The 121896-nt window shown below is 42.3% G+C and overlaps 1 protein-coding gene, 1 long non-coding RNA gene and 2 pseudogenes across 2 annotated transcripts; 3 read left to right on the forward strand and 1 right to left on the reverse strand.

Moving 5' to 3' along the window:
* Positions 1 to 36738: 36738 nt before the first annotated feature.
* Positions 36739 to 37959, reverse strand: LOC136687372 (uncharacterized). The gene is made up of 4 exons (XR_010800448.1): positions 37719 to 37959; positions 37568 to 37627; positions 37133 to 37243; positions 36739 to 37026 (listed from the first exon to the last, which is right to left on the reverse strand). It is a non-coding gene; the product is annotated as an uncharacterized lncRNA (long non-coding RNA).
* Positions 37960 to 45683: 7724 nt separating this feature from the next.
* On the forward strand, positions 45684 to 90877 carry LOC136678179 (NACHT, LRR and PYD domains-containing protein 3-like; annotated as a pseudogene).
* A 7872-nt stretch (positions 90878 to 98749) lies between these two features.
* On the forward strand, positions 98750 to 121523 carry LOC136678186 (NLR family CARD domain-containing protein 3-like). The gene is made up of 11 exons (XM_066656125.1): positions 98750 to 98796; positions 99982 to 100095; positions 100678 to 100791; positions 108178 to 108677; positions 108762 to 110310; positions 110569 to 110742; positions 112050 to 112220; positions 114831 to 115001; positions 116765 to 116938; positions 119204 to 119250; positions 120979 to 121523. The coding sequence occupies exons 1-11, from the start codon at positions 98750 to 98752 to the stop codon at positions 121521 to 121523; spliced, it is 3606 nt and encodes a 1201-aa protein (XP_066512222.1).
* On the forward strand, positions 119926 to 120652 carry LOC136687365 (uncharacterized; annotated as a pseudogene).
* Positions 121524 to 121896: the final 373 nt, after the last annotated feature.

Here is a 121896-nt window from a genome sequence, read left to right on the forward strand (position 1 = left end):
TAAACTCTGGGCCCTCACATTCAGACTGTGCAACAGTTTCTTTCCCCAAGCTGTCAGCACATGGCTCTTTGTTTTGTTCCTGTATTCCTTGTCTTCGCCTTTGCTCCTCCCTCTTGTGTCTCCTTTGTATTGCTGCCCGCTCGTTATCTGTCCCAGGTGTTTCTTGTTTGTGGTTGTATGTATGTTTGTGGTCCTTGCTTAAGAGTATTGCTATGTTCTGGTTTGGTGTTTATAGTCTTTGTGTTTAGCCTCTCTGTATTGTTCATCCTCTGTGTTTAGTGTTTAGCCATCTCGTTTAGCCCTTGTGCTTAGTATCTAGCCTCTGTGTTTAGCTTTTACCCCCCCCCCTCCCCTGTTGTTACTGTCCCCTCCCTTGATTTATTGTTTATTTATATTGTGTAGTAAATTGTCTTGCATGCAGCAGGTTAGTGTTGCAGTCACCCAGCTCCAGGGACCTGGAGGTTGTGGGTTTGATTCCCGCTCCAGGTGACTGTCTGTGAGGAGTGTGGTGTGTTCTCCCCGTGTCCGCGTGGGTTTCCTCCGGGTGCTCCGGTTTCCTCCCATATATAATTATTTTTTTGTGAGAATAACTGCTTAATTAAACTATGGCCAGAGATTAATTATTATTCACATTGTAAGGTCTTGTGTGTTAAATTCAGTGCCAATGTGCATCTCTCTCTCTCTCTCTCTCTCTCTCTCTCTCTCTCTCTCTCTCTCTCTCTCTCTCTCTCTCATATATTAATATTCTCAGTGTTTTTGTCAGAGTCTACCGGCCCCTGTATTATTCTGTTTGATGTATTTTAACCTGAGACTGATTTGCTTTTACCTCTGCCTCCTGATTTTATTTTAAAAAATTTTATGAACTTTCTGTATTTTCATCCAGTCCGTTCTCCTTTGTGGCAGTGTCCTATCAATGTATTAAAGGATAAAATCTCTTCACAGGAAACAGAGGAGTGTGTCCGGTGTCCAGGTTTATCAATGAAGAGTAAAAGGTTATGATGGAGTTCCATGACCCCTGGACTGAAGAAGACCCCCCAGACTCAAAGTGTGTTACCTTCTGTTAGAAATATTAGACATGTCATTTGTGTCTGTTTTATTGATTCTGTGATGTTGAAACACAAGTTCCAGTGTTGAGATTCAACATTTAATTATCACAGTTTGGGGAATGAGTTAAAATGTTAAGACACAAAGGAAGCAGTGAAGAGATGCCACCACCAGAGGCCACTCTTTCCACACAGACAATCAGCTCCTGTCTGATGAGAAATAAATAAATAAATATATATATATGAATTATCATAAAAGCATATAAATTAACATTATATAAAGGTATGTAACTCAGGCAAATGAACACTTGTTCAAACCGAGCTGCAATAAAATGAAAATATAATAATTCACAGGCACTTTATAGCATTATAATGTAGTAATCAAATTAAATACAACTCCAAAGCACAGCCCTAAATCAAGCGTTCACACACAAACCTTTTATAAAATGCTCTTCTGGAGGAAAACCTGTTCCAGTTGATATCTTTACACAATTTGAAATAGCGGCTTAGTCTCTGTGCAGGATACAGTACTGCTCTACACACAAACGTTTATTTACATACTCATAATTAGTGTAACAATAAGTGACGTCATGAGCCTGGGAGGTGGTAAAACTCAAACCAAACAAACAATGGCCAGAGGTGAATCAATACAATATAAAGACGACCGAATAATACATTAAAATGATTAGATTAAAAAAATAGCACACACTGCAATAAGCAGTTACAAGTAGAACATTATTTTTTAAAGGTGCACTTTCCAGTATTTTGCCACCAGATGTCGCACTGAGAGCACAGTGTCTCAGATCCAAACCAAAGAGTTATACAGGAGCGCCCTTCCCTTCAGCCTCAACACCCCCCAAACTCCCACCTCAGCTTCTCGGAGCACAGAGGAAAACCTGAAAAAGTCACACTGACTCACTCCAACTGAGCTTATAATATTTATAACAAATTTATATTAACATTATGTCTAAAGTTATCATGTCAGTCACTCGTGAAACCAGACATGGAATCACCAGTAAAATCAGGATCTCCCACTCTGCTGTACTTAGTGTCTCATTGGAATTTACCCTTTTCACATTAAATGGTGGTGTAGGTCATGTGTGTGTGTCATGTGCTGCCATCCATGGGTTTCAGTTGATGTCACAGTGTAGAGTATTGGGGACTTACTCATTACTCAAATACACACCTCAAATAAAACTGTGATATTTCAATTGTTTTATTGTTTCTGTCAACACTTTTAGTCCTCATTTAGACGTTAAAATAAAAAAATATAAGTATGGAACCCTGACCCATTTATCCACGTCACGTTTGTAAACAGAACTCGTTTGTTTGTTTGTTTGTTTGTTCGTGTCAGTCAGTAGAGGAGCTTGGGCTATGTCCAAAACTAGCACTATACTCCCTTCAAAGTGTACATCACAGATGATAAAATGTGTAATACTCCACCCAGACAGTAATTAGTCATTAATTCGACAGGGAAATGTGAACCTTATAGCTCACTAAAAATGAATTTACTACAATAACAAAAGGCACTATGCGGGTGCAGAGCCCATTATTTTATGACCAACACTGAGCCCTACGAAGGTCGTAGAGAGAGTTGGGATTCTGCTTTGTCTTCACTGCGGCATGGAAACCTCTCTCACTGGTCACTCACACTTTCAGACAAGGAGAACTACTTTATTAAACTTTAGGCCAAACCATCATGATAAAAACATGATCATTTACACTCTGAGAGCGCAGTGACATGCTTTGATCAAAAGACAAAAGAATATGTGGCTTGTGTCTGTAGTCTCTTACACTAAGCTGTGTGTCTCTGAAGAGCAACAACTCAATGATTCATCCTCCTAATTTCAGTAACGAAAGAGTCAGTTCTGCCCCGAGGTGAGACATGACTTAACATTCTCGTGAGTTTCAGCACGACACGACTCAACCAGCAGTGTTTGATATTTTTCTTGATATTTTGTGTGTTTGTGTGTGTTTTCTGCAGTTGAATCTGTTTTTTCGATCCTGCACATGGGAGAACAGGGTTCTTCTGTAATGTAATTAAGTATTTTCTGGAGTGTGCGGCTGCCAGGGTCACTGTTCTTTACATGAATGAACAGTGTGTGTGTGTCTTACACTACTGAGTGTATGAGCTCTCTGTAGAGCAGGGGGTGAAATCTATCAGAATTGGGCGAGACTTATAGCTTATAGAGCACTGCAGCGCTACTGTCTGATGTCAGTAGACATATTTACAGCAGATGAAGCTATTGTTAAATTCAGTAATAATCAGATTGTGGCTTTAAACTCTTACTTGTGTCTCCACTTCACTTTTCCAGATGGCAGACATTCAGAGCAGAACGTCCAGAATACAGCTGTGTGTCTCTGAAGAGCAACAACTCAATGTTTAATCCTCCTGTTTTCAGCGATGGGAGAATCAGTTCTGACCCGAGGTGAGAGGCAAAAGTATATATTAATATTAACCCTGATTCTAACAGAGCTGCAATAAAACGCACATCCAAAAGTCAAATAAACAAAACAGAAAAGTGATCAAAAAAGCCAAATACACTTTAAATGGCATCATACTGCAGTTATCAAATAGAAAAAACAACAGCCCTGAGAATTAAGCTTTACATTCACAAACAAACTTTAGGCGTACACCACTCCAGGTGTGTGTACACTGCCCTAGTGCACAAGTGCACTAGTGCGTGTGTGTTCACTTCCACAGATGGGTTTAAAGAGCACTGTAGTAATTTCACCTCAAAATGACAGTTTCAAAATGATTGTGATGCCCCTCCGACCTGTAATAGAGAGAATAGTGCCTCTCTCACTGCTCTCCAGGGCTGCTTCTCTAAAAAAACTAGTCTCTGCAACTTCAGAATCACAGGGCGGAGAACTCTCCTGAGAACTGTGTAACACTTTTCAGCACATTTCTCATGGGTGTTTAGCTCACTACAAGAAGAATCTAGCTCAGTTTTCCTGGTGCGGACATTATGGCAGAGGGAGCAAGGAGGAGAAAGAGAGTGTGACAGAGCACCATACAAGAGTTATTATTGGACTTACTCAGTGGAGTGTCTGCACTGCTGTGTCTGTGTCTGTACCAGTGCAACACACACTAACACACCACCAACACGTCACTGTGTGTCACTACAGCGCTGGGAATGACCCACCACCCAGATCATACCTGCTCTGTGGGGGTCCTGAACATTGAAGGACAGGGTGGTAGGAGGCTAACAGTTAATGCAGAGCAATAGATAAAAGTACAGTCTGTAACTGTAGAACTACAAAGTTCTCCTGTGGACAGTGGAGCTGAGAGAATGAACAGTGACTTTAGAAACAAGGAGGTGGTCTTGATGTTATTGTTAGTGTGTGTATAGTGAGTTTATGTAATAAATTAAAATCTTAAGATTTAATAAGTAGCACACACTGCAGATATCAGTGTAATATGATTTTCTTCTTAATTTGATTAATTAACTTCTTAATTGGGTTTATTTTCACCTGACTGGATGTAAACCAGTGATGTGTAAAAATCTGAATTCTATTTTCTTTCTATGTTTTTAACTGTCTGCTCTGTTGCAGATGGCAGACGTTCAGAGCAGAATCTCCAGCCCCCAGCTGTGTGTCTCTGAAGAGCAACAACTCAATGTTTGATATTTTTCTTGATTCTTCTTGTGTTTGTGTGTTTTTTCTGAAATTGATTGTATTTTGAGTTATCGATCCTGCACATGGGAGAACGGGGTTCTTCTGTAATGTAATGCTTTTCTGGAGTGTGCTGCTGACAGGGTCACTATTCTTTACATGTGTGTGTTTTACATTACTGAGCTGATGAGTTCTCTGTAGAGCAGGGGGTGAAATCTAAGAAAATTAAGCCAGGATTTGTTTTTAATCACATTTAGAAATGTGAGTTCTGTTCACTGTTATGATTCCTGAGCAGGAAAAACTGAGAGCAGTGTCAACATACGTGTTCTGTCCACTCTCCCTTGATAAATGATGTCATGAGAATTAGTATTGTCTAGTGTTTAACCTTGAAAATATTAGTTTATTCACGCTACTGTGTGATGTCAGTAGACACATTTACAGTAGATGAAGCTATGGTTAAATATCACTCATTGTAATCAGATTGTGGTTTAAACCTGTTCTTGTGTCTCCACATCACTTCTTCAGAGAGCAGACGTTCAAAGCAGAACGTAAGAGGTGTGGTTTAATAGCAGTAAAAACACAACATATCAGAGAAATAAATCTTACAGCCCACTGTGCAAACCTAGGACTTGCAGTACAACTTGTAATACATTAGTTCAAACAAATCTGTCAGTACAAAGGAGAAACAGGATATAAATGCTCTACAATACACAATTTTATTGTGAATTGTTATAAAAAAGGAAATCAAAAGGGTAGCATTTTATTGACGCTTACCTTGCAGAGTTGTGGCTGTAATGTGACTAGATGAGTGACCGTGGACCCAGCAATTGCAAGTCACAGAGTTTATACAAACTGTGTGTGCACAACTCAATGATTGTGTCAGAAATGACTACATCTGGTCCCCATCTACAGCATGGTCCCCATGACGTAATCATTACATTTTAAGTTGAGGCTGTGTTAAGGGAATGTTTAGACTTAAGGTAGTAGTAGTTAAGTTTAGAATAAATCCCCACAAATGAATGGAAGTCAATGTAAAGTCACTTGAAAACATGGAGACATTTTTTTGTGTGTGTGTGTGTGTTTCTGTAGAGCTGCAATGACTTATTGACTAAACTGATCAAAATCGATGATAGAAATATTTTTTAATGAATTTCATTATCCATTAGTGTTTATTCTAAAGTAACATTTGTCAATTTCTCTTTTTAATCAGAGTGTGGCATTAACTGTTGCTTGTGTCTCCACATTGTTTCAAGACTGAAGACATTTAGAGCAGAACCTCCAGGGCCCAGCCACATGTCTCTGAAGAGCAACAACTCGATGTTTAATCCTTCTACTTTCAGTAATAAAAGAGCTAGTTCTGACCTCAAGTGAGTCACTGACATGATTCAAAATGAAATGATTCTCAGTGGGATGTTCCTCTAAAAGCTTCTTTTTGCTGTATCAGCTTGACAGCATTCTGCATTTTGTGCTGAGTGGCAGTAATGAGGGTTTTGGCTTAATTAGGGTAACCAGATTTCTGATGCTGGAATACGGGACACAGTTCCCCCGAGGTGGGGTTGGGGGAGCTATGTAGCTGGGTGTTTGCTGTAGAGCAGAAGTTCTCTGTTTTTACTACATCATGCGGTTTAAAACTAGAAATAACAGCTCCTGGTTCTTCCTCTGTCCCACTCTGTAAATTCCAGACTTGGATAACTGCCATTGTACTTTGTCGTAGTGGATTTTCTGCACTAGCTAACACTAGCAGTGACATCTGTGTTTACATTAGCATCAGCTCTCACAGGGGCAGGCAAAGAATTACCTTCCTCACACTCAATAAGTGTCTGATTTATAATAAAATATTTATTTGTATAGAACCTTTCCTACATAAATGAGGCAGACACTTGCTTCTTTTAGTTTTGTTGCTGAAACAAAACTGTTCCTATCTTTATTTTTTCATAAAGTGTGTGCAAGGTCTTCTTTACTAGTTTACTATGCTATGTTTTAGTTTTTCTTTTTCAGTATCTTTCACACTTACTATATGTTTTCTACTGTATTTTCTCCTCTAGCTCTGGGACAGATGTGCTGCTCCAGGATGGTTCCAGGTGTGGAGTGTGTGAGCAGATTCAGACAGATCCAGTCTCTATCACCTGTGGACACTGTTTTTGTAGACAGTGCATCAGGAGCCTTAGGGACCAGTCTGTCCACTCAGGAGACTTGACCTGTCCCTGCTGCAGAAGGGGGTTTAAAACAGGCTCTGTTCAGTTTCCACACACGGAGGAGTCCATGGAGCTGGATGAATACAAACCAGTGGATGACGTCCTGCTCAGTGTCTCAGAGAGAAACAAAATCAGCCTGAAGAACAAGTACGAGAGCTTATTTGAGGGATTCAAAACACAAGAGAATAAAATCCTCCTGAACAGGGTTTACACTCAGCTCTACATCATCGAGGGAGAGAGGGAAGGAGTAAATGAGGAACATGAAGTTTTACAGATTGAAAAAACTAGGAGACATCAAAATGACATAAAATCAATTAGCTGCAATGACATTTTTGTATTTGATGTAAATGAAAAAGACAAAAAAGCCAAAAATCTCAGAAGCGTTCTGACTAAAGGCATTGCTGGCATTGGAAAAACTGTCTCTGTGCAAAAGTTCATTCTGGACTGGGCTGAAGGAAAAGCCAATCAGGATATAGAGTTCATGTTTGTGCTTCCATTCCGAGAGCTGAACCTGATTAAAGACAAACAGTACAGTCTTCATGGACTTCTGTGTGACCTCCATCCTGAGCTCCGAGGTCTGGACACAAAGGAATATGACGTGTGTAAAACTGTGTTCATATTTGACGGCCTCGATGAAAGCAGAATTCCACTGAAGTTCTCAGAGTGTGAGAAAGTGTCAGACGTGACCAAGGTGTCTTCAGTGGACGTGTTGACGACAAACCTCATCAAAGGAGACCTGCTTCCCTCTGCTCACATCTGGATAACCTCCAGACCAGCAGCAGCCAATCAGATCCCCTCTCAGTACATCAGCCGTGTGACAGAAATTCAGGGATTCAATGATCCACAGAAGGAGGAGTACTTCAGGAAGAGGATTAGTGACCAACACCAAGCCGACAGTGTCATCTCCCACATTAAGACCACGAGGAGTCTCCACATCATGTGCCACATTCCAGTCTTCTGCTGGATCTCAGCAACTGTGCTTCAGCGAATCATGAAACAAGGGACCACAGAAATCCCTAAAACTCTGACTGCAATGTACTCACACTTCCTGTGCACTCAGACAGTCATGAGGAAGGAGAAGTATGAGGAGGAAGATGAGAGAGGAACTCTACAGGAACTCCTGAGATCCAAGAGGAACATGTCTCTGAAACTGTCTGAACTGGCTTTCAAACAGCTGATGAAGGGCAATGTGATGTTCTATGAAGACGACCTGAGAGAGTGTGGGATTGATGTCACTGAGGCCTCAGTGTACTCTGGGATTTGCACTGAGATCTTTAGGGAGGAGTCTGTGCTTTACCAGAGGAATGTTTACTGCTTTGTGCATCTGAGCTTTCAGGAGTTCCTGGCTGCTTTCTATGTGTTTCACTGCTGTGTGAACAACAACATGGAGGAACTGCAGCTTCTAAAGCCGAAAAACATGAAATGGTCTGACAGTGTTTCACTGGACGAGCTGCTAAAGGGAGCTGTGCGTACAGCTTTAAAGAGTAAGACTGGACACCTGGATCTGTTTCTCCGTTTTCTGTTGGGCATCTCACTGGAGTCCAATCAACAACTCCTGCAGGACCTGCTGACACACACAATGAGGAGCTCTGAGAGCATCAAGAAAACAGTTCAGTACATCAAACGCATAATAACATCAGAGGATCTTCCTTCTGACAGATCTATCAACCTGTTCCTCTGTCTCACTGAAATGAATCACTCCTCTTTATCCAGTAAAATCCAGGAGTATCTCAAATCAGAGAAACACTCAGATAAGAAACTGTCTGCTGGAGAGTGTTTAGCGTTAGCCTACATGCTCGTGAACTCAGACGAGGTGCTGGATGAACTGGACTTGAGGAAATACAGCAACACTACGAAGGGTTATTGGAGACTGATCCCAGCTGTGAGCAACTGCAGAAAGGCTGTGTGAGTGTTGTGTCTCAGTGAATTTATTTTAATTTTTCAGTGCTGATGCTGAATTAGACACATTTCCAAAGTGGCTTTGGGGGAGTGTCTAAGAAGTTGTTGAACAGACTTAGGACATTAGCATTAGGGATGTTCAGTGTAGGTGTTACATGATAAATCTAAAATCTGTGCACTGTATTTACTTCTCCTTACAGATTGTCTGACTTTAATCTGTCCATGAATTCCTATGAAAGTCTCTGCTCTGTTCTGAAATCACCAAACTCACCCCTGAAAGAGCTGGACCTCAGTCACACTGACCTGCAGGATTCAGGAGTGAAGCTGATCTCTGAGACACTAAAGAGTTCACACTGTAAACTGGAGACACTCAGGTGAGATTTCTGAGATTTTTTTCCTGAATGGCAGCATGGTGGCGCAGCAGGTAGAGTGGCAGTCACACAGGTTCATGGACCTCTCAGTTATGGGTTTAATTCGCACTCCGGGTGACTGTCTGTGAGGAGTGTGGTGTGTTCTCCTTGTGTCCATATGGGTTTCCTCCGGGTGCTCCGGTTTCCTCCCACAGTCCAAAAACACATGTTGGTGGGTGGATTGGCAACTCAAAAGTGTCCATAGGTGTGTGTGTGTGTGTGTGTGTGTGTGTCTGTGTTGCCCTGTGAAGGACTGGCGCCCGCTCCAGGGTGTGTTCCTGCTTTGCGCCCAATGATTCCAGGTAGGCTCAGGACCCACCGTGACCCTAAACTGGATAAGGGTTACAGACAATGAATGAATATTCCTCAATGTCTGCAGAAGTCAAAAAACACAATAGTTCACCTGTGAAAGTTAAATAGTGTGCAGACCAACTTAAGCTAATTGATAAACCCACTAACAGAGTTGTTATAGCAATTGTCTAAGTACGACCAGGAAGGAAGACCGATTCTCAGGCCCGAGGAGAAATCAGAGGAATAAAGACCCAGAGTCAAGTATTCACTTTAATCTCTAGTTTATCTGAATATTTGATGCAGTATATATAGGACCCCAGTCACGTACACCCCACTGTCATGTGCCCCTTCGGCACGTACACCAAGCATCATCTTTACCGTTCAGACATTATTACATCATATCTCATTTCACAAACACAGACATTCTCTTAATCGGCATCTTATGCTGTGCATGTATCTGTTGTCTTGTTTTCTCTTGTCAGCATAATGTTTGCAGACGGTTGGGTCAAGTTTTCCACTCAGGATGTTCTTCAACATATTTAGTAGACTTTTCTAATCTATCTAGAGATGTTACTTCTCTAATTTAGCTACAGAAGTGCATTGTTAAGCACTTTCCCTCTCCACTCCAGGGTCATGTCCTGACTACATCATGTAATAAACACTTTAAGGTCATGAGCTTAAGCACAATATGTTCTATACCTCAGTCAGGATGTATGTGTCTATAACAATCATTATAGAGTATATTGGTGGATTATTATCATTATTAGCTCATTACAATGTTGTATTGCAGTTTCCCATCACAGTAATGTTATTAAATGCTGTTAAAACAGAGGAACTACTACGAATGTACGACAAGACACAACTAAATACATTCATTTTAAGAAAGGACTAGAGACTAGACCCTGGGCTAAAGTGAGACTAAGACCAGTCACTCACTCCCCTGCTCTTATGTGTGTATTCTCCTGCTCCAGCCGACTGTAGTTTACTCTCGCTCTGTTTCTGTTTGTGAAAGAACTAAGAGGAGAGTGTTTAGTTTGGAGTGTAATTTCATGTGGAAATAGAATGTAAATAGCACTAAAATATTCAGAATAACATTCAGAACAAATGTTCAGATTGAGCTCATAATGTACACACCCCTGAATAATTAATATTGGAGAAATACTGATGTATGAAAATCTCATAATTCCTGATTCACATGAGTCTGAATTTCACATTCTCTATTTTAACTTCACTTTCTCCTGTATTTACTTTACCTTGCAGACTCACAGACTGTAAATTCACCCTGAATTCCTATGAAAGTCTCTGCTCTGCTCTGACATCATCAAACTCACCCCTGAAAGAGCCGGACCTCAGTCAGACTGACCTGCAGGATTCAGGAGTGAAGCTGGTCTCTGAGGGATGGAGGAGTTCACACTGTACACTGGAGATAATCAGGTGATATTTCTGTGTGTTCCTGAATAGAAAAGGTTTGTAGAAACAGTAAGATTTGCTCTAGTTTTACACAGAACATTTAATAAAGGTGGGTCTGTGATTTGGACAGAAGTGATCTAAATGTTTCTGATATTCAACATTCAAAGCTCACATAGTTTTCCATTGAATGGTGCAGAGGATGGCTCTGAGATTGTTTACGTTATAAGGTTTTAAACCAGTCGCCTCAGTGTGTTTATTAGGAACATTTGGTGGTTCATCTTTGAGGTAAAGTCTTAGTTTTAATATTTCAGGTGTTATAAATGGACAGCTGTGGTGTAGTGGTCAGAGAAGAGGGTTTGGGGCTGGAAGGTCTCTGATTTAATCCCCACGACCCACAGGAATAATTGGGGGTGGGGGGAGTGAAGGAAAAGCACTGTCCTCCTTCAGTCCACGGCTTGAGCAAGGCACCAACCCCCAACTGCTCCTCGGGCTCAGAGGATGACTGTCCCTAGTGCACTAGTGTGTGTGTTTTTCTGACTGTGTGTTGGCATGTGTTTAAGAAGTGAACGAGAGAGAGTGTGACATTCCTGCCTTACCCCGAGTGATTATTTTATTAAGACTCTTGTCCCACCGTGACCCTGATCAGGATGAAGCTGTAACTGACATTTAACAAATGAATTAATTCCTTCATTCACTGGTTATTTTGGTGACATTTAGAGCAGACTGTAGTTATTTTCCACTGAGACTAGTCCTCAACACTGTCTTCATCTGACTGTAACTCTCTCTTCCCCCGTTTCTGCCTCCTGAAGTGAGAGGGAGTTTAAAGAGAGTTTAATTTTGGGGTGAAAGTTCATGTGGAGAAGAGAATACAAACAGTGCTGAAAATATTCAGAACAATATTCAGAAAAAATGTTCAGACTGAGTCTGTTATTAATGCCCCTCTGAATAATGTAAATAATGGAAAGTATTATTTTACTCATTAATCTCATTAAACTGATTCTGAGTCTGAAATCCACATTCTGTTTGAACTGTGCTGTGTTTACTTTGCTTTGCAGACTGAATGTGTATAAACTCACCATGAATTCCTGTGAAGTTCACTTCTCTGCTCTGAAATCACCAAACTCCTCCCTGAAAGAGCTGGACCTCAGTCACACTGAGCTGCAGAAATCAGAAGTGAAGCTGATCTCTGACGGACTGAAGAGTTCAAACATTAAAGTGGAGATACTCAGGTAAGACACACTTTTTATCTTTTAATTTCTGACAGAAATGTGTGAAAGTGTTTGAAATATCAGATTGTGGAGGTCTGACGGCGTGGCTCTGCTGCTTCAGCTTCATGATTCACTTTATATTTTACACACAGCACATGTTCACTATGTTCTTATATTATTTTTATCAAATGGGGCATTTTACTGAATGTTCTCATCAACACAATTTACTGAGGTCTTCCACATGGATCTGGGAGTTAATTTAGTGCCTGAAAATAGTAAATAAATGAAGTGATGTGTAAATGGAGAGAGAGAGAGAGAGAGAGAGAGAGAGATGGTCATGACACATGAATATTCTTCAGCTCGGAAGGTGTGAGAGAGAGAGAAATGTGTGTAAAACGTCTTTTGATTACAGTATTATAAACGTGAATTACACTCAGCAAAAGGTAGGGGGAGCTCAGGAGACAACAAAAACCCATTCTTAGATAGTATTATAGTAGAGAGGATTCAGACCCACGTGACCCTGAACAGGACGAAGCACTTACAGAAATTGAATGAATGTTCAGATTGAGCTCATTGTTTGTGTCTCTTAATAACGTTTATAACACACAGACCCCAAGTTTATAACAGCAGTGTTTTCCACACGTCATAATTCTTGATTCCTGTGAGGGTGAGTTTCACATTCTCTGTTTTAACTCTACACTGTGTTTTCTTCTCCTTACAGATTGTCTCTCTTTAATCAGTCCAAGGATTTCTATGAAAGTCTCTGCTCTGCTCTGAAATCACCAAACTCACCCCTGAAAGAGCTGGACCTCAGTCACACTGACCTGCAGGATTCAGGAGTGAAGCTGATCTCTGAGGCACTAAAGAGTTCACACTGTAAACTGGAGACACTCAGGTTAGAGTTGTGTTATTGTGAGTTGAATGTCCATGTGGATAATGTGTGTGTTCTTCTGCTCCAGGTGGCTGTAGTTACCCTCACAAAGTTTAGTTTGGAGTGAAATTCCATGTGGAAATAGAATGTAAATAGCACTAAAATATTCAGAATAACATTCAGAACAAATGTTCAGATTGAGCTCATAATGTACACACCCCTGAATAATTAATATTGGAGAAATACTGATGTATGAAAATCTTATAATTCCTGATTCACATGAGTCTGAATTTCACATTCTCTATTTTAACTTCACTTTCTCCTGTATTTACTTTACCTTGCAGACTCACAGACTGTAGATTCACCCTGAATTCCTATGAAAGTCTCTGCTCTGCTCTGAACTCACCAAACTCACCCCTGAAAGAGCTGGACCTCAGTCAGACTGACCTGCAGGATTCAGGAGTGAAGCTGATCTCTGAGGCACTAAAGAGTTCACACTGTACACTGGAGACACTCAGGTCAGTTCAGTCTTGATCATTAAATTTATACATCTTGATCATTTTATTTAGAGGGTACAATGTTGCGCCCCACACTCTTTTGTAAGATGTATCTAGAGGTATCAAGGGATGGGTGTAACATGGAATGTGTGGTGTAATGTGGAAGTGAAGGAACAACAGAATGCTCTTTTCAGCTTTTATCTAAAGCGAAGTACAAGGTACAATAAAGCAGCAGTAGTGGTGTGATAATGGTTTAAGAACACAACAATGCAAATGTAGTTGTAGCAGTGATATGAGAAGTAGAAGACAATGAAAAATCTGAAATGCTAAAACCAACCGACTGCTACTGGGTGGACTGTGGATGGTGCCAAAGAAAAGAAATTAACAAAAGATCCCTAACAAATAAAACTAACCTGCCCCAAAAATACAGCTGTGGCACTCACCCCTTACCTAGTGTGTGTATATACAGGGTTTGTCCTACCATGGAATGTATAGGTGCCTGTACTTGCCTGTTCACACCAGTAGTGGTGGTAGAGAGATTTAACAAGGGAAGAGCAATCCACAGATTTAAAATGGCTAAAGTGAAGCTAGGCTAAAGTAAAGTTAGCAGCACCACAACTAAACCTCAAACTCTAGACACTCTAGCTAGTGACAGCAACAACAACCTCAAGTTGAGCTAGCAGCAAAGATCATCAAAAAAAAAAAAAAAATCTGCGTTTTTTTTTTTTTTTGCTTTATGATGTGAGTTGAGATTTGAGTTACAAGTGAGCGAGCTTACACCACCAGCCATTAGACAGTCCAGTGAGAGTTCAGTTCACTTGGTTATCTTTCTGCATGAACGTCCAGATCTGTTTTAGCACCCCCCCCCCTTTTTTTCTTGATAGAATCTCCACACTTAGTGTTGACAGTCATCCCGTAAACCACGGAATCGTCCTGTATTCAGACACTAAAAGATGCATTTGGTTATCTTTCTGCATGGACGTCCAGATCTGTTTTAGCACCCTCCCCCCTTTATTTATTTATTTTTGATAGAATCTGCACACTTAGTGTTGACAATCGTCCCGTAAACCACGGAATTGTCCTGTATTCAGACACTAAAAGATGCATTCCGTTTTACACCGATACAGGACGTTGTTTATTTATTTATTTGAGGTCACACTTTTATGTTTGAGACAGAAACACAGCTCTCCCTCAGCCGGAGAGAGGGGCAGATTCTGCACGGCTCCTAAACAGAGAACACGAGTTTCATTGGTCATCACTTATTATCCAAATATTTCATTGGTCATCATCGCTATCCAATCAGCAGCCAGAGTTATCTGTCCATCATTCAGTGCTGCAGCCAATGGAGTCACAGTCCCTCTGACAGCGGTTTGCTTTGTGGAGGCGCTGAGAGCAGCAGGTCAGTATGGAGAGAGATTAGTCTCAGAATACTTTACAAATGCGTAAATGTTAATCCACAAATTAAACACAAGTCACAGATATGTTTCACTGTTCACAAATGAACACATCACACTCTGTGTCTCACGGTCTGCAGTTTGTACAAATACAGTTTGTTTTGGATTTTGAGACTTTACTCTCACATTTCACCCGCTCCAAATACAAATGCAGCCTGATCCACAAATGTGGCCAGCAGGCGAACAAGCCGCCGCTAGGTGGCACTGCTGTTTTAGGACGTGGGGGACAACTTAAATGGAGACTCATTTGCGCAATATTTAATGTGGAAGTTCAAACATGCCGCCCACGCCGCTGAATTCAATCCCGTAAAATCATCCCGTATTTGGACACTAAAAGCGATGTTGCGTATTGGACTGATACGGGACACGATGTGTTTTGTATTTTTCCGAGCGGTGTCTTGTTCGGCTGCTGGCCTCATTTGTGGATCAGGCTGCATTTGTATTTGGAGCGGGTGAAATGCGAGAGGAAAGTCTCAAAATCCAAAAACTCCCGAGAGGAAATGAACAAAAGCACGTCACGAAAAACACGTGAGTGACTCGATTCACAAACGCAGATTCAACACTTTACAAATACATTTTAAATTCGAGACAGTGATTTTACAAATATATTCAATGTAAATTTAAACAAATGTATTTTTTTTCACATAAAACGATGATATATCTATGAAAACCAAACACGTGTTTATGAATGTAACTGTATTTGTACAAACTGCAGACCGTGAGACACAGAGTGTGATGTGTTCATTTGTGAACAGTGAAACATACCTGTGACTTGTGTTTAATTTGTGGATTAACATTTACGCATTTGTAAAGTATTTTGAGACTAATCTCTCTCCATACTGACCTGCTGCTCTCAGCGCCTCCACAAAACAAACCACTGTCAGAGGGACTGTGACTCCATTGGCTGCAGCACTGAATGATGGACAGATAACTCTGGCTGCTGATTGGATAACGATGACGACCAATGAAATATTTGGATAATAAGTGACGACCAGTGAAACTCATGTTCTCTGTTTAGGAGCCGTGCAGAATTTGCCCCTCTCTCCGGCTGAGAGAGAGCTGTGTGTTTCTGTCTCAAACATAAAAGTGTGACCTCAAATAAATAAATAAACCAATGTCCTGTATCTGTGTAAAACGGAATGCATCTTTTAGTGTCTGAATACAGGACGATTCCGTGGTTTACGGGATGACTGTCAACACTAAGTGTGGAGATTCTATCAAGAAAAAAAGGGGGGGGGGTGCTAAAACAGATCTGGACGTTCATGCAGAAAGATAACCAAGTGAACTGAACTCTCACTGGACTGTCTAATGGGGGGTGGTGTAAGGTTGCTCACTTGTAACTCAAGTCTCGACTCACATCATAAAGCAAAGAAAAAACGACAGAGCAACAGCTCGTGTCTCAGAACATTCATAAGTTGATTCACTCGTAAGTCAAGGTTTCACTGTGTAAATATTTATAACAAATTATATAATAATATATATAAAGTATATATAAGGAATTATACAATATACGTAAATAAATTAAATAAACAATGAGAAATAGGGGCGGCACGGTGGCGCAGCAGGTAGTGTCGCAGTCACACAGTGTGGGTTTCCTCTGGGTGCTCCGGTTTCCTCCCACGGTCCAAAAACACACGTTGGTAGGTGGATTGGTGACTCCAAAGTGTCCGTAGGTGTGAGTGTGTGAGTGAATGTGTGTCTGTGTTGCCCTGTGAAGGACTGGCGCCCCCTCCAGGGTGTATTTCCACCTTGAACCCAATAATTCCAGGTAGGCTCTGGACCCACCGCGACCCTGAACTGGATAAGTGCTTACAGAGAATGAATGAATGAATGAATGAACTTCAATGAGAGACAGAGAGAGAGACTGGTCTCATTAAGACATGTTTCTTCTGTGTTCACTTTTGCTAAAATAACGTTCATTCATTCATTCCTTGAAATATAAAGTGCATTACAAATAAAATGTATTATTATTATTATCATTCATTCATTCGTTCATTCTCTGTAAGCGCTGATCCAGTTCAGGGTCGTGGTGGGTCCTGTTAGAAATTCGGCATTGAAGAGTCAGGAGACTGGAGTTCGCCGTTGATTGGAGTTTATTTACACACACACAGGATCATGTATGAGTGCAGCTGGGTGATAGTGTTCTATCTCAGGATGATCTGAAGTTTGGAAACTGGAGGTTTGGAGGTTTCCGCATGTGCATGCAGAAAAGCACGGGCACAGTTTCATCATCAGTTTGTCACCAGTTCAGTCTATAACCAGTTCATTCTGTACCCAATCCAGTCTGTTCTTAGTCCAGTCTGTGACTGTTGCCAGTCCAGTCTATTCACAATCCAAACTAACACAAAATATTTTAGAAGGGCCTTATATACATTGGAGTAGTGGGGGAAGGGAATTGGAGGAAGAAGAGGAGTTTGAGGACGGGTAAAAAGGATGATGAAGATGATCAAAGAAAGAAAGATTAGATAGAGGAAGGAAGAGGTGTGAAAGGAGGGGTATGATGTAAGTGGGGGAATGATTGGTGGGAATGGGGGATGGGACTATGAGAGGGATAACAAAAGGTCACACAAAGATACGAAAAGACCATATAGTTTCTTTCAGTCCGGAACCTACATGAAATCACTGGGCACAAGGCAGGAACACACCCTGGAGGGGGCACTGTAAATGTTGATGTCTGCACCTACACATCATCAGCTGATTTTTCTCAGGGGAGTGTTTTACTGAAATCAAACACCACACACAACTCAGAACTGACACATTCAGAACTCACACAGGTTCAGTAAAGATTAGTGAGTCGTTCAGGTTCTGTACCACATTCACACACCGTCACAAACTGTAGCTGATTCTGACCTCACTTTTCTGAATGACGTTAGAGAAATGAGGCAGTTTGTGAGAAAAGAAAACACAGTGAGGTTTCTCCTTCTGTCACTGAGCGTGATGTTCCTAGCCAGGTCAATATATGAAGGAGAACCTGTTCATGAAATGTTTCTGTAACTATTCAGTGAGTAATGTCCTCTCTCTTTACAGACTAACTGAGTGTAAACTTGGGGAAAAGTCTTGTGAAGATCTGGGCTCAGTTTTACTGGTGAACTCCTCCCTGAAAGAACTGGACCTCAGTAACAATGACCTGCAGGATTCAGGAGTGGAGAAGCTCTCTGCTGCACTGAAGAGTTCACTCTGTAAACTGGAGACACTCAGGTCAGAGTTCTGGGATTTTATTCTTCATTTTCTACTCCTCACCAACATGACTTTATACATTTAAAATATATATTTTTTTAAGCTCTAATATGAAATATTAAGGAAAAGACTGGATTACTAGATTATAATTTTACATAATGTAATATATAATGTCATCATCATCATCATCATTTTCTTCTCCGCTTCTCCATTTCAGGGTCGCGGTGAATATATAATGTATGATGTGCAATTATTTGTCATTGTATAACGAACAATGAAATGTGTCCTCCGCATTTAACCCATCTGTGGCAGTGAACACACCCACACACACACACACACACACTAGTGCACTAGGGGCTGTGAACACACATCCAGAGCGTTTGGGGTTCAGTGCCTTGCTCAAGGACACTTCAGCCGTGGATGTTCCTGCTGGACCTGGGGATTGAACCAGCAACCTTCCGGTACCAAGCCCGGTCTCTAACCATTAGCCAAGGCTTCACTCTATTGGGATTAAAACACAACACAAGTACTTTTTAATGTGTGTCTGTGTCTGTAAAAGGAAACATATGGCGTCACATCACTGTCAAAAATAGAGGATGCTGCACACCAGGTGGAACATTTAAATCTGTACCTTTTACTAAAATTGTTTTAGTTAATAGCTAATGTAAAACCCATGAGCACAGAAAGAGAGAAAGAGAGAGAGAGAGAGAGAGAGAGAGAGAGAGAGGAATTGCGCTCACACAGAGATCATCATCTCACTCTCAAACTGTCTGTATTTTAATTCTCAAATGGTTTTTACCCTCTTCATTTTAAATGTTTTGAAATGGGAGGTTTGTGACAGTTTGGGGGCGGAGTCAGGGCCGTTCTTCTCAGTGAATGTTGAAGGCTGATGTCTCCTGGTTCTGTGACTGCCTCACAGGAGTCGACTCCTGAATGAATCTATTCTTTGAGCATCTGGAAGTACGGATCGACTCTTGGCAAATGATTCAGGGAATCAACCTCACTGTCGACTCAATCTAAGATTTCTAACGTCTTCCTGCAGTGAACATCATTTCCACATGTTTATCACATATTACTATGATCTGAACTCACTGTAGACAGTGGAATATGACCTTGTCTCGACTCTGTTTATCCATGGTGCTGTCCCGGGGAAAACAGCAGCTCTGCTTCTCCCAGTAGGAGGAACATATACAGTGTATGAGGCAGTCACAGAACCAGGAGACATCAGCCAATAGCATTCACTGAGAGAAACTGCTCCGACTCCGCCCCCAAAATGTCACAAACCTCCCATTTCAAAACCTTTGTAAAAGAATAATATTAGGATCATAACTTAAACAGGGAGGTCATAGAATAGAAACATTTACTGGATTAATGTCTGTATATTTACTTCTAGTAATAACCCCTCTGTGGGACACTGTTGTGATAATGTTGTGTTGTGATTTTATTTCATTTCTATTGAGTGAGGTTTTGAACAGACTCTAAAATGTCTTAGATTTATGAAAACAAACATCCAGGTCTCTTTATTAATTATGTTAAGGTTTTTAAACTTTTTTTTTTTATAACTTTTATCTTTAGATTTTAATCTCTTTGATATTGAAGTGTTTATGTAAATTAAACAGAATTTGGTGTTTGTTGGTTTTATTCTAAACAGCAGCTGGTTTTGCTCTGAGTAAATACCACATCTCTCTCTCTCTCTCTCTCTCTCTCTCTCTCTCTCTCTCTCTCTCTCTCTGTAGATTGTCTTTTTGTTTAGTTACTGAGGAAGGCTGTGCTTTTCTAGCTTCAGCTTTGAGCTCAAACCTCTCACACCTGAAAGAACTGGATCTGAGCTACAATCACCCAGGAGACACAGGAGTGAAGCTGCTCTCTGTTAAACTGGAGGATCCACACTGCAGACTGGACACACTCAGGTACGGACAGCTTTCTGTATTTGTGTGTGTTCAGTTACTGATGTCATCTGCTGTTGCTGTATTTCTATAAAGCTCTACAGCTCATTGTTCCTTCTTCATTTAGCCTCTGCTCTGCTCTAGTAGTATTTAATGGTTAGAGTATCACTCTTCACCGCTCTGTCTCCACTGTTCAGTGTGTAACTGTTGTCAGGCTGAAGGCTTGTGAGACACTGAAGTAAAACTAAGCCCCATATAACAGTCTCTTTATGTGGATTGTAGACTGTTTCTAGAACAGTCTTCAGAAATGTACATTCAGTGTTTAGGGAAGTACAGGAGTACTCTGGTACAACAGTTCTACGACCTCAATGCTGAAACACTTCAGACTGATCCTACACTACTGCTGCATCCTGAAACTGAGTCGACTAGTCCATCATTATCTCTGTATTCCTATCATTTCGGGGCGTCTAAATGGGTCGGGATCAATGGTCAACAGATTGAAGAGCAGACTTTAATACCCAGAGTGGTGTTATCAGTCATACAGGCTACAAACCAGAGCAGAGCTTTATTTATTATAGTGATATACAGACATTGACTCTTTGGTTATTAATATTTTAATGTCGTCTACAGAGAGTCTGGGGAGTGTAATGTAAAAGTTTAGTTGAATCTGTGTTCTTCCTAAAGTTATTCTGTTATTCGGGGCGTTTCAGTTTAGATTCTCTAAGAGTTTTTGTGTTTATCTGTGACGCTGCAGACCATCAGTTCTGTTCAACTGTGTGTTTTGTTTTTCCTGAATGATCCTGATCAGAGGTCACACAAACACTTGGTGAAGTAGAATGGTATAAAATGGACAGTAGAACTCACTGCTGTGTTTAACAGTGAAAGTAAGAGCATTTCTCACAGGACTGGGACTAAACAGCTGTGTGGTCTTTAGAAAACCACTGCTCAGTGTTAGAGAGTAATCAGAAAACAAGGCTTCGGTTCACTATGGAGCATAAAGACTGGACTCTGGAGCAGTGGAGAAAGGTCAAGTGATCTGATGAGTCCAGACTGACCCTATTTGATCAGAGGAGGATGGGTCCCCTTTGTGAGTCTTGGTTCCTCCCAAGGTTTCTTCCTTCAGCCTCCAGAGTTTTTCCTTGCCACTGTCGCCTTCGGCTTGCTTGCATTGGGCTTTGATTTAAATGTTCTGTTTTGAAACTGTGAAGCTGCTTTGTGACAACGTCAGTTGTAAAAGGCGCTATACAAATAAATTTGATTCATTGATTGATATTCCAGAGCGATGGGGGTGTCAGGGTTAGAAGGGAAGTGGATACAGTGATTCCCCCATCATGCACCGTTTTCAGTGGGTCAGGTCTAGACTCAGCAGTGTTGTGTGGCAGTAAAATGAAGTCCACTGAGGACCTGAATGGACTGAATGACCAGGTCGTTCCAGCAGTGGATTGTTCCAGGACGACACCAAGATTCATCAGGCTCAGATTGTGAAAGAGTGAGGTATCATTTTCACACATGAACTGACCACCCCAGAGTCCTGACCTGAACCCACTGAGAGTCTTTGGGACATGCTGGAGAAGACTTTACGGAGTGAATAAATGATAAATAATAAATGAGCAGCTGAGTGTAGGATCTAGAAAGGGTTTAATGGAGCAGTTGTAGAAGAGCGACTCTGCTGCATTATTCTGTGTTGAAGGCTGAGAGGAACAGAGGGAAATGGAGGAAATGAAACACAGAGAAAGAGAAACAGAATATTTCTCTGTGATAAAAAGACAGAGAGGATGAAACACCACAGATGATGATCTTTCTTTCCAAAAATGACATCAATGAATGACGCTGTAATGAAGCTGAATGTGGGGCTCAGAGAGAACAGTGAGAACACACACCACTCAAACACAACCATCAACTCACAACTGTGTGTGTGTGTGTGTGTGTGTGTGTTGTAGGTTGGAGCATGGAGGAGAGATCAGGATAAAACCAGGACCAAGAAAATGTAGGTTCTCTCTCTCTCTCTCTCTCTCTCTCTCTCTCTCTCTCCTGCTCTTTCTCTTTACATTCGTTGTGTCTCATTTTGTGTTGTTTGTGTGTTGTGTAGGTACCACTTCAGAATAAGACTTCACTTATAAAGGTTTATAAATGGTTTAAAGTCTGTTTATTAATAGTTATGTTATTAACACATTAATAATCAGTTATAACACAGATATAAAGGGCACCAATGACCTGTTGTTTGCCAAATAGTGAACCCACATCCATCTCCAGTTAAACCTCAGATCTTGCCGAATACTGACCTCACTGTGTCTCCTCCATCAGTCGACATTAACCCTGTCAGCTCCAGCACATATTTGTTAATGAGTTTAACCCTTTAATGAATTACCCACCACCAGAGTGTCTTTTTCTACTTTAATGATAATGTGGTGAACCTTAACATGTGAAATGACTAAACTCACATTCTCAGGTCTGAGCTTATTCTTTACCTCCACATTTTCACTAAGTTCTCTCACACTTTCAGTATTAGACACGAAAGAGTTCACTGTCACACTTCCTTTCTCTGTGTTACAAAGGATTATTAATCACTTTTAAAGTGTTCACAGTGTAATTAATAACCATGTAATAACAGGCTTTTAAACCATTTATAAACCTTTATTAGTGTATTCTTGTTTTAATGTGGTACCATTGTGTGTCTGATTGTGTGTGTGTGTCGTGCTTGTGGTTGTTTGTGTGTGTCGTGCTTGTGATTGTGTGTGTGTGTCTCGTGCTTGTGTGTGTGTCGTGTGTCTGATTGTGTGTGTCGTGTGTCTGATTGTGTGTGTCGTGCTTGTGGTTGTGTGTGTGTGTCGTACTTGTGGTTGTGTGTGTGTGTCGTACTTGTGGTTGTGTGTGTGTGTCGTGCTTGTGGTTGTGTGTGTTTGTCGTGCTTGTGGTTGTGTGTGTGTGTCGTGCTTGTGTGTGTGTCGTGTGTCTGATTGTGTGTGTGTGTCATGTGTCTGATTGTGTTTCGTGTGTCTGATTGTGTGTGTCTGATTGTGTGTGTGTCGTGTGTCTGATTGTGTGTGTGTGTCGTGTGTCTGATTATGTGTTTCGTATGTCTGATTGTGTGATTCGTGTGTCTGATTGTGTGTGTGTGTCGTGTGTCTGATTGTGTGTGTGTGTCGTGTGTCTGATTGTGTGTGTGTGTCATGTGTCTGATTGTGTGTGTGTGTCATGTGTCTGATTGTGTGTTTCGTGTGTCTGTGTGTGTGTCATGTGTCTGATTGTGTGTGTCGTGTGTCTGATTGTGTGTGTGTGTGTCGTGTGTCTGATTGTGTGTCGTGTGTCTGATTGTGTGTGTGTGTGTCATGTGTCTGATTGTGTGTGTGTGTCATGTGTCTGATTGTTTGTGTGTGTCATGTGTCTGATTGTGTGTTTCGTGTGTCTGTCATGTGTCTGATTGTGTGTGTCGTGTGTCTGATTGTGTGTGTGTCTGATTGTGTGTGTGTGTGTTGTGTCTGATTGTGTGTGTGTATTGTGTCTGATTGTGTGTGTGTCGTGTGTCTGATTGTGTGTTGTGCTTGTGGTTGTGTGTGTGTGTCGTGCTTGTGTGTGTGTGTGTCGTGTGCCTGATTGTGTGTGTGTGTCGTGTGTCTGATTGTGTGTGTGTGTCTGATTGTGTGTGTGTGTCTGATTGTGTGTGTGTATTGTGTCTGATTGTGTGTCGTGTGTCTGATTGTGTGTCGTGTGTCTGATTGTGTGCGTGTGTCGTGTGTCTGATTGTGTGACGTGTATCTTGTTGTGTGCAGATGCCTGTGAGCTCACACTGGACCCAAACACAGTGCACACACACCTCTCTCTGTCTGAGGGGAACAGGAAGGTGAAGTGTGTGGAGGAGAGACAGTCGTATCTTGATCATCCAGAGAGATTCAGTGTCTGGGAGCAGGTTCTGTGCAGAGAGAGTCTGACTGGACGCTGTTACTGGGAAACTGAGTGGAGTGGGAGAGGGGTTTATATTTCAGTGGCGTATAAATCAATCAGGAGAAAAGGGGGCAGTGGTGACTGTTGGTTTGGAGCGAATGAAAAGTCCTGGAGTCTGATCTGCTCTAATAACAGTTACTCTGTCCGTCACAATAATAACAGCACTGCTCTCCCTCCTCCTCCCTCCAGATCTAACAGAGTAGGAGTGTATGTGGACTGTCCGGCCGGCACTCTGTCCTTCTACAGCGTCTCCACTGACACACACACACTCACACACTTACACACACTCACCACCACATTCACTGAACCCCTCTGTGCTGGGTTTAGGCTTTATTCAGACTCCTCAGTGAGTTTGTGTCAGATAAAATAGTGCTGTGTGTGATCTATTGTTTTGATTGGTCTTTTCTGTCAAACGAGCTGCTGCTTTAAAATGTGAGGAGAATCACAAAAGACGATGAAACAGAAATGAAGCTCAGTTTGTAAAAGAAAGCGAGCAGAGAGACTCTTCAGGGACAAAACAGTGATAAAACCTGGACCTGAGTGAACACTACACCCCTGCACTTCTCTCTCTTTTATATCCCTGATGTAAACAGGATTTTTCAGCTGTTTATTTGATTTCTCTCGTTATAAAGCGCTGTGTTTATTTACACTGTGCGCTGGTCTCCATCGTCTCTCACATCAAATCTACGGGGAGTCAGTTACAAAACAGTGGATTCTCTGTCTCTGACGTGTCCAGCTCGGTCCTACTTCTGTATCCCAGGCTCCTCAACACCATCTGAGCGCCTCTTCTCTACAGCAGGAAATATAGCTTCAAACAGAGAGAACCAGCCTTAGCCCAGAACATGAGAGAGGTTTCTATTGTTACTCTGTAATGAAGGAGTGAGGGTGTGAGTGAGTGAAGGTGTTTCCTGTAGGAGGAAAGAGGACAGAGGGGATCAGGGTGTAATGGGTGGGTTGTGTTCATCTGTGTCGTCAGTGTAAACACAGACCCTCGTCATAGTGCACTTCCACCTCCAGAACTCTTCAGATATTTGTAAATATTAAATATTTAGTTTTCAAACGACGCCAAACACAATGTAAGTGTGGGCTAACACTGAACTGTCTTTGTTCTTGTTAATCTGGTTAATGGTGTAAACTGAGCACAGACAGTGTGTTGATGCTGAGTGGACGGGGGTTAAGAGATGTGTCTTAAAGCTGAAAGGAAACACAAACATAGGAACAGAAGGAAAAGATGGGGCTTCTCTAAGAAACTCTTCTCCTTTCTGTGAGATTGGATTCTGGGGGTTTGTTGTGGGAGGAAATGAAAGAGTGATGTTTGTAGGTGGAAAAGAAGAATTCTGAAATATACTTTTATTAAAGTTTAGAGCTGCAACTAATGATTATTTTGATAATCGATTAATCTGTCGATTTTTTTTTTTTTTGATTATTCGATTAATCGGATAAAAAGGAAGACAAGCCAAATTTGGTTTCCTGTCTGTTACTAGCATATTCAGGATACCATCAGTGAGAACAGCTGCTTGCTGTGGTGTGCAGATCTTCTTCAAAACATAGTCAGCAATGCTGTGCTGTTTTTGTCGGAGGTGAGAGAGAAAGTGTAGATATGAACATACACCTTTTTTAAGTTAATAACTACTGATCTAAAATGCAGACAACAATGCAGGCAAATTGAAATTACATCAATGGATATTGGGTGATGCTGCCATGTGCTGAGAATAAAAGGGATATTCAACTTATGATCAGATATTGTTAAGATATTTAAGATTTTAGAGAACTATTGTTGTAATTGTATAAGGAACACACAAACTACCATTATTAAAAATTAGCGTTTACATGAAGAATGTAATAATGTAAGATACACTTGGCTGTGATACTCAAACACTAACACGCAATGCCAGTCAGAAAAGACCTTGAAAAAGGCTTTAAATATATTATTTTAAAAAATGTTTGGATTTTTTTAAACTCTGAATGTAACTGCCGCCACATTTAAGGTGGAACGGAAAACTCACTACATACAAGAGTGATATAAATTTACTAAAAATGAGACATCTTTTTTAACTACTCTAGCAGGCTCTAGTGACATTGAGTGAGAGGAAAAGTAGAATGAACTTACTATACTTCATCTCATTCACACATAGCTCCAACAGGCTTCATTTTCAGATGCTCATGCAGTGATGATGTGCTGCTGTGCCATGCGAGATCAGCTGTGCACATTTTGCACTCAACGCTGTTCCTTGAAGGCGTTAATGTAAACTGTTCCAATACTTTTGATGACTTGGGTCATACATTTTTCTCTCTGGTTGTGCTAATATTATCCTCTGCTGTGACCGCCTCCGCCATTTTTCAAACCCTTCTTCCAGAGTTCGTCACGTGTAGCAACTGTACCTATGTGTATAATAACTTAGACCCAACTAATCGATTATTAAATTAGTTGCCAACTATTTTAACACTCGATTTTAATCGATTAGTTGTTGCAGCCCGTAAAAGCGGTAACTCTTGTACAGCCGTTAATGTGGGTTCTTTGTCCTAACCTGATTCAATAGTAGGTCAGTTCCGCTGGTGCAGGGTAGCGTGGTTTGGACGGGGAGGCAAGAAGTGAAAGAGACTCGGACATAAAGTTCACTTTTTAATGTAGAATACACTTTTACTCTGGCTACTAGTTAACTACCTTCTCTCCTCGCTTCTCTCTCCCTCTCTCTCGTCATATTTTTTCCAACCCATTCTGCATCATAGCAAACCATTTACAGTGCATTTGTAGATCTAACCATTTCTGATTACTGCTGTTACATATACTCTCCCACCCAGCAAGAAATGTCCTCATTTCTGTAGCTAGAATAACAAACATATATCCAATTTGCAAAACAAACGAGAAAGGAAACAACAACCAATCCAAAAACTCAGTTGATTATACCCAACAGAACTTGCTGAAAATAACAATGCGTCCAATGAAAAGAGAACCAATATTTAGTCCATTCAGTACAGATGAAAGTCTCTGAGGTGTGCTGGCCTCCGATGCTGATGCCGTGAATGACTTGTGGCGTCAGTGGTCCGCCTAGGTGAAGCAGGACGTAGGCCCGCAGGGGCACTGAGTTGACCCTGTGGGGCAAAGTGAGGTGTTGCCTGTGGAGTGTGTGGCAATGGGTCAGGAGGATGGGAATGTGAGGTGCGGTGGGGAGTTTGGAATGTAGAGGGTGAGGTAGGATGGGGGAGGACAGACTGAGGGGGTACAGGCGAGGGGGGCCACAAAGGACAGATTAAAGGGGCCTTGAGAAAAGACTGTGGGGCTCTAAAGACAGTGTTCTGGGGCCCGAAAACAAAGGGGCCCGGTTTGAGGCGCTTGTAGTGAAGAACTTTGGGCCTACTGTGGGGGCGGGTCAAGTCACAAACCTGAAAATCAACAGGTAGTGGTTGATCAGTGTGTGTCATGGGGCCTAAGATCTCATAAGGGCCAATCCAGCGTGGGGCAAGCTTATTATGTTGGCGTGCTGTGTCGTCCACTAAAACTAAATCACCAGGTTCATAGGGCCTGTAGTTTAGACGGCAATCATAGTACTTTTGCTGACGGTCCTGAGCTTCATTCCTGAAAGCGGTAGCTGACTCATATGCTTTCTTAAGCCGTGTTCGCAAAGAAGCGGCATAAGCAGCTGGGGTGGTGGCTGTACCTGTTGAGATCGAATCAGGACTGTGTAGTAAGGTGTCTACTGGAACACGAGCCTCCCGGCCATGGACTAAGTAGAAAGGTGTAAATCCTGTGCTGGCATGAATCGTGGTGTTGTAAGATAGTGCAACTTGAGAAAGATGATCATCCCACTCATGGACTTGGTCAAACAGGTACTTGGACAGTTCTTCCTTGAGAGTATGATTGTATCGCTCCACTGCACCATCACAATGTGCATGATAGGGTGAAGTGTGAAGCTTGTGAATGGACATCAGACTACAAAGATGTTTTATGAGGTCAGATTCAAACTGCCGCCCCTGATCGGAGTGCAGTGCTTCAGGAACACCATGCTGAGGAATGTATTGTTCAAAAATACAATGTGCCACTGAAACAGCTGTCTGGGTCTGTAAAGGGTAGAGATTAACAAATTTGGTGTAGAGGTCCATGACCACTAAAACATAGCAGCTGCCTTTGGTTGACACCGGAAGCTCAGAAATATCAGCTGCCACAATTTGAAAAGGCCGACTGGGTGAAATTGGAATTAGTGGGGCCTGTGGACGAGATACTGGTGAACGTCGTGACTGACAAGCGGCACACTGCCGACAATATTGCGAGATGTCTGAGGACATATACGGCCAGTAGAAAGATCGCAAAGCTCTGTGAGTTGTTTTAGCCAAGCCATAATGACCTGCTGTGGGGTGACCATGTAAATAATGTAATACCTGTGGAACCAATTTTCTGGGAATGACCACCTGCTCAATGGTGTTGTGAGAAGTGGGGTGACTCACACATCTACATGAGGCCATTACACACCTTAAGGTGTGGGAACTGTGACCACAATTTGCGAAGGGATGGAGATGCGTTTTTCAGTTTCCAAAGAGGTGGTCGTCGGCCATGCTCTAACCAATCGAACAGCAGAGTAATATCAGGGTCATTTCGCTGGTGTGTAGCCAGGTCCCAATCCATCTGGACATGAACCAAGTTTTCAGATTTGTGACATGAGTCATTGTTAGCATGACGACCTGGGATATGGCATGGTTCCTGTCTGTAATTTTTGTTGGCCATCTGAGTTGATGTTGTCTTCGTAAGGAGCTTCTGTGATACAGGCAGTGCTATATCATCAGGGCGACGAGACATGGCGTCTGCATTAAGGTGCTTAGTGCCATCTCTGTGCACTCCAATCATGCATTAGTGCATTAGTGCATTAGTGCATTAGTCCAATCATGAAGGTCTAATTCAACAGCCCAGCGTGCACGCCTGCCTGTAGGATCCTGTTCCACTGGTAGCTTCTTGAGACCTACTAATGGTTTGTGGTTCGTGATGATAGTGAACTGGTGGAAGGCCTGATAGTGGCGAAAATGACGAACAGACCAGACAATGGCATACAGTTCACGGTCGAATGTTGACCATTTCCTTTCGGCCACAGAGAGTGTATGACTTGCGTATGCTATTACATGTTCTCTACCAGCTACCTTCTGTGATAGTACACTTCCAAAGGCATGAGTGGAGGCATCAGTGTATAACAAGAAGGGGGCTGACAAATCTGGAAAAGCCAAGATAGGTAGTGAGGTCAAAGCATGTTTCAGTGTGTGGAAAGCATTGTTTGCAGCCTGAGACCATTCAAATGGTACACCTTTGTGAGTAAGTGGCCGTTAATGTGGGTTCTTTGTCCTAACCTGATTCAATAGTAGGTCGGTTCCGCTGGTGCAGGGTAGCGTGGTTTGGACAGGGAGGCAAGAAGTGAAAGAGACTCGGACATGAAGTTCACTTTTTAATGTAGAATACACTGTTACTCTGGCTACTAGTTAACTGCGAGCTAAAGCATACATCCCACCACCTTCTCTCCAATCTCTCTCTCTCCCTCTCTCTCGTCATATATTTTCCAACCCATTCTGCATCATAGCAAACCATTTACAGTGCATTTGTAGATCTAACAATGTCTGATTACTGCTGTTACAGCCCTATGAAAGTTTAATATTATGAACATTTAATAAATCTCTTACAAACAGAAGTCTGTCTTTGTATTGCATCTCCACACACACACACACACACACACACACACACTGAAGCCCTCTATTCAGGGTGTAGTAACGGATTCTGAATAAAAGTCAACATTTTCTCACATTTTAAAGCAGTGAGAATGTGGAGGTCACACCCTGTTACTGAAGAAGAATGTTCTGTTGTGTTTCACTGCAACAACAAGCTGAATGTATGAGAGTAAAGACTATAAGAGAATGTAAACACAAAAGATCCTCAGTGATTTCTCTGGTAAAAAAGAAAGAAAAAGACCCAATGTTCCCATGACTAACTCCACAGCTATTAAGAGCTTCATTTATATAATCAGTTTATATAATCATGTACCAACAGTAGAGATGCACAGACTGATCGTCCGTGACCGGAAAAGGCCGGTTTTTATCGTGATCGACCGGTCAGTGTCTCCACACAGATTTGTGCCGGTCGCATTTACACATGTGCACCACACGAGGGCAGCAGCAGCAGCGCAAACACAGCCACACACTCACTGTTTAAGCACTGTTTCCTATTGTACTACACTTGTGCACTTGTTTTCATTAGGAATCGTTAATAATTGCTCTTTATTTTATTTAGGGGTTTATCGAAGACAACATTTGTCACATTAGTGCACAGTTTAATGTTCAGATGTAAAAGTTTCCATTAAACCCTTTGTACAGAAACGCCCTCTATTGTTAATCAACATTAATTAGTTCATAGCGTCAAATTATTTGATCAAAAAGCCCTCAACACCACCTCATATGTCTCAGTAGTAACACCACTACACACACACTGACTTTCAGCCCCCTGCTCGGTACTGACTGTTTACACCTGGAGCAGTAAGTTTTGACGTAAAGTCTTCGTGAATTCAAAGTTGAGGGCGTTCCTTCTTAGATTCAGTGCAGCTGTGGACCAATGAGCGGCTGCCGGCTGTGAGCGGGGTCCTATTCCCCGGGGAAGGGGTGCGCTGCTGGACGCCGCTCTCCACAGGGATTCGCTCACAGCTCTGAGGGGGCGGGTCAGAAGTGATTGACACCTCTGTAAACCAATAGCAGGGACTCAGATGAAGACAAAGAGAGTCGATGTGCCGAGATCACTCACTCTCTCTGGGTCTGGGAGAGAGAGGGAGCGCCTGGGAACATATTTTAGAATAAATTTAAATTGACTTGTTTTATCGCAGAACAACCAAATAAAACCTTTATATTTTGTGACAGACTGTTTTAAACGTTTGGTCACTTTGAGGTACATATTGTCTACATTCAGAGTTAAAGTCTAGTGTTAAAGTGGAACCGCTCTAAAATGAGCCGAAAACTGCATCTGTGTAAGAATGAGTGTTTTAAAATAAGAGCTGTATTTCCAACGAGGGCCACAGGGGGGCAGTGTGAGCCCGCAGCGCTTTACCTCCTCTCCCTCCTTTAATGATTTTACTGGTAGTTTTATGGAGAGAGATTAGTCTCAAAATACTTTACAAATGCGTAAATGTTAATCCACAAATTAAACACAAGTCACAGATATGTTTCACTGTTCACAAATGAACACATCACACTCTGTGTCTCACGGTCTGCAGTTTGCACAAATACAGTTACATTCATAAACACGTGTCTGGTTTTCATAGATATATCATCATTTTATGCGAAAATAAATACATTTGTTTAAATTTACATTGAATATATTTGTAAAATCACTGTCTCGAATTTAAAATGTTTGTGAAAGTCACTCACGTTAATTTGTTTATTATTATTATTCACATATTTAACAACACAACACAGAACAGTGAAGAAGAACAGATTCTCGTGGAGGATGTTATATCCACAAACGTTCCGTTAGGGGGCGCACATTAAGGGAAAAAACCCTTAGAACACAAAGTTTGGAGAGATCTGGTGTGAGATGATTCTAGCAGTTTTCCAGTTTTTTAATCTCCTTAAAGCAGAATAATATGAATTAAATTCATTCATGAAACAGAGGAAAGAGGGCTCCCCCTCCACTTACTGCAGTGAATGTGGTGTTTTCCTCAGAGAACGATTACATTTACAGCGTCAGAGAAAGCTGAAGTTTTCCATTTAAAATAAAATGGCATCAACATCAAAGGAAGGAATGTTAAGTTTGAGATTAATCCAATTTCTAATGAAAAAAACTAATGTTCCAGAGGTTCATTTTCTGACTCTTACAAAATACACACAAATCAACATCAAAATTAAACCTTTTCTGAAGAAACACAGCTCCAGGATCATATCATATTTATTATTGTGAAATGGGTCTCCTTCACCTCAGGAGATATGGGCCGTTTAATACATTTTGAATGAGCAAAAGTCACTGTGGCTTTGTAAATGGTGTTAGGTTTAAGTTTCTTTAAAGGTTCTCTATTGAATTCAAAATAAATCTTGTGTCTCACACCATCACTGATGATCTCATTATTTCACTTGGAGTCGACTCAATTATATTCATTCACTTTTAATGTGGGCAGAGAAACAGTCTCCTTTGAATGTACAATGATATTTTTAATGAACTGAATCAACGCTAAAGGGAGCGCTTTACACACCTTTTTAAAACCTTTATAACTACAGTTTATATCACATTCTTTCACAAAGTGATGAACCATTTAAAACATCTCCATCACAATCTAAAAGATCCTTTACAGAAATGAGACCTTTATCATCCCACTCTTTTTTAAATAACGACTTCTTACTGACTGTGATCGCCCTATTATTCCATAAAGTGTCTTCACGAGGAGAGAAGTGATGTTTGAATATCATTTTCCAGAAAAGAAGAATGTGTTTATGGAAGTGTGAGTTTAACTGGAATCTCACTAATTTCATAGTCACACTTCATAAAGAACTCAGCTCCTCCCAGTTTCTTAAAAATGGACCCAGGAATATGAACCCACACTGAATTTTGCTGCATAATAAATGTTTTTAGCCAATTAACCCTAAATGTACCGACCATGGCTTCAAAGTCTAATGCATTAACACCACCTTCATCACATTTCTCCACCAACTGGGACCTTTTGATAGAATGAGTCTTGTTTTTCCACAGAAACTGAACAATAATAGAGTTTTCTCTCCTTATATTTAGTGGTGATACACACAGAGAATGACACGGATAAACAGCCCTTGAACTGCCCTCTGCTTTCGTCAATAGGTTTCTTCCAAAGATCGTCAAACCCCTCATCGACCAACGACTAAGACTTTTTTTCATGTCTCTTCTAAACGTTTTGAGACGTTAACATCTTCTCTTCTCAGTACATTCTCAAAGACTAATCTTCCCAAATATTTAACTCCATTAACAGCTCTGATTGACGAAGTGTCTTTATGTGTACAATTATGAACGGGAAGAACCTCACATTCTTTAAGGTTCAGTCCTAAACCTGACGCCTCGGAAAATAACGAAACTGTATCAAGAGCTCTTTCAACCGTTAAATCATTTTTCAAAAACAGTGCTGTGTCGTCAGCAAACGGACTGATCTTGTGTTCTCCATCGAAAACATGAACTCCTTGTGACTCAGGACTATTATTGACCCTAAGGGCTAATAACTGAGTGGTGAAGACGAACAATTTGGGGGAAACAGGGCGACCGTGACGAATGCCTCGCTGGATCCTGAATCTAGAAGTAAGTCCTGGATTTAAGGAAATTGAGCTGTAAACATCATTATAAAACATCTTCATCAATCCACAAACATTTTCCCCAAAACCCAAACATTTTAAAGCATCTCACAAAAAAGGCGTGTTCAATTGTGTCAAACGCTTTGTAAAAATCAAGGAACAAACTCAGGCCGTCGTTGTCAACACACTCACAATAATCTGACACCTCAGATATCAGTCTAATGTGATTATGGATGTTTCTCCCCTGAACAAAAGCTGATTGACTGTCATCAGTTATATCTTTTAGTCCTTTATTCAAACGCTCAGCAAAGACATGAGCTAAAAGTTTATAATCAGTGCACAGCAAAGTGATTGGTCTCCAGTTTTCTACAAAATGACTCTCTTTATTAGGTTCAGGAATTAAGGTAATTACCCCTTGTTTCATTGTGTTAGAGAGATTACGTTCAGAGACACAATCTGAGAAAGCGTTATACAACAACTCTCTGACATCTGTCCAAAAAAACCTATAAAATTCGGTTGTTAACCCAATCCAAGCCAGGTGACTGTCCGGAGGGCGTCTTCAAAATAACCTCCTCTCACTCCTCAATTTTAATCTGTTCTTCCATCAGTTGTTTAAAACCTGCATCAATAACTTTTCTAGATTCTCACAGCGTTTAGAAGAAGAGAACAAACAGTTTCAGAGTCATTAGATTTACACAAGTTACAATAAAAGTCAAATATTTCTCTATTAATTTGGCTTTCGTCTTTTGAAACATAACCATTTACATTCAATTTACTAATGTTTTTCTTTAATTGTCTGTGTTTTTCAAGGTTAAAAAAAGAGGTATTTTTCCCCTTCTTCAATCCAACGAGCTCCAGAGCGAACAAACGCACCCTTTGCTTTTTCTAAATATAGGTCTAGTTCACTCTGTGTGTGATTTAATTTCAACAAGTTCCTCAAGAGACACATTAGTTTTCTTACAAAGATCATTAACACTGGTGATGATTTTAAGTTGTTTTTGTTTTTTAAACTTAGATAGTTTTTTACTTGAATAAATCGCCAGTTCTCTTTTCTTAAATTTAAACCATTCCCATTTACTCACAGGTGTCACGCCCTTGTCCAGCCTTTGTTCCTCCTCCTCATCAGTGTCTCATTTGTAATCCTGTCCTCTCGTTAGCTGTCCCAGGTGTTCCTTGTCTGTGGTGCACATTTAAGTGGTCTATGATTATTATTATTATTAGTATTATTACTATGATCACATGGCACCTGGCATTCCCTGCAAATACAGTCCACAAAGGCAAGGAATGACATCACACACAATCACAACACACACTTCCTCTAGCATCTACAGACACGAAGTATAAACGCACATCTACAGCTCGTCTAACACCACAAACTAACCCCTCAGATCCAGTGGGAACCCTGCAAATAGAGACAGCAAGAGAAGAGAGAGACTGCAAACAGAGACAGTGTTAAAATGAACCATGCACATATCTACAGATCCTATTCCTACCATCTACAGAAACTGACCTTGACTTCCCTTGAACTGTACAAACACAGCTACATCAATACAGACACAAATAATACTCACTCTACTCTAATAATATACACGCATTACACTACATTATTATTATTATTATTAAAACTAGTGATTAAAAATGAATGAGAAGAATAAAGTGAGGAGTGAAGGAGGCGTAGATGGTCAGATGTCCTCGAGCCTGTCCAAGAGGTCTTCAGCGTGGCTCTGGAAGATCTCCCACACCGCTCTGAACAAAGACCCAGGAGAGCTGTACTCTGACTCCTCCAGCGTAAAGACGCTCTCCAAAAAGAGCAGCACCGCGTTCTGAAAGACAGAAGTAGAGATTCTGCTCAAATGAGGCCAACAAACCCCTTCAAAAGAAAAGCACATCATTTCTACACTGAGCTGCTGCTGCACAGGTGTGTCGTGTGGCGATGGATCGTCAGTGTTACCCGGACAAGGAGCAGGCACTGGTCAGCTCTGGGTCTGCTCTGCCTGGTGACTGCAGAGACCGAGGAGATCACGGCCATCAGCTGGTGGAGGAATCCTCCTGGCCTCTGAAAATGAAGTTCAAATGACATGAGCGCTGCCATTTAGTTATTCTAGGCCCCTAGGGGTCACATCCGTTCTAGAAGCAGTGATGGACACCACACACACACACGCTCCACTGGAGAAACAGAAGGACATCTTACTGGACAGATCTGAGGCTCCGCCCCCGCCTGGATTCTCAGCAGCACAACCTCAAAGATGACGTCCATGAAGTTGAAGAGCTGGATCTGAGAGTGAGAGGAAGCGTTAGTGACACACACGGTCCGGTTTCATAAGTAGTGCCGATGCTTTCCATCACGTCTGGTTATTCAGACTCACTCCGATCTCCGCCAGCTCCTCTACAACCCCTTCACCACAGGAGGGAAACTCGGCCGTCACCAGCAGACGATGGTAGAGCTGCTGGAAGAGTCTCACGTCCTGCAGGATGTAAAGAGATGCACAGAATCACATTAGTGAAGCAGTTATATTACATCACATCATTTAATATGACGCAGCGATCATTCTCTTACCCTGTCGTTGAGGGCGGCCAGGTCCTCCAACATCATACGGCCAGCTTCACGGAGACTGCAGCGACAGCCTGCTTCACTGAGTGTGGTCTACACAAGCAATGGAAGGAGTTTCAGTGAAAACGGACTGGAGACTCATCACTGCTTAAAGACAGCGGCCTTCAGATGAGGTAGAAATACAGTGGTTTCATGTGGTTCACTTACAGTGAAGGCCTGGCGCAGGGCCCGCAGTTTAAGAGGGAAGCTGGTCATCCTCTTAATCTCTGAGTAGATGCTGTGGAGAAGGAGCAGGTTTTGCAGGAGGTCAGTTCTGTTAATAGATGTCAGCACTTTTATTCAGTGTGGGACGTAAAGGGTTAAAGCTGCCCCTGTACTCACTGCAAAGAGGGCACCTCCCGAGCCACAGCCTCTGCATCTCCAGACGTCTGTAACACCAAACATTCACCTCCTGTTCCAGTCTTATATCATTCAGGGAGTTCTAATTACCGTAATAACAGCTGCACATCTGCTTTACCTCAGGAGTGGGCTCAGGCTGAGGCTGAGGGTCTGGGTCAGGGCGGGTCACCTCTGTGCCCGAGCTGGTTCTGAAGGACCACGCCTCCTGTCCGATGAAGAGGGACTGACACGTGCGGAGCACCTCCGTCACCTGGACAACAACAACACGCTCAGTACTTGGGAACAGCGCAGTGCAGTGGTTTTTCAAAAGGCATTCTACAAAGCTCAGGTCCAGGAAAGAGGGCCCTAATATGAAATAAATAAACACTGATTATGAATAAGTTCTTAAGATAAAACACTGAGTATATTGTTACAAACAGAATGAATAGCTGCTTTCTCTGTTTATTTACAACTTTTAAACTGTCCCCGACTCTTTTGGAAGTGAGGTTTGTACAAGAGCAGGTGTGTTAGTGTTTACTAGAACACGCTGAACCCACCTCAACACCTCCAGATGTTTTACAGCTGTGTTCCTCAGTGAACACCAGCTTCACAGTGTGAGTCAAGCTCCATCAAAAGACCAGGCTGAAGTGAACATAGACACGTCTGAGAGATCTCACCTGGGCAAGGGTGACCCTCGCGGTGGATGCGGTCCAAACGGGGCACTGTAAGAGAAGTTCTGGTCGTCATATGGATGATATAAACTACGACTAGTGAAATGAATGAGAGAAAATGAAAGAATGGTGCTGGAGATGAGTGCAGTGGGAGGAGGTCTGGACCTTAGCCGATGGAATGAAAAAACCCTTGGTGTGAATCCACCAGTGATATGCAAGTGCCCCCCGCGTGAGATCAACGTAGTGGAGCCTGACATGGACCCTCTGGAAGACACACGAACACACACACACAGGCAAATAAGACCCTACAGAGCTACAGATGTGATTAACAACACCAGACAGGGGGTCTTGAACAGATAAAGGTGCACACCTTCTTGTCTGCACGGTGCCACTCTGTGCTGGAGAAACGCAGGGTCCAGAAAGTCCTCTGCATTCCTCCATGAAGCCGAACGACCAGCCGCTCCAGAAAGAGCCTGGGACACTGTGGGGGTGGGGGGTGGTGCACATTAGAATGAACCACTACAAACAGTCTCAGAAGTTAAAGAGCTCATATGAATCTCATTCTCTCCATCGGTGACCACTGTTAGCGCCCTCTAGTGGTCCAGATACGCACCGTCCAAATATGAACAGTTAGTATTCACTCCTTTTTGTGGCGTCATAGACCAACACATTACCATACATCCACCTATTCAGCCTACAGCAGTTAAGCCACGCCCATTCACACTGAAGTTAAATGAGGAAACCAATGAGAACAGGGCTCACTTAAATATAAATAATTAACAATGAACCCAGCAGCTTCACTCACACTGTATGTGATCACAGGGCCCGAGGGGACCACAAGGGCCCCACCCTCCTCTGTGCGGACCTGCAGTAAACAGAGAGTGAGGTAGAGATCAGTGTGTTCGTTATATTGAGTGGAGTTACTCCCAGCAGTGGTAGTGTGTGTGGATAGTGACCTCAGGCTGGTCTCCGGTGACCCGTCCGATGAAGCCGTCGTACAGATGACAGAAGACGTCGGGCTCCACCAGCTGGACAGCATCTCGCAGCCTCTGCTCCGGGTCTGAAACATGTTCCACACCTCACTGAAGCTGGAGCAGTTCCTCTGAGTCTGAGAACCTCTCTAAAGCACATGGACCCTCTCTTTTTCACTTTGACCCAGACCTGAACATGACCAGCGTCTCCAGCCATAGACCCTCACTACAGCCATTTTGAAGCTTTCAGACAGCATTAACGTTGCCATGGAGACCACACGGTAAACATGTTTACATTTAAACACTTAAAGAAAAACAAGACCCCTGTAAAATAATATATTTATAATAAAGTTATATTACGAGAATAAAGTCTATTTAAAATTATTGAATAACGTTAATGTTCAAGAATAAAGTGAACATTTTTAGAATAAATAAAAATATGAGGAAGTTTTATTGTTGAAGCTGCGTTCTCAACAATTCTCAACAGTTGACCTGCTACTGTCATATTTCTCAAGAATGAACGTTAAAAAATGAATAAAACCATAAAGAATGAGCGCTGTGTAGAGGATTACACCGTCAGTGCCACTGTAAAGCTGCTTATTTGTAATTATTTGATTAATTTAGACTGTTGCAGAGGTGTTTGCTGATAACTATTTTCTTCATTCTGTGTTGTCTTCAGCAAAAGTGTAGTCTACGAAATAAAGGTACAATACTTTAATAAACAGACACAAGATGAAGGAGACACATGAAGCTGGAACTGTCCTTTTTCCACTGGAGGAGCAGGGACTGTGTTGTGGACGATGACAAATTGGGCAACATTAGGTTCTGACCAGCTTTAATGGACTCACTAGGTGTGTAACTGTGTCCTTTTTACAAAACTCGGGGTCACAAACCCCCTCAGTGTCGTATCATCACGCAGTGCCCCATTACATTGAATGAGGAGTCAAATTAAACCTTAGGGCGCCCTCTTGTGGACGATATGAGGTATTGTCTGATCTCATTTTCATCGGTTCAGGCTTCATTCTGTCCACAAAAGCCCCGTTAGGTTTTATTTATTGTTTAATGTGGTAATTGATAAATAAAGACAACAGCGGGTCAGTTGGATTTTACTGAACACTTTGAGAATGAGGTGTGATTTTGGCCGCGGCTCTGTGCCGCACAACAGGAGCCCACTGTCCCACCTCCAGCTGAATGTGCCGCGACAAACTCGCTCAGTTCACAACGAAATGGAGTCCCACCAGATTCACTCCCTCCTCGACACCAACTGTTAATGTTTCAGTGGTAAACAGTGGGTGTAGTGTGTGAATAAGGAATGGAGAGATCAGACTAGTGTCCTAATGCACAGCCTGAGTCATGTCTGTCTGAAAATGATTGTTAAACTGAGGGAACGGATTAAACGAAATATAAATATTTATAATTCTTTGATCAAAAAGCCCTCAACACCACCTCATATGTCTCAGTAGTAACACCACTACACACACACTGACTTTCAGCCCCCTGCTCGGTACTGACTGTTTACACCTGGAGCAGGACGACATTTAAACTCGGACATTTAAACCATAACAGACTGTAAAATCTCTTCAGATTCTGTCTTTAAATAAAACACAGTCTCAGGAGAGAGGCGCCGCACCGGTGAAAAGCTCCAAAAGACAATCCCTTACTCACCACGCCACAGTAAACGTGCCTTTATTTCCTGAGTAACGGTAACGCACTGTTCTGGAGCTCCTAGCGCCCAGGCAATGGTAAGTTTTGACGTAAAGTCTTCGTGAATTCAAAGTTGAGGGCATTCCTTCTTAGATTCAGTGCAGCTGTGGACCAATGAGCGGCTGCCGGCTGTGAGCGGGGTCCTATTCCCCGGGGGAGGGGTGCGCTGCTGGACGCCGCTCTCCACAGGGATTCGCTCACAGCTCTGAGGGGGCGGGTCAGAAGTGATTGACACTTCTCTAAACCAATAGCAGTGATCCAGACGAAGACAAAGAGAGTCGATGTGCCGAGATCACTCACTCTCTTTGGGTCTGGGAGAGAGAGGGAGCGCCTGGGAACATATTTTAGAATAAACTTAAATTTACTTGTTTTATCACAGAACAACCAAATAAAAAAAAAACTCTAACTTTGGTAATTTTCAACACTTGTTTGAAGCAAATAAATGATTTTAGCATGTATTTGTGAGGATGAAATTGGTAAATCTTTGTCCAATCTTCATTAGCAAAATTAGCGCAGCATCTCTCATTGTAAACGACAAAAGATAAATATTTCTTGGTTGATTGAAAAAAAAGAAGCATTTGACTTTTTTTGCAGAAAGAACATATATTACATCTCATTTAAAATACTCTTCTTCTGGACATAAAAATTATGAAATAAAAATGATAAAATGTGACATTTTAAACTGTTTTAATATATTAATTATTATGACATATAAAATAATATTATATATGATAAACCTTTTCTAATACAAAAGCAACTATAAGGATTTCAATCAAATAAACGGCAAGAAACAAATAGAAATAATGCTTTGTGTTGGAGTTTTTAAACACTGTCCACACATTTTTGGTTGGTGGACTATTCTCCGTCCAGTAGTGAAGCTGAGGTGTTTAAAAACAGATGTACACCATGCTCCTGTGTGGTCAGTGGAGATGATTAAATGGACAGGGAGTGTAGAAACAAAAAGGTGGTTCCTAGTTATTCTTGCCTTATATCACAAAGAGTTAGTTGAACATTTTCTGAAATATAAAAACATGCAGTGTCATAAATCAACCTCAAGGAGAAAACGTTTGAATGCTTTAAAAAACTAATATTATATATGTGTATTTTTTAAGGAACAACAACATACAGTCCTCTTCTTCTGCACCAAATGTATCTGTCATTAGACTAAACGTTCACATACAGACTTTTCCTCAGGTTTGATTGTGTTTTTCACACAGGAAAGGGAAAACGAGGTGGAGGCTCATGCTGAGACGACTATGGGTTCATTAAACAAAGGGAATATGTGAAACACGGTCTAAATACAATCACAAAGGAGAAGAGATATATTCACAATGAGTGACAAGACAGAACTGAACACACTGAGCTTATAAAGAGTGACATAAAGATCTTGCAAGAAGATGGTAAAACCTTCACTAATCCTTCACACAGGTATTATAACTGATATTATAAACCATTTAATCATAACCTAATGATCGCATATCACACATATCTTAACATACCTTTTTAATTAAACTGTATATTACATCACTAAACGCCTCCATCAGCTTCTCCGTTCTTGTGAAAACCAGTGAAAAACTCCTTTACCGTGGATATGCCGGAATATTCCCTCACACGTCAATTTGTCTCAGTGTCTGCGTGGGTTTCCTCCGGGTGCTACAGGTTCCTCCAACGGTCCAAGAACACACGCTGGTAGGTGTCCACGTGTGAGTGTTTGTTACCTTGCTAAGGACTGCCAGCTCCTCCAGGGTGTGTTCCCGCCCTGTGCCCAGTGATTCCAAGTGGGCTCCGGACCCACCGCAACCCTGGACTGGATAAGTTTTTACAGACAATGAATGAATGAATGTCAATTCAGACGGGGTTAATATAACCTGGGGTTATTCTACAGTAAGTAAAAGGCTCAGTTATTGTTCCTACAAAGGGAGGGTGCACTTCGGAAAAATGACTTAAATGGTCTAGTCAGACGTGATTAAACCCACTGAGTTACTTAATAATAATTATATTACCCCATGTCTACCCTGTCTGAACAGGGCTCAAGACATCCTCAATTACATGCAATGCCATCAACCAGGTTGGGCGGGACAGGCACATGCTTCTTCTTATATTTGTAAATCTACTACTGCTTAATGCAATGCCACTGGACAGCTCAAAACATTTGGAAGAGAAGTCTATATGTCCAAATATGTTACAGCAGCCAACAGACACACACCATTTGGCACTGTGCTTCTGTTGATGAGGAAAATGGGCCATCAGACCCACCCAGATAAAGTGAGACCTATTTTTCTGTGTATGTGTCCCGGCCTTGGATAGCTATTCAGGGAAATGACAGACATATCTAATGAAATGTACAATAAAAGTGAACTTTGGAAGCAAATACAGGACTTGATCCTTTATATCAGCTCACATTTCAGTTTCTCATTCTCTTAGCTCCATTACTTATGAGACTGAGGTCAGTTCCATAGTTCAAGAGACTGTATACCCTTTAACTCCTGGTTTATTTCCTCTACTTCACACACACACACACACACACACACACACACACACACACACACACACACACATGCCCAATGCCAGTTGTCGGCTAGATGGGTAAATGTAAACCCCTCAGCGATGAGCTGTGGAGCACTGCAACAGTGGCACTGATTTCTCTGGATTGAGTTGAGCTCTAATCCACAAGTCTTGAATGAGTTAGAATCTCAGAACTAATCACTCAACATTATTACCGGACTTCACTGAGGTTAAAGTGTCTGGATACAATCAAGTCCTCACAGCAGTATAACAATATCTAATGTAAAGACTTTACAGATGAACAGAGGCTGTTACTTCAGCAAAGAGAAGAAAAACTTCCTATGAATTAATTCCAGAATTACAGCATGAGCAAGTGTCAAGACATTTATCCATGTGTCTCCTTTGCTGAGATAATCCATCCACCTCACAGGTGTGGCATATCAGGACACTGATTAGACAGCGTGATTACTGCACGTGTGTGCCTTAGGCTGGCCATAATAAAAGGTCACTCTAAAATGTGATTTGATGAATGATTTATAACTTTTGGAAGACATTTATTTTTGCACAGATTATTAATTTCCATTCCCTTTCAAATGTCTGTGTTTTAATTTTGTGTTTTTTTATTTGAAGCAGATTCCTCATTAGTTCTCCAAATTTTACACAACAATACAAACAAAGTCTGGAACCAACAGTGTGTGGAACCATAAACTTTCAGTTCAGTTTGAAACTGTGCCTTTCACAGAGAGATAACTATATTCATGAAAAGGACACATTTATTAAACGTAACATCCAAATAATAGAAATATTCCCATGTTTATTATCTATAATTAAAACTTTATAAGCAGGCAAAGCATATTTAATTTCATGAAACTTAATTTAAAGGTGGTTTTATAATCCATTAAAAATAAAACGCAGTCTCCCAACCCCTGTTAAATTATAATGCTAAATCACAGTATACGTACAAGTCTTTAATTTCACTCAAACCGATAATACACGGGTGTCCACATTTATTCTCTACAGTGATCTTACTCCACAGTTTGAGAGCAAGAGGAGGGGGGAGCCCGGAATATCCGCTGAATCTCTCAAATCAACGTAACTTTACGGACCTGCTACACTCTGCTCTGTGACGACAGCTGTTCTGTGACTGCGGCTGCCACCCCCCGCATGTAACGGTTTTTCCTCAGTCCTCTCTCTCTCTCTCTGTGAGTGCACCGTCTCAGAGGAGCTCCAGAGCGTCTATAAGAGTCTCTTGTTGACCTTTTCCTTTAGAGTTTTTCCCCTGAATCACATATTTAACTGAAATTGCGTGGTTATTTTGTGAAGGAAACGTCTGGTGAGTTTAGGTAGCGCTAGCTTAAGAAATGTTTATGTGTGTAAATGTTAATGTTTATAAATATTCCTCATGTTTTCGAATAAGTGAAAGAAAAAACCCAGAACACAAAAGGTATATGCAGTGTATATATTGAAAAATATTCGGTTCGATTGTTAGCTTGTTGCTAGCGGCCTGTGTCACGGATTAGCCTTTTAGCTAAGAGCAATAATATACTATTTTATGAATTATTAAGTTATTTATTTAGAGATGAATATACTTAAAGCACAACATTAGTAAAAAAGTTGCAAAGTTACAAAATGTTGCATCACGCAGACTTTTTTTTATTATTTTATTTGACCGGAAAATTAACGGATTCCCCGGATTCATGAAGCTGAGAGGAGAACTACAACTCCCAGTGTGCTGTGCGGGTGTCACTATGACGCAATCATCACATTTCCTGAAAACCTCAGGAAGAAGCGGACGAAGGCAGAGTCAGAAGAGAAACTAGACAAAGCCGCTGGGGTTTGAGACGGTGAGCCTCAATAACATTAAAACATTATAACATTAATGTGAACACTATCCCGCGGGTTAAAGAGAGAGCCCTGTGTTTGTAGCTGTTCTCGGTGGTTTACTCTCAGCTTTAGTCGTGTTTTTGATCCAGACACGATGGCGTTCAGTGAACTACAGCCGTTTGTGCGAAGTTTGGTTCTGTGTTTATTGTGTTGCTGAAGTCAAATATAGACCACATCTGAGTGTGTATTAACTCTACAAGAGTATTATTTACTTTAGAGTCATTTTTAACACAGTTTATGGTTCTATTGAACTGCTTTCGGTTTCAACTCTACACCCTTCTGCTTCCTACTGCTGCAGCCAATCAGATGCTGGATTTATTGTCAGTTTTTTTTATCCAATCACCAACAGGAGCTGTCACGTCAGCCAATCATCATCTTAGTTTCTCTAGAAGAAGGCGGGATTGTCGCTGCTATTGATTTAAAGCAGATCAACTGAAAACCCAGCAGTGAACAACAAAGAAACAGAATCGGGGCGCTTTCTGTCAAAAGACAAAGGGGAAAAACTGCGAAAATACGAAAGATTTCTCTGGGAGCTTGGGTCTTTCATTTATCTTATTCTTTAGCTTATAAACTGTGTTAAATATTTTAGATAAAAAAAAAAAAAAACAAATAGAACTGATCTAAATCTGTTTATTTTTTATCTGAAATTCATTACCATAACAATACGAAACCAAGTACAAAGTGTGTCATCAGTTAATGTCATTCAGTAACACATACATAACATCACACATCACTTCTCTTCAGTCTCTGACACAGCAACTGCCTTATTTTTATATTGTATGATACTGTAGTAAACATAAATACATTTTAATATTTAAACAATTGTGATTCCCACTGCATTACGTCTGAATTATTCCAAAGTGCACACTACCGTACTACAAAGGGTATAAAAATGTTAATGCTTCATTATCAGAAGGGCACTCTGTAGAAGGTGAAGTTCAGTCAGTTGTGGTTTGGGACACAGCATTAATCAGACGCACCAGTGAGTTCAGCCTTTAAAGATGGACCCGAACATACAAATAAAATGCAGGTAAATAAACAGTTTTAAAAACAAAGGTCTTTAATGAGCTCGATAAAACAAACCTTACTAATCAAATGTACACAACGTTAACAAAAACATGAACTTGGTCCAAGCCTGGTCCAGACTTTCAGGTATAAACACACTATAAAACACAGTTTAAACATTACATTACAGTAATTACTTCATATGAGCGATGTATGAGATAGTAGATGAAACAGGAGCTCTGTCTGTGTGTCACAAACTCACTGTGTATGTGTTAATGTCACAGGCTGTGTCAGTGCCCTAGTCATTAAGTAATTTGTTGTTTTGTTGTTCTGACATTTCTGCATTAGTCTGAACACACAGTGCACTATTTTCAGTGCCTTTCAAACAATCCACAACACACCCCCATCAGCAGCGTACACCCAATGTAACAGAGCAGACAGCGGATTCTCTCTGGTTCTTTTTTTCTCTCTCTCTATCTGTCTCTCTTTCTCTCTCTCTCTCTCTCTCTCTGTCTGCCTCTCTTTCTCTTTTTTGCTTTCTCTTTCTCTCTGTCTCTCTTTGTCTGTCTCTCTCTCTCGCTCTCTCTCCCACTCTCTCTGCCTTTCTCTCAGAGTGTGCAGTGTTTGTGTGGAGTGTGCAGTGTTTGTGTACTGTGTTTGTGGAGTGTGTGGTGTGTTAGTGGAGTGTGCGGTGTTTGTGTGGTGTGTTAGTGGAGTGTGTGGTATTTATGCTGTGTGTTTGTGGAGTGTGTGGTGTGTTAGTGGAGTGTGCAGTGTCTGTGTGGTGTGTTTGTAGAGTGTGTGGTGTGTTAGTGTAGTGTAAAGTGCCTAGCGTAGCTTTAACTCTTCCTTATGTCTCCACTTCACATTTCCAGAGAGCAGACATTCAGAGCAGAATCTCCAGAGCCCAGCTGTGTGTCTCTGAAGAGCAACAACTCAATGTTTAATCCTCCATATTTCAGCAATGAAAGAATCAGTTCTGATCAGAGGTGAGACATGAACCACATTCTAGTGAGTTTTAGCATGAGTCGCCTCAACAAGCAGCCTTTTAATTTTTCTTGAGTTTTCTTGTGTGTGTGCTGTGTTTTTGCTGTGTGTTTATGGAGTGTGCAGTTTCTTCAAGTTCAAGTTCAAGTTCAATTTCAAGAAGTTTATTGTCATTTCAGCAGTATATAGTGTTTACAGTATACAGTGAAACGAAATAGCGTTCCTCCAGGACCAAGGTGCTACATAAGACAATACACAACATTAAAGTGTGACTAGTGTAAAGCTAGTGCAACATGAAACAGTGCACACGCATTAAAGTGCAAAGGACATAGAACACAAAACAATACACAACATTAAAGTGCAACTAGTACAAATCTAGTGCAACATAAAACAGTGCATACACATTAAAGTGCAGAAGATATGGCTAAGAAAAATACAAAACAATGTCCCTACAGTACAATACAATGTAATACAAGACAAGGCAAAAACCATAAGTACGGAGGGGGTGAGGGAGAGAGACACTGCAATTTAAAGTGTATTTGTGCTGTAAACGGTAACTGGATGTAAACATGATGTAAACCGGATATGTGAAAACATTTACAGTCCAACAGACCAGTGTTTGTGTGAAGTGTGTGTGTGTGTGTGTGTGTGTGTGTGTGTGTGTGTGTGTGTGTGTGTGTGTGCTTCTTTCAGTCCAGTCTTAGTCTCTAGATGTTTAGGAGTCTGAAGAAGCATGTGGGAAGAAGCTGTTACGGAGTCTGGATGTGAGGGCTCGAATGCTTCGATACCTTTTTCCAGACGGCAGTAGGTTGAAGAGTGTGTGTGAAGGGTGTGTGTGATCTCCCACAATGCTGAGAGCTTTGCGGGTGCAGCGAGTGGTGTAGATGTCTGTGGTGGAGGGAAGAGACACACCGATAATCTTCTCAGCTGTCCTCACGATCCGCTGGAGGGACTTGCGATCTGCCACAGTGCAGTTTCCAAACCAGACAGTGATGCAGCTGGTCATGATGCTCTCGATGACTCCTCTGTAGAAAGTGGTGAGAATTGGAGGGGGGAGATGAGCCTTCTTCAGCCTTCGCAGGAAGTAGAGGCGTTGCTGGGCTTTCTTTTTGATGTTACTGGTGTTAGTGGACCAGGTGAGATCATCCGCTAAGTGAACACCAAGGAATTTGGTATTCCTGACAATCTCCACAGCAGAGTTGTCGATGTTCAGCGGCGAGTGCTCACCCCTTGTTTTTCTGAAGTCTACAACCATCTCTTTGGTTTTGTCCACGTTCAGAGACAGGTTGTTGACTTCACACCAGTCAGTTAGCCGCTGCACCTCCTCTCTGTATGCTGACTCGTCGTTCTTACTGATGAGACCCACCACAGTCGTGTCATCAGCGAACTTGATGATATGATTTGAGCTGTGCATCGCTGCACAGTCATGGGTCAGCAATGTGAACAGCAGTGGACTGAGCACGCAGCCCTGGGGGGCTCCAGTGTTCAGTGTGATGGTGCTGGAGGTGTTCCTACCGATCCGGACTGACTGAGGTCTCCCAGTCAGGAAGTCCAGGATCCAGTTGCAGAGAGAAGTGTTGAGGCCCAGTATATTCAGCTTCCCGATCAGATGCTGAGGAATGATGGTGTTGAATGCTGAGCTGAAGTCTATGAACAGCATTCGGGCACATGTGTCTTTCTTGTCCAAGTGGGTGAGTGCCAGGTGCAGCGTGGTGGATATGGCATCGTCCGTTGAACGGTTAGGACGATACGCGAACTGTAGAGGGTCCAGTGTGGGGGGAAGTAGGGTTTTGATGTGCCTCATGACGAGCCTCTCGAAGTTTTCTGTGGAGTGTGGTGTGTTATTGAAGTATGCTGTGTTTGCGTGGTATTTTTGTGAAGTGTGATGTGTTTGCCCGGTGTGTTGTTGGAGTGTGCTGTGCTTGTGGAGTGTACGTTGTTCGTTTGGTGTGTTAGCGGTGTGTGTGGTGTGTTAGGGGAGTGTGTGGTGTGTTAGTGGTGTGTGCAGTGTCTGTGTGGTGTTTTGGTGCTGTGTGCAGTGTTTGTACGGTGTGTTAGTGGAGTGTGCAGTGTCTGTGTGGTGTGTTTGTAGAGTGTGTGGTGTGTTAGTGTAGTGTAAAGTGTCTAGCGTGGCTTTAACTCTTCCGTATGTCTCCACTTCACATTTCCAGAGAGCAGACATTCAGAGCAGAATCTCCAGAGCCCAGCTGTGTGCCTCTGAAGAGCAACAACTCAATGTTTCATCCTCCATATTTCAGCAATGAAAGAATCAGTTCTGATCAGAGGTGAGACATGAACCACATTCTAGTGAGTTTTAGCATGAGTCGCCTCAACAAGCAGCCTTTTAATTTTTCTTGAGTTTTCTTGTGTGTGTGCTGTGTTTTTGCTGTGTGTTTATGGAGTGTGCAGTTTCTGTGGAGTTTGGTGTGTTATTGAAGTATGCTGTGTTTGCGTGGTATTTTTGTGAAGTGTGATATGTTTGCTCGGTGTTTTGTTGGAGTGTTCTGTGTTTGTGCGGTCTGTATGTGTAGTTTGCAGTGTTTCTGTGGTGTGTTGTTGGAGTGTGAAGTGTTTGTGTGGTGTTTTAGTGGAGTGTGTGGTGTGTGTGTGCTGTTTTCATGCTGTGTTTGTGGAGTGTACGTTGTTCGTTTGGTGTGTTAGTGGTGTGTGTGGTGTTTTGTTGGATTGTTCTGTGTTTGTGTAGTGTGTTAGTGGGGTGTGTGGCTAGAGTGTTTGGTGTTTGTGTGGAGTGTGTGGTGTGTTAGTGAAGTGTGTGTTGTTTGTGCAGTGTTTGTGTGGTGGTTGTGTGCGTTGTGGAGTGTTTGTGCGGTGTTTGGTGTTTGTACGGTGTGTTAGCAGAGTGTGCCGTGTTTGTGGAGTGTGTGGTGTTTGTGTGGTGTGTTAGTGGTGTGTGTGGTGTTTGTACAGTGTGTTTGTGGAGTGTGTTTGTGTGGTGTGTTAGTGGAGTGTGTGGTGTGTTAGTGGAGTGTGTGGTGTTTGTACGGTGTGTTTGTGGAGTGTTTTTGCAGTGTCTGTGCAGTGTTTTTGTGCTGTGTGCAGTGTTTGTACGGTGTGTTTGTGGAGTGTGTGGTGTTTGTGTGGTGTGTTTGTGGAGTGTAAAGTGCCTAGCGTGGCTTTAACTCTTCCGTATGTCTCCACTTCACATTTCCAGAGAGCAGACATTCAGAGCAGAATCTCCAGAGCCCAGCTGTGTGTCTCTGAAGAGCAACAACTCAATGTTTCATCCTCCATATTTCAGCAATGAAAGAATCAGTTCTGATCTGAGGTGAGACATGAACCACATTCTAGTGAGTTTTAGCATGAGTCGCCTCAACAAGCAGCCTTTTAATTTTTTCTTGAGTTTTCTTGTGTGTGTGTGTGCTGTGTTTTTGCTGTGTGTTTATGGAGTGTGCTGTTTCTGTGGAGTGTGGTGTGTTATTGAAGTATGCTGTGTTTGCGTGGTATTTTTGTGAAGTGTGATGTGTTTTTGGAGTGTTCTGTGTTTGTGCGGTCTGTATGTGTAGTTTGCAGTGTTTCTGTGGTGTGTTGTTGGAGTGTTCTGTGTTTGTGAGGTCTGTATGTGTAGTTTGCAGTGTTTCTGTGGTGTGTTGTTGGAGGGTGAAGTGTTTGTGTGGTGTTTTAGTGGAGTGTGTGGTGTGTCTGCTGTTTTCATGCTGTGTTTGTGGAGTGTACGTTGTTCGTTTGGTGTGTTAGTGGTGTGTGTGGTGTTAGGGGAGTGTGTGGTGTTTTGTTGGATTGTTCTGTGTTAGTGTAGTGTGTTAGTGGGGTGTGTGGCTAGAGTGTTTGGTGTTTGTGCGGTGTGTTAGTGGAGTGTGTTAGTGAAGTGTGTGTTGTTTGTGTGTGGTGTGGAGTGTTTGTGCGGTGTTTGGTGTTTGTACGGTGTGTTTGTGGAGTGTGTGCCGTGTCTGCAGTGTGTTTGTGGAGTGTGTGGTGTGTTAGTGATGTGTGTAGTGTCTGTGCAGTGTGTTTGTGGAGTGTGTGGTGTGTTAGTGGTGTGTGCAGTGTCTGTGTGGTGTGTTTGTGGAGTGTGCAGTGTTTGTGTGGTGTGTTAGTGGAGTGTGTGGTGTTTGTACGGTGTGTTTGTGGAGTGTGTTTGTGTGGTGTGTTAGTGGAGTGTGTGGTGTCTGTGTGGTGTGTTTGTGGAGTGTGCAGTGTCTGTGTGGTGTGTTTGTGGAGTATAAAGTGCCTAGCATAGCTTTAACTCTTCCTTATGTCTCCACTTCACATTTCCAGATGGCAGACATTCAGAGCAGAATCTCCAGAGCCCAGCTGTGTGTCTCTGAAGAGCAACAACTCAATGTTTCATCCTCCATATTTCAGCAATGAAAGAATCAGTTCTGATCTGAGGTGAGACATGAACCACATTCTAGTGATTTTTAACATGAGTCGCCTCAACAAGCAGCCTTTTCATTTTTTCTTGAGTTTTCTTGTGTGTGTGTGCTGTGTTTTTGCTGTGTGTTTATGGAGTGTGCAGTTTCTGTGGAGTGTGGTGTGATATTGAAGTGTGCTGTGTTTGCGTGGTATTTTTGTGAAGTGTGATGTGTTTGTCTGGTGTGTTTTTGGAGTGTTCTGTGTTTGTGCGGTCTGTATGTGTAGTTTGCAGTGTTTCTGTGGCGTGTTGTTGGAGTGTGAAGTGTTTGTGTGGTGTGTGTGTGTGCTGTTTTCATGCTGTGTTTGTGGAGTGTGCTGTGTTAGTGGAGTGTGCGTTGTTCGTTTTGTGTGTTAGTGGGGTGTGTGGTGTTTGTGTGGTGTTTTGTTGGATTGTTCTGTGTTTGTGTAGTGTGGCTAGAGTGTTTGGTGTTTGTGTGGTGTGTTAATGGAGTGTGTGGTGTTTTGTTGGATTGTTCTGTGTTTGTGTGCTGTGTTAGTGGAGTGTGTGGTGTGTTAGTGAAGTGTGTGTTGTTTGTGCAGTGTCTGTGCGGCGTTTGTGTGCAGTGTGCAGTGTTTGTGCGGTGTTTGGTTTTTGTACGGTGTGTTTGTGGAGTGTGTGGTGTGTTAGAGGAGTGTGCCGTGTCTGTGCAGTGTGTTAGTGGAGTGTGTGGTGTTTGTGTGGTGTGTTAGTGGAGTGTGTGTGGTGTGTTAGTGGAGTGTGCAGTGTCTGTGTGGTGTGTTTGTGGAGTGTAAAGTGCTTAGCGTAGCTTTAACTCTTCCTTATGTCTCCACTTCACATTTCCAGAGAGCAGACATTCAGAGCAGAATCTCCAGAGCCCAGCTGTGTGTCTCTGAAGAGCAACACCTCAATGTTTCATCCTCCATATTTCAGCAATGAAAGAATCAGTTCTGATCTGAGGTGAGACATGAACCACATTCTAGTGAGTTTTAACATGAGTCGCCTCAACAAGCAGCCTTTTCATTTTTTCTTGAGTTTTCTTGTGTGTGTGTGCTGTGTTTTTGCTGTGTGTTTATGGAGTGTGCAGTTTCTGTGGAGTGTGGTGTGTTATTGAAGTGTGCTGTGTTTGCGTGGTATTTTTGTGAAGTGTGATGTGTTTGTCCGGTGTGTTTTTGGAGTGTTCTGTGTTTGTGCGGTCTGTATGTGTAGTTTGCAGTGTTTCTGTGGTGTGTTGTTGGAGTGTGAAGTGTTTGTGTGGTGTTTTTGTGGTGTGTGTGTGTGCTGTTTTCATGCTGTGTTTGTGGAGTGTGCGTTGTTCGTTTTGTGTGTTAGTGGGGTGTGTGGTGTTTGTGTGGTGTTTTGTTGGATTGTTCTGTGTTTGTGTAGTGTGGCTAGAGTGTTTGGTGTTTGTGTGGTGTGTTTGTGGAGTGTGTGGTGTGTTTGTGGAGTGTGTGGTGTGTTAGTGGAGTGTGTGGTGTGTTAGTGAAGTGTGTGTTGTTTGTGCAGTGTCTGTGCGGCGTTTGTGTGCAGTGTGCAGTGTTTGTGCGGTGTTTGGTTTTTGTACGGTGTGTTTGTGGAGTGTGTGGTGTGTTAGTGGAGTGTGTTAGTGAAGTGTGTGTTGTTTGTGCAGTGTTTGTGTGTGGTGTGGAGTGTTTGTGCGGTGTTTGGTGTTTGTACGGTGTGTTTGTGGAGTGTGTGGTGTGTTAGTGATGTGTGTAGTGTCTGTGCAGTGTGTTTGTGGAGTGTGTGGTGTGTTTGTGGAGTGTGCAGTGTTTGTGTGGTGTGTGGTGTTTGTGTGGTGTGTTAGTGGAGTGTGTGGTGTTTGTACGCTGTGTTTGTGGAGTGTGTTTATGTGGTGTGTTAGTGGAGTGTGTGGTGTTTGTGTGGTGTGTTAGTGGAGTGTGTGGTGTTTGTACGGTGTGTTTGTGGAGTGTGCTGTTTGTGTGGTGTTTTTGTGGAGTATAAAGTGCCTAGCATAGCTTTAACTGTTCCTTATGTCTCCACTTCACATTTCCAGATTGCAGACATTCAGAGCAGAATCTCCAGAGCCCAGCTGTGTGTCTCTGAAGAGCAACAACTCAATGTTTCATCCTCCATATTTCAGCAATGAAAGAATCAGTTCTGATCTGAGGTGAGACATGAACCACATTCTAGTGAGTTTTAACATGAGTCGCCTCAACAAGCAGCCTTTTAATTTTTTCTTGAGTTTTCTTGTGTGTGTCCTGTGTTTTTGCTGTGTGTTTATGGAGTGTGCAGTTTCTGTGGAGTGTGGTGTGTTATTGAAGTGTGCTGTGTTTGCGTGGTATTTTTGTGAAGTGTGATGTGTTTGTCCGGTGTGTTGTTGGAGTGTTCTGTGTTTGTGCGGTCTGTATGTGTAGTTTGTGTGGTGTGTTGTTGGAGTGTGAAGTGTTTGTGTGGTGTTTTTGTGGTGTGTGTGTGTGCTGTTTTCATGCTGTGTTTGTGGAGTGTGCTGTGTTAGTGGAGTGTGTGTTGTTCGTTTTGTGTGTTAGTGGGGTGTGTGGTGTTTGTGTGGTGTTTTGTTGGATTGTTCTGTGTTTGTGTAGTGTGGCTAGAGTGTTTGGTGTTTGTGTGGTGTGTTAGTGGAGTGTGTGGTGTGTTAGTGGAGTGTGTGGTGTGTTAGTGAAGTATGTGTTGTTTGTGCAGTGTCTGTGCGGCGTTTGTGTGCAGTGTGCAGTGTTTGTGCGGTGTTTGTTTTTTGTACGGTGTGTTTGTGGAGTGTGTGGTGTGTTAGAGGAGTGTGCCGTGTCTGTGCAGTGTGTTAGTGGAGTGTGTGGTGTGTTAGTGGAGTGTGCAGTGTCTGTGGTGTGTTTGTGGAGTGTAAAGTGCCTAGCGTGGCTTTAACTCTTCCGTATGTCTCCACTTCACATTTCCAGAGAGCAGACATTCAGAGCAGAATCTCCAGAGCCCAGCTGTGTGTCTCTGAAGAGCAACAACTCAATGTTTCATCCTCCATATTTCAGCAATGAAAGAATCAGTTCTGATCAGAGGTGAGACATGAAGCACATTCTAGTGAGTTTTAACATGAGTCGCCTCAACAAGCAGCCTTTTCATTTTTTCTTGAGTTTTCTTGTGTGCGTGCTGTGTTTTTGCTGTGTGTTTATGGAGTGTGCAGTTTCTGTGGGGTGTGGTGTGTTATTGAAGTATGCTGTGTTTGCGTGGTATTTTTGTGAAGTGTGATGTGTTTGCTCGGTGTTCTGTGTTTGTGCGGTCTGTATGTGTAGTTTGCAGTGTTTCTGTGGTGTGTTGTTGGAGTGTGAAGTGTTTGTGTGGTGTTTTAGTGGAGTGTGTGGTGTGTGTGCTGTTTTCATGCTGTGCTTGTGGAGTGTGCTGTGCTTGTGGAGTGTGCTGTGTTAGTGGAGTGTGCGTTGTTCGTTTGGTGTGTTAGTGGGGTGTGTATGTATCTTTACACTTATATAGCGCCTTTCTAGACACTCAAGGACGCTTTACAATCCACACTGCTCAGAACGCTCAATCCACACACACACACACTGGCGAGAAGCGGCAGCCAAACGCGCACAGCGTACTCTCGACCAGGAACGACCGTCCACCTGGAGGACTGCATCGGGCACTAGGGTTTAACCCAGGATAGAGCGCCAATCCATATCTGGGCTCACACATACGGACATTCATTCACACACCAGGACAGTTATTAGAGAAGCCAATTCACCTACCCTCCATGTTTTTGGGCTGTGGGAGGAAACCGGAGCCCCCGGAGGAAACCCACGCAGACACGGGGAGAACATGGAAACTCCACCCAGATGGGACTTGAACCCAAGATCCCAGCGCTGGGAGGCGAACGTGCTAACCACCAAGCCACCGTGCCACCGTGTGTGGTGTTTGTGTGGTGTTTTGTTGGATTGTTCTGTGTTTGTGTAGTGTGGCTAGAGTGTTTGGTGTTTGTGTGGTGTGTTAATGGAGTGTGTGTTGTGTTAGTGGAGTGTGTGGTGTGTTAGTGAAGTGTGTGTTGTTTGTGCAGTGTCTGTGCGGCGTTTGTGTGCAGTGTTTGTGCGGTGTTTGGTTTTTGTACAGTGTCTTTGTGGAGTGTGCCGTGTGTTAGCGGAGTGTGCCGTGTCTGTGCAGTGTGTTTGTGGAGTGTGTGGTGTGTTAGTGATGTGTGTAGTGTCTGTGGTGTGTGTGGTGTGTTAGTGGTGTGTGCAGTGTCTGTGTGGTGTGTTTGTGGAGTATGCGGTGTTTGTGTGGTGTGCTAGTGAAATGTGCGGTGTTTGTGTGGTGTGTTAGTGGAGTGTGTGGTGTTTGCCCGGTGTGTTGTTGGAGTGTTCTGTGTTTGTGTGGTCTGTATGTGTAGTTTGCAGTGTCTGTGGTGTGTTGTTGGAGTGTGAAGTGTTTGTGTGGTGTTTTAGTGGAGTGTGTGGTGTGTGTGCTGTTTTCATGCTGTGTTTGTGGAGTGTGCTGTGCTTGTGGAGTGTACGTTGTTCGTTTGGTGTGTTAGTGGTGTGTGTGGTGTGTTAGGGGAGTGTGTGGTGTTTTGTTGGATTGTTCTGTGTTTGTGGAGTGTTTTAGTGGGGTGTGTGGCTAGAGTGTTTGGTGTTTGTGCGGTGTGTTAGTGGAGTGTGTGATGTGTTAGTAAAGTGTGTGTGGTTTGTGCAGTGTTTGTGTGCGGTGTTTGGTGTTTGTACGGTGTGTTTGTGGAGTGTGTGGTGTGTTAGCGGAGTGTGCCATGTCTGTGCAGTGTGTTTGTGGAGTGTGTGGTGTGTTAGTGATGTGTGTAGTGTCTGTGCAGTGTGTTTGTGGAGTGTGTGGTGTGTTAGTGGTGTGTGCAGTGTCTGTGTGGTGTGTTTGTGGAGTGTGTGGTGTGTTAGTGAAGTGTGTGTTGTTTGTGCAGTGTGCAGTGTTTGTGCGGTGTTTGGTTTTTGTACGGTGTGTTTGTGGAGTGTGTGGTGTGTTAGCGGAGTGTGCCGTGTCTGTGCAGTGTGTTTGTGGAGTGTGTGGTGTGTGCAGTGTCTGTTTGGTGTGTTTGTGGAGTGTGCAGTGTTTGTGTGGTGTGTTAGTGGAGTGTGTGGTGTTTGTGTGGTGTGTTAGTGGAGTGTGTGGTGTTTGTACGGTGTTTTTTTGGAGTGTTCTGTGTTTGTGCGGTCTGTATGTGTAGTTTGCAGTGTTAGCGGAGTTGTGGTGTGTTTGTAGGGTGTGTGTGCTGTTTTCATGCTGTTCTTGTGGAGTGTGCTGTGCTTGTGGAGTGTGCTGTGTTAGTGGAGTGTGCGTTGTTCGTTTGGTGTGTTAGTGGGGTGTGTGGTGTTTGTGTGGTGTTTTGTTGGATTGTTCTGTGTTTGTGTAGTGTGGCTAGAGTGTTTGGTGTTTGTGTGGTGTGTTAATGGAGTGTGTGGTGTGTTAGTGGAGTGTGTGGTGTGTTAGTGAAGTGTGTGTTGTTTGTGCAGTGTCTGCGGCGTTTGTGTGCAGTGTTTGTGCGGTGTTTGGTTTTTGTACGGTGTGTTTGTGGAGTGTGTGGTGTGTTAGCGGAGTGTGCCGTGTCTGTGCGGTGTGTTTGTGGAGTGTGTGGTGTGTTAGTGATGTGTGTAGTGTCTGTGGAGCGTGTGGTGTGTTAGTGGTGTGTGCAGTGTCTGTGTGGTGTGTTTGTGCAGTATGCGGTGTTTGTGTGGTGTGCTAGTGAAATGTGCGGTGTTTGTGTGGTGTGTTAGTGGAGTGTGTGGTGTTTGTGTGGTGTGTTAGTGGAGTGTAAAGTGCCTAGCGTAGCTTTAACTCTTCCTTATGTCTCCACTTCACATTTCCAGATGGCAGACATTCAGAGCAGAATCTCCAGAGCCCAGCTGTGTGTCTCTGAAGAGCAACAACTCAATGTTTCATCCTCCATATTTCAGCAATGAAAGAATCAGTTCTGATCTGAGGTGAGACATGAACCACATTCTAGTGAGTTTTAACATGAGTCGCCTCAACAAGCAGCCTTTTCATTTTTTCTTGTGTGCGTGCTGTGTTTTTGCTGTGTGTTTATGGAGTGTGCTGTTTCTGTGGAGTGTGGTGTGTTATTGAAGTATGCTGTGTTTGCGTGGTGTTTTTGTGAAGTGTGATGTGTTTTTGGAGTGTTCTGTGTTTGTGAGGTCTGTATGTGTAGTTTGCAGTGTTTCTGTGGTGTGTTGTTGGAGTGTTCTGTGTTTGTGAGGTCTGTATGTGTAGTTTGCAGTGTTTCTGTGGTGTGTTGTTCGAGGGTGAAGTGTTTGTGTGGTGTTTTAGTGGAGTGTGTGGTGTGTCTGCTGTTTTCATGCTGTGTTTGTGGAGTGTGCTGTGCTTGTGGAGTGTACGTTGTTCGTTTGGTGTGTTAGTGGTGTGTGTGGTGTTAGGGGAGTGTGTGGTGTTTTGTTGGATTGTTCTGTGTTTGTGTAGTGTGTTAGTGGGGTGTGTGGCTAGAGTGTTTGGTGTTTGTGCGGTGTGTTAGTGGAGTGTGTTAGTGAAGTGTGTGTTGTTTGTGCAGTGTTTGTGTGTGGTGTGGAGTGTTTGTGCGGTGTTTGGTGTTTGTACGGTGTGTTTGTGGAGTGTGTGCCGTGTCTGTGCAGTGTGTTTGTGGAGTGTGTGGTGTGTTTGTGGAGTGTGCAGTGTTTGTGTGGTGTGTTAGTGGGGTGTGTGGTGTTTGTGTGGTGTGTTAGTGGAGTGTGTGGTGTTTGTACGGTGTGTTTGTGGAGTGTGTGGTGTTTGTGTGGTGTTTTTGTGGAGTGTGATGTGTTTGTCCGGTGTGTTTTTGGAGTGTTCTGTGTTTGTGCGGTCTGTATGTGTAGTTTGCAGTGTTTGTGTGGTGTGTTGTTGGAGTGTGAAGTGTTTGTGTGGTGTTTTTGTGGTGTGTGTGTGTGCTGTTTTCATGCTGTGTTTGTGGAGTGTGCTGTGTTAGTGGAGTGTGTGTTGTTCGTTTTGTGTGTTAGTGGGGTGTGTGGTGTTTGTGTGGTGTTTTGTTGGATTGTTCTGTGTTTGTGTAGTGTGGCTAGAGTGTTTGGTGTTCGTGTGGTGTGTTAGTGGAGTGTGTGGTGTGTTAGTGGAGTGTGTGGTGTGTTAGTGAAGTATGTGTTGTTTGTGCAGTGTCTGTGCGGCGTTTGTGTGCAGTGTGCAGTGTTTGTGCGGTGTTTGGTTTTTGTACGGTGTGTTTGTGGAGTGTGTGGTGTGTTAGAGGAGTGTGCCGTGTCTGTGCAGTGTGTTAGTGGAGTGTGTGGTGTGTTAGTGGAGTGTGCAGTGTCTGTGGTGTGTTTGTGGAGTGTAAAGTGCCTAGCGTGGCTTTAACTCTTCCGTATGTCTCCACTTCACATTTCCAGAGAGCAGACATTCAGAGCAGAATCTCCAGAGCCCAGCTGTGTGTCTCTGAAGAGCAACAACTCAATGTTTAATCCTCCATATTTCAGCAATGAAAGAATCAGTTCTGATCAGAGGTGAGACATGAAGCACATTCTAGTGAGTTTTAACATGAGTCGCCTCAACAAGCAGCCTTTTCATTTTTTCTTGAGTTTTCTTGTGTGCGTGCTGTGTTTTTGCTGTGTGTTTATGGAGTGTGCAGTTTCTGTGGAGTGTGGTGTGTTATTGAAGTATGCTGTGTTTGCGTGGTATTTTTGTGAAGTGTGATGTGTTTGCTCGGTGTTCTGTGTTTGTGCGGTCTGTATGTGTAGTTTGCAGTGTTTCTGTGGTGTGTTGTTGGAGTGTGAAGTGTTTGTGTGGTGTTTTAGTGGAGTGTGTGGTGTGTGTGCTGTTTTCATGCTGTGCTTGTGGAGTGTGCTGTGTTAGTGGAGTGTGCGTTGTTCGTTTGGTGTGTTAGTGGGGTGTGTGGTGTTTGTGTGGTGTTTTGTTGGATTGTTCTGTGTTTGTGTAGTGTGGCTAGAGTGTTTGGTGTTTGTGTGGTGTGTTAATGGAGTGTGTGTTGTGTTAGTGAAGTGTGTGTTGTTTGTGCAGTGCCTGTGCGGCGTTTGTGTGCAGTGTTTGTGCGGTGTTTGGTTTTTGTACAGTGTGTTTGTGGAGTGTGTGGTGTGTTAGCGGAGTGTGCCGTGTCTGTGCAGTGTGTTTGTGGAGTGTGTGGTGTGTTAGTGATGTGTGTAGTGTCTGTGGTGTGTGTGGTGTGTTAGTGGTGTGTGCAGTGTCTGTGTGGTGTGTTTGTGGAGTATGCGGTGTTTGTGTGGTGTGCTAGTGAAATGTGCGGTGTTTGTGTGGTGTGTTAGTGGAGTGTGTGGTGTTTGCCCGGTGTGTTGTTGGAGTGTTCTGTGTTTGTGTGGTCTGTATGTGTAGTTTGCAGTGTCTGTGGTGTGTTGTTGGAGTGTGAAGTGTTTGTGTGGTGTTTTAGTGGAGTGTGTGGTGTGTGTGCTGTTTTCATGCTGTGTTTGTGCAGTGTGCTGTGCTTGTGGAGTGTACGTTGTTCGTTTGGTGTGTTAGTGGTGTGTGTGGTGTGTTAGGGGAGTGTGTGGTGTTTTGTTGGATTGTTCTGTGTTTGTGTAGTGTGTTAGTGGGGTGTGTGGCTAGAGTGTTTGGTGTTTGTGCGGTGTGTTAGTGGAGTGTGTGATGTGTTAGTAAAGTGTGTGTGGTTTGTGCAGTGTTTGTGTGCGGTGTTTGGTGTTTGTACGGTGTGTTTGTGGAGTGTGTGGTGTGTTAGCGGAGTGTGCCATGTCTGTGCAGTGTGTTTGTGGAGTGTGTGGTGTGTTAGTGATGTGTGTAGTGTCTGTGCAGTGTGTTTGTGGAGTGTGTGGTGTGTTAGTGGTGTGTGCAGTGTCTGTGTGGTGTGTTTGTGGAGTGTGCAGTGGAGTGTGTGGTGTGTTAGTGGAGTGTGTGGTGTGTTAGTGAAGTGTGTGTTGTTTGTGCAGTGTTTGTGTGCAGTGTGCAGTGTTTGTGCGGTGTTTGGTTTTTGTACGGTGTGTTTGTGGAGTGTGTGGTGTGTTAGCGGAGTGTGCCGTGTCTGTGCAGTGTGTTTGTGGAGTGTGTGGTGTGTTAGTGGTGTGTGCAGTGTCTGTTTGGTGTGTTTGTGGAGTGTGCAGTGTTTGTGTGGTGTGTTAGTGGAGTGTGTGGTGTTTGTGTGGTGTGTTAGTGGAGTGTGTGGTGTTTGTACGGTGTTTTTTTGGAGTGTTCTGTGTTTGTGCGGTCTGTATGTGTAGTTTGCAGTGTTAGCGGAGTTGTGGTGTGTTTGTAGGGTGTGTGTGCTGTTTTCATGCTGTGCTTGTGGAGTGTGCTGTGTTAGTGGAGTGTGCGTTGTTCGTTTGGTGTGTTAGTGGGGTGTGTGGTGTTTGTGTGGTGTTTTGTTGGATTGTTCTGTGTTTGTGTAGTGTGGCTAGAGTGTTTGGTGTTTGTGTGGTGTGTTAATGGAGTGTGTGGTGTGTTAGTGGAGTGTGTGGTGTGTTAGTGAAGTGTGTGTTGTTTGTGCAGTGTCTGCGGCGTTTGTGTGCAGTGTTTGTGCGGTGTTTGGTTTTTGTACGGTGTGTTTGTGGAGTGTGTGGTGTGTTAGTGAAGTGTGCCGTGTCTGTGCGGTGTGTTTGTGGAGTGTGTGGTGTGTTAGTGATGTGTGTAGTGTCTGTGGAGCGTGTGGTGTGTTAGTGGTGTGTGCAGTGTCTGTGTGGTGTGTTTGTGGAGTATGCGGTGTTTGTGTGGTGTGCTAGTGAAATGTGCGGTGTTTGTGTGGTGTGTTAGTGGAGTGTGTGGTGTTTGTGTGGTGTGTTAGTGGAGTGTAAAGTGCCTAGCGTAGCTTTAACTCTTCCTTATGTCTCCACTTCACATTTCCAGATGGCAGACATTCAGAGCAGAATCTCCAGAGCCCAGCTGTGTGTCTCTGAAGAGCAACAACTCAATGTTTCATCCTCCATATTTCAGCAATGAAAGAATCAGTTCTGATCTGAGGTGAGACATGAACCACATTCTAGTGAGTTTTAACATGAGTCGCCTCAACAAGCAGCCTTTTAATTTTATCTTGAGTTTTCTTGTGTGCGTGCTGTGTTTTTGCTGTGTGTTTATGGAGTGTGCTGTTTCTGTGGAGTGTGGTGTGTTATTGAAGTATGCTGTGTTTGCGTGGTGTTTTTGTGAAGTGTGATGTGTTTTTGGAGTGTTCTGTGTTTGTGAGGTCTGTATGTGTAGTTTGCAGTGTTTCTGTGGTGTGTTGTTGGAGTGTTCTGTGTTTGTGAGGTCTGTATGTGTAGTTTGCAGTGTTTCTGTGGTGTGTTGTTCGATGGTGAAGTGTTTGTGTGGTGTTTTAGTGGAGTGTGTGGTGTGTCTGCTGTTTTCATGCTGTGTTTGTGGAGTGTGCTGTGCTTGTGGAGTGTACGTTGTTCGTTTGGTGTGTTAGTGGTGTGTGTGGTGTTAGGGGAGTGTGTGGTGTTTTGTTGGATTGTTCTGTGTTTGTGTAGTGTGTTAGTGGGGTGTGTGGCTAGAGTGTTTGGTGTTTGTGCGGTGTGTTAGTGGAGTGTGTTAGTGAAGTGTGTGTTTGTGCAGTGTTTGTGTGTGGTGTGGAGTGTTTGTGCGGTGTTTGGTGTTTGTACGGTGTGTTTGTGGAGTGTGTGCCGTGTCTGTGCAGTGTGTTTGTGGAGTGTGTGGTGTGTTTGTGGAGTGTGCAGTGTTTGTGTGGTGTGTTAGTGGGGTGTGTGGTGTTTGTGTGGTGTGTTAGTGGAGTGTGTGGTGTTTGTACGGTGTGTTTGTGGAGTGTGTGGTGTTTGTGTGGTGTTTTTGTGGAGTGTAAAGTGCCTAGCGTAGCTTTAACTGTTCCTTATGTCTCCACTTCACATTTCCAGACAGCAGACATTCAGAGCAGAATCTCCAGAGCCCAGCTGTGTGTCTCTGAAGAGCAACAACTCAATGTTTCATCCTCCATATTTCAGCAATGAAAGAATCAGTTCTGATCTGAGGTGAGACATGAACCACATTCTAGTGAGTTTTAACATGAGTCGCCTCAACAAGCAGCCTTTTCATTTTTTCTTGAGTTTTCTTGTGTGTGTGTGCTGTGTTTTTGCTGTGTGTTTATGGAGTGTGCAGTTTCTGTGGAGTGTGGTGTGTTATTGAAGTGTGCTGTGTTTGCGTGGTATTTTTGTGAAGTGTGATGTGTTTGTCCGATGTGTTTTTGGAGTGTTCTGTGTTTGTGCGGTCTGTATGTGTAGTTTGCAGTGTTTCTGTGGTGTGTTGTTGGAGTGTGAAGTGTTTGTGTGGTGTTTTTGTGGTGTGTGTGTGTGCTGTTTTCATGCTGTGTTTGTGGAGTGTGCTGTGTTAGTGGAGTGTGTGTTGTTCGTTTTGTGTGTTAGTGGGGTGTGTGGTGTTTGTGTGGTGTTTTGTTGGATTGTTCTGTGTTTGTGTAGTGTGGCTAGAGTGTTTGGTGTTTGTGTGGTGTGTTTGTGGAGTGTGTGGTGTGTTAGTGGAGTGTGTGGTGTGTTAGTGAAGTGTGTGTTGTTTGTGCAGTGTCTGTGCGGCGTTTGTGTGCAGTGTGCAGTGTTTGTGCGGTGTTTGGTTTTTGTACGGTGTGTTTGTGGAGTGTGTGGTGTGTTAGTGGAGTGTGTGTTGTTTGTGCAGTGTTTGTGTGTGGTGTGGAGTGTTTGTGCGGTGTTTGGTGTTTGTACGGTGTGTTTGTGGAGTGTGTGGTGTGTTAGTGATGTGTGTAGTGTCTGTGCAGTGTGTTTGTGGAGTGTGTGGTGTGTTTGTGGAGTGTGCAGTGTTTGTGTGGTGTGTTAGTGGGGTGTGTGGTGTTTGTGTGGTGTGTTAGTGGAGTGTGTGGTGTTTGTACGGTGTGTTTGTGGAGTGTGTTTGTGTGGTGTGTTAGTGGAGTGTGTGGTGTTTGTGTGGTGTGTTAGTGGAGTGTGTGGTGTTTGTACGGTGTGTTTGTGGAGTGTGTGGTGTTTGTGTGGTGTTTTTGTGGAGTATAAAGTGCCTAGCATAGCTTTAACTGTTCCTTATGTCTCCACTTCACATTTCCAGATTGCAGACATTCAGAGCAGAATCTCCAGAGCCCAGCTGTGTCTCTCTGAAGAGCAACAACTCAATGTTTCATCCTCCATATTTCAGCAATGAAAGAATCAGTTCTGATCTGAGGTGAGACATGAACCACATTCTAGTGAGTTTTAACATGAGTCGCCTCAACAAGCAGCCTTTTCATTTTTTCTTGAGTTTTCTTGTGTGTGTCCTGTGTTTTTGCTGTGTGTTTATGGAGTGTGCAGTTTCTGTGGAGTGTGGTGTGTTATTGAAGTGTGCTGTGTTTGCGTGGTATTTTTGTGAAGTGTGATGTGTTTGTCCGGTGTGTTGTTGGAGTGTTCTGTGTTTGTGCGGTCTGTATGTGTAGTTTGCAGTGTTTGTGTGGTGTGTTGTTGGAGTGTGAAGTGTTTGTGTGGTGTTTTTGTGGTGTGTGTGTGTGCTGTTTTCATGCTGTGTTTGTGGAGTGTGCTGTGTTAGTGGAGTGTGTGTTGTTCGTTTTGTGTGTTAGTGGGGTGTGTGGTGTTTGTGTGGTGTTTTGTTGGATTGTTCTGTGTTTGTGTAGTGTGGCTAGAGTGTTTGGTGTTCGTGTGGTGTGTTAGTGGAGTGTGTGGTGTGTTAGTGGAGTGTGTGGTGTGTTAGTGAAGTATGTGTTGTTTGTGCAGTGTCTGTGCGGCGTTTGTGTGCAGTGTGCAGTGTTTGTGCGGTGTTTGGTTTTTGTACGGTGTGTTTGTGGAGTGTGTGGTGTGTTAGAGGAGTGTGCCGTGTCTGTGCAGTGTGTTAGTGGAGTGTGTGGTGTGTTAGTGGAGTGTGCAGTGTCTGTGGTGTGTTTGTGGAGTGTAAAGTGCCTAGCGTGGCTTTAACTCTTCCGTATGTCTCCACTTCACATTTCCAGAGAGCAGACATTCAGAGCAGAATCTCCAGAGCCCAGCTGTGTGTCTCTGAAGAGCAACAACTCAATGTTTAATCCTCCATATTTCAGCAATGAAAGAATCAGTTCTGATCAGAGGTGAGACATGAAGCACATTCTAGTGAGTTTTAACATGAGTCGCCTCAACAAGCAGCCTTTTCATTTTTTCTTGAGTTTTCTTGTGTGCGTGCTGTGTTTTTGCTGTGTGTTTATGGAGTGTGCAGTTTCTGTGGGGTGTGGTGTGTTATTGAAGTATGCTGTGTTTGCGTGGTATTTTTGTGAAGTGTGATGTGTTTGCTCGGTGTTCTGTGTTTGTGCGGTCTGTATGTGTAGTTTGCAGTGTTTCTGTGGTGTGTTGTTGGAGTGTGAAGTGTTTGTGTGGTGTTTTAGTGGAGTGTGTGGTGTGTGTGCTGTTTTCATGCTGTGCTTGTGGAGTGTGCTGTGCTTGTGGAGTGTGCTGTGTTAGTGGAGTGTGCGTTGTTCGTTTGGTGTGTTAGTGGGGTGTGTGGTGTTTGTGTGGTGTTTTGTTGGATTGTTCTGTGTTTGTGTAGTGTGGCTAGAGTGTTTGGTGTTTGTGTGGTGTGTTAATGGAGTGTGTGTTGTGTTAGTGGAGTGTGTGGTGTGTTAGTGAAGTGTGTGTTGTTTGTGCAGTGTCTGTGCGGCGTTTGTGTGCAGTGTTTGTGCGGTGTTTGGTTTTTGTACAGTGTGTTTGTGGAGTGTGTGGTGTGTTAGCGGAGTGTGCCGTGTCTGTGCAGTGTGTTTGTGGAGTGTGTGGTGTGTTAGTGGTGTGTGCAGTGTCTGTGTGGTGTGTTTGTGGAGTATGCGGTGTTTGTGTGGTGTGCTAGTGAAATGTGCGGTGTTTGTGTGGTGTGTTAGTGGAGTGTGTGGTGTTTGCCCGGTGTGTTGTTGGAGTGTTCTGTGTTTGTGTGGTCTGTATGTGTAGTTTGCAGTGTCTGTGGTGTGTTGTTGGAGTGTGAAGTGTTTGTGTGGTGTTTTAGTGGAGTGTGTGGTGTGTGTGCTGTTTTCATGCTGTGTTTGTGGAGTGTGCTGTGCTTGTGGAGTGTACGTTGTTCGTTTGGTGTGTTAGTGGTGTGTGTGGTGTGTTAGGGGAGTGTGTGGTGTTTTGTTGGATTGTTCTGTGTTTGTGTAGTGTGTTAGTGGGGTGTGTGGCTAGAGTGTTTGGTGTTTGTGCGGTGTGTTAGTGGAGTGTGTGATTTGTGCAGTGTTTGTGTGCGGTGTTTGGTGTTTGTACGGTGTGTTTGTGGAGTGTGTGGTGTGTTAGCGGAGTGTGCCATGTCTGTGCAGTGTGTTTGTGGAGTGTGTGGTGTGTTAGTGATGTGTGTAGTGTCTGTGCAGTGTGTTTGTGGAGTGTGTGGTGTGTTAGTGGTGTGTGCAGTGTCTGTGTGGTGTGTTTGTGGAGTGTGCAGTGGAGTGTGTGGTGTGTTAGTGGAGTGTGTGGTGTGTTAGTGGAGTGTGTGGTGTGTTAGTGAAGTGTGTGTTGTTTGTGCAGTGTTTGTGTGCAGTGTGCAGTGTTTGTGCGGTGTTTGGTTTTTGTACGGTGTGTTTGTGGAGTGTGTGGTGTGTTAGCGGAGTGTGCCGTGTCTGTGCAGTGTGTTTGTGGAGTGTGTGGTGTGTTAGTGGTGTGTGCAGTGTCTGTTTGGTGTGTTTGTGGAGTGTGCAGTGTTTGTGTGGTGTGTTAGTGGAGTGTGTGGTGTTTGTGTGGTGTGTTAGTGGAGTGTGTGGTGTTTGTACGGTGTTTTTTTGGAGTGTTCTGTGTTTGTGCGGTCTGTATGTGTAGTTTGCAGTGTTAGCGGAGTTGTGGTGTGTTTGTAGAGTGTGTGGTGTGTTAGTGTAGTGTAAAGTGCCTAGCGTAGCTTTAACTCTTCCTTATGTCTCCACTTCACATTTCCAGAGAGCAGACATTCAGAGCAGAATCTCCAGAGCCTAGCTGTGTGTCTCTGAAGAGCAACAACTCAATGTTTCATCCTCCATATTTCAGCAATGAAAGAATCAGTTCTGATCAGAGGTGAGACATGAACCACATTCTAGTGAGTTTTAGCATGAGTCGCCTCAACAAGCATCCTTTTAATTTTTCTTGAGTTTTCTTGTGTGTGTCCTGTGTTTTTGCTGTGTGTTTATGGAGTTTGCAGTTTCTGTGGAGTGTGGTGTGTTATTGAAGTATGCTGTGTTTGCGTGGTATTTTTGTGAAGTGTGATATGTTTGCTCGGTGTGTTGTTGGAGTGTTCTGTGTTTGTGCGGTGTGTATGTGTAGTTTGCAGTGTTTCTGTGGTGTGTTTTGTTGGAGTGTGAAGTGTTTGTGTGGTGTTTTAGTGGAGTGTGTGGTGTGTGTGTGTGCTGTTTTCATGCTGTGTATGTGGAGTGTGCTGTGTTAGTGGAGTGTGTGTTGTTCGTTTGGTGTGTTAGTTGGGTGTGTGGTGTGTTAGGGTAGTGTGTGGTGTTTTGTTGGATTGTTCTGTGTTTGTGTGGTGTGTTAGTGGAGTGTGTGGTGTGTTAGTGAAGTGTGTGTTGTTTGTGTGCAGTGTTTGTGTGCGGTGTTTGGTGTTTGTGCAGTGTGTTTGTGGAGTGTGTGGTGTGTTAGTGGAGTGTGCAGTGTCTGTGCGGTGTGTTAGTGGAGTGTGTGGTGTGTTAGTGATGTGTGTAGTTTCTGTGTGGTGTGTTTGTGGAGTGTGTGGTGTGTTAGTGGTGTGTGTCGTGTGTTTGTGGAGTGTGTGGTGTGTTAGTGGAGTGTGCAGTGTCTGTGTGGTGTGTTTGTGAAATGTAAAGTGTCTAGCGTAGCTTTAACTCTTCCTTATGTCTCCACTTCACATTTCCAGAGAGCAGACATTCAGAGCAGAATCTCCAGAGCCCAGCTGTGTGTCTCTGAAGAGCAACACCTCGGCGGTTCATCCTCCACTTTTCAGCAATGAAAGAATCAGTTCTGATCTGAGGTGAGACCTGAGCCATATGGAAGCAAATCTCATCATACTTTGAAATATTACCACCTTTGAATTTGTAACACTTTTTTTTTTGCACTTAAATTATGCATCTGAATTTTGTTGCTTTTTAATTTAAATCTTCAGATTTCCACCTCTGAATATTTTGCTTCGCAGTTAAGCCTCTGAATATAACTGCTCTTGAATAGAACTCGTGAATTTTCAAGAACACGTTTTCACTGTCATTATTCAAGGTTAATAAATTCAAACAATATATTTCGAAGTTGCTATGATTCGGTAGACGAAATTCAGAGTCACATCCGGGACACCAAGGGTGAGCAATCGGTTCATTTGGATTTTCTGTTTCACCTTAAATGGTGCAGTAGTTGCATTCTGTCGCCACTAGATTGCGAAATACAAACACAACGTCCATCCATCCATTCATTATCTGTAACCCTTATCCAGTTCAGGGTCACGGTGGGTCCAGAGCCTACCTGGAATCATTGGGCGCAAGGCAGGAATACACCCTGGAGGGGGCACCCGTCCTTCACAGGGCAACACAGACACACAAATTCACTCACACACTCACACACTGAGTCGCCACCTTCCAACGTGTGTTTTTGGACTGTGGGACGAAACCGGAGCACCCGGAGGAAACCCATGCAGACACAGGGAGAACACACCACACTCCTCACAGACAGTCACCCAGAGGAAACCCACGCAGACACAGGGAGAACACACCACACTCCTCACAGACAGTCACCCAGAGGAAACCCACGCAGACACAGGGAGAACACACCACACTCCTCACAGACAGTCACCCGGAGGAAACCCACGCAGACACAGGGAGAACACGCCACACTCCTCACAGACAGTCACCCGGAGGAAACCCACGCAGACACAGGGAGAACACGCCACACTCCTCACAGACAGTCACCCGGAGGAAACCCACGCAGACACAGGGAGAACACGCCACACTCCTCACAGACAGTCACCCAGAGGAAACCCACGCAGACACAGGGAGAACACGCCACACTCCTCACAGACAGTCACCCGGAGGAAACCCACGCAGACACAGGGAGAACACGCCACACTCCTCACAGACAGTCACCCAGAGGAAACCCACGCAGACACAGGGAGAACACGCCACACTCCTCACAGACAGTCACCCAGAGGAAACCCACGCAGACACAGGGAGAACACGCCACACTCCTCACAGACAGTCACCCAGAGCGGGAACACAACTTCCATACCGTGGAAAAACTACACGTTTAGCTTCCTTCTGCGGATTATCTCTTAATTTTCAAAGTGTCTCAAAAGTCTAAAAGTCTCACTGAAGACACAATATAACAGACTATCGATGTCCTGAAGATGAAGAAATTTTACTGTGGAGATTTTTTGTAACGGCACTCGGCTCCGCTGCTCCTCCCACGCACTCGGCTCCACTGCTCCTCCCACACACTCGGCTCCGCTGCTCCTCCCACGCACTCGGCTCCGCTGCTCCTCCCACGGACTCGGCTCCGCTGCTCCTCCCACAAATGCATGTTTCTTACAAATGTGGGACTATTGAAAAGGGAAGTTAACAGGCTTTTCAGCGGTGTAAGATTTACTGCCAAGAAGCATTGTTACAAAAAATAAATAATCTACAAACACAAATTTCTATATAAATGTTTATAATAATGCTACAAATAACCAGACATTGTGAATACACACACCGACATTCAGTGATTAAACAAACACACCTTTATGAATTAAACTCTACACTTTGGGATGTTATATTTGTATTAAACCTTCTGTAAAATCAATATCAGATTCTTAATAATCTGACAATTAAAAAATAAAAATGCCACAGGACATTTACTCCACAGTTCATGTTTCTACATATTCATCATGTCACTTTCTATATTCACAGGACCATTACAAAACATTTCCACAGTAAAATTTCTTTGTCTTCAGGACATCAATAGTCTGTTATATTGTGTCTTCACTGAGACTTTCAGATTTTTGAGACACTCTGAAAACAAAGAGATAATATCCACGGAAGGAAGCTAAATGTGTAGTTTTTCCACGGTATGGAAGTTGTGTTCGTATTGCATTTGTACAGAATGCAACTACTGTACTATTTAAGGTGAAAGAGAAAATCCTAATGAATCGATTGCTCATCCTTGGTGTCCCGGATGTGACTCTGAATTTTTTGTAACTCGTATTTTGGTGTCTGAATCCCATCTACTGAATCTGAGCAACTTCGAAATATATTGTTTTCATTTTTATGAGCTTGAATTTTTTTATTAGAATTTATTAACCTTGAATAAAAGCAGTGAAACCATGTTTTTGAAAATTCACGAGTTCAATTCAAGAGAAAGTATTTTCAGATGCATAATTTCAGTGCAAAATAATCTACAAATTCAAAGGTGGTAATATTTCAAAGTCTGAGACAGATTTGCTTCCATAGAACCACATTCTAGTGAGTTCTACCACGACAAGCAGCCTTTTAATTTTTTCTTGAATTTTCTTTTGTGTTTGTGTGGTGTTAGTGGAGTGTGTGGTGTGTTAGTGGAGAGTGCGTTTTTAGCGGAGTGTGCTATGTTTGTGTGGTGTTAGTAGAGAGTGCTGTGTGGTGTTTGTGTGGTGTTAGTGGAGTGCGCTGTGTTTGTGGAGAGAAAGGATTTGGCAAATTTTTCATGGACGCAACCCACATACTCAGCTCTACTGCTCATCCCACAAATGCATGTTCCTTACAAATGTGACACCATTTAAAAGGGAAATTAACAGACTTTCCAACGGTATAAGATTTATTGCCAAGAAGCATTGTTACAACAAAGAAATAATCTACAAACACACATTTCCTTACTTTTTGTGCTAAATTTAGTTTATTACAGAGTCCACTACCAGAAACCTCTGCTTTTCAGAGGTAGTTCTAAATCCTCCAGTAATGTATTTCAGGCTTTGTTCTTTGTCTACTGAAGTATGATTGTGAGAATGTGTAAATGTACTCATTCACTTTTAGTTTCTAATTCCTCTCTTTTGATGTATTTCAGAATGAGTTTTAAATATTAAAATAATAAGATCAGTTCTAAAGGGAATATGCAAACAGTGAAGTGTTCATTTGTGATTTTTTGTAACATCCTGTGAACAGTACATTACTGAAGTAAAGAGGAGAAACAACATTGGTTCCATTTTTTAGCGCCTTGTGTCAGGCAGGTGATCCACTTTTCTAAATATGAGACATTGATTTATTTTCTGTAAATACAAATCGTGTTTATTTTCTCAGGTTTAAGCCGTGTTTCTGTGTCAGTAACACATTACCCTCTGTGCTAAAATGAGTATTAGTAGATGAAGAAATGGAGAGTAGCTTCTCTTTGGTTGAACTGAGTTGTCAGTGAATTACTCACTTGTACGAACTCATGTTTAAGTCTTGTTCAAGTTTCAGACTCTCTCACACTTACACATTCTGATTCATCCACTCTTTTATTTCCCCTCTAGCTCTGGGAGGGATGTGCTGCTCCAGGATGGTTCCAGGTGTGGAGTGTGTGAGCAGATTCAGACAGATCCAGTCTCTATCACCTGTGGACACTCTTTTTGTAGACAGTGCATCAGGAGCCTTAGGGACCAGTCTGTCCACTCAGGAGACTTGACCTGTCCCTGCTGCAGAAAGAGGTTTAAAACAGTCTCTGTTCAGTTTCCACACACGGAGGAGTCCATGGAGCTGGATGAATACAAACCAGTGGATGACGTCCTGCTCCGTGTCTCAGAGAGAAACAAAATCAGCCTGAAGAACAAGTACGAGAGCTTATTTGAGGGATTCAAAATACAAGAGAATAAAATCCTCCTGAACAGAGTTTACACTCAGCTCTACATCATTGAGGGAGAGAGGGAAGGAGTGAATGAAGAACATGAAGTTTTACAGATTGAAAACAAACCCTGGAAACAAAACCTGCCAGATACACCAATAAACTGTTTAGACATATTTAACCCTGTACAGTGTACGATGGGAGAAATGGAAGAAGACAACACCAGAGCTGTGATGGATGAAGATGTGAGACGTGAAGAAGGAGAAGAAGATAAAGATCCACAAGTTGAAAAACTTAAAAGCGTTCTGACTAAAGGCATTGCTGGCATTGGAAAAACTGTCTCTGTGCAGAAGTTCATTCTGGACTGGGCTGAAGGAAAAGCCAATCAGGATATAGAGTTCATGTTTGTGCTTCCATTCCGAGAGCTGAACCTGATTAAACACAAACAGTACAGTCTTCATGGACTTCTGTGTGGCCTCCATCCTGAGCTCCGAGGTCTGGACACAAAGGAATATGACGTGTGTAAAACTGTGTTCATATTTGACGGCCTCGATGAAAGCAGAATTCCACTGAAGTTCTCAGAGTGTGAGAAAGTGTCAGACGTGACCAAGGTGTCTTCAGTGGACGTGTTGATGACAAACCTCATCAAAGGAGACCTGCTTCCCTCTGCTCACATCTGGATAACCTCCAGACCCGCAGCAGCCAATCAGATCCCCTCTCAGTACATCAGCCGTGTGACAGAAATTCAGGGATTCAATGATCCACAGAAGGAGGAGTACTTCAGGAAGAGGATTAGTGACCAACACCAAGCCGACAGTGTCATCTCCCACATTAAGACGACGAGGAGTCTCCACATTATGTGCCACATTCCAGTCTTCTGCTGGATCTCAGCAACTGTGCTTCAGCGAATCATGAAACAAGGGACCACAGAAATCCCTAAAACTCTGACTGCAATGTACTCACACTTCCTGTGCACTCAGACAATCATGAGGAAGGAGAAGTATGAGGAGGAAGATGAGAGAGGAACTCTACAGGAACTCCTGAGATCCAACAGGAAGATGTTTCTGAAACTGTCTGAACTGGCTTTCAAACAGCTGATGAAGGGCAATGTGATGTTCTATGAAGACGACCTGAGAGAGTGTGGGATTGATGTCACTGAGGCCTCAGTGTACTCTGGGATTTGCACTGAGATCTTTAGGGAGGAGTCTGTGCTTTACCAGAGGAAGGTTTACTGCTTTGTGCATCTGAGCTTTCAGGAGTTTCTGGCTGCTTTCTATGTGTTTCACTGCTGTGTGAACAACAACATGGAGGAACTGCAGCTTCTGAAGCCGAAAAGCATGAAGTGGTCTGACAAACTTTCACTGGACGAGCTGCTGAAGGGAGCTGTGCGTACAGCTTTAAAGAGTAAGACTGGACACCTGGATCTGTTTCTCCGTTTTCTGTTGGGCATCTCACTGGAGTCCAATCAACAACTCCTGCAGGACCTACTGACACACACAGTGAGCAGCTCTGAGAGCATCAAGAAAACAGTTCAGTACATCAAATGGGTAATACAAAGAGAGGACCTTCCTTCTGACAGATCTATCAACCTGTTCCTGTGTCTCACTGAAATGAACGACCCCTCTTTATCCAATAAACTTCAGAAGTTTCTCAAATCCAAGGATCAGTCAAATAAGAGACTGTCTGCTGATGAGTGTTTAGCGTTAGCCTACATGCTCGTGAACTCAGACGAGGTGCTGGATGAACTGGACTTGAGGAAGTACAAAACCACTGAGAAGGGTTATTGGAGTCTTATCCCAGCTGTGAGCAACTGCAGAAAAGCCGTGTGAGTGTCGTTTCTATATGTTTTTTTTTATATATATATATTTCAGGTTGTTGTTGACTGAGAAGTTTCCAGATTGTTTTACAGTCAGTAGACGTTCCTCACTGTGTGTATAATTAGGATGTGATAAATAAAATGAATGAGACATTACAGAACAGGTGGAGTTTGATGAACATGGATAAGACTGATGTCTTTCTCTTGTTTTCTCTCACTCACACTGTATCTCACACAAATCCCCCAAGTTTATAAAAGCAGCAAATCTGATCATTTTTATTCCTGTGAGGCTGAATTTCAAGGAGTGTTCAGATTGTAGTTCAGTTTCCTTGGGTTGGACCAAATATGTAAATTCATACATTGTTATATTTTAGTCCTGGTTTGGTCCTGAACCAAATGTATTTTAAAAAAGCGATGATGTATGACGTATGTAAGCGACGCTATGACATTAGTTTTGTCATCTGAACAATGCCCCACACTGAGCTTAATGCACTTCTCGGGGCTGTGTACCTGGTGGTATTTTTTCAACTGGAAACACAAGACGTGGTCAAATGGATAAAGGAGTCAAAACAGCACCTGAAATTCCTCCACTGCACAGAATAAAAAAGGAGTTGCTGCTTGTTTGGTGAGCACCAGTGTCAAAAGGAAGCGCTCACATTTGCTCTAACAAACCAAACTAACAGACAGATCCTCACTTTCACGTTTTTTACTGTATTATGCACTGTGTTTACATTGTGTTGCAGATTGTCTGGCTGTAAGCTGACCATGAATTCCTGTGAAACTCTCTGCTCTGTTCTGAAATCACCAAACTCATCCCTGAAAGAGCTGGAGTTCAGTGAGACTGAGCTGCAGGATTCAGGAGTGAAGCTGATCTCTGAGGCACTGAAGAGTTCAAACTGTAAACTGGAGACTCTCAGGTGAGATTTTGGATGAATGTCCATGTGGATAATGAGCATATTCTCCTGCTCTGATTGGCTGTAGTTTGCCCTCAAAGTTTAGGCCATTTTTTTACATGCATAACATGGAGAGATTTTACTATTTGTGTACTGTTTGTAAACTGGCATCTATTGCTCAAATTTTTTATGTCATATTTTTTTAAGGGAGACAAGGTTTTCCTTGATCATTTTGGCACATTTCTTCACAGTATTCTCCTGCTCCAGCTGACTGTAGTTTACTCTTAACTCTTCTTTCACAGAGTGAAAGTGCTTAGTTTGGAGTGAAATTCCATGTGGAAATAGAATGTAAATAGCACTAAAATTTTCAGAATAACATTCAGGACAAATGTTCAGATTGAGCTCATAATGTACACACCCCTGAATAATTAATATTGGAGAAATACTGATGTATGAAAATCTCATAATTCCTGATTCACATGAGTCTGAATTTCACATTCTCTATTTTAACTTCACTTTCTCCTGTATTTACTTTACCTTGCAGACTCACAGACTGTAGATTCACCCTGAATTCCTATGAAAGTCTCTGCTCTGCTCTGAACTCACCAAACTCACCCCTGAAAGAGCTGGACCTCAGTCAGACTGACCTGCAGGATTCAGGAGTGAAGCTGATCTCTGAGGGATGGAGGAGTTCACACTGTACACTGGAGATAATCAGGTGAGATTTCTGTGTGTTCCTGAACTGAAAAGGTTTGTAGAAACAGTAAGATTTGCTCTAGTTTTACACAGAACATTTAATAAATGTTGGTCTGTGATTTGGACAGAAGTGATCTAAATGTTTCTGATATTCAACATTCAAAGCTCACATAGTTTTCCATTTAATGGTACAGAGGATGGCTCTGAGATTGTTTACGTTACAAGGTTTTAAACCAGTCGCCTCAGTGTGTTTATTAGGAACATTTGGTGGTTCATCTTTGAGGTAAAGTCTTAGTTTTAATATTTCAGGTGTTATAAATGGACAGCTGTGGTGTAGTGGTCAGAGAAGAGGGTTTGGAGCTGGAAGGTCTCTGATTCAATCCCCACGACCCTCAGGAATAATTGGGTGTGGTGGGAGTGAAGGAAAATGAATGAATGATTCATGAAGGAATGTCTTTATTGTCATTGTAGCAGTACAACAAAATTGGGATTTTCTTGCTTTAAAGTGCAGAAGATTAACACAGACACTGGACATATAGCACTAATAGTCACTAACAGTAATATAAGACTTAAAAAAGAAGACATCCAACATTTATAAATCAGTGCCCTGTTCCTCATTGAGCAGTTGTGCATTAAGTGCAATTACAGCTTGAACATAAACACTTTTTTTTAGTCTGCTTTTTCTGGCCCTCAGTGGAAATTGAGAGCACTGTCCTCCTTCAGTCCACGAGTGTGAGTGTGTATGATGTTCCTGCCTTGCTCCCAGTGATTTTTAGTGAGACTTCGGTCCCACCATGACCCTGACACTTGGTTATTTTGGTGACTTTTTTGACCGGGCTGTAGTTATTTTCCAGTGATACTAGTCCTCAACACTGTCTTCATCTGACTGTAACTCTCTCTTCCCCCATTTCTGCCTCCTGAAGTGAGAGGGAGTTTAAAGAGAGTTTAATTTTGGGGGTGAAAGTTCATGTGGAGAAGAGAATACAAACAGTGCTGAAAATATTCAGAACAATATTCAGAAAAAATGTTCAGACTGAGTCTGTTATTAATGCCCCTCTGAATAATGTAAATAATGGAAAGTATTATTTTACTCATTAATCTCATTAAACTGATTCTGAGTCTGAAATCCACATTCTGTTGAACTGTGCTGTATTTGCTTTGCTTTGCAGACTGAATGGATATAAACTCACCATGAATTCCTGTGAAGTTCACTTCTCTGCTCTGAAATCACCAAACTCCTCCCTGAAAGAGCTGGACCTCAGTCGCACTGAGCTGCAGGAATCAGAAGTGAAGCTGATCTCTGACCGACTGAAGAGTTCAAACAGTAAAGTGGAGATACTCAGGTAAGACACGCTTTTTATTTTTTAATTTCTGACAGAAATGTGTGAAAGTGTTTGAAATATCAGATTGTGGAGGTCTGACGGCGTGGCTCTGCTGCTTCAGCTTCATGATTCACTTTATATTTTACACACAGCACATGTTCACTATGTTCTTATTCTTATTTCATATTTTATGGGGCATTTTATTGAATGTGTCTCATCAAACCACACTCTCCAACACTATTTACTGAGATCTTCCACATTGATCTGGATTTATGGAGCTGTCAGTTCAGTAACGAGACGAAGGGACTGAAGCACATGCAGAGATGGAGAGTTATCAAACAAGTAACGGGAACAAGAAATAAACAAAGGGAGCACAAATGACACAGACACAAAATGAAGGACAAACCAGGGACACAGAGAGGAGCTTATGAAGGAAAACACGATAGGAAACACCTGTGAACGCTCAGGACACACAGGTGCAGGGCGTGGCTAGGAAACGAGCGGAAAAGACACATGGCAAGAAAAACAGAACTGAACACGTGATCAAAACATGACAAAGGACGTAAACACAGGAGAACAGTCACAGATTATAACAGGAGCTCATTTAGTGCTTGAAAAGAGTAAATAAATGAGGTGTTGTGTAAATGTTCTCCCACTGTTTACAAAAGCGAAACTTTAGTGTGTTTTTAAATGATATACATTTCTTTCAAAACAATATGGAGCTGTTTTCTGAAACATTTCGCTTGAGAATAAACATGTTTTACAAATCCAAATATAAATGTTTAAGAAAATCATCATTGAGTGTGATCACTAAATCATAAAATACCTTATAAATGTCAAATGGGTGAGTGAGTGAAGACCTGTGATGCACTGGGGCCCTGTCCAGGGAGTGTTCCTCTTGCAGCCAGTGATTCTGGGGAGGATTCAGACCCACGTGACCCTGAACAGGACGAAACACTTACAGAAAATGAATGAATGTTCAGATTGAGCTCATTGCTTGTGTCTCTTAATAACGTTTATAACACACAGACCCCAAGTTTATAACAGTAGTGTTTTCCACACGTCATAATTCTTGATTCCTGTGAGGGTGAGTTTCACATTCTCTGTTTTAACTCTACACTGTGTTTACTTCTCCTTACAGATTGTCTCACTTTAATCTATCCAAGGACTTCTATGAAAGTCTCTGCTCTGTTCTGAACTCACCAAACTCACCCCTGAAAGAGCTGGACCTCAGTCACACTGACCTGCAGGATTCAGGAGTGAAGCTGATCTCTGAGACACTAAAGAGTTCACACTGTAAACTGGAGACACTCAGGTCAGTTCTGTCAGTTCAGTCTTGATTTTTAATGCTTCACCAACATTTAATTTATACATCTTTAACATTTATTTAGAGGATACAATGTTGCGACAGACACTCTTTGTAAGATGGCATCTAGGGTTATCAAAGATGAGTGTAACATGGAATGTGTGGTGTAATGTGGAAGTGAGGGAACAACACAATGCTCTTTTCAGCCTTTATCTAAACCGAAGTACAATCTGGATTCCAAAAAAGTTGGGACACTAAACAAATTGTGAATAAAAACTGAATGCAATGATGTGGAGATGGCAAATGTCAATATTTTGTTCGTAATAGAACATAGATGACAGATCAAAAGTTTAATCTGAGTAAATGTAACATTTTAAAGGAAACATATGTTGATTCAAAATTTCACAGTGCCAACAAATCCCAAAAAAGTTGGGACAAGTAGCAATAAGTGGCTGGAATAAGGAAATTGAGCATACAACGAATAGCTGTAAGACCAATTGACACTAATTAGGTCATTTGACTAGGTGAATCAACATGATTGGGTATAAAAAGAGCTTCTCAGAGTGTCAGTGTCTCTCTGAAGCCAAGATGGTTAAAGGATCACCAATTCCACCATTGTTGCGCAGAAAGATAGTGCAGCGATACCAGAATGGTGTTACCCAGCGTAAAATAGCAAAGACTTCATCATCAACCTTGCATAACATCATCAAAAGATTCAGAGAATCTGGAACAATTGGCCGTAAAACTCTACTGGTTGCTCGTGATCTCCAGGCCCTTAAACGTCATTGCACCTCAAACAGGAATGCCACTGTCAAGGAAATAACAGAATGGGCTCAGGAATACTTCCAGAAAGCATTATCAGTGAACACAATCCACCGTGCCATCCGCCGTTGCCAGCAGAAACTCTACAGTGCAAAGAGGAAGCCATTTCTAAGCAAGCTCCACAAGCCCAGACGTTTGCACTGGGCCAGGGGTCTTTTAAAATGGTGTGGCAAAATGGAAGACTGTTCTGTGGTCAGATGAGTCACGATTTGAATTTCTTTATGGAACACTGGGACGCCATGTCATCCGGACCAGAGAGGACAAGGATAACCCAAGTTGTTATCAACGCTCCGTTCAGAAGCCTGCATCACTGATGGTATGGGGTTGCATGAGTGCTTGTGGCATGGGCAGCTTGCATGTCTGGAAAGGCAGCATTAATGCAGAGAATTATGTTCAGGTTCTAGAACAACATATGCTCCCATCTAGACGTCATCTCTTTCAGGGAAGACCCTGCATTTTTCAACAAGATGATGCCAGACCATATTCTGTAGCAATCACAACATCATGGCTACGTAGAAGGATCGGGGTACTGAAATGGCCAGCCTGCAGTCCTGATCTTTCACCTATAGAGAACATTTGGAGCATCATAAAGAGGAAGGTGCGACAAAGAAGGCCTAAGACGATTGAACAGTTAGAGGCCTGTATTAGACATGAATGGGAGAGCATTCCTATTTCTAAACTTGAGAAACTGGTCTCCTCTGTCCCCAGACGTCTGTTGAGTGTTGTAAGAAGAAGGGGGGATGCCACACAGTGGTAAAAAATGGCCTTGTCCCAACTTTTTTGGGATTTGTTAATGCCATGAAATTTTGAAACAACATATTTTTCCCTTAAAATGATACATTCTCTCAGTTTAAACCTTTGATCTGTGATTTGTGTTCTATTCTGAATATAATATTGACATTTGCCATCTCCACATCATTGCATTCAGTTTTTAATCACAATTTGTTTAGTGTCCCAACTTTGGAATCCGGTTTGTACAAAGTACAATAAAGCAGCAGTAGTGGTATGGTTATGGTTTAAGAATACAACGATGCAAATGTAGTTGTAGCAATGATATGAGAAGTAGAAGACAATGAAAAATATCAAATGATAAAACCAACCGACTGCTACTGGGTGGACTGTGGATGGTGCCAAGAAAAGAAATAAACAAAAATTCCCTAAAAAATAAAACTAACCTGCCCCAAAAATACAGCTGTGGCACTCTGACCCCTTACCTAATGTGTGTGTATATACAGGGTTTGTCCTACCATGGAATGTATAGGTGCCTGTACTTGCCTGTCCACACCAGTAGTGGTGATAGAGAGATTTAACAAGGGAAGAGTAATCCACAGATTTAAAATGGCTAAAGTGAAGTTAGGTTAAAGTAAAGTTAGCAGCACCACAACTAAACCTCAAACTCTAGCTAGTGACAGCAACAACAATCTCAATTTGAGCTAGCAGCAAGATCATCAAACAAAATAGCAGCAACATCTGTAAACATAAGCTAGCAGCAACAAGCCTCAAACCATAAGTTAGCAGCATTCAAGTATCACACAGGTAAAAAGCTTTCACCCCTCTGCATTGTTCCACTTGGTGGGCTTCATATCCAAGAGAGATGGATAGGGAGCATGTCACTGACGCACGGTGCTTTCCGGCGTGGCTTCCTGGAGAACTGCAGCCGCGGGCGTTCCTTTTCTCCCCCTTTTCAGACACCGCCGTCAGAGCTGGTGGCGTTCTGAAGTTCTCTGTGGGGATTCTCTGTCATCGCTGATCTGCCGCCTTGTGAGAGACACGTCCATGCAGGTCTCTCCTGGGCCTCATCTCAGAAGGTCATTTTGGGTGTGCGTGTGGCCGTCTTCTTCGTTGCTGGCCCGGAAGCTGTCATCACTTTTTTTCATGCTCTGGGTGGCACTGAATTTTGCTGGAGTTAAACTACGGTCCTTTCTAGAACTATAGTTTCTACTAGATTTATTATTTAAGAAAGCCATGAGAGTCTGACGTCTGCAGAGTCATTTCAAAACCCGAGTCATTTTCCTCTTTAGCCTTGAAAAAGGCTAAAATAGAAAAAGTGTGAAGTGAAGCGAAGGTGTGGGGAAAGAAGAAGCCTATAGTGTCTGAAGCCTTAAGTCTAAAAGTCCTTTTCATTTGCCACCACTGGCTTTTTTAACCAGAATTTATAAAACCTGCCTTGAAGCCCTGATTAGGTCTCAGAGATTCAGGATTGGAGCCTCTCTTGCTCCTGATTGGCTGTACCTTGGTAGTGACATCCCATAAAATGTATGACCCTTGACAAGACAAAGGCTTGAAGACCATCTCCGTTGAATGAATCTCCAAGATTTTGAATCATACTTTTGCAATATAAAAGATTAGATGTTAACACAAAGTAATATCATTAAGAAAACCATGTTCTACATAATTATTAACCAACAACACACACAGTATGTGGCTACCTTGGTTCTACATAAATTCATATAAAACAAAAATGATTTAAACACATGTAAATTAATGCCACCTATTTTGATTGTCCAAATGGAATTAATTTCACACAGTTGTGCCCATAGGCAACTTGTTCATCAGGTAAACCAAGGAATTAAGGAATGTGATTATTTTGTTTAACAATCTTTCAAAGTGTGTGAGAAGAAGGTTGAGTCTGTGTCTCTCTGCATTCTGCATTTGAGAAGAGCTGCATGACCCTCCAAGGCCATGTGTCGTAAACTGTCCTTAAAAGGGCCTGTAGTGTCAGTTTTATGACTCTGACACAGACCTTCAGGCACCAATTTGGAGCCGGTTCTTGCTGAAAAGCTTATCTCAGATTTCAATCTTGGCTTGGTGTGGCTTGCGGATGTCTCTGAAAACCAGCGAAAGTTTGGGTATTTGAAATCAAATCTCAAAGTCAAATTTCTTATTAGAAATTAATTCATCATATCACACTACACAGGTGAACAGCCCATCCTATAGGAGGATTAGGACTTGGGCAACAGCTCTCCCATTGGCTGAACAGGTAATAAACTAGAGAGAGAGGAAGTGAAAGAAAGTAGAGGGAGAAAACAAAACAAACAGTGCCTCTCTGGCACGTAACATACAATATGAAATATTAAGATGAAGTCAGGTGGTGGATTCCTAGATTATAATTCACTACTCACAAAAATCAGATCATCTTCTCCTACATTATCTCTGCTCTCTGAACACTTCAGGACTTCTGTAAAGTGTTTCCACTGCTGGAGTAACAGTCAACAGCAGACTCTCCCCATGGTGATATTATCAGTCCTACAGGCTATGAACCAGAGCAGAGGTTTATTATTATAGTGATATACAGACACTGACTCTTTGGTTTTTATCTTTTAATGTGTTCTACACAGAGTCTGATCAGTGTAATGTAAAAGATCAGACTGAACTCTGTTGTTCCTAAAGTTATCTTGTTATTTGAGGCATTTCTCTTTAGCTGCTCTAAGAGGTTTCTGTGAAGCTTCAGTTCTGTTCTGTTAAACTGTGTGTTTTAATGTTTAAATGAAGCATTTCTCCCCCCACTGGAGGAAAGATGAGTTGCAGTTGGCTGTTTTAGTTTGTTTTTGTTGTTATTTGTTTGTTTCTCCTCGAAATGAAATCAACATGTCTTTCTTAATCCTTTCAGAAATGTTCCTGTAACTATTCAATGAGTAATGTCCTCTCTCTTTACAGACTAACTGTGTGTAAACTTGGGGAAAAGTCTTGTGAAGATCTGGGCTCAGTTTTACTGGTGAACTCCTCCCTGAAAAAACTGGACCTCAGTAACAATGACCTGCAGGATTCAGGAGTGGAGAAGCTCTCTGCTGCACTGAAGAGTTCACTCTGTAAACTGGAGACACTCAGGTCAGTTCTGTCAGTTCAGACTTGATATTTAATGCTTTACCAACATTAATTTTATACATGTTTATGAAAAAAGTAAATGTAAGTTGTTGGGTTTCTATGATTTAAGTCACAACACACAAAAATCTGATCATCTAGTCTAGTGCATTATCTCAGTACTCCCACCACAAGGAGCTTCTGAACAGGTGTTTTCTGCTGCTGGATTGTTCGATGACAAATTAAAAAACAGTCTTTAACACCAAGAGTGGTGTTATCAGTCATACATGCTACAAACCACAGCAGAGCTTTATTTTTTATAGTGATATACACCCACAGACTCTTTGGTTAACACATCACCAAAGAGTCTGTGTTTTAATGCTTCCATAAAGTGTTTGGCTCCTTGCAGTGAGATTGTTATAGTTAGTCTTTGTTGTTATTTGTTTGTTTCTCCTCTAAATGAAATCAACATGTCTTTCTTAATCCTTTCAGAAATGTTCCTGTAACTATTCAGTGAGTAATGTCCTCTCTCTTTACAGACTAACTGGGTGTAAACTTGGGGAAAAGTCTTGTGAAGATCTGGGCTCAGTTTTACTGGTGAACTCCTCCCTGAAAGAACTGGACCTCAGTAACAATGACCTGCAGGATTCAGGAGTGGAGAAGCTCTCTGCTGCACTGAAGAGTTCACTCTGTAAACTGGAGACACTCAGGTCAGTTCTGTCAGTTCAGACTTGATTTTTAATGCTTCACCAACATTAGTTTTATAGATCTTAGCATGTTTATTTAGAGGATACAGTATGAAATATTAAGATGAAGTCAGGTGCTGGATTCCTAGATTATAATTCACTACTCACAAAAATCAGATCATCTTCTCCTACATTATCTCTGCTCTCTGAACACTTCAGGACTTCTGTAAAGTGTTTCCACTGCTGGAGTAACAGTCAACAGCAGACTCTCCCCATGGTGATATTATCAGTCATACAGGCTATGAACCAGAGCAGAGGTTTATTATTATAGTGATATACAGACACTGACTCTTTGGTTTTTATCTTTTAATGTGTTCTACACAGAGTCTGATCAGTGCAATGTATAAGATCAGACTGAACTCTGTTGTTCCTAAAGTTATCTTGTTATTTGAGGCATTTCTCTATAGCTGCTCTAAGAGGTTTCTGTGAAGCTTCAGTTCTGTTCTGTTCAACTGTGTGTTTTAATGTTTAAATGAAGCATTTTCCCCCCCACTGGAGGAAAGATGAGTCGCAGTGGGATGTTTTTGTTTGTTTTTGTTGTTGTTTGTTTGTTTCTCCTCTAAATGAAATCAACATGTCTTTCTTAATCCTTTCAGAAATGTTCCTGTATCTATTCAGTGAGTAATGTCCTCTCTCTTTACAGACTAACTGTGTGTAAACTTGGGGAAAAGTCTTGTGAAGATCTGGGCTCAGTTTTACTGGTGAACTCCTCCCTGAAAGAACTGGACCTCAGTAACAATGACCTGCAGGATTGAGGAGTGGAGAAGCTCTCTGCTGCACTGAAGAGTTCACTCTGTAAACTGGAGACACTCAGGTCAGAGTTCTGGGATTTTATTCTTCATTTTCTACTCCTCACAAACATTAAGTTTTATGTAAAAAAAAAAAAAAAGACATTACTTTTTCTAAGCTCTTGTACAAAATATAAAGGAAAAGACTGTGTTACTAGATTATAATAAACACTCCACTGGGATTATTAACACAACTAGGGGTGGGGGATATGGCCCTAATTTTGGCAATAACAATATTCTTGGTGACATGAATAAAACACTGAAAATACTTAAAAAATAAATGTTATATTTAATACATATTTGTTGATGCCATGATATTTTGAAACAACATATTTTTCCCTTAAAATGATACATTCTCTCAGTTTAAACTTTTGATCTGTGATTTCAGTTCTATTCTGAATAAAATATTAGATGTTGTCATCTCCACATCATTGCATTCAGTTTTTAATCACAATTTGTTTAGTGTCCCAACTTTTTTGGAATCCAGTTTGTACATTTTCTTATTTAAAAACATGTAACAAAAATTGCTGTGGTTTTGGGCGGGACTGGAACAGATTAATAACGCTTCAATTCATTTTAACGGGGAATTTTTATTTGTTTTATGAGCAAATTGAGTTTTGAGCTCGGTCAAAGAACGAATTAAACTTGTAAATCAAGGTGTGTGTGTGTGTGTGTGTATATATATTTCTTATCAGCATTGTTTATTTTATTAACGCTTAATTGGATTTGAATGGTAAGACTGATGTAGAGATGCAGGTGAAATTTTACTTTATCAATTATAAATAGACTAATACCCAATTAATACTTTGAGTTTGATGCCAGAATCATTCCACTGTCATTAAACAGAAGAACCCCTTGGCTATCAACTGTATCATTTTTCTAAAAAGCATATAAATAATAGTAAATATACGTAAATATATAAGATAAACAATGCGTGTTTTGTCTCATTAAAGTGATTTGAAATGAAAAATCATAACTTTTATTTTTTATTTTTTTTTTAAACTTAAATTTTAGTCCAATATATTATTTCATTTTTCCATCAATTGACCATCAATTTCCAAAGTGCAAATAGCTTGACCCCAGTGAATCACCTCAGGGAAAACCCTTTTCTCCTCCATTACAATGAGGAATAGCCTCAGAGACAGCTGTAGAATATAGTCCCCATCTTTCCGTGTGTACAATTGTTTCAGAGTGTGGTTCTAAACCCGTCCTGCTCTGAAACTAACAGCTCTGACAACAGTGACCTTACAAGAGCAAGTGTAAAAACATCAGAGTGAGCACTTTGTATTTACGTGCCTTGAGTTGCCTTGACGACGGTTTGAGAAAAATAAAAAGACTGATCGTTTTTCTGTTTTTTATTCTTTGAGAATTTATGTTTTGATTTAAAATAAAAAATAATTATTATTCGTTTTTACATTTTATGGATTTGGAGAATGAGATGAAAATCAACCATCTGTTTTTCATTGTTTTTATATTTGATTTTAAAATAAAAAAAGAATGAACAGAAGGTACATGGACCCAGACGGAGGTGTTTATCTGTTCAGTCTAATCTCCAGTCTGATCAAATTCTCAAAACATGCACAAAGTAGCACTTAGTACACATTTGTTAATCCAGACCACGCCCACAAAGACTGAAACGGGAGGTGAACTCAGAAGTCTTTGGGGAGGAGTTTGTGCGTGGTCCTACTCCCAAAATTATTTTATTACATAACTAGAGAGAGAGAGAGAGGTCTCATTAAAACGTGTTTTCTTCTGTGTTCATATTCGCTAAAATAAAGTTCATTTATTCATTCTCTGTAAGCCCTTATCCAGTTCAGGGTCGGTGGGGGGTCCGGAGCCTACATGGAATCACTGGGCACAAGTCAAGAACACACCCTGCAGGGGGCGCCAGTCCTTCACAGTGTGATAAAATAAGGTTTCCCTCTGGAATTTTGTTATGAGTTTAGTTTCTCCTCAGTGACTTTCCTCAGAACCCCTTCAGAGTAAAGACTGGAGGGAGAGAGTCGGACTGAAGGAATTCTCAGACTCAGAGCGGAAGATACATTTCTGTACGACACAGCAGTTATTCATGATTTTCTGTGAGTGGATGAAAGATTCTCTCTCCCTCACAGAACACACTGTTAGACCCTGTTCCAGTGATAATGTGTGCTGCTGTTACCTTCTACAGTTATTTAAAGGATTACTCAGCTCCTTTAATCGTATAGAAACTGTAATCTGACTGACCTCAGCTGGACTACTCTGTTCTGTTTGAGGTTTATACATGGACCTGTTCTATCCAGATTGAGCTGTTAGTCTGATTATTTGTGGATTATCAGGCCGTATGTAAACGTGGCTGATTTGTGCAAAAGGAAGTTCTAATGTAACGACCTCAGTGTTTAATCAGTGAGAGTTAAATTTAATTAGAGTTAAATAAATCTGAGAATAACTATTCCAGATGAACTAGAAATTACAGAATAGACCCAGTTTGATAAATGATTGTGTTCACGGCAGAATCCAGCTCCTCACCCTCCACAACACCGTAGTGCTCTCTCTGTAAATAAGAAGATAATTAAAATAGAGCAGTACAAGGAAGATCTGTTTAATAACTATTATAAAACATATTTCATATTAGTAGTTTATTTAAAATAGTTGATCAGTAGTTTATTAAAATAGTTATTAATTTCCCAAATGATCTGCAGAACCCTAGTCTTCACCTCTGCTCCTTATTTAAAACACTTAGCAGCACATTATCCCACACACTTCAGATCTCTGTACACCTCAGTGTTATAAAACAATCCTAGTCTCGTCTGTGTGTTTCCTCCACTGCTGCATGGAGATATAATCACAGTTCAGATGATTCAGATGAAGGTGAACAGAACACACCGGCTTTATTCAAAGACTAGGAGAAAAGAGGAGGTTTGATAAATGGAGCTAAATGTAACAAAGAACATAAAGTCACAGGGTGAAAGAGGTCCACTGTGATTTCAGAATAACTGTAAATGTTGATGTCTGCACCTACACATCATCAGCTGATTTTTCTCAGGGGAGTGTTTTACTGAAATCAAACACCACACACAACTCAGAACTGACACATTCAGAACTCACACAGGTTCAGTAAAGATTAGTGAGTCGTTCAGGTTCTGTACCACATTCACACACCGTCACAAACTGTAGCTGATTCTGACCTCACTTTTCTGAATGACGTTAGAGAAATGAGGCAGTTTGTGAGAAAAGAAACCACAGTGACGTTTCTCCTTCTGTCACTGAGCGTGATGTTCCTAGCCAGGTCAATATATGAAGGAGAACCTGTTCATGAAATGTTCCTGTAACTATTCAGTGAGTAATGTCCTCTCTCTTTACAGACTAACTGGGTGTAAACTTGGGGAAAAGTCTTGTGAAGATCTGGGCTCAGTTTTACTGGTGAACTCCTCCCTGAAAGAACTGGATCTCAGTAACAATGACCTGCAGGATTCAGGAGTGGAGAAGCTATCTGCTGCACTGAAGAGTTCACTCTGTAAACTGGAGACACTCAGGTCAGAGTTCTGGGATTTTATTCTTCATTTTTAAATGTAAGCTCTAGTATAAAACATTAAGGAAAAGACTGGATCACTAGATTATAATTTACATAATGTAATATATAGTGTATGATGTGCAATTATTTGTCACTGTATAACGAACAATGAAATGTGTCCTCCGCATTTAACCCATCTGTGGCAGTGAACACACACACACACACACACACACACACACTAGTGCACTAGGGGCTGTGAACACACATCAAGAGCGTTTGGGGTTCAGTGCCTTGCTCAAGGACACTTCAGCCGTGGATGTTCCTGCTGGTCCTGGGGATTGAACCAGCAACCTTCCGGTACCAAGCCTGGTCTCTAACCATTAGCCAAAGCTACACTCCATTGGGATTAAAACACAACACAAGTACTTTTTAATGTGTGTCTGTGTCTGTAAAAGGAAACATATGGCGTCACATCAATGTCAAAAATAGAGGATGCAGTAACACCAGGTGGAACATTTAAATCTGTACCTTTTTAAAATTGTTAGTTAGTTTGTTAGTTAAGAGAGAAAGAGAGAGAGAGAGAGAGAGAGAGAATGTGCTTATACACAGATCACAATCTCACTCTCAAACTGTCAGTTTTTTATTCTCAAATGGTGTTTTATCCTCTTCATTTTCAATGTTTTGAAATGGGAGGTTTGTGACAGTTTGGGGGCGGAGTCAGGGCTGTTTCTCTCAGTGAATGCTATTGGCTGATGTCTCCTGGTTCTGTGACTGCCTCATACACTGTATATGTCCCTCCTACTGTGAGAAGCCTTCTACAGAAAAACAAAATGTAAAATAGGAGACCACCCTGTATCCAAAATTATTTTGAGAGTATGGTTCCAAGGCCGTCTCACAGTGAGAGAAGGTGGAACACAAAGTAAATGTAGCTAGTGAACAGGAGTCAACTCACGAACTAATCAGTTCTTTAAGCATCTGGAAATACAACTCGAGTATTGACTCTTGGCAAATGATTCAGCCTCACAGTCGACTCAGTCTCAGTTTTCTAAAATCTTCCTGCAGTGAACATCATTTCCACATGTTTATCACATATTACTATGATCTGAACTCACTGTAGACAGTGGAATATGACCTTATCTCTCTCTCTCTCTCTGCAGATTGTCTGGTTGTTTAGTTAAAAATGAAGGAAGTGCTTTTCTGGCTTCCGCTTTGAGCTCAAACCCCTCACACCTGAAAGAACTGGATCTGAGCTACAATCACCCAGGAGACACAGGAGTGAAGCTGCTCTCTGTTAAACTGGAGGATCCACACTGCAGACTGGACACACTCAGGTACGGACAGCTTTCTGTATTTGTGTGTGTTCAGTTACTGATGTCATCTGCTGTTACTGTATTTCTATAAAGCTCTACAGCTCATTGTTCCTTCTTCATTTAGCCTCTGCTCTGCTCTAGTAGTATTTAATGGTTAGAGTATCACCCTTCACCGCTCTGTCTCCACTGTTCAGTGTGTAACTGTTGTCAGGCTGAAGGCTTGTGAGACACTGAAGTAAAACTAAGCCCCATATAACAGTCTCTTTATGTGGATTGTAGACTGTTTCTAGAACAGTCTTCAGAAATGTACATTCAGTGTTTAGGGAAGTACAGGAGTACTCTGGTACAACAGTTCTACGACCTCAATGCTGAAACACTTCACACTGAAAGATCCTACACTACTGCTGCATCCTGAAACTGAGTCGACTAGTCCATCATTATCTCTGTATTCCTATCATTTCTGGGCGTCTAAATGGGTCGGGATCAATGGTCAACAGATTGAAGAGCAGACTTTAATACCCAGAGTGGTGTTATCAGTCATACAGGCTACAAACCAGACCAGAGCTTTATTTATTATAGTGATATACAGCCATTGACTCTTTGGTTATTAATATTTTAATGTCGTCTACAGAGAGTCTGGGGAGTGTAATGTAAAAGTTTAGTTGAATCTGTGTTCTTCCTAAAGTTATTCTGTTTCAGTTTAGATTCTCTAAGAGTTTTTGTGTTTATCTGTGAAGCTGCAGACCATCAGTTCTGTTCAACTGTGTGTTTTGTTTTTCCTGAATGATCCTGATCAGAGATCACACACACACTTGGTGAAGTAGAATGGTATAAAATGGAGAGTAGAACTCACTGCTGTGTTTAACAGTGAAAGTAAGAGCATTTCTCACAGGACTGGGACTAAACAGCTGTGTGGTCTTTTAGAAAACCACTGCTCAGTGTTAGAGATTAATCAGAAAACAAGGCTTCAGTTCACTATGGAGCATAAAGACTGGACTCTGGAGCAGTGGAGAAAGGTCATGTGATCTGATGAGTCCAGACTCACCCTATTCCAGAGCGATGGGGGTGTCAGGTTCAGAAGGGAAGTGGATACAGTGATTCCCCCATCATGCACCATATTCAGTGGGTCAGGCCTAGACTCAGCAGTGTTATGATCTGGGGGTCTTCAGTGGGTCTGGTCTAGACTCAGCAGTGTTATGATCTGGGGGTCTTCAGTGGGTCGGGTCTAGACTCAGCAGTGTTATGATCTGGGGGTCTTCAGTGGGTCTGGTCTAGACTCAGCAGTGTTATGATCTGGGGGTCTTCAGTGGGTCGGGTCTAGACTCAGCAGTGTTATGATCTGGGGGTCTTCAGTGGGTCGGGTCTAGACTCAGCAGTGTTATGATCTGGGGGTCTTCAGTGGGTTCTAGACTCAGCCGTGTTATGATCTGGGGGTCCTCAGTGGGTCAGGTCTAGACTCAGCAGTGTTATGATCTGGGGGTCTTCAGTGGGTCAGGTCTAGACTCAGCAGTGTTATGATCTGGGGGTCTTCAGTGGGTCGGGTCTAGACTCAGCAGTGTTATGATCTGGGGGTCTTCAGTGGGTCGGGTCTAGACTCAGCAGTGTTATGATCTGGGGGTCTTCAGTGGGTTCTAGACTCAGCCGTGTTATGATCTGGGGGTCTTCAGTGGGTCAGGTCTAGACTCAGCAGTGTTATGATCTGGGGGTCTTCAGTGGGTCAGGTCTAGACTCAGCAGTGTTATGATCTGGGGGTCCTCAGTGGGTCAGGTCTAGACTCAGCAGTGTTATGATCTGGGGGTCCTCAGTGGGTCAGGTCTAGACTCAGCAGTGTTATGATCTGGGGGTCTTCAGTGGGTCAGGTCTAGACTCAGCAGTGGTGTGTGGCAGTAAAATGAAGTCCACTGAGGACCTGAATGGACTGAATGACCAGGTCGTCCCAGCAGTGGATTGTTCCAGGACAACACCAAGATTCATCAGGCTCAGATTGTGAAAGAGTGAGGAATCATTTTCACACATGAACTGACCACCCCAGAGTCCTGACCTGAACCCACTGAGAGTCTTTGAGACGTGCTGGAGAAGACTTTACGGAGTGGTCCGACTCTCCCGTCGTCAATACAAGATCTCCACCAAAAATAAAGGCAGCTCTGGAGGAAATAAATGTTGTGGTGTTGTAGAAGGTTGTAGAAACAGAGCCGTGGTGAATGTGGAGCGTAATCAAAGCTAAAGGTGGTCCAGTGAAATATTAGAGTGTGTGAGTTGTGTTGGTCGGGCAGTGTAGGGGTCTGTGATGAAATGGTCAGTGAGAGCAGGTACAAGGCAGAAGAACCTAATAAATGAGCAGCTGAGTGTAGGATCTAGAAAGGGTTTAATGGAGCAGTTGTAGAAGAGCGACTCTGCTGCATTATTCTGTGTTGAAGGCTGAGAGGAACAGAGGGAAATGGAGGAAATGAAACACAGAGAAAGAGAAACAGAATATTTCTCTGAAACACCACAGATGATGATCTTTCTTCTGTTTCCAAAAATGACATCAATGAATGACGCTGTAATGAAGCTGAATGTGGGGCTCAGAGAGAACAGTGAGAACACACACCACTCAAACACAACCATCAACTCACAACTGTGTGTGTGTGTGTGTGTGTGTGTGTGTGTGTTTGTGTGTGTTGTAGGTTGGAGCATGGAGGAGAGATCAGGATTAAACCAGGACCAAGAAAATGTAAGTTCTCTCTCTCTCTCTCTTTGATGATGATGATGTATTTGGAGACATTGTGAGATGATTATTTTCTTTATTAATTGTAATATTTTCTGCTGATTGTAAACAAAGTGGAACAAAAAAAACATAAACCACTTTCTCTTTGATACTCACTTTATTTTTCTTTATCAGTCTCTTTTATTTTTGAATCTCTCCCCTTCACTTTTCCTTTTCTCTCCTGCTCTTTCTCTTTACATTCGTTGTGTCTCATTTTGTGTTGTTTGTGTAGGTACCACTTCAGAATAAGACTTCACTTATAAAGGTTTATAAATGGTTTAAAGTCTGTTTATTAATAGTTATGTTGTTAACACATTAATAATCAGTTATAACACAGATATAAAGGGCAACAGTGACCTGTTGTTTGCCAAATAGTGAACCCACATCCGTCTACAGTTAAACCTCAGATCTTGCCGAATACTGACCTCTCTGTGTCTCCTCCATCAGTCGACATTAACCCCGTCAGCTCCAGCACATATTTGTTAATGAGTTTAACCCTTTAATGAATTACCCACCACCAGAGTGTCTTTTTCTACTTTAATGATAATGTGGTGAACCTTAACATGTGAAATGACTAAACTCACATTCTCAGGTCTGAGCTTATTCTTTACCTCCACATTTTCACTAAGTTCTCTCACACTTTCAGTATTAGACACAAAAGAGTTCACTGTCACACTTCCTTTCTCTGTGTTACAAAGGATTATTAATCACTTTTAAAGTGTTCACAGTGTGATTAATAACCATGTAATAACAGGCTTTTAAACCATTTATAAACCTTTATTAGTGCATTCTTATTTTAATGTGGTACCATTTTATGATATTGTTTATTTTTAATTATAATTTTTTTATGTTTAATTATTTATTGTGTGTTGTGTGTCTGATTGTGTGGTGTGTATCTGATTGTGTGCAGATGCCTGTGAGCTCACACTGGACCCAAACACAGTGAACACACGCCTCTCTCTGTCTGAGGGGAACAGGAAGGTGAAGTGTGTGAAGGAGAGACAGTCGTATCCTGATCATCCAGAGAGATTCAGTGACCGGTGGCAGGTTCTGTGCAGAGAGAGTCTGACTGGACGCTGTTACTGGGAAACTGAGTGGAGTGGGTGGGAGGTTTATATTTCAGTGGTGTATAAATCAATCAGGAGAAAAGGAGACAGTGATGACTGTGGGTTTGGAGCGAATGAAAAGTCCTGGAGTCTGATCTGCTCTAATAACAGTTACTCTGTCCGTCACAATAATAACAGCACTGCTCTCCCTCCTCCTCCCTCCAGATCTAACAGAGTAGGAGTGTATGTGGACTGTCCGGCCGGCACTCTGTCCTTCTACAGCGTCTCCACTGACACACACACACTCACACACTTACACACACTCACCACCACATTCACTGAACCCCTCTGTGCTGGGTTTTATCTTTCTTATTACTCCTCAGTGTGTTTGTGTCAGATAAAATAGTGCTGTGTGTGATCTATTGTTTTGATTGGTCTTTTCTGTCAAACGAGCTGCTGCTTTAAAATGTGAGGAGAATCACAAAAGACGATGAAACAGAAATGAAGCTCAGTTTGTAAAAGAAAGCGAGCAGAGAGACTCTTCAGGGACAAAACAGTGATAAAACCTGGATCTCAGTGAACACTACACCCCTGCACTTCTCTCTTTTATATCCCTGATGTAAACAGGATTTTTCAGCTGTTTATTTGATTTCTCTCGTTATAAAGCGCTGTGTTTATTTACACTGTGCGCTGGTCTCCATCGTCTCTCACATCAAATCTATGGGGAGTCAGTTACAAAACAGTGGATTCTCTGTCTCTGACGTGTCCAGCTCGGTTCTACTTCTGTATCCCAGGCTCCTCAACACCATCTGAGCGCCTCTTCTCTACAGCAGGAAATATAGCTTCAAACAGAGAGAACCAGCCTTAGCCCAGAACATGGGAGAGGTTTCTATTGTTACTCTGTAATGAAGGAGTGAGGGTGTGAGTGAGTGAAGGTGTTTCCTGTAGGAGGAAAGAGGACAGAGGGGATCAGGGTGTAATGGGTGGGTTGTGTTCATCTGTGTCGTCAGTGTAAACACAGACCCTCGTCATAGTGCACTTCCACCTCCAGAACTCTTCAGATATTTGTAAATATTAAATATTTAGTTTTCAAACGACGCCAAACACAATGTAAGTGTGGGCTAACACTGAACTGTCTTTGTTCTTGTTAATCTGGTTAATGGTGTAAACTGAGCACAGACAGTGTGTTGATGCTGAGTGGACGGGGGTTAAGAGATGTGTCTTAAAGCTGAAAGGAAACACAAACATAGGAACAGAAGGAAAAGATGGGGCTTCTCTAAGAAACTCTTCTCCTTTCTGTGAGATTGGATTCTGGGGGTTTGTTGTGGGGGGAAATGAAAGAGTGATGTTTGTTGGTGGAAAAGAAGAATTCTGAAATATACTTTTATTAAAGTTTAATATTATGAACATTTAATAAATCTCTTAAAAACAGAAGTCTGTCTTTCTACTGCATCTCCACACACACACACACACACACACACACACACACACTCTGAAGCCCTCTATGCAGGGTGTAGTCTGTGTGATGGTGTCTCCTCAGGGGGTTGGGATGGTTGTGAATATTCAGTGGGGTTGTGTCAGATGGAGCTTCAGTAAATCTTCAACTATCTTCAGGAATCTGTGTAAAATCTGTTTCAAGGCGGTTCCAGTAATGAACTTTATAGTGGAGCTTGTTGAGAACGTGCCAAAGATCTCTGAACTCCTTCAGATGTTAAAAAGCTCCAGAGCTGGGATTTTCAGGGCTGTGAGTTCTGTTCTGAAGCTGAAGACCAGGGCTTCACTTCACTGCTCCTGTAAAGGCACTCTTTAGAGATACGAGGTTCTGACTCAACAGCCGTGACACGCCTCCTTTCTATCAGCAGCTTCAGTGCAGTTCATCACAAGTTTGGGTACACCTGAGTACATGGTTGAGTCTCTGAGGTGAAGGAGATGAACACAAGATAAATAAATGAATTTAGAGAAACAATAAACTTGTAGGTGACTGGGGGGCGTCCAAACTTTTCCACTGAACTGAATCTGTGACGTCATCCTTTAATTCTGGCTCTTCTTCCAGACCACGGTCATTTAAGGAGTGTGTGTGTGTGTGTTGGGGGAGGGGAGGGGTGTGTGTCACTGAATGGAGGATGGACAGTGCTCAGAGAGTTACTTTTAAAATGGATTCCATTAAAAGGCCCCCGTCAAAGTCTGGTTCCTTCCAAGGCTTCTTCCAGACAGGGAGTTCTTCTTTGCCACTGTTGCCAATGTCTTGTTTTTCGGGGTTGGGCTGTGGACGCTGCGATGGACCTTTCACAGAATATTCTCCATAATTTTGAAATTCTAATAATAATAAACTGATAAAAGTGAGAACATCTCTTTGTCTCCTTTGTCACAGTTCAGCATTTTTTCTCACATTTAATGAACACAGACAAACATTAATGTCCCCACTGCGCATGGAAACAAACACAGAGAGAAAACATTAATGTGGTGAAGACGACGTATACAGCTCCTACACTGACCCATCTCTTACCAATGTAAAATACTGTGGCAGTTTATTTAACACAAAAAGAATAAAGGTGTTCAGTTGAACTCAAGTGAATTGTTTACACACAGGAACATTTAAAAACATAAAACACATCAATAGACGATAGACGTACAGTGATAATGTAGATGTATTTTCATGAGCTCATCACACATTAACCCTCCTTCACTGTCAATCATTTTGAAACGTCACTGTGTCGTAGTGAACAGAAAGCTTCATTAGAGATGTGTACACTTTTGTACGTCACTGAACAGATTATACCATTTGAAACTGAAGAAACACGAGGCACATGTATTTAATAAAAGTGCATTTCATTCTGTTCAGTTTTTCAACACAAAGATCTTGGTGAAAAAGTGCTTCAGGGGTTAATTATCAGTCCTTTCCCATCTTTTGATTCTGATTCAGTGATTGAAGTGTCACTGTCGTCATGATTAATGATGATGAGAAAATAAGATGAACAATAAAAACAACCATTAATTGCTGTAAAAGCTACACACAACATTGAAAATACCTAATAAAAGATCAATAATGATATAAATAACCATTTAATCGTAGAATACACTCTAAATTGTGTTGTGTTTCACACGATGATCAATGAAAAGTGTTAAAGTTTATTTTGTTATAAATGATACATTTACACAACTATTTTATTCATCGTTCTACAGACTTTTAAGTTGAAGTTGTGGGGTCCCTCTGTGGTTCCCTCTGGGACGGTGTTTTCAGTGATTCTCATTAATCATATAAGACACAAGAATATTAATGTGGATAAAAACTCGGACATGCATTAACCGTCTGATCGTTTAGAGGGTCCTTGTCGAGTTGTTGATTGACGTACATTTGATCCAATCACATGACGACATCAACCACAGGAAAACAAGGGGAAGGGGGATTAGGACGGGGACGATTAGGATCCACACCGGTTTTTATCGTGATCGACCGGTCAGTGTCTCCACACAGATTTGTGCCGGTCGCATTTACACATGTGCACCACACGAGGGCAGCAGCAGCAGCGCAAACACAGCCCCACACTCACTGTTTAAGCACTGTTTCCTATTGTACTACACTTGTGCACTTGTTTTCATTAGGAATCGTTAATAATTGCTCTTTATTTTATTTAGGGGTTTTTTTCGAAGACAACATTTGTCACATTAGTGCACAATTTTATGTTCAGATGTAAAAGTTTCCATTAAACCCTTTGTACAGAAACGCCCTCTATTGTTAATCAACATTAATTAGTTCATAGCGTCAAATTATTTGATCAAAAAGCCCTCAACACCACCTCATATGTCTCAGTAGTAACACCACTACACACACACTGACTTTCAGCCCCCTGCTCGGTACTGACTGTTTACACCTGGAGCAGGACGACATTTAAACTCGGACATTTAAACCATAACAGACTGTAAAATCTCTTCAGATTCTGTCTTTAAAAAAACACAGTCTCAGGAGAGAGGCGCCGCACCGGTGAAAAGCTCCAAAAGACAATCCCTTACTCACCACGCCACAGTAAACGTGCCTTTATTTCCTGAGTAACGGTAACGCACTGTTCTGGAGCTCCTAGCGCCCAGGCAATGGTAAGTTTTGACGTAAAGTCTTCGTGAATTCAAAGTTGAGGGCGTTCCTTCTTAGATTCAGTGCAGCTGTGGACCAATGAGCGGCTGCCGGCTGTGAGCGGGGTCCTATTCCCCGGGGGAGGGGTGCGCTGCTGGACGCCGCTCTCCACAGGTATTCGCTCACAGCACTGAGGGGGCGGGTCAGAAGTGATTGACACCTCTGTAAACCAATAGCAGGGACTCAGACGAAGACAAAGAGAGTCGATGTGCCGAGATCACTCACTCTCTCTGGGACTGGGAGAGAGAGGGAGCGCCTGGGAACATATTTTAGAATAAACTTAAATTGATTTGTCGCTGAACAACCAAATAAAACCTCTAACTTTGGTAATTTTCAACACTTGTTTGAAGCAAATAAATGATTTTAGCATGTATTTGTGAGGATGAAATTGGTAAATCTTTGTCCAATCTTCATTAGCACAATTAGCGCAGCAGCTCTCATTGTAAACGACAAAAGATAAATATTTCTTGGTTGATTGGAAAAAAAAAGAAGCATTTTGCTTTTTTGCAGAAAGAACAAATATTACATCTCTAAAATTTCAAATACTCTTCTTCTGAACATAAAAATTATGAAATAAAAATGTTAAAGTCTCAAATTTTAAACTGTTTTAATATATTAATTATTATGACATATAAAATAATATTATATATTACGAACATTTTCTAATAAAAAAGCAACTATAAGGATTTCAATCAAATAAACAGCAAGAAAGAAACAGAAATAACTCTTTGTGTTGGAGTTTGTCAGTTTCATAGTTCAAGAGACTGTATACCCTTTTTCTCCTGATTCATTTCCTTAATAAATAAAGGGTAATAATAATAAATATAATAATAATAATAATAATAAAGGGTCACTCTAATATGTGATTTGATGAATGATTTATAACTTTTGGAAGACCTTTATTTTTGCACAGATTATTAATTTCCATCCCCTTTCAAATGTCTGCGTTTTAATTTTGTGTTTTTTATTTGAAGCAGATTCCTCATTAGTTCTCCAAATTTTACACAACAATACAAACAAAGTCTGGAACCAACAGTGTGTGGAACCATAAACTTTCAGTTCAGTTTGAAACTGTGCATTTCACAGAGAGATAACTATATTCATGAAAAGGACACATTTATTAAAAGTAACACCACCTGTTACTATTATAATATTGAGTAACATCAATAATAACAATAATAATATAACATATGCTGTATAGTTCTGTGGAATTATAATGCCAGTTAATAGAAATATCCCCATGTTTATTATCTATTATTAAAACTTTATAAGCAGAGAAATCATATTTAATTTCATGAAACTTAATTTAAAGATGATTTTATAATACATTAAAAATAAAACTCAGTCTCCCAACCCCTGTTAAATTATAATGCTAAAACACAGTATACGTACAAGTCTTTAATTTCACTCAAACCGATAATACACGGGTGTCCACATTTATTTTCTAGAGTAATCTTACTCCACAGTTTGTGAGCAAGAGGAGGGGGGAGCCCGGAATATCCGCTGAATCTCTCAAATCAACGTAACTTTACGGACCTGCTACACTCTGTTCTGTGACGACAGCTGTTCTGTGACCACGGCTGCGGTGACTTTAAGGATTATTAAGTTGTTTATTTAGAGCTGAATATGCTTAAAGTACAACATTACTAAACAAAGTGCTGCATCACGCAGGGTTTGACCGGAAAATTAACGGATTCCCCAGATTCATGAAGCTGAGAGGAGAACTACAACTCCCAGTGTGCTGTGCGGGTGTCACCATGACGCAATTCCCACATTTCCTGAAAACTACAGGAAGAACCGGAGGAAGGCAGAGTCAGAAGAGAAACTAGACAAAGCCGCTGGGGTTTGAGACGGTGAGCCTTAATAACATTAAAACATTATAACATTAATGTGAACACTATCCCGCGGGTTAAAGAGAGAACCCAGTGTTTGTAGCTGTTCTCGGTGGTTTACTCTCAGCTTTAGTCGTGTTTTTGATCCAGACACGATGGCGTTCAGTGAACTACAGCTGTTTGTGCGAAGTTTGGTTCTGTGTTTATTGTGTTGCTGAAGTCAAATATAGACCACATCTGAGTGTGTATTAACTCTACAAGAGTATTATTTACTTTAGAGTCATTATTTATCACAGTTTACGGTTCTATTGAACTGCTTTCGGTTTCAACACTACACCCCTCTTCTTCCTACTGCTGCAGCCAATCAGATGCTAGATTTATTTTTTGTTAGTTTTTTTAAGCCAATCAGCAACAGGAGCTGTCACGTCAGCCAATCATCTTCTTAGTTTCTCTAGAAGAAGGCGGGATTGTCGCTGCTATTGGTTTAAAGCAGATCAACTGAAAACCCAGCAGTGAACAGCAACGAAACAGAATCAGGGCGCTTTCTATCAAAAGACAAAGGGGAAAAAACTGCGAAAATACTGCGTTAAAACTTAAAAACTGTTAGAAAATCAGGATTATGTTTTCCTCGGCTACAATTTGAGCTTAATGTTATTGTTCCAAAACTGTACATGAATCCAAAAAGGATGACAACATCACCGTAAATATCTTCAGACTCTTACAGGGGTTTAGTCTGTGAACCTTCTCTAGATAGAGTTTATTGTTCTAAATGTAGACTTTAACAATTTTAAAGATTTCTCTGGGAGCTTGGGTCTTTCTCTTATCCTTTAGCTTATATACTGTGTTGCATTAGATTCAAATAAACACACATAGAACAGATCTAACACTGTTTAGATCTGTTTATTTTTTATCTGAAACTCATTACCATAACCATACGAAGCCAAGTACAAAGTGTGTCATCAGTTAACGTTATTCAGTAACACATACATAACATCACATATCACTTCTCTTCAGTCTCTCACACAGTAACTGTCTTATTTTTATATTGTATGATACTGTAGTAAACATTAATACATTTTAATATTTAATCAACTGTGATTCCCACTGCATTACTTCTGCATTATTCCAAAGTGCACACTAGCGTACTACAAAGGGTATAAAAAAAGGTAATGCTTCATTATCAGAAAGGCACTCTGTAGAAGGTCAAGTTCAGTCAGTTGTGGTTTGGGACACAGCATTAATCAGACGCACCAGTGAGTAGAGCCTGTAAAGATGGAACCAAACATACAAATAAAACACAGGTAAATAAACAGTTTTAAGAACAAAGGTCTTTAATGAGCTCGATAAATTGTGATACGACACCAAACCTTACTAATCAAATGTACACAACGTTAACAAAAACATGAACTTGGTCCAAGCGTGGTCCAGACTTTCAGGTATAAACACACTTTAAAACACAATTTAAACATTACATTACAGTAATTACTTCATATGAGCGATGTATGAGATAGTAGATGAAACAGGAGCTCTGTCTGTGTGTCACAAACTCACTGTGTATGCGTTAATGTCACAGGCTGTGTCAGTGCCCTAGTCATTAAGTACTTTGTTGTTTGGTTGTTCTGATATTTCTGCATTAGTCTGAACACACTGTGCACTGTTTTCAGTGCATTCAAACAATCCACAACACACCTCCATCAGCAGCGTACAACCAATGTAACAGAGCAGACAGCGGATTCTCTCTGGCTCTTTTTTCTCTCTCTCTATCTGTCTCTCTTTCTCTCTCTCTCTGTCTGCCTCTGTGTGTCTCTCTCTCTCGCTTTCTCTTTCTTTCTGTCTCTCTTTGTCTGTCTCTCTGTCTCTTTGTCACTTTTCTTGGTTTTATTGGTCTTAGGGCTGGACAATATTTAAATATCAATATATAATCACAATATTAAATGTTTCAGTAGCAACGATATGATTTTAAAACACATGTTCTATATTTCTGTATACATTATTTACAGCACGTGTTACTGACTGACGGTCATTACAGGGCACTGCTCTCAATTTTAAAGTTAGTTATAAATATTAATATTGACAAAGTGAACAGGGTGTTGTTTGATGGTAATGTCATGTTTCTTTCAGTTCTTGGCAGTTATTCTTTGGCTTTTTTTATTGTTCATATCGATATGAGAATTATTGTATTGACCTAAATTAAGAAATATATTGTGATATAAATTTTGGTTCGTATCGTCCAACCTTTAATGAGAATATCTTTTCACAGGAAGCAGAGAAGAATGTCCAGTGTCCAGCTTTATCTATAAAGTATAGACACTTCATGATGGAGCCTCATGACTTCAGCAGCGGAAAAAGAACTTCAGACTCAAAGTGTGTTACTTTCTATTACTGATTTTATACATCATTACTTTTTCCAGTTTTATTGACTCCTGCTACTCACTTGTCAGTGATGTTGATTCCCAGAGGTCCCAGTCGTACGATGCAGCATTTAATTATGGAATATTCGAGGGATAAATAAGAATGTTAAGTTTAAATAAGTAGCACACATTGTCTTAAGCAGATATAGACGTAAGTATTTTTATTCAGTAAGATTACTTGTTCTGCTGCACTGTGGCTTAATCTGCTCCTTCTTTTACTGATGATATCACCAGCTTTTGAAAACACACATTCAACCTAATACAAAAAAAACATTGTTTCAGGAGAAATGCCTCAACAGTGTGTGGAACGTCCCATCCCTAGTAACAAAGAGCCTTTAGGTTTTTCGTGAGTGTGTGTGTTTTAATAATAATACATTTTATCTCATCTGTCACTCAAGGACACCTTACAGAAAAAAGTAGACAATAGAATAAATAATAAAGAAACAAAAGAGTAAGCAACATTAAAACAAGTTAGAATAAGACAACACAACTGAGTCAGTCTTAAACAGGTGGGTTTTGAGTGTGGACTTGAATTGTAAAAGTGAGTTTATATTCCTTATGTCCGGTGGTAAAGAATTCCGAATCTGGGGAGCAGATCGGCTGAAGGCTCTACTCCCCATGGTAGTGAGACAGGCGGAAGGGACAGACAGATGAATGGAGAGAGATGATCTGAGGGTGCGAGGGGGAGTAGCAACATGGAGAAGATTGGAAAGATATGGAGGAGAAAAATTGTGGATGTCCTTGAATGTGAGCAGAAGGATTTTGTAATCGATGCAGAACGTGACAAGGACCCAGTGGAGCTGTTGCAAGACAGGAGTGATGTGGTGAATGGAGGGGGTTCTAGTGATAATTGTACTATTCATTATATAAAGCTACAAAAAATTAACTGACAAAATTTATAAAAATCAGTGATAAAAATAATTGGCAGCAGATTTCATTTTCAAGTTTTTATTGATAATACTTTAGTAACACAGATGTATTTCTCCTTTTAATCAGAGTGTGGCAGAGTGCACGGTGCTTGTTAATGGAGTGTGTGGTGTTTGTGTGTTGTGTTAGTGGTGTGTTCAGTGTGTTTGTGGAGTGTAAAGTGCCTAGCGTAGCATTAACTCTTCCTTATGTCTCCACTTCACATTTCCAGATTGCAGACATTCAGAGCAGAATCTCCAGAGCCCAGCTGTGTGTCTCTGAAGAGCAACAAGTCAATGGCTCAGCCTCCAGGATTCAGCAATGAAAGAATCAGTTCTGATCTGAGGTGAGACATGAATCACATTCTAGTGAGTTTTAGCATGACTCGCCTCAACAAGCAGCCTTTTAATTTTTTCTTGAGTTTTCTTGTGTGTGTGTGCTATGTTTTTGCTGTGTGTTTGTGGCGTGTGCAGTGTGGTGTGCTAGTGGAGTGTGCAGTGTGGTGTGCTAGTGGAGTGTGCAGTGTCTGTGTAGTGTGTTAGTGGAGTGTGCGGTGTTTGTGTTTTGTGTTAGTGGAGTGTGTGGTGTTTGTGTGGTGAGTTTGTGGAGTGTGATGTGTTTGAGGTGTGTTATTGGAGTCTGTGATGTTTTAGTGGAGTGTGATATGTTAGTGGAGAGTGCGTTTTTGGAGTGTTCTGTGTTTGTGCCGCCTGTATGTGGAGTTTGCAGTGTTTCTGTGGTGTCTTTGTGGAGTTTGCGGTGATTGTGTGGTGTTTTAGTGGAGTGTGGTGTGTGGTGTTTGTGTGTTGTGTTTGTGGAGTGTGTGGTGTGTTAGTGGAGTGTGCAGTGTCTGTGTGGTGTGTTAGTGGAGTGTAAAGTGCCTAGCGTAGCTTTAACTCTTTCTTATGTCTCCACTTCACATTTCCAGAGAGCAGACATTCAGAGCAGAATCTCCAGAGCCCAGCTGTGTGTCTCTGAAGAGCAACAACTCAATGTTTCAGCCTCCACGTTTCAGCAATGAAAGAATCAGTTCTGATCTGAGGTGAGACATGAACCACATTCTAGTGAGTTTTAGCATGACTTGCCTCAACAAGCAGCCTTTTACATTTTCATTGAGTTTTCTTTTGTGTGTGTGTGTTTTTGTGTGGTGTTTTAGTGGATTATGGTGTGTTATTGAAGTATGCGGTGTTTGTGTGGTATTTTTGTGAAGTGTGATGTGTTTCTGTGGTGTGTTAGTGGAGTGTGTGGTGTTTGTGTAGTGTTTTAGGTGATTGTGCAGTGTTTGTGTGGTGTGTTAGTGGAGTGTGCAGTGTTTTGTGTTAGTGGAGTGTGGTGTGTTAGTGGAGTGTGCGGTGTTTGTGTTTTTTGTTAGTGGAGTGTGTGGTGTGTTAGTGGAGTGTGTGGTGTGTTAGTGGAGTATGTGGTGTTTGTGTTTTGTGTTAGTGGAGTGTGCAGTGTTTGTGTAGTGTTTTAGTGGAGTGTGCGGTGTTTGTGTTTTGTTTTAGTGTAGTGGAGTGTGTGGTGTTTTTTGTGGTGTGTTAGTGGAGTGTGTGGTGTTTGTGTGGTGTGTTAGTGGAGTGTGTGGTGTTTGTGTTTTGTGTTAGTGGAGTGTGCGGTGTTTGTGTGGTGTGTTAGTGGAGTGTGTGGTGTTTGTGTTTTGTTTTAGTGTAGTGGAGTGTGTGGTGTGTTAGTGGAGTGTGTGGTGTTTGTGTTTTGTGTTAGTGGAGTGTGCGGTGTTTGTGTGGTGTGTTAGTGGAGTGTGGAGTCTGAGGTGAGACATGAACCACATTCTAGTGAGTTTTAGCATGACTCGCCTCAACAAGCAGCCTTTTCATTTTTTATTGAGTTTTCTTTTGTGTGTGTGTGTGTTTTTGTGTGGTGTTTTAGTGGATTATGGTGTGTTATTGAAGTATGCCGTGTTTGCGTGGTATTTTTGTAAAGTGTGATGTGTTTTTGCAGTGTTTCTGTGTTGTGTTAGTGGAGTGGGTGGTGTTTGTGTGGTGTGTTAGTGGAGTGTGAGGTGTTTGTGTGGTGTGTTAGTGGAGTGTGCGGTGTTTGTGTTTTGTGTTAGTGGAGTGTGTGGTGTGTTAGTGGAGTGTGCGGTGTTTGTGTTTTGTGTTAGTGGGGTGTGTGGTCTGTTAGTGGAGTGTGTGGTGTGTTAGTGGAGTGTGTGGTCTTTGTGTTTTGTGTTAGTGGAGTGTGTGGTGTGTTAGACCAGCTCTACTGGTCCTCCCACACACTCAGCTCTACTGCTCCTCCCACTCACTCAGCTCCACTGCTCCTCCCACACACTCAGCTCTACTGCTCCTCCCACACACTCAGCTCTACCACACACTCAGCTCTACTGCTCCTCCCACTCACTCAGCTCTGCTGCTCCTCCCACACACTCAGCTCTACTGCTCCTCCCACACACTCAGCTCCACTGCTCCTCCCACACACTCAGCTCTACTGCTCCTCCCACACACTCAGCTCTACTGCTCCTCCCACACACTCAGCTCCACTGCTCCTCCCACACACTCAGCTCCACTGCTCCTCCCACACACTCAGCTCTACTGCTCCTCCCACACACTCAGCTCTACTGCTCCTCCCACACACTCAGCTCCACTGCTCCTCCCACACACTCAGCTCTACTGCTCCTCCCACACACTCAGCTCTACTGCTCCTGCCACACACTCAGCTCTAGTGCTCCTCCCACACACTCAGCTCTACTGCTCCTGCCACACACTCAGCTCTACTGCTCCTCCCACACACTCAGCTCTACTGCTCCTCCCACACACTCAGCTCTACTGCTCCTGCCACACACTCAGCTCTACTGGTCCTCCCACACACTCAGCTCTACTGCTCCTCCCACACACTCAGCTCTACTGCTCCTGCAACACACTCAGCTCTAGTGCTCCTCCCACACACTCAGCTCTACTGCTCCTGCCACACACTCAGCTCTACTGGTCCTCCCACACACTCAGCTCTACTGCTCCTCCCACAAATGCATGTTTCTTACACATGTGGCACCATTGAAAAGGGAAATTAACAGATTTTCCAATGGTATAAGATTTATTGCTAAGAAGCATTGTTACAACAAATAAGTAATCTACAAAACCAAATTTCTATATAAATACATAATACATTCTATATAAATTATAATAATGCTAGAAATAACCAGGCATTGTGAATATACACACACCAACATTCAGTGTTTAACTCTGCATTTGGGACATTATATTTGTATTAAACCTTCTGTAAAATCAGTTTCAGATTCTTGATAATCTGACAATTAAAAATAAAAATGCCACAGGACATTTACTCCACAGTTCATGTTTCTACATATTCATCATGTCACTTTCTATATTCACAGGACCATTACAAAACATTTCCATAGTAAAATTTCTTCGTCTTCAGGACATCAATAGTCTGTTATATTGTCTTTAATGAGCCTTTCAGATTTTTGAGACACTGTGAAAATAAAGAGATAATATCCGCGGAAGGAAGCTAAACATGTTTTTTTTCCATGGTATGGAAGTCATGTTCGTATTTCGCCATCTAGCGGTGACAGAATGCAACTAGTGCACCATTTGAGGTGAAAGAGAAAATCCCAATGAACCGATTGCTCACCCTTGGTGTCCCGGATGTGACTCTGAATTTTTTGTAACTCGTATTTTGCTGATCAACTTCGAAATATATTGTTTTAATTTTTTTGAGCTTGATTTTTTTTAATCAGAATTGATTAACCTTTAATAAGAACAGTGAAACCATGTTTTTGAAAATTCACGAGTTCAATTCAAGAGAAATTATATTCAGAAGCAAAATATACAGCTACAAATTCAAAGGTGGTAATATTTCAAAGGCTGATGAGACAGATTTGCTTCCATAGAACCACATTCTAGTGAGTTTTACCACGACAAGCAGCCTTTTAATTTTTTCTTGAATTTTCTTTTGTGTTTGTGTGGTGTTAGTGGAGTGTGCAGTGTTTGTGTTGCTTGTCAATGGAAGGTGCAGTGTTTGTGTGTTGTGTTAGTGGAGAGTGCGGTGTTTGTGTGGCATGTTAGTGTGCGGTGTTTGTGGTGTGTTAGTGGAGAGTGCGTTTTAGCAGACTGTGCTATGTTTGTGTGGTTTGTTAGTAGAGAGTGCTGTGCGGTGTTTGTGTGGTGTTAGTGAAGAGTGCGGTGTTTGTGTGGCTTGTTGTTAGTGTGCGGTGTTTGTGTTGTGTTAGTGGAGAGTGCGGTGTTTGTGTGGCTTGTTGTTAGTGTGCGGTGTTTGTGGAGTGTGTGGTGTGTTAGTGGAGAGTGCGTTTTTAGCGGAGTGTGCTATGTTTGTGTGGTTTGTTAGTAGAGAGTGCTGTGCGGTGTTTGTGTGGTGTTAGTGGAGTGCGCTGTGTTTGTGGAGAGAAAAGATTTGGCAATTTTTCATGGGCGCAACCCACATACTCAGCTCTACTGCTCATCCCACAAATGCATGTTACTTACAAATGTGACACCATTTAAAAGAGAAATTAACAGACTTTCCAGTGGTATAAGATTTATTGCCAAGATGCATTCTTTCAACAAGGAAATAATCTACAAACACATATTTCCTTACTTTTTCTGCTGAGTTTAGTTTATTACAGAGCCCACTACCAGAAACCTCTGCTTTTCAGAGGTAGTTCTAAATCCTCCAGTAATGTATTTCAGGCTTTGTTCTTTGTCTACTGAAGTATGATTGTGAGATTGTGTAAATGTACTCATTCACTTTTAGTTTCTAGTTCCTCTCCTTTGATGTATTTCAGAATGAGTTTTAAATATTAAAATATTAAGATCAGTTATAAAGGGAATATGCAAACAGTGAAGTGTTCATTTGTTGTATTTTTGTAACATCCTGTGAACAGTACATTACTGAAGTAAAGATGAGAAACAACATTGGTTCCATTTCTTAGCGCCTTGTGTCAGGCAGGTGATCCCATCCATCCATCCATTATCCACCGCTTATCCGGGTCCGGGTCGCGGGGGAAGCAGTCGGAGCAAAGAAACCCAGACCTCCCTCTCCCCAGCCACCGCCTCCAGCTCCTCCGGGGGTACACTGAGGCGTTCCCAGGCCAGTCGAGACATATAGTCTCTCCAGCGTGTTCTTGGTCTGCCCCGGGGCCTCCTCCCCGTTGGACATGCCCGGAACACCTCTCCAGGAAGGCATCCAGGAGGCATCCGAACCAGATGCCCGAACCACCTCAACTGGCTCCTCTCGACGTGGAGGAGCAGCGGCTCCACTCTGAGTCTCTCCCGGATGTCCGAGCTCCTAACCCTGTCTCTAAGGGAGAGTCCAGACATCCTGCGGAGAAAACTCATTTCAGCCGCTTGTACCCGCGATCTCGTTCTTTCGGTCACTACCCAAAGCTCGTGACCATAGGTGAGGGTTGGGACGTAGATTGAACGGTAAATCGAGAGCTTTGCTTTTCTGCTCAGCTCTCTCTTCACCACAACGGACCGGTACAGAGCCCGCATTACTGCTGACGCTGCACCGATCCGCCTGTCAATCTCCCGTGCCATCTTTCCCTCACTCGTGAACAAGACCCCGAGGTATTTAAACTCCTCCACTTGAGGCAGGATCTCACTTCCAACCTGGAGAGAGCACTCCACCCTTTTCCGACTGAGTACCATGGACTCGGACTTGGAGGTGCTGATCCTCATCCCTACCGCTTCACACTCGGCTGCAAACTGGTCCAGCAAGAGCCGGAGGTCCCGGCTCGATGAAGCCAACAAGACCACATCATCTGCAAAAAGCAGACATGGAATCCTGAGACCACCAAACCGGACACCCTCCGCCACTTGGCTACGCCGAGAAATTCTGTCCATAAAAATTATGAACAGAACCAGTGACAACGGGCAGCCCTGACGGAGTCCAACTCCGACTGGAAACCAGTCGGACTTACTGCCAGCCATATGAACCAGACTCCTGCTCTGTTTGTACAGGGACTGGATAGCTCGTAACAAAGAGCCCAGTACCCCATACTCCCTGAGCACCCCCCACAGAATACCCCGAGGGACACGGTCGAATGCCTTCTCCAGATCCACAAAACACATATAGACTGGTTGAGCAAACTACCCTCGCTAGGATCCTGGAGGGTGCATGGGAAAGAGCTGGTCCTGTGTTCCACGACCGGGGCGGAATCCGCATTGTTCCTCCTGGATCCGAGGTTCAACTATCAGTCGGACTCTCTTCTCCAGTACCCCCGCATAGACCTTACCGGGGAGGCTGAGGAGTGTGATCCCCCTATAGTTGGAACACACCCTCCGATCCCCCTTTTTAAAAAGGGGAACCACCACCCTAGTCTGCCAGTCCAGATGCACTGCCCCCGATGTCCACGCAATGTTGCAAAGACGTGTCAACCAAGACAGCCCCACAACATCCAGAGCCTTGAGGAACCCGGGGTGAACCTCATCCACCCCCGGGGCCCTACCGCCAAGGAGTTTCCCTACCACCTTGGCCACTTCAGCCCCAGTGATAGACGAGCCCCCCCCGGGGTCCCCAAGCTCTGCTTCCTCTGCGGAAGGCGTGCTGGTAGGATTGAGAAGATCCTCGAAGTATTCCTTCCACCGTCTGGTGACGTCCCCAGTCGAGGTCAACAGTTCCCCACCCCCACCATATACAGTGTTGGTGGAAAACTGCTTTCCCCTCCTGAGTCGCCTGACGGTTTGCCAGAAACTTCTCGGAGCCGACCGAAAGTCGTTTTCCATGTTCTCACCGAACTCCTCCCACACCCGAGTTTTTGCCTCAGCGACTGCTGAGGCCGCGAGCCGCTTGGCTCCTCGGTACCTGTCGGCTGCCTCCGGAGTCCCCTGAGCCAACCAGGCTCGGTAGGACTCTTTCTTCAGCTTGACAGCCCCCCTCACCCGGGGTGTCTACCACCGAGTGCGGGGATTGCCACCCCGACAGGCACCGACAACCTTGCAGCCACAGCTCTGTTCAGCCGCCTCAACAATGGAGGTCCGGAACATGGCCCACTCTGACTCAATGTCACCAGCCTCCCCCGATATGCAGTCGAAGCTCTGCCGGATGTGGGAGTTGAAGATCTTTCTGACAGGTTCCTCTGCCAAACGTTCCCAGCAAACCCTCAGCACACGTATGGACCTGCCAGGTCTGTCCGGCATCCTCCCCCGCCATCTGATCCAACTCACCACAAGGTGGTGATCAGTTGACAGCTCAGCGCCTCTCTTCACCCGAGTGTCCAGAACATATGGCCGCAGGTCAGATGATACGACTATAAAGTCGATCATTGAAATGCGGCCTAGGGTGTCCTGATGCCAGGTGTACTTGTGGACACCCTTATGCTCGAACATGGTGTTCGTAATGGACAAACTGAGACGAGCACAGAAATCCAATAACTGAACACCACTCGGGTTCAGATCAGCGGGGCCGTTCCTCCCAATCACGCCCCTCCAGGTCTCACTGTCATTACCCACGTGAGCGTTGAAGTCCCCCAGCAGAACAATGGAGTCCCCAGAATGAGTGTTCTCCAGCACTCCCTCTAGGGTCCCCAAGAAGGCATGGTACTCTGAACTGCTGTTCGGTGCATAAGCACAAACAACAGTCAGAGCCCTTTCCCCAACCCGAAGGCGCAGGGAAATTACCCTCTCGTCCACTGGGGTAAACCCCAACGTACAGGCGCTAAACCGGGGGGCTATGAGTAAGCCCACACCTGCCTTACGCCTCTAACCCTGGGCAACTCCAAAGTGAAAGAGCATCCAGCCCCTCTCAAGGAGATTGGTTCCAGAGCCCATACTGTGTGTCGAGGTGAGCCCAACTATATCTAGCCGGTACCTCTCAACCTTGCGCACCAACTCAGGCTCTTTTCCCACCAGAGAGGTTACGTTCCATGTTCCAAAAGCCAGTTTCAGTAACCGAGGATCAGAACGCCAGGGCCCCCGATCCACAATGCACCAGACCCGGATTACTACCTCTCCCACAGGTGGTGGGCCCATGGGAGAGTGGACCCATGTATCTCCTTCGGGTTAAGCCCGGCCGGACCCCATAGGTGAAAGTCCGGCCACCAGGCGCTCGCCAAGGAGCCCCTCCCCCAGGCCTGGCTCCAGGGTGAGGCCCCGGTAACCCTGCTCTGGGCAAGGGAGGCTGGGTCCATGTTATCTTTTTCATCCGTGTCTTTATGGATCTTTATGGCAGGTGATCCACTTTTCTAAATATGGGACATTGATTTATTTTCTGTAAATACAAGTCGTGTTTATTTTCTCAGGTTTAAGCCGTGTTTCTGTGTCAGTAAAACATTACCCTCTGTGCTAAAATGATTATTAGTAGATGAAGAAATGGAGCATAGATTCTCTTTGGTTGAACTGAGTTGTCAGTGAATTACTCACTTGTACGAACTCATGTTTAAGTCTTGTTCAAGTTTCAGACTCTCTCACACTTACACATTCTGATTCATCAACTCTTTTTATTTCTTCTCTAGCTCTGGGAGGGATGTCCTGCTCCAGGATGGTTCCAGGTGTGGAGTGTGTGAGCAGATTCAGACAGATCCAGTCTCTATCACCTGTGGACACTCTTTTTGTAGACAGTGCATCAGGAGACTTAGGGACCAGTCTGTCCACTCAGGAGACTTGACCTGTCCCTGCTGCAGAAAGAGGTTTAAAACAGGCTCTGTTCAGTTTCCACACACAGAGGAGTCCATGGAGCTGGAGGAATACAAACCAGTGGATGACGTCCTGCTCAGTGTCTCAGAGAGAAACAAAATCAGCCTGAAGAACAAGTACGAGAGCTTATTTGAGGGATTCAAAACACAAGAGAATAAAATCCTCCTGAACAGGGTTTACACTCAGCTCTACATCATCGAGGGAGAGAGGGAAGGAGTGAATGAAGAACATGAAGTTTTACAGATTGAGAACAAACCCTGGAAACAAAACCTGCCAGATACACCAATAAACTGTTTAGACATATTTAACCCTGTACAGTGTACGCTGGGAGAAATGGAAGAAGACGACACCAGAGCTGTGATGGATGAAGATGTGAGACGTAAAGAAGGAGAAGAAGATAAAGATCCACAAATGGAAAAACTTAAAAGCGTTATGACTAAAGGCATTGCTGGCATTGGAAAAACTGTCTCTGTGCAGAAGTTCATTCTGGACTGGGCTGAAGGAAAAGCCAATCAGGATATAGAGTTCATGTTTGTGCTTCCATTCCGAGAGCTGAACCTGATTAAAGACAAACAGTACAGTCTTCATGGACTTCTGTGTGACCTCCATCCTGAGCTCCGAGGTCTGGACACAAAGGAATATGACGTGTGTAAAACTGTGTTCATATTTGACGGCCTCGATGAAAGCAGAATTCCACTGAAGTTCTCAGAGTGTGAGAAAGTGTCAGACGTGACCAAGGTGTCTTCAGTGGACGTGTTGATGACAAACCTCATCAAAGGAGACCTGCTTCCCTCTGCTCACATCTGGATAACCTCCAGACCAGCAGCAGCCAATCAGATCCCCTCTCAGTACATCAGCCGTGTGACAGAAATTCAGGGATTCAATGATCCACAGAAGGAGGAGTACTTCAGGAAGAAGATTAGTGACCAACACCAAGCCGACAGCGTCATCTCCCACATTAAGACGACGAGGAGTCTCCACATCATGTGCCACATTCCAGTCTTCTGCTGGATCTCAGCAACTGTGCTTCAGCGAATCATGAAACAAGGGACCACAGAAATCCCTAAAACTCTGACTGCAATGTACTCACACTTCCTGTGCACTCAGACAATCATGAGGAAGGAGAAGTATGAGGAGGAAGATGAGAGAGGAACTCTACAGGAACTCCTGAGATCCAACAGGAACATGTTTCTGAAACTGTCTGAACTGGCTTTCAAACAGCTGATGAAGGGCAATGTGATGTTCTATGAAGACGACCTGAGAGAGTGTGGGATTGATGTCACTGAGGCCTCAGTGTACTCTGGGATTTGCACTGAGATCTTTAGGGAGGAGTCTGTGCTTTACCAGAGGAAGGTTTACTGCTTTGTGCATCTGAGCTTTCAGGAGTTCCTGGCTGCTTTGTATGTGTTTCACTGCTGTGTGAGCAACAACGTGGAGGAACTGCAGCTTCTGAAGCCAAAAAACATGAAGTGGTCTGACAGAGTTTCACTGGACAAGCTGCTGAAGGGAGCTGTGCGTACAGCTTTAAAGAGTAAGACTGGACACCTGGATCTGTTTCTCCGTTTTCTGTTGGGCATCTCACTGGAGTCCAATCAACAACTCCTACAGGACCTACTGACACACACAGTGAGCAACTCTGAGAGCATCAAGAAAACAGTACAGTACATCAAACGCATAATACAAACAGAGGATCTTCCTTCTGACAGATGTATCAACCTGTTCCTCTGTCTCACTGAAATGAATCACTCCTCTTTATCCAGTAAAATCCAGGAGTATCTCAAACCAGAGAAACACTCAGATAAGACACTGTCTACTGGAGAGTGTTTAGCGTTAGCCTACATGCTCGTGAACTCAGACGAGGTGCTGGATGAACTGGACTTGAGGAAGTACAACACCACTGAGAAGGGTTATTGGAGACTGATCCCAGCCGTGAGCAACTGCAGAAAGGCCATGTGAGTGTTGTGTCTCGGTCAATTTATTTTAATATTTCAGTTCTGATGCTGAATGAGACATATTACTAGATTGGTTTTGGGGCAGGATCTAAAATGTTACACAACAGAAAGTTCTGCAGTAAATTCACCTCAGTGTGTACATTAGGGATGTACAGTGTAGGTGTAATATGATAAATCTAAGAATCACAATTCCAAAATGAACATTTACTCTCTCTTTTTCTCTATGAATTTCACATCTGTATTTACTTCACATTACAGATTGCCTTGCTGTAAGCTGTTCATGAATTCCTGTGAAAGTCTCTGCTCTGTTCTGAAATCACCAAACTCACCCCTGAAAGACCTGGACCTCATTAACACTGAGCTGCAGGATTCAGGAGTGAAGCTGATCTCTGAGGCACTAAAGAGTTCAAACTGTAAACTGGAGACATTCAGGTGAGATTTCTGTGATTTTATTCCTGAATGGAAATAAGTTAAGACTGTTTTGATGATGTTTGATTTCAGCAGAAATGAGCTAAAGGGGAACATGTCCATACGTCTTAAAAGGCATTGACAACTCAGTGTGTATCTATATTTCTATTGTTTTGTTTGTTTAGTGTGTTCAGTGATTCTACGTACATACAGAAAAGGAAAAAGGAAAACAGGTTTACAGATATGTTTTGGCTCATTTATTCAGACAGGTGTAATGTTCCCAGTGCTTCATTTGCATTTCTCTAAATAGATTCTGTGATGGAGCACACCACCATATTTTTTTCTGTGAAAGGTATTGGATCTCAAAAATTATGTTTAGAGGAAAAAGTACCTAATGCAACAAAGTAGTCACACCTGTAGGGACAGGATAGTTTATCAGGGGGACCTTGGAATTTTCACAAACTCCCTGCAGCACCCCAGCCTTTCTTCTTGTTCCTCATTTAAAGTACAGCACGGGGAAACAGCTGTGGTCTGGGAAATAGACTTGGGACTGGAAGGTTTGGCCTGAAATAATTATATTATAAAACATATTGTCCAAACATCTATCAATTCTGTGTTACTGAAATAATCATTTATTTTTCTTTCCATTAAAACTGTTTGTAAGACACCTATCCTCTGTTTGGCCATTATATCCTTAAATATATCAACAGGGGAAGCACAAGAATGACTGCCTTCACTTTACTGAAATATTAGTGATGCTTCTGTGACAAGTGCATTGCAGTGCAGTAGCGGTCCAGCAAAATTAGACTTGCCTTTTTCCCGTTCTCTCCACTGGTGAAAGGTGATGTAATGAAAATTCAGATTAAATTTTAGAGCAGAACAGAAGCCACTACCTTTGTTCAATAACTAGGAGAAAAAAGAAGTTTTATAAATCATGCTTAACGTACCAGGAACATAAAGTAACAGGGTGAAAGAGGAAGGTGGGGTTTCAGGTGACTTTAAATGTTAATGTCTGCCCACTTTAGTATAAATTGATTTGTACACTTTAGTTATTGATCCACAACTGAACACTGTGTGGTTATTTGAAGTTGTTATGCCACATTAACATCAGTCTGGAGCTGATTCTATCTGCACTTTCCTGAAGGACACACACACACACAAAAAAAAACATTTTGTGGGAAATTAATATAAAATATTTCTCCATCACTCACTAAGTGTGACATTTGTAGCGCAGTGTAAATATGAAATCAAACCTGTAAACATCTCTTTTCTCAATCATTTCAGAAATGTTCCTGTAACTATCCAGTGAGTTATGTCCTCTCTCTTTTCAGACTAACTGGGTGTAAACTTGGGGAAAAGTCTTGTGAAGATCTGGGCTCAGTTTTACTGGTGAACTCCTCCCTGAAAGAACTGGACCTCAGTAACAATGACCTGCAGGATTCAGGAGTGGAGAAGCTCTCTGCTGCACTGAAGAGTTCACTCTGTAAACTGGAGACACTCAGGTCAGTTCTGTCAGTTCAGACCTGATATTTAATGCTCTTTAACATGACTATTATTATCTTTACAAAAATACATATTTTTTTGTATTTACATAAATCTGATTGGCTAGTCCTACACTGTCTCTCCAATCACTTCAGGACTTCTGTAAACTGTTTTCCACTGCTGGAGTAACGAACAACAGACTGAACACCAGACTTTACATGGTGTTTCCATGGTGATATTATCAGTCATACAGCCTACAAAACAAAACAGAGGTTTATTATTATTGTGATAGGCAGCCAGTGTCACTTTGGACATTTATAGGGATGTCCAAATCCGATCTCAAAGATCAGTATCGGGTCTGATCACAGCGTTATTTTACTGATCTGTATCAGCTTTATTGGGCTTTATCTTAAGTCTGATCCCTTGTTTCCTCTAGGCAGCAAGCTCAGATTCCCTCCTCCGTCTGTAGCATGTGTTGCTACCAGATTTGGCCTGCTGCCTGATTTGGACTGAATATGCACAGAACGCCATGCTTGTGTAGAGTTTGCTGATAGCTCTAAATTGTATTAACTTCTTCTTTGAGGAAAATTGTAAATAGACACAGCACTGTTTAGCTGAATGGTGTGTGTCCCTCAATGTTATTCCGTCATGTTTTGTTTAAACAGAAGACTACCACAACAATATCTTCAGCAGTAAATAAACATTTAGCAGGGGCTCCAGTTGTTTAAAGCTGTAAAGGACTGTAAGGAATGACTAACTCAGTGTTAATATGTGTTTAAAGATAAAGCTCTCCTCTGCTTTGGAAAACACTCTCTGCTCCTGTAAGCTACATGTGTGAAGTTCTGTGCATGTGCAGTTCAAATCCAGCAGGTCACATGAATTGAGTAGCCACAACATGCTTTGTAAATGTGGTGATCTGACTGTACTGGACACCCTAATTGAACCAAGGCCCACACAGTCAGTCAGAGTTAATCCCTGCGTTTGAGTGTACATTCACGGACTCACACCTTTCTCACTGTTCTGCACAAACACACATTCCCATGAGTCAGATTCAGAGCAAAAGGGGATGTGATTAGAGTCATCAGCCGTCTCATATTTGGACAATAAAAGCCGTGTTGTGTTTGGGTCCGATACGGGATGCGTTTTATCCTGTATTTTTGAGGCGAGACTGAGACTATGATTTGTTTGAGACACACTGCTCTCCCTGAGTCAGAGGAGGGGCAGATTCTCCACGGCTCCTAAACAGAGAATGAGCTTTTCGTAAGCTGTCACTTTTATTAAGCCAATCAGCAGCCAGAATTAGCTGTCCATCATTTATTGCTGCAGCCAATGGTGTCACATTCCCACTTACAGGGTTTTGTTTTATAGCTGCGCTGAGAGAAACAGGTCAGTGCTGTAAAAAGATATAACTTATTTTAGCACTGTGTCCTGAAGAAACTACATTTCATTTCTCCCTCAACACACCTGTGATGACAATAAAACTGCCAGACTTTTAGAGTCTGTCACAGTCGAGGGAGGATGAGGACGTTCACGCAAGGAATATTTATTTAAACAAAACCAAGGCAAACACAACAAACAGAAAACAAACAGGAGCAGGGAGGCAAGAAAAACTAGAAGTCAGTGGAACAGAACTGTGAACTGGTGGTAATGTGTAAGACAGCAGACAAAGAAACTCATCTACACACACAAGAACAGACAAGGGAACACTGAAACAAAGGGACTATATATACACAGAGCACTGATAAGGAACACCTGGGGACAATAACGAGAGGGCAGGACTACAAAGTAGACTCTGACGAGAGGGCGGAGCTAAGGCGGGACTAGGGCAAAGACAGGAAGAATAAACAGAGCCATGTGCTAAATGAGCACATGGTTAGGAAAACAAACAGGACCTGACAGAATCAAAGTAATTCTTTATACAGGTGTGTGAGACAAACATAGGAGTCCTCAATAATCAGACAAGTCTGTGTAATTAATATTAAATATAGTAATGAAATGAGGATGAGGCTCTTTCAGAACTCTTAAACCGAGGAGATGCTTTTACTTCAGACCTCAGTTTAATTAAATGAAAATATAAAGTAGTCATACAGCGGGTCTTCTGCTCAAAGTTTTATTCAAATGCCATTTTACTTTATGGCTATTCTATATTTTCATTAAATGAAAAAGACTAGGAGAAAAGAGGAGGTTTGATAAATGGAGCTAAATGTAACAAAGAAAATAAAGTCACAGGGTGAAAGAGGGCCACTGTGATTTCAGAATAACTGTAAATGTTGATGTCTGCACCTACATATCATCAGCTGATTTTTCTCAGGGGAGTGTTTTACTGAAATCAAACACCACACACAACTCAGAACTGACACATTCAGAACTCACACAGGTTCAGTAAAGATTAGTGAGTCGTTCAGGTTCTGTACCACATTCACACACCGTCACAAACTGTAGCTGATTCTGACCTCACTTTTCTGAATGACGTTAGAGAAATGAGGCAGTTTGTGAGAAAAGAAAACACAGTGACGTTTCTCCTTCTGTCACTGAGCGTGATGTTCCTAGCCAGGTCAATATATGAAGGAGAACCTGTTCATGAAATGTTCCTGTAACTATTCAGTGAGTAATGTCCTCTCTCTTTACAGACTAACTGTGTGTAAACTTGGGGAAAAGTCTTGTGAAGATCTGGGCTCAGTTTTACTGGTGAACTCCTCCCTGAAAGAACTGGACCTCAGTAACAATGACCTGCAGGATTCAGGAGTGGAGAAGCTCTCTGCTGCACTGAAGAGTTCACTCTGTAAACTGGAGACACTCAGGTCAGAGTTCTGGGATTTTATTCTTCATTTTCTACTCCTCACCAACATGACTTCATACATTAAAAATAGTTATTTTTAAGCTCTAATATAAAATATTAAGGAAAAGACTGGATTACTAGATTATAATTTACATAATGTAATATATAATGTATAATGTACAATTATTTGTCATTGTATAACGAACAGTAAAATGTGTCCTCCGCATTTAAACCATCTGTGGATGTGAATACACACACACACACATACGTTTGGGGTTCAGTGCCTTGCTCAAGGACACTTCAGCCGTGGATGTTCCTGCTGGACCTGGGGATTGAACCAGCAACCTTCCGGTACCAAGCCCAGTCTCTAACCATTAGCCAGGGCTACACTCCATTGGGATTAAAACCCAACACAAGTACTTTTTAATGTGTATCTGTGTCTGTAAAAGGAAACATGGCGTCACATCAATGTAAAACATAGAGGATGCAGTAACAGCAGGTGGAACATTTAAATCTGTACCTTTTTAAAATTGTGTTAGTTAATCGCTAATGTGAAACCCATGAGCACAGAGAGAGAGAGAGAGAGAGAGGGGGGGGGGGTTGCGCTCACACACAGATCATAGTCTCACTCTCAAACTTTTTTTTTTTTTTTTATTCTCAAATGGTGTTTTACCCTCTTCATTTTAAATGTTTTGAAATGGGAGGTTTGTGACAGTTTGGGGGCGGGGTCAGGGCCGTTCTTCTCGGTGAATGCTATTGGCTGATGTCTCCTGGTTCTGTGACTGCCTCATACACTGTATATGTCCCTCCTACTGGGAGAAGCCTTATACAGAAAAACAAACATGGAGGATGTGTACCGTGGTTATTTGTGTTTCATTTTGAAACGGGGAAAATGTAAAATAGGAGACTACACCGTATCTAAAATTATTTTGAGAGTATGGTTCCAAGGCCGTCCCTCAGTGTCTCTGTGCAGTGTGAGCGGGTGGAACACAAACTAAATGTAGCTAGTGAACAGGAGTCGACTCATGAACGAATCAATTCTTTGAGCATCTGGAAGTAGGGGTCGACTCTTGGCAAATGATTAAAAGAATCAACCTCACTGTCGACTCAATCTAAGATTTCTAACGTCTTCCTGCAGTGAACAGTATTTCCACATGTTTATCACATATTACTATGATCTGAACTCACTGTAGACAGTGGAATATGACCTTATCTCGACTCTGTTTATCCATGGTGCTGTCCCGGGGAAAACAGCAGCTCTGCTTCTCCCAGTAGGAGGGACATATACAGCGTATGAGGCAGTCACAGAACCAGGAGACATCAGCCAATAGCATTCACTGAGAGAAACTGCCCTGACCCCGCCCTCAAACTGTCACAAATCTCCCATTTCAAAACCTTTATAAAAGAATAAAATTAGGATCATAACTTAAACAGGGAGGTCATAGTATAGAAACCTTTACTGGATTAATGTCTGTATATTTACTTCTAGTAATAACCCCTCTGTGGGACACTGTTGTCATTTGATTTCATTTCTATTGAGTGAGGTTTTGAACAGACTCTAAAATGTCTTAGATTTATGAAAACAAACATCCAGGTCTTTTTATTAATTATGTTAAGTTTTTTAAACTTTTTTTTTTTAAACTTTTACCTTTACATTTTAACCTGTTTGATATTGAAGTGTTTTTGTAAATTAAACAGAATTTGGTGCTCGTTGATTTGATTCTAAACAGCAGCTTATTTTGCTCTGAGTAAATAATACATCTCTCTCTCTCTCTCTCTCTGTAGATTGTCTTTTTGTTTAGTTACTGAGGAAGGCTGTGCTTTTCTGGCTTCAGCTTTGAGCTCAAACCCCTCACACCTGAAAGAACTGGATCTGAGCTACAATCACCCAGGAGACACAGGAGTGAAGCTGCTCTCTGTTAAACTGGAGGATCCACACTGCAGACTGGACACACTCAGGTACGGACAGCTTTCTGTATTTGTGTGTGTTCAGTTACTGATGTCATCTGCTGTTACTGTATTTCTATAAAGCTCTACAGCTCATTGTTCCTTCTTCATTTAGCCTCTGCTCTGCTCTAGTAGTATTTAATGGTTAGAGTATCACCCTTCACCGCTCTGTCTCCACTGTTCAGTGTGTAACTGTTGTCAGGCTGAAGGCTTGTGAAACACTGAAGTAAAACTAAGCTCCATATAACAGTCTCTTTATGTGGATTGTAGACTGTTTCTAGAACAGTCTTCAGAAATGTACATTCAGTGTTTAGGGAAGTACAGGAGTACTCTGGTACAACAGTTCTACGACCTCAATGCTGAAACACTTCAGACTGAAAGATCCTACACTACTGCTGCATCCTGAAACTGAGTCGACTAGTCCATCATTATCTCTGTATTCCTATCATTTCGGGGCGTCTAAATGGGTCGGGATCAATGGTCAACAGAGGAGAGCAGACTTTAATACCCAGAGTGGGGTTATCAGTCATACAAGCTACAAACCAGAGCAGAGCTTTATTTATTATAGTGATATACAGCCATATTCTCTTTGGTTATTAATATTTTAATGTCGTCTACAGAGAGTCAGTGGAGTGTAATGTAAAAGTTTAGTTGAATCTGTGTTCTTCCTAAAGTTATTCTGTTATTCTGAGCGTTTCAGTTTAGATTCTCTAAGAGTTTTTGTGTTTATCTGTGAAGCTGCAGACCATCAGTTCTGTTCAACTGTGTGTTTTGTTTTTCCTGAATGATCCTGATCAGAGGTCACACAAACACTTGAAGTAGAATGGTATAAAATGGTCAGGTCTAGACTCAGCAGTGTTATGATCTGATGTAGATCTGGTTGTAGAAACATATGGCGTTATTTTTGTGCCACAATTCTGCACGCGCGCGCGCAGATATTTCGAACGAGCAAGAAGGTTTCTGCGCGCGCGCGCGGATATTTTGGAGTGAGCAAGAAGGTTTCTGCGCGCGCGCGCGGATATTTTTGAGGGAGCAAGGTTTCTGCGCGCGCGCGGATATTTTTGAGGGAGCAAGGCTTCTGCGCGCGCGCGGATATTTTTGAGGGAGCAAGGCTTCTGCGCGCGCGCCGATATTTTTGAGGGAGCAAGGTTTCTGCGCGCGCGCGGATATTTTTGAGGGAGCAAGGCTTCTGCGCGCGCGATGTCTTTGACCTGCGCGCTCGCTCCACACTTACAGCCATTACAAAGTGCCTCAGATTCAGCCAATTAGAAACGTCAAATGACAAAGGTAATTTCTGATTGGATGGCTTGACCGCCAAGTGGGAAGGACATACAGGCCGGAGAGCAGTAAATAACTTTCTAAAGGAAGCTTAATACTGCAGTTCAAACTGTTCATGTAGAGAGAGGAAGGCAGGTTTAAATCAACCTACCTGAGCAACCCTCCTGACTTTTACACACACACACACACAAAACACTGAAACACACACAAAACACTGAACAAATAGGTTTTAACTCTGGAAAGCTCTATTGAGTTTATCAGAAAAAGACCAAAAAAAAAAAAAAATACAGAAAGATTTCACAGACCAGGTGGGTTCAGTTCACCCTCCTTTCATTCCCCTGTATGTAATTAAGGCTACATACATTGCCAATATTTACTGCAAAAAAATGAAACACTATTTTGCTATACATAAATTTTGAACCACAGTTAAATCAAATACACACTAATATATGCAGGTGTACGTTACTACATTACAGAATTATAGCCAACAGAGTTCTAAATAGCAAACCGCAAGCTAACTTTATTGCAGTATTAAGTTTCCTTTAGGAAGTTATTTAGATTTAAGAATTACACAATCAGCTAGCCCTGTATGTTGATAACTACCGATCTAGATAGCATTTACAGTACTTTCTATTATTAATAAAGTAGTTTCTACAGTCGTTGCAATACCATTTACCGTCGTTGCTAGCACTAATTTACATTATGTACATTGTTTTTCGCATATCAGCTACGTTGCTGACTCAGTTAATCAAGGTAAATACAAGGATAAAAACTCTACACTGTGGCCAATTCAATGAATATAAAATAAAATGTCTGGCTGTGGTGCACTGGTCTGTTGCCGTTCAGAGGGCATTGTCAGATTTCTCCCTAACCATAACCTTCCACTCGCCGGTATCCATCTATTTACTGGTCTCCGGTCTGTATGTCCTTCCCACTTGGCGGTCTACACACACCACTCAAACACAACCATCAACTCACAACTGTGTGTGTGTGTTGTAGGTTGGAGCATGGAGGAGAGATCAGGATAAAACCAGGACCAAGAAAATGTAGGTTCTCTCTCTCTCTCTCCTGCTCTTTCTCTTTACATTCGTTGTGTCTCATTTTGTGTTGTTTGTGTGTTGTGTAGGTACCACTTCAGAATAAGACTTCACTTATAAAGGTTTATAAATGGTTTAAAGTCTGTTTATTAATATTTATGTTGTTAACACATTAATAATCAGTTATAACACAGATATAAAGGGCACCAGTGACCTGTTGTTTGCCAAATAGTGAACCCACATCCATCTACAGTTAAACCTCAGATCTTGCCGAATACTGACCTCACTGTGTCTCCTCCATCAGTCGACATTAACCCCGTCAGCTCCAGCACATATTTGTTAATGAGTTTAACCCTTTAATGAATTACCCACCACCAGAGTGTCTTTTTCTACTTTAATGATAATGTGGTGAACCTTAACATGTGAAATGACTAAACTCACATTCTCAGGTCTGAGCTTATTCTTTACCTCCACATTTTCACTAAGTTCTCTCACACTTTCAGTATTAGACACAAAAGAGTTCACTGTCACACTTCCTTTCTCTGTGTTACAAAGGATTATTAATCACTTTTAAAGTGTTCACAGTGTAATTAATAACCATGTAATAACAGGCTTTTAAACCATTTATAAACCTTTATTAGTGTATTCTTGTTTTAATGTGGTACCATTTTATGTCCGATTGTGTGTGTCACGCTTGTGATTGTGTGTGTCGTGCTTGTGATTGTGTGTGTCATGCTTGTGATTGTGTGTGTTGTGCTTGTGATTGTGTGTGTGTGTCGTGCTTGTGTGTGTGTGTCGTGCTTGTGATTGTGTGTGTCGTGCTTGTGATTGTGTGTGTCGTGCTTGTGCTTGTGTGTGTCGTGCTTGTGCTTGTGTGTGTCGTGCTTGTGATTGTGTGTGTCGTGCTTGTGATTGTGTGTGTTGTGCTTGTGATTGTGTGTGTTGTGCTTGTGTGTGTATGTCGTGCTTGTGATTGTGTGTGTCGTGCTTGTGCTTGTGTGTGTCGTGCTTGTGAGTGTGTGTGTCGTGCTTGTGTGTGTCGTGCTTGTGATTGTGTGTGTGTAGTGCTTGTGTGTGTCGTGCTTGTGATTGTGTGTGTGTCGTGCTTGTGATTGTGTGTCGTGCTTGTGATTGTGTGTGTGTCGTGCTTGTGATTGTGTCGTGCTTGTGATTGTGTGTGTGTGTCGAGCTTGTGATTGTGTGTGTCGTGCTTGTGATTGTGTGTGTGTGTGTGTCGTGCTTGTGTGTGTCATGCTTGTGTGTGTGTGTCGTGATTGTGTGCTTGTGTGTGTGTCATTCTTGTGTGTGTGTGTCGTGCTTGTGATTGTGTGTGTCGGGCTTGTGATTGTGTGTGTGTGTGTCGTGCTTGTGATTGTGTGTGTATGTCGTGCTTGTGATTGTGTGTGTCGTGCTTGTGTGTGTGTGTCGTGATTGTGTGCTTGTGTGTGTGTCGTGCTTGTGTGTGTGTGTCGTGTTTGTGATTGTGTGTGTCGTGTTTGTGATTGTGTGTGTCGTGTTTGTGATTGTGTGTGTCGTGTTTGTGATTGTGTGTGTGTCGTGCTTGTGTGTGCTTGTGTGTCGTGCTTGTGTGTGTCGTGCTTGTGTGTGTGTGTCGTGCTTGTGATTGTGTGTGTGTGCGTCGTGATTGTGTGTGTGTGTGTCGTGCTTGTGATTGTGTGTGTTGTCTGATTGTGTGTCGTGTGTCTGATTGTGTGGTGTGTATCTTGTTGTGTGCAGATGCCTGTGAGCTCACACTGGACCCAAACACAGTGAACACAGACCTCTCTCTGTCTGAGGGGAACAGGAAGGTGAAGTGTGTGATGGAGAGACCGTCGTATCCTGATCATCCAGAGAGATTCAGTGACCGGTGGCAGGTTCTGTGCAGAGAGAGTCTGACTGGACGCTGTTACTGGGAAACTGAGTGGAGTGGATTGTTGGGGGCTGATATTTCAGTGGCGTATAAATCAATCAGGAGAAAAGGACACAGTGCTGACTGTAGGTTTGGAGCGAATAAAAAGTCCTGGAGTCTGTTCTGCTCTAATAACAGTTACTCTGTCCGTCACAATATGAACAGCACTTATCTCCCTTCTCCTCCCTCCAGCTGTAACAGAGTAGGAGTGTATGTGGACTGTCCGGCCGGCACTCTGTCCTTCTACAGCGTCTCCACTGACACACACACACTCACACACTTACACACATTCACCACCACATTCACTGAACCCCTCTGTGCTGGGTTTAATCTTTATTCAGGCTCCTCAGTGAGTTTGTGTCAGATAAAATAGTGCTGTGTGTGATCTATTGTGTTGATTGGTCTTTTCTGTCAAACGAGCTGCTGCTTTAAAATGTGAGGAGAATCACAAAAGACGATGAAACAGAAATGAAGCTCAGTTTGTAAAAGAAAGCGAGCAGAGAGACTCTTCAGGGACAAAACAGTGATAAAACCTGGATCTGAGTGAACACTACACCCCTGCACTTCTCTCTCTTTTATATCCCTGATGTAAACAGGATTTTTCAGCTGTTTATTTGATTTCTCTCGTTATAAAGCGCTGTGTTTATTTACACTGTGCGCTGGTCTCCATCGTCTCTCACATCAAATCTATGGGGAGTCAGTTACAAAACAGTGGATTCTCTGTCTCTGACGTGTCCAGCTCGGTC

This window comes from Hoplias malabaricus, chromosome 2 (assembly GCF_029633855.1).
Source record: "Hoplias malabaricus isolate fHopMal1 chromosome 2, fHopMal1.hap1, whole genome shotgun sequence".
Taxonomy (NCBI): Eukaryota; Metazoa; Chordata; class Actinopteri; order Characiformes; family Erythrinidae; genus Hoplias; species Hoplias malabaricus.

Excerpts from the sequence above, each read along its gene's own strand:
- LOC136678186 (XM_066656125.1), top strand. The coding sequence starts at position 98,750 with ATGGAGCCTCATGACTTCAGCAGCGGAAAAAGAACTTCAGACTCAAA. Across the intron at positions 100,096-100,677 it reads AGAATCAGTTCTGATCTGAG|AGAGCAGACATTCAGAGCAG; the intron begins GTGAGACATGAA and ends TCACATTTCCAG. Across the intron at positions 112,221-114,830 it reads TGTAAACTGGAGACACTCAG|ACTAACTGTGTGTAAACTTG; the intron begins GTCAGTTCTGTC and ends CTCTCTTTACAG.